Source organism: Nycticebus coucang, chromosome 1, assembly GCF_027406575.1.
Source record: "Nycticebus coucang isolate mNycCou1 chromosome 1, mNycCou1.pri, whole genome shotgun sequence".
In the NCBI taxonomy this organism is placed as follows: Eukaryota; Metazoa; Chordata; class Mammalia; order Primates; family Lorisidae; genus Nycticebus; species Nycticebus coucang.
Genome location: NC_069780.1, coordinates 134,230,738 through 134,374,916, shown reverse-complemented (window position 1 = coordinate 134,374,916; position 144,179 = coordinate 134,230,738). Strand labels below are relative to the sequence as shown.

At 39.8% G+C, this 144,179-nt stretch overlaps 4 protein-coding genes, 1 long non-coding RNA gene and 1 pseudogene across 12 annotated transcripts; 2 read left to right on the top strand and 4 right to left on the bottom strand.

Annotated features, from left to right (window-relative positions):
- Positions 1-32,592: 32,592 nt before the first annotated feature.
- Positions 32,593-46,843, bottom strand: LOC128584008 (uncharacterized). Of its 2 annotated transcripts, XR_008379611.1 has the most exons (6): positions 46,714-46,843; positions 44,094-44,156; positions 40,867-41,052; positions 37,033-37,148; positions 33,962-34,053; positions 32,593-33,872 (listed from the first exon to the last, which is right to left on the bottom strand). It is a non-coding gene; the product is annotated as an uncharacterized LOC128584008 (long non-coding RNA). The 2 variants fall into 2 exon arrangements; XR_008379610.1 differs by having other exon boundaries at positions 32,593-34,053.
- LOC128584001 (40S ribosomal protein S25-like) lies at positions 40,062-40,460 on the bottom strand (annotated as a pseudogene).
- Positions 46,844-46,918: 75 nt separating the features above from the next.
- On the top strand, positions 46,919-67,497 carry HEXB (hexosaminidase subunit beta). The gene is made up of 14 exons (XM_053588748.1): positions 46,919-47,213; positions 51,115-51,260; positions 52,671-52,736; positions 54,488-54,534; positions 54,786-54,896; positions 58,694-58,795; positions 60,183-60,312; positions 62,233-62,413; positions 62,949-63,035; positions 64,285-64,357; positions 65,024-65,198; positions 66,431-66,521; positions 66,689-66,793; positions 67,302-67,497. Exons 1-14 carry the CDS (start codon positions 46,975-46,977, stop codon positions 67,360-67,362), a joined length of 1,614 nt encoding a protein of 537 aa, XP_053444723.1. The 5' UTR covers positions 46,919-46,974; the 3' UTR covers positions 67,363-67,497.
- Positions 65,208-128,726, bottom strand: GFM2 (GTP dependent ribosome recycling factor mitochondrial 2). Of its 7 annotated transcripts, none has more exons than XM_053588686.1 (22): positions 128,556-128,726; positions 125,391-125,477; positions 122,066-122,147; positions 120,552-120,609; positions 120,090-120,187; positions 117,618-117,743; positions 116,598-116,686; positions 106,385-106,473; positions 105,625-105,685; positions 103,792-103,971; positions 98,964-99,044; positions 88,494-88,642; positions 86,891-87,031; positions 86,709-86,808; positions 84,028-84,217; positions 78,503-78,579; positions 74,170-74,308; positions 72,526-72,705; positions 72,225-72,340; positions 68,836-69,018; positions 67,743-67,909; positions 65,208-65,784 (listed from the first exon to the last, which is right to left on the bottom strand). In XM_053588686.1, exons 2-21 carry the CDS (start codon positions 125,457-125,459, stop codon positions 67,781-67,783), a joined length of 2,337 nt encoding a protein of 778 aa, XP_053444661.1. In that variant the 5' UTR covers positions 125,460-125,477; positions 128,556-128,726; the 3' UTR covers positions 65,208-65,784; positions 67,743-67,780. The 7 variants fall into 7 exon arrangements, with proteins under 7 accessions (XP_053444661.1, XP_053444685.1, XP_053444677.1 ...); XM_053588710.1 differs by having other exon boundaries at positions 65,208-65,619; XM_053588702.1 differs by having other exon boundaries at positions 67,765-67,909.
- An 89-nt stretch (positions 128,727-128,815) lies between these two features.
- NSA2 (NSA2 ribosome biogenesis factor) lies at positions 128,816-139,483 on the top strand. The gene is made up of 6 exons (XM_053588655.1): positions 128,816-128,988; positions 130,490-130,677; positions 130,774-130,924; positions 134,138-134,317; positions 138,161-138,353; positions 139,272-139,483. Exons 1-6 carry the CDS (start codon positions 128,986-128,988, stop codon positions 139,337-139,339), a joined length of 783 nt encoding a protein of 260 aa, XP_053444630.1. The 5' UTR covers positions 128,816-128,985; the 3' UTR covers positions 139,340-139,483.
- Positions 131,052-132,016, bottom strand: LOC128583955 (exosome complex component RRP43-like). Its single transcript, XM_053588664.1, has one exon. It carries the CDS (start codon positions 131,979-131,981, stop codon positions 131,223-131,225), a length of 759 nt encoding a protein of 252 aa, XP_053444639.1. The 5' UTR covers positions 131,982-132,016; the 3' UTR covers positions 131,052-131,222.
- Positions 139,484-144,179: the final 4,696 nt, after the last annotated feature.

The window sequence follows — 144,179 nt, the reverse complement described above, 5'->3', positions numbered from 1 at the left end:
TTAAAAGACAAGTAATCAGTTAAAATAATTACTGTCACTTGCGTTATTTTTCACATGAACAATATCATTTTATTCCCAAATTCTGTGTAAAAATTTGTAAAAAATTATTTCCATTTATGGACAAGAATACCAGCACTTGGAAAGATCTAGTGATGTGTCTGAGACAATAAGGCTGTCAGTGGTGACAGCCGTATTATCAAATGTCAAACTCCCACTGAAGTCACCTGTTGCATGATGACAACTGCAAAAATATTCTTAAGTAGAGGATTTTTTAAATTCTTCAAGGAAAAAGAAAATATATGGAAATTAACTAGGAAAGGCTATTAAGTAGCTAGTTCATCAATCACTTCCAGGATGCTATAAATAGAAATAATTCTGAATAAAACTGGGTCATCTGGGTTTGGTGACCAAAAGGAACATGATCAGCAGAGTGTTGCATCCAAAAAAAAAAAACATGGATCCGACTCCCAAAAAGCCTCACAACTTAACATAAGAAGCAGCAAAAGGGGGGTTACATTACACACCACACAGTAGGACATTCTGAAATCTTTGTTTCCCAAATCTCCCTCATCTCAGTAGCTGACCTCCTTCCTTGCTGGGGCTTCACTGGCCAACCCTACCCCACTGCCTTCCAGGTTTCATTTCCTTCTGAAGTCACTCCATAGCCTTTCTATTAATTGTGCCCATCACACCAGCCTCTCGGCTCCCTCGCAGACTCCCTCACTGTTACCCAGGGGCAACACAACAACAGGAACAGAAGGCAGTGCAGAGCCTCCCACACTGTGGATGGGGAAGGACAGGTGTGTGCATGTGACCTATTTTGATGGCTTCTGTCTCCTTTTCTGCACTTACTGGCCTCATCTCTGCTGTAGCCATACTGGCTGCCTTCTTCATGCCCAAATACAAGCAAGCACTCTTCAGCCTCAGGACATTTGCACAGACTGTCCTGTAGCCTGGAATGTTTTTCTATAAAATAACCGCATGACCAGATTTCTCCTTTTATCCAAATCTGTGCTTAGGTATCTCCCGAGTAGTGAGCCTATCCCTGAGCTCCTGGTCTGAGATAGCAACTTCCTTATTCCCCACCCTTTCACCCTGTTATACTTTTCTTCACAGCACTATCACCACTTCATACCGTATGTTTATTTGTATCTCCCATTAGGAAGCAAGCTCCACAAGGGAAGGGACTCTGTCTACTTTGCTCTGCTGAATGCTCAGCACTTGGAAGGTTGCATGACACATGCTCAGTCAATATTCATTAAATAAAAACTGAATTGTAACTATTCATCAGAATCTACTAGAAGGCCACTACATGCTCAATTAAGACTTTTTGTTCTGGCTCGGTGCCCGTAACTCAGTGGTTAGGATGCCAGCCACATACACAGGGACTAGGGGGTTCAAACCCGGCCCCAGCCTGCTAAACAATGACAACAACAACAAAAATATACATACAGCCGGGTGTTGTGGTGGGCACCTGTAGTCCTAGCTACTTGGGAGGCTGAGGTAAAAGAATTCCTTAAGCCCAAGAGTTTGAAGTTGCTGTGAGCTGTGACACCATGGCACTCTACCCCAGGGCAAGACGGTGAGACTCTGTCTCAAAAAAAAAAAAAAAAAAAAGATTTTCTTTTTTTCCTTTTTTTCTTCTTTGTGTCACTCTGTCACCCAGGCTTGAGTGCAATGGCAGCATCAAAGCTCAGTACAGCCTCAAACTCCTGGGCTAAAGGGACCCTGCAACCTCATCTTCCTGAGTAACTGGGACTACAGGCACTAATTTTTTTATTTTTCATAGGGACAAGTATCTCACCATGTTGCCAGGCTGGCCTTGAACTCCTAGCTTCAAGCAATCCTCCTTTCTCAGCCTCCCAAAGTGCCAGGATTACAAGTGTGGGTCATCGCGCCCAGTCTGTTTTCCTTTTTAAACTAGACACTAGTTTTCTGTGCAGCCATGTGTTTTCTGATGACCCCCTGTATCCCAGATGCCCCTTTTGCCGCTGCTGATCAGGACTCTGTACCTAACATGCTATGTGGCATCTTCTGCCCCCAGCCTATGTCACCATCCTGGTACATATAAAGTCCAGGTTTTCCTGTCCAGTTTCTAGCTCTAGCTATTTGGTCTCTTTGAATCCCCTATATGCTCCTGAACACCTCCAGTGCAGGGGTTCACAGTCTCTGACCTAGTTGATGTCAAGTTGGAAGCTTCCAGAAATGTCAGCTATCTGAGAGCCCTAGGCACTGACATCTTGCAATACGGAAGGGCCCAGAGCCCTTTCCTTGACAGTATCTCTGGTGTCTGTGAGAGGCAGGCAGCAGCAGCAACAGCGCTGGGGGATTTAGCAATATGCCTCCCGGCATTGTTAGGGCTTCTCTGGCAAGAAAGAAAATAGTCCTGAAGCTTTGAAGCTGGTACCCATTAACCAACTGCTGCCTCAAAGATGTCCTGCCAGGCTCTCTCCCTGAGCACTCTCCCGAAGGCACCATCATCAATTCAATGACAAGTGAAAAGCAAAGCATTCTGTGTGGTAAAGAACTTGGCTTTGTCTGAAGAGAGGTCTGGCCTTTGCACTCAGCTTTCATCTTTGTTTAGAGCAGGGACTTGACCCTCTAGATCAGGCATCCTCAAACTTTTTAAACAGGGGGGCCAAGTCACTGTCCCTCAGACCGTTGGAGGGCTGAACTATAGTTTAAAAAAAAAAACAGCTATGAGCAAACCCACACTGCACATCTTATTTTGAAGGAAAAAAAACAAAACGGGAACAAATACAATCACACTGCTTCATGTGGCCCGCAGGCCTCACTTTGAGGACCCCTGCTCTAGATCGTAGGGGAGAGCTGGCAATGCCAGAGAAACTAACCATGTGACCTTGGGGGGGACACTTTGAGTCACATATTATCAGTCAACCTAGAGGCTGAGATCAACCAGGCAGGTAATCAGTCAATCATGCCAACTTGATGGGGCCCTAATAAAATGTCTGAACACTGAGGTTCAGGTGAGCCTCCTTGGTTGATACTCCTGATATATTGCCATACATTGATGCTGGGGGGATAATGTGTCTTGAGGAGGACAGTAGCTTCGCTTTTGGAAACTTCCCAGGCTCTGCCCTGTGCATTTCTTCCTTTGACTGATTTTTTTTTTTTTTTTAGAGACAGAGTCTTACTATTTGCATTACTACATTACTATGTCACCCTCCATAGAGTGCTATGGCATCAAAGCTCACAGCAACCTCCAGCTCTTGTGCTTAGGCGATTCTCTTGCCTCAGCCTCCCGAGTAGCTGGGACTATAGGCGCCTGCCATAATACCCGGCTTTTTTTTGTTTTTTTGTAGTTTGGCCAGGGCCAGGTTTGAACCTGCCACCCACGGTATATGGGGCCGGTGCCCTACTCACTGAGCCACAGGCACTGCCCTCCTTTGACTGATTTTCACCTGTATACTTTTCCTATGATAAATCATAACTGAGTATAATAGTTCTCGGTGGGTTCTGTAAGTCCTTCTAGTGAAGTCTTGAACGTGATGGTGATTTTGAGAACACCCTTCAATTTGCAGTTGCTATCAGAAGTTAGGGCAATTTTGGGTATGGTGCCCTCAAACCTCACAGTTTGGCTAACTCTGGATATATCCGCTCACCACAAGAAGACTGGGGCTTCTGCCGTAAAGTGTTTCAATTCAATATGATTTGGAACTTTTTTCTTCCAAAAACAAAAAGTTAACTTTTAAAAATATTTTTTAAATTTTAATATTAAAAATATCTTTAATATTTAACGATATTTATATCACATTTAAAAGCTTTTATGGAGAAAAGGGACTCAAAACAGGAGGAAAATGTGTCTTTGGTACTTCTATAATATTTGTTATCAGTAAATCCCAATGTACTTTAAGAATACTGAATTTTGAAGGTGGGGTTGAGCGGTGCTAGCAGGTGGTGGTCTGCAGGGCTGGGTGGAGTTGGGAGCATTGGTGGCGGGCTGGCTCCTGCATCTCCACGCACTTAAGGCCTGAGGGACTGGTGCTCCCCTGGTGGCAGACTTCCACAAATCCCTGGCACCTCTGCAGGGAGCTGGCATTATGGATGGCCAGCCCAGTGACCAAGCCTACAAGGCACCTTGCTGGTGGGTACAGGCTTTCCAGTTTTTGGCCAGGGCTGGGTTGGAACCTTCCACCTCCAGCATATGGGGCCAGTGCCCTACTTCTTTGAGCCACAGGCGCCACCCAGGGCACACATTTTTTTGTGTGTGTGGTTTTTGGCCAGGGCTAGGTTTGAACCCGCCACCTCTGGCATATGGGACCGGCGCTCTACTCCTTGAGCCACAGGCGCCGTCCTGGCACACATTTTTTAAGAAGTGAGCTGCTGGGCGGAGACAAGATGGCTGACTAAAGCCAGCTTTCCACAGAGGCTCCCGTCCAGAAGGAGAGTTAAAGGACAGAAATTTAGCAAGTAACCTGGAGGATTAGAGCTGCACCAAGAGAGAAGGTTGAAGAATGCACATCAACCCCGCTGAGGTGAGCTGCGACCCCTAAGGATACAAAAAAAAGGTACAAAATCCATCACCAAGTGGATGGGAGTCCCCTCCCCCATGAGAATGGCTTGGAGTGCTCCACAAACAAACAAGCAGTGTTCAAAGGTCCTCCCACTACACTCCACGGGAGAGACCCTCTAAAAACTGGACCTACCTCCCCTACTAGGGTGCCATGGCTTCTCCTGCCAGGCATAAAACTGTATAAAACTGTGTATCTTCTCTACCTACAACTCTGAGCTCCCAGCACTCCGCTCCACTCTCACTCTGAGGTCTGGAAGCCTGTCCTCCAGGAGTCCAGATTCTTGGGTGATTTCTCAAGGTGTGTGGACAGGGCCTAAACTGCAGCTGGTCAGTGCTGACTCTGCAGCACAGGAGTGAGCAGAGGACGTTCGGCTGAGAGGGAACCACACCGGAGCGGCAATAGCCCAAGGCTCAGAGCACCAGCCATCTGTTGGCAACCATAGGGCTCACTCCCGGATATTCTGACGCCACACCCCTTGTCTCCCTGGGCAACCAGAGGAGGCCGGGAATCTACTCAGGTGGCAACCACCACAGAACAGATCTGGGATGGAAACGAAGGCCCCGTGAGTAAAGGGTTTGCCTGAGGCGGTACCGGCCTGGGTGGAGCATGGGGACTAGAAACACAAGTGCACAGCTGGGAAGTTCCCAGGGTGGGGCTGACCCAGAGGACCATTTTACTGAGCCTAAGATGCACCAGCCCTCAGGGGATTGTCAGCCTATCACAAAGGAAGACAGGAGGCTAGAACTGACAGGTAACTGAATACAAACCTGCAGGAGCAAAGACAGGGCCTGAGGTGCAGGCTCTGGGAACTCAAAACAGCTTCTCTTCTGCAGGGAATTCATCAGGGACAGAAACAAATTCACACAAAGTTGTTCTGTTCTGTCAGTAACATCACTCAGGGGCAGGGCTGTAACTGAGTGAACAACCCCAGCCTCAATCAAGTGCCCGAGGTTGTCAGGCCTCACCTCCCACTGCTAGATAGAGGCAGAGCGCAGAGGCTTGGCTGAGCAGAAATAGATTGCCTTGTGATTCAGGCAGGTGAAACCCCCTGGAGTATCTGTCCACTACAAGCAACAGGGTCACAGCCCTGCGGGCCTATCAGTGACTGGGTGTGACACAGGTGCAAGGTGTGGAAGGAGGCATCAACCTTCCCAGACTGATCTATTTGCCAAGTGGGTCCTCCTGACTCCACGGAGCACCAGAGCAAGCCATATCTGAGTAGTCACCAGACCCCTGTTATCCAGTTGCCAGAGACCTTTTAAACTCTCCCACCTGAGACAGGTACTGACTGAGACAATTGATTTGGACTTTTGAACTGAGCCAATCACCCGAGGACTATTCAGGTGGTGCCCTGGGTGTGTAGTTGTAGGAAGGTTTGATTTTCCTTTTACAATTGTTGCCTGTGGTGGGCGGGGTGACTTAATTGCTGGTATTTCTCCACAGCTGAGACTTCAACCCAGAGTACCTGTTTCACTAGTGTCGAACAGAGATCAGCTGAAAACAAGACAGAACCACTCAGCCCCACCACACCAAACAGGTCGCCAGTTTCTCAGGCCATAGCACTGTATGCATCCTCAACAAAGCTCCAGGGGAAAAATCAAATGGTGTAAAACAATCATGGGGCAGAATCAGTGGAAAAACTATGGTAACATGAATAACCAGAATAGATCAACCCCCCCAAGGAAAGATATGGCAGATGTAACTGAAGATCCCATTCATAAACAGCTAGCCGAGATGTCAGAAATCGAATTCAGAATTTGGATTGCAAACAAGATTAATAGAATGGAGGAAAATTTGGAATTAGAAATTCAAGGAGCAATTCAAAAGTTGGAATTAGAAATTCGAGGAGAAATTCAAAAGTTGTCTCAAGAATTTAACGAATTTAAAGACAAAACCACCAAAGATTTTGATGCACTGAAGCAAGAATTTGCAGCTCTCAAAGATATGAAAAATACAGTAGAATCCCTTAGTAACAGAATGGAGCGAGCAGAAGAAAGGATTTCTGACATTGAAGACAAAGCCTTTGAACGCTCCCAAACTCTCAAAGAGGAAGAGAAATGGAGAGAAAAAACAGATCATTCTCTCAGAGAGCTCTGGGATAATTCGAAGAAGGCTAATATCCACCTCATTGGAATCCGTGAAAGTGATGAAGTGGCCTCACAAGGCACAGAGGCCCTTCTCCATGAAGTTATGACAGAGAATTTTCCAGACATGCCAAGAGATTCTGAAATTCAGATAGAAGACAGTTTCAGAACCCCAGCATGACTCAATCCCAATAATACATCCCCCAGGCATATCATAATTAACTTCACTAAAGTTAATATAAAGGAGAAAATTCTGAAAGCAGCCAGACATAAGAAATCCATTACCTACAAAGGGAAGAATATTAGAATGACTGCAGATCTCTCTGCTGAAACTTTTTAAGCTAGAAGAGGGTGGTCATCGACTTTTTATCTCCTAAAGCAAAATAACTTTCAACCCCGGATCCTGTATCCAGCTAAACTGAGTTTCATTTATGATGGAGACATTAAATACTTTAATGACATTCATATGTTGAAGAAATTTGCCATAACCAAACCAGCTCTTCAGGATATTCTCAGACCTATCCTCCATAATGACCAGCCCAATCCTCTACCACAAAAGTAAACTCACTCAGAAACTTTTGATCAAACTCCAACTTCCACAGTGGTGAAAGGATTAAAAATGTCCACTGGACTTTTGAAAAACTCCATATCCAAAATTTTACCAGACTTATCAATATTCTCCATTAATGTGAACGGCTTAAACTGTCCTCTAAAGAGGCACAGGTTAGCTGACTAGATACAAAAACTCAGGCCAGATATTTGCTTCATAAAAGAGTCACATCTTACCTTAAAAGATAAATATACACTCAGGGTGAAAGGATGGTCGTCCATATTTCAGGCAAATGGTAATCAGAAAAAAGCAGGTGTTGCAATTCTATTTGCAGATACAATTGGCTTTAAACCAACAAAAGTAAGGAAGGATAAGAATGGCCACTTCATATTTCTTAAGGGTAATATTCAATATGATGAGATTTCAATTATTAATACCTATGCACCTAACCAGAATGCACCTGAATTTATAAGAGAAACTCTAACAGACATGAGCAACTTGATTTCCTCCAGCTCCATAATAGTTGGAGATTTCAACACTCCTTTGGCAGTGTTGGATTGATCCTCCAATAAGAAGCTGAGCAAAGAAATTTTAGATTTAAACCTAACCATCCAACATTTGGATTTAGCAGACATCTACAGAACATTTCATCCCAACAAAACTGAATACACATACTTGTCATCAGCCCACGGAACATACTCCAAAATCAATCACATCTTAGGTCACAAGTCTAACCTCAGTAAATTTAAAGGAATAGAAATTATTCCTTGCATCTCGGACCACCATGGAATAAAAGTTGAACTCAGTAACAACAGGAATCTGCATACTCATACAAAAACATGGAAGTTAAATAACCTTATGCTGAATGATAGCTGGGTCAGAGATGAGATTAAGAAGGAAATTGCCAAATTTTTGGAACAAATTGACAATGAAGACACAAATTATCAGAACCTCTGGGATAATGCAAAGGCTGTCCTAAGAGGGAAATTTATGGCACTGCAAGTCTTCCTCAAGAGAAGGGAAAGAGAGGAAGTTAACAACTTAATGGGACATCTCAAGCAAGTGGAAAAGGAAGAACATTCCAACCCCAAACCCAGTAGAAGAAAAGAAATAACCAAAATTAGAGCAGAATTAAATGAAATTAAAAACAAAAGAATTATACAACAGATCAATAAATCATTAAGTTGGGTTTTTGAAAAGGTCAATAAAATAGATAAACCTTTGGCTAACCTAACCAGGAAAAAAAGAGTAAAATCTCTAATCTCATCAATCAGAAACGACAACGATGAAATAACGACAGACTCCTCAGAAATTCAAAAAATTCTTAATGAATATTACAAGAAACTTTATTCTCAGAAATATGAAAATCTGAAGGAAGCACATCACCTTCCAAGACTTAGCCAGAATAATGTGGAAATGTTGAACAGGCCCCTATCAAGTTCTGAAATAGCATCAACCATACAAAATCTCCCTAAAAAGAAAACCCTGGGACCAGATGGCTTCACATCAGAATTCTACCAAACTTTTAAAGAGGAATTAGAACCAATATTACTCAACCTGTTCCAAAATGTAGAAAAAGAAGGAAGACTACCCAACACGTTCTATGAAGCAAACATCACCCTGATCCCCAAACCAGGAAAAGACCCAACAAGATAAGAAAATTATAGACCAATATCACTAATGAATATAGATGCAAAAATATTCAACAAGATCCTAACAAACAGAATCCTCAACACATCATACAAATTATACATCATGACCAAGTTGGTTTTATCCCAGTGTCTGAAGGCTGGTTCAATATACGTAAATCTATAAGTATAATTCAGCACATAAATAAATTAAAAACCAAAGACCAAATGATTCTCTCAATTGATGCAGAAAAAGCTTTTGATAATATGCAGCATCCCTTCATGATCAGAACACTTAAGAAAATTGGTATAGAAGAGACATTTCTTAAACTGATAGAGGCCATCTACAGCAAACCCACAGCCAATATCGTATTGAATGGAGTTAAACTGAAATAATTTCCACTCAGATCAGGAACCAGGCAAGGCTGCCCATTGTCTCCACTGTTCTTTAACATTTTAATGAAAATTTTAACCACCGCAATTAGGGAAGAAAAAGCGATCAAGGGTCAGAAGAGATCAAACGTTCGCTCTTCACAGATGTAATGATTGTATACTGGAAAACACCAGGGATTCTACTATAAAACTTTTAGAAGTGATCAAGGAATACAGCAGCGTTTTAGATTACAAAATCAACATTCATATATTGGTAGCCTTTATATATACCAACAATAGTCAAGCTGAAAAAAACAGTTAAGGACTCTATTCCATTCACAGTAGTGCCAAAGAAGATAAAATATTTGGGAGTTTATCTAACAAAGGACGTGAAAGATCTCTATAAAGAGACCTATGAAACTCTAAGAAAAGAAATAGCTGAAAATGTTAACAAATGGAAAAACATACCATGCTCATGGCTGGGAAGAATCAACATTGTTAAAATGTCCATACTACCCAAAGCAATATACAATTTTAATGCAATCCCTATTAAAGCTCCACTGTCATACTTTAAAGATCTTGAAAAAATACTTCGTTTTATATGGAATCAGAAAAAGCCTTGAATAGCCAAGACATTACTCAGAAATAAAAACAAAGCAGGAGGAATCACGCTATTCCGACCTCAGACTATACTATAAATCGATAGTGATCAAAACAGCATGGTACTGGCACAGAAACAGAGAAGTAGATGTCGGGAACAGAATAGAGAACCAAGAGATGAATCCAGCTACTTACCATTATTTGATCTTTGACAAGCCAATTAAAAACATTCAGTGGGGAAATGATTCCCTATTTAACAAATGGTGCTGGGTGAATTGGCTGGCAACCTGTAGAAGACTGAAACTGGACCCACGCCTTTCACCAGTAACTAAGATAGACTCTCACTGGATTAAAGATTTAAACTTAATACTTTAGTTTAAAACTTTAGTTTAAACTTAAGACTCTAGTATAAAAATACTAGAAGAGAGTGCAGGGAAAACCCTTGAAGAAATTGGTCTGGGTGAATATTTTATGAGGAGGACCCTCCGGGCAATTGAAGCAGCTTCAAAAATACACTACTGGGACCTGATCAAACTAAAAAGGCTTCTGCACAGCCAAGAACACAGTAAATAAAGCAAGCAAACAGCCCTCAGAATGGGAGAAGATATTTGCAGGTTATGTCTCCGACAAAGATTTAATAAACAGAATCCACAGAGAACTCAAATGTGTAAGCAAGAAAAGAACAAGTGATCCCATTGCAGGCTGGGCAAGGGACTTGAAGAGAAAATTCTCTGAAGAAGACAGGCGTACAGCCTATAGACATATGAAAAAATGCTCATCATCTTTAATCATCAGAGAAATGCAAATCAAAACTACTTTGAGATATCATCTAACTCCAGTCAAATTATCCCATATCACAAAATCCCAAGACCAGAGATGTTGGCGTGGATGTGGAGAAAAGGGAATACACTGCTGGTGGGAATGCAAATTAATACATTCCTTTTAGAAAGCTGTTTGGAGAACACGTAGAGATCTAAAAATAGATCTGCCGTTCAAACCTATAATTCCTCTACTAGGCATATACCCAGAAGACCAAAAATCACATCATAACAAAGATATTTGTACCAGAATGTTTATTGCAGCCCAATTCATAATTGCTAAGTCATGGAAAAAGCCCAAGTGCCCATCGATCCACGAATGGATTAATAAATTGTGGTACATGTACACCATGGAATATTACCTAGCCTTAAAGAAAGATGGAGACTTTACCTCTTTCATGTTTACATGGATGGAGCTGGAACATATTCTTCTTAGTAAAGTATCTCAAGAATGGAAGAAAAAGTATCCAATGTACTCAGCCCTACTATGAAGCTAAATTATGGTTTTCATATGAAAACTATAACCCAGTTATAACCTAATAATAGGGGGAATGGGGAAAGGGAGGGGAGGGAGGGGGGAGGTGGGCAGAGGGAGGGTGATTGGTGGGATTACACCTGCGGTGCATCTTACAAGGGTACATGTGAAACTTAGTAAATGTAGAATGTAAATATGTTAACACAACAACTAAGAAAATGCCAGGAAGGCTATGTTAACCAGTGTGATGAAAATGTGTCAAATGGTCTATAAAACCAGTGTATGATGCTCCGTGATCACATTAATGTATACAGCTATGATTTAATAATAAAAAAAAAGAATACTGAATTTCAGAATTATTTCCCAGTGCAGTTTTTATATTTCAGCATAATTAGGTCACTGCCTAGGACCTCATAATATTCATGGATAAACTGAGAACAGAACATTCAGTGCCTGATTTCTCAGTTTGCCCAAGAAACCATGCATGATCAAGGCAGGGAACACATTAATGTGAGATATTGGAACACGCTGGAAAGCACATGGTCACCAGTGCAAGGCAAGAGGAGGGGGAGGATCTTGGAGGAGACAAGGGAACTCGTTTGCTCAAGAAAATTATAGAAATGATGAAGTTGAAGCTGTAGGCCATTCTGAACTCAAAGGGATCACAAGGTGAATTATGAGGTCCGGGTCAGCAGGAGACATGAAAGTAGAAAGAAAAAACAGGAGGTGTGAAGGACAAGAAGATTCTTAGAAGATATGAACATGGAGAGAAGGTGGGGTGGGCATCCGAAAGAAGAGGGGTAAGCATGAAATCTGCGGAATAATCCTAGCTGGTTCCCACTCCAGGGGAAAAAAAACCAAGGGTTTTGCTAAATTCTTTCTCCTTTATCTTCTCCATCAATCAACACTTAACACCAGGGGCCTTTAGAAAAATCTAATATTGCTTTAGCGTTAGCTGAACATGAACTGTTCTTTCTCAACCCAGGAAATTTAATTTTGATGAGAATAAATGAGATTTAAACCTTAAAATTTGATATGTATCTGGAATTTAGTATTGTACCACTGAAGGTTTAAAAAAAAGGAGAGAGAAAAGCTCTTGGCTAAGAAGTAATGTCCTTTCCCCCCCTGATGGTGAAGGGCAGAGGGAGGGACAAGAGGCAATCCTCTATCTGGGACTGATGGATGGAGAGGAGGTGAGGAGCCCTAAGCCAAGAGGAAATTGCTTCATTAACTCAGCAAGAAGCAGAGGAAGAGAAGAGACCCTGGTCTTTGTAAATAGAAACTTAAGGGACATTTGGAAGAGGAAGCGGGCTGTTGCTGAGGCCCTCAAGTTATCTTGGCGGACACATCTCATGCCCAACAGCTGTTCTCCTGATAGCCAAACCCTAACTTCATTCCAGACCGTGTGTGTTCAGCCCTACTCATTATTCAGTAAGTAATGAAGTATGATTGGTCTAAGTCAGCCATAGGAATCCTGTTGCCTTCACTAGCCTCCCCTTTAGCTAGGAGCAGCTGTGTGACTCACTTTGTGTCAGTGAAATGTAAAAGGAGATTCTGTGCTTTTCCGCTAAAGAGGACCAATATGAGTAGCGCCACCCTTTCTTCCTGCATTGAAAGCAGAGCATGATACTTGCAGGGGTCACAACTAGCTTGTAATTAGAAATCACAAAACAGGAGAATCACAAAGACGCCAGCCATGATGTCATTAAGCCACTGACTTGAGCCAGCAGCTCCTACGTCCAGACTTCTTGGTAGGTAGGAAAAACTAGAACTGGTTTGCCTAAGCTCCCCTTGGTTATGTCTGTTCTTCCTAGTAGCAACTGAATGCAACTCTAATATAAAACTCTTATTCTAAGAAAATGTCTTTGCCTTTATCAGTGGGAAGATAGTATTTTAGATCACCACTGTAGAAACCCCATAAGATTAAAAAAAAAAAAAAGATAGAACTCAAGGATCCCATCAAAGAGGCCTGTGATCCCCTGGGGTCCACAAATTCCAGTTTGAAAATGAAGGAAGACAAGGCAGGAAGAAAAAGATGAACTCAGAAAGCAAGAATATGGGGAATGGAAAGGCAGCTGGGCACACCCAGCATCCTCCTGGTAGAGGGAAAATGGAAGCAAGAACTCCTTGGGGGGAGGGAGAGGGCCTTCACCCTCATCCCAGGTGGCAACAGAGGGAGCCACAGGGAGCTGCTGCTCTGTTGGTGTTGATTGAGGCCACTGGGAAGTCCCCTTTCTGGATCCCAGGACGACAAGCTCAGAGCTGTAGCAGAGGCCAGTTGCTTTTGTAACAAGCATTCATTAGATTCCTGTGGCGTCCCAGAAGCTGAACGTAAATTGAAATCCACAATGCGTGACCCCAAGAGTTCTCCTCTGGCTGAGAATGAGAACTCAACAGGGATGCCTGGTGTGCAAAACAAAATCAGGGAAAGGAGCAGGCACCAGATAAACCAGCTAAGGGTCGGGCCTCCCTCTGTCTTAAGAAGTCTTTTCTCTTTCAATTCTGAACAACGTGACATATTTCGAAGCTGAGCTTTATTTCAAGAAAAAAATAATGCCTAAAAATCCAAACCTACTGAACAAATTGAAGGAAAATCATTCACATTCTCGATGGGTAGTTTACTTTATACACCGTAGGGTTTCTAGTCTCTAAAATGAAATGACCCTTCCTAGTCTCTTTACTCCAAGATTTGAATTTTGCAGAATTCTTTAGTAGCACATCCATGTGCAGCTATAACACCTTAGACACCTCAGTGCCTCCTAGTTCACAGAACTACCTGTTTTTCCCGACAACCCCATTTGATCTTAATAACAATCCTATCTATAATTATAAGAGAAACAAGATATTCCTTCTGTAATCACGTCTTTGTTCAAAGAATAAATATTCATTTTAAAAATAGGTTTAACTTTAGCTGAGCATAAAATTTATATCTATTCACTGTACAAAAGTCAGATAGGATAGAAATAAAGAAAGAAAGCCTCTATACTCCAAAGCAAACTGCTGTGATTTTTAGCTTTTTTTTTTGTCTTTGTGTAGTGCATGTTAATTGTACACAGACATGGGAATACCATTGAGACAATCGTGCTTTCTCTCTTTTCACCTAACATGAATATTTTCTTAGCATATTAAGCCATTCTTCATAATCGTCATTTTTCATGATTGCATGGTATAATTTACATAATTATTTCTAATAATTGAAATACTTTTTTGCCATTGTGCTTTGTATTACTCTGTCAGTGCCATTTAAGCAAGAATGTAAATGAATCATGCCATTATAAAGTCTACCAAGCTGATTATCCCCCTATTGTTGAGGTTTTACTCCAACCAAGCACACTCTGATGAGTATCTTCTCTAAAAATTTAGAGGGGGATAATTTACTAGAGATGGAACGACTGGTCCAAAAGGAATGAATGGTTTAAGGCACTGATTGCAAAAGTGCTTCCCAGAAGGATTGTAGCAAGCTACACTCTCAATGTCCCTTGGACAAAGCCCTTATCAGCATGAAGAGAACATTTTCAAAAGCATTTGCTTAGTTATATGTTTAAAAATCATATTTCATTATTGTATGCATTCACATATCTTTATCACTGAGTTTGAACACTTTTCAGAAATTTAAAAACCAGTTATGTATCATTATTTGTGAAGGATTTGGTCCTACAACAGAAACAAAACTCATTTTACTGCTAAGGAAACAAAAGCTGGCGGAATTTAAACCATTTCCCCAAGGCTACACAATGATTGAATCCAACTTAGCGTTTTTGAAGCCTATCTAAGTACTTTACCCTCCCCACTACCACTGTATTTTTTAACTCCTCTAATCTATCTTCAATAGTTTATGAAATAAGTAGTTTTTAAAACATTTACTTCAAGATCAGCATTCCTCTGCCTGTTTACCATTCAGTAAACAGAAGCCCACAAACTCACATGTGCATCTATTACAGACCTAGATAAAGTCCATGGTCTTAACTAGAAAGGTGACTTTCTTTGTAATTATTTGCTGCCAGTCTTCTATAAGCTTAAGACTTTTAGATCAGTGGTTCCCAACCTTCCTAATGCTGCGGCCTATTAATACAGTTCCTATGGGTCGTGACCCACAGGTTGAGAACCACTGGTTTAGATGCTTACCCTATAGAGATTTGTGTTGTGTTGAAATATAATAGACAAGCTTGAAGCAAAACTGAAAAGAATTAGTTTCTAAACAAAACTATTGGGAATCAAGGATTTCAAAGTCAGGCTGAGTGGTTAATACCAGAATTTCTTCCTCAGTAGGTCCTTGGTCTGGGGATTTGAAGAATGAACCCACACCACAGGTCAGTGGTAAGACAGGATTCTATTAGACAGAAAGGAATACAGGAGGAGTCAAAAGCACCAGAGCTTCTGGCAAAGGGGAACCTAAGTTGGAAGTCTCTCTCTTGGGCTCTTTGTCTAGGGGTCTATATTACATTTTTTTTGCCCAGGACTTGGTAAGTGGAAAACATCTTTTCAAAGTTAATGAGTGCATTAACAAATGAATGAAATGCAGTCCTTCCTCCTCTAGGGAAGGTTGTCTCAGGGAAGAGATTAGGCTGTGTCCTCCCTACTCAAAGTGGAACTACCCAAAAATGACTCAGGCTGCTTTGTTCTTGACCTTGCTAGAGCCCAGAGGGTGTGGCCTGGAAAAGGCAACCTGTTTGTGCCTGGAAATAGGGATCTGGCTTCTGAGCTCACCTGGACCTAAAGAATGGGGGTGGGGGAATGGGGGTGGGGGAATGGGGGGGGGGCCCTGTCCATCCCTGAGTGGGGGAATCCTTTATCATTATGATTTGAAATCAGTGAAAATATATAAATTCTATTTTCAGGCAGGAGAGGTTGGTCAAAGGGGAAAAAAAATCAAGAATAAACACATTTAAGAAAGACCTAGATAGGGCGGAGACTGTGGTTCAAAGGAGTAGGGCGCCAGCCCCATATGCTGCAGGTGGTGGGTTCAAACCCAGCCCTGGCCAAAAACTACAAAAAAGAAAGAAAGACCTAGATAGAGAAATAACACAATCTCTGCTTTTCATTTTTAAAAGAGGTGGGTTTTAAAAATGAAATATTGAATACATGGTCCTGGGACAATGAATCTGTAAGCCATTTGGAAAATAATAAATCAGATTGTCTAATGTCATGTAGTATGCCAAAATCAGTTCTAGGTAGATCTGTGTTAAATATAAAAATGAACTAGAAAAAACTAACTTAAGAAAAGCTTAAATCAGTAAGCTGACTTCAAGCTGGGAAATCTTAAGGGCAAAAGAGGACTCCATAAAGGAAAGGGTTAAAAGAAAAGAGGTTTAAAACTTCTAAACAGGGTCAAAGGGAGAAAAGAAAAAAAAATGTGGCTAAATAAATAAAACTTTCTAGCTCATCTTCCAAGTTAAAGGCAAATATCAAACTAAGGAAACAGTTTAAAGGGCAATTTATAAGGCAGTCAAGGGGTGAGAATCTGATTATGGAACTGTTATTAATGACAGTTAATAACAGTTCCACTGGCACCATGTGGAACAATGGAAAGATACCACAGACATTTGTAGGGCTCACGGAGAAGTCTGCCCTTTTCCCTTTGGTTGGTTCAACTCACAGTTATGGTAGATTAATAAGAGAAAGGTTTATTTCCAAATACCATGTGCTTGGGGAGAATCACAAAGACAATTTCCCCAAATCTCAGTGATAGTCAGGGGTTTTTAAAGACGCCTTTTAGAAAGGAGGGGGAAAGAAACTGGAAAGTTGAGGTGTAGTTAAGTGGTTGCTGGGGGGAATGTGTAGATGGGTAGAAACAGATTGAATTGTAGATTAATCTGAGAGGCAGGTCTTGCGCATCAAATGACCTTAGGGCCAGGTCTATTTGTGTGTAATAAGGAAGTCAGCAGCCTTTTCTGATTCTAAATCTCTTTACTCAGGTTTTATAGAGAGGCCAGTTCTTTCTGATCAAAAATGGCCTTCTATGCCACCAGCCCCAGCCAACTAAACAATGACAACTGCAACAAAAAATAGCTGGGCGTTGTGGCAGGCAGGGACCTGTAGTTCCAGCTACTTGGGAGGCTGAGGCAAGAGAATCTCTTAAGTCCAAGAGTTTGAGGTTGCTGTGAGCTGTGATGCCACAGCACTCTACCACGGGTGACATAATGAGACTCTGTCTCAAAAAAAAAAAAAAAAGCCTTTTAACTTAAAATATTCTTGATACCAAGGAATCATATTTGAGGGTGAAATTTTCTTAGCTCCTTGACCTCATTAGCCCTATGTGAAGAACACTTGGGACAGTGTGTATTAAAATAAAATGTCAACAATAAGAGTTCATACTCTTTGGTCCAGTAATTCCACCTCCAGAAAAAAATTAATGATCTGCAAAACTGTTTTTACACAAAGATATTTGTCACAGACCACAGTACTGAAAAATTTCTGAAAATATAAACTGTCCCAGAATACAAAAGTGGCTCAATAAAAATTAATCCATCCAGACTCACACCTTGAAAGACTATTTCATGAAAGGAAAAATGTTCACGGTGATGAAAGTAAGTGATAGGGCAGTAGAGAAAACATGATTTCAATTGCATAAAATGAAAAGTACTTATGTAAACAGTGGCTATAACTGGATAGAATTTCAGATGATTTTTAAATGTTCCTTTTTGTACTTTTCTATGTTTTTCTAACTTTCTGTGATCGCACAGGAACTTTATGTCCACCCTATATGTGTATATACACACAACACAAGTGCATGTGCACACACATTTCCATGTGTGTAGGAGATATTTGTGAAATAGCCCAAAGGACGGTGTTCCAAGGCATCCCCCATCCCCCCCTCCACACACACACACACACACACACACATATTAAAAACATCTTGTTGAAACCCCACCAAGGACTATAAAAGTAGAGACTGCACAGGTGGGTCACCCAGCTAAGCTTTCTTAATGAGAAATTGGGAAGAAGTGAATGGTAAGTTTGATGAAATCATTTCTTCATAAAGCCATAAGTATTACAGAAGACAGATAAGAACATAAACGACTATAAGATCAAAGATGCTGTGGAACAAATTCACTAGGAGAGAAGGGAAAATTTATAGACTGAATTCTTTTTCTTAAGCCAGTTCCCTGTGAGTGTCCAGTTTAATGACTGTTTAAATTATATCTGCAATTTTGAGTGGTTGGCTTACTTTTCAAGTTTGTAAACCAACACATCAACATTTCTCAGTCAATGGGATACTATTTCTCTGGGGAGCTATGAAAATATACCTTGCATTTTAAATGCAATAAAAAGCATGACTAAACATGCCTCTGTTCTTCATAACAGAGAAGTGCCACATCTGGTCATTAGAAAGAAATGCATTCTACAGAGTTGTATGGATGCCAGATACTTATTACAGAGAACTGTTTTATCCATTTAGCCCAATTTTCCAGATGTTTTATTACTTGGAGACAGGAGAATTGTTGAAACTGGTGATTGAAGCCCATTTATTTCAAGGGGCTCCTCTGCAAGCCCTAGAAAGCATTTAGGGGACAAGTAATTTATGACAGGCCACAAGGCAATGCTTGAGAAAGGCTGTCATCTCAATGGGTCACAAATAATCCCAACAAAGGACAAACATCCTATTTTAGTAACTCTCAGCTTCATTTACAAAAATTGCTCCTCAGACAAGCACTTAGCTGTTATTTCACATGCAAATATGTGTGCACATAATTGGAGCAATTTTCATAATAGTAGGTCAAGTTGGCAGCAACATTGAAAACGGCCCAGGTTGGCTATGACCAGGAAGGCTAGTTCTCATTGTCTGCAAGCTGGTCAAATTCTCACTTGAATCAGTTGGAAGTCTTGTCCTCATAAAGAGGACAGGCTCAGGTCAGCAGGAGCAGGTGCCGCTTCCCCCAGCCCACCCCCACTCCCAGTTAGAGCCCTAACAGGCCCTGCCCATCCTGCAGAGCAGCAACCCAGGGGCATCAGCAGAGCAGGCTCAGTGGCCAGTCATTGCCACTAATTAGAAAGCACTTCACTGTGGTCAGTTCTCTCCATCTGTCAATCAACTTGCTCAGAGCAGAAGTAGAGATTTGAGAGGCCTTGAAGAGGGGAGCAGAATCTTTTCAGCTCCACTTCTCTGAAGTTAGCAATTCTGTCTTTGCTTTACACATATACACAGGAAAAAGCTCTCAAGACACAATGGAAATGTGTTCTTTAGGCTACAAGGGCCACCTTGCAAACTCATCTAAGCCAATGTATCTACCAGCAAGTACTGGGCAATTTCTCTTTTGTTGTTTTTGTTTTTCTTATAAAGGCTGGTAGCCTCTGTCATTAGAGACAGTGGAGTCTGTTCATCCTCTCCCCAAATACCTTGCTACCAGGTTGTATATATTATAATGAAAGGGAGTCTGGGATCAAATTCTACCTACTGTGCCAATGTTTATTAACAAGCAGGCATAAAAATTATCATGCAGTATATTCTCATGAGTTTGGGAAAGGTTCCACCTCTCTTTGAGCACTCCAACAGCTCATTCCTGAGAGGTTCACTTTAAGGAGAAACAATATTGTAATGGAAGGGCTAGCCAATTTTCTAGTTTGGTTAGGAGACAGGCCACAAAGAAGCAGAAGACAGGTTCAAGTGAACGTCTCGAGGCCAAGTGCTACTCTAAAGGCTTGGGCTGGGCTTACTGGGCTTGCTGTGGTGGGGCAGTAGGGCAGGTGGTCTTTCTTGTCAGCCACAGATTTCAACTTACACTTCACCAGCTGTTCCAGTCACTCCTTGTGCTGGTTAATCAACCCTCTTTTGTCAGATTGAAAAAACAGTATTCAAATCCATACCTGTGGAATGTATCTTCTTGATCAGAGTACTTCAGAGTATTGCTAAACATGCTTGAGTTGGATCGGATACCTGATTAGGGGCCCCCAAATGCTAACTTTCCCCACCCCATCACGCTGTTTACAATATTAACATGAATCACCATATAAATTATATAATATCCACTATCTATAAGCAGTGAGATTGGAAAGGGAGAAAAGGCTCTCAGGGGACAATTTGTCTATTACTCCACAAAGGATGGAACTTGGCTCTTTGACATCCAGCCATAAGATGCTTTGATTGTGATCCATCTGTAGCTTGGGTTACCCAACTGGAACAAGGAACATTCACAGGCTGAGGGTGCGGGCACTTATACACCTCTTCTAGTAGCTAGTTTTTTGCATTTATTTTTTTCTCTCTCTCAGCACTCTTTGTTCTTTGATTTTGAATTCTGCTTTTCTCGGTCTTCATTCTGTTTTCTTATCATTCTTGTTTAAGAAGGGGTGAAGGAGGATGGAGCAGTTCTTTCAGATTCAGGCTGTAACAGCAGAAACTGCCTTTTTCCTTGCTAAGTCACAGAATTTCAGAGGCAGCCTGGCCCCGGTGGGAAGAGGGCAGGGGGTAATTAGGCTAGGCACAGTTCAACTCTTGATTCTCAAACTTCCTAGCAGTGACTGTTTGGGCCTCCCTTTCCTTGTCTATTACTTAAGACCAGTCCTGCGTACCTTGAAGGGTTTAGCATCTGGAACACAGCAGGGCTTTAAAAATAATAGCTTGTATTAGCCCTAAGTGGTCTCCTACTATAAGCAGAGCACCCACTGAGTTACAAACACACTTAAGTCATGATTAAGTATAGGTAACTCTAGTATAATTCATTAACTGTTCTAATTATTTTTAAATCTTGAGTAATTTAACCTATAAAAGATTGTATCTCATTCTTTCTTAAATTGTATACATAGGAACACAGCCAATACAGCTATGAGCATTTGTCCATATGTTTATTAATCAATTGCATTTTCATATCTGCATGCAGGTCCTCTGCCAATTTTCCTGTGGAATGTTTATTGGTGTGTGTGTGTGTGTGTGTGTACTTTATATAGTAAATATATTATACCACTACTGACTGTATTTGCCACAGCATTTTTAAAGTTCAAGGATTATATTACGGGCCGGGTGTGGTGGCTCACTCTGGGAGGGCAAGATAGGTGGATCACTTGAGCTCACAAGTTTGAGACCAGCCTGAGCAAGAGCAAGACCCTGTCTCTAAAAAATAGCCAGGCTTTGTGGTATATGCCTGTTGTCCCAGCTATTTGGGAGGCTAAGGCAAGAGGATCACTTGAGCTCAAGAGTTTGAGGTTGATGTGATCTATGAAGCCATAGCACTCTACCAGGGGCAAGAAAGTGAGACTCCGTCTCAAACAATAAAAAAAAAAAAAAGAGTATATTTTAATTTAAGTTACATTTTGATGTGCAAATGTTTAATAATTTGGGGGGGGGTTGTTGAGCAAGATGGTAGACTAGAGACATCTCCTTGCCTGCTAATTGTGGTGAGATGGGGAAAGTGGCCTTCAGCCACCTCTGGCTTGGGGAATCTACACAGAAACATCACTCTGGAGGTACAGTGAAAAAGCAGGAGATTTCAGGAGCCAAGAAGGTCTGGAGCTGAGGAAAACTGCTGAAGAAGTTATTCCTAAAGGGGAAGAAGAATGCCCCAAAGGAATGGAAGCCCTACTGAAGGATATCAGAAATGAAAACTTCCCAAGTATCACTAAAGATCTCAAAACACTACTTGTCGGGGGATATTGAACTCCAGATCATTTCAACACAAATAGATCATCTCTAAGACACATTGTAATGAACCTATCCAAAGTCAAGACAAAAAAAAAAAAAAAAGAATTCTGCAAGCATCCAGGAGTAAGTACCAATTGACCTACAGGGGCAGATCCATCAGGGTGACAGCAAACTTCTCAGCTGAAACTTTCCAAGCCAGAAGAGAATGGTTAGCTATCTTTAACCATCTTATACAAAAGCATTTTCAGTCCAGAATTCTGTATCCTGCTGAACTAAGCTTCAAAATCAATGGAGAAATTAAATCATTAAATCTTTTATGAATATGAAAACATTGTGGATATTCGCCATAATAAGACCAGCTCTACAGAAAACATTTAGACCTATTTTCCACACTGACAATCACAACGGATCACTAGAAAAGTAAAAACCCACAAACCAAAACCTAGCGTCCACAATGGTGCAAAGGATAAAACTAAGCAATGGACCTTCACAAAACAAGAGGGATAGAACTCTACCACATTTATTAATTCTCTCAATAATTTTTTTTTTTTGAGACAGAGTCTCACGATGTTACCCCCAGTAAATTGTTGTGGCATCACAGCTCATAGCAACCTCAAAGTCTTGGGCTTAAGTGATTCTCTTGCCTCAGCTTCCCAAGTAGCTGGGACTACAGGTGCCCACCACAACACTTGGCTATTTTTTGGTGGCAGTTGTCATTGTTGTTTGGCAGGGCAGGGCTGGATTCAAACCTGCCAGCTCCGATGTATGTGGCCAGTGCCCTAAATACTGAGCTATGGGTGCTGAGCCTCTCTCAGTAAATGTTCATGGCTTGAATTTCCCACCAAAGAGACACAGGCTGGCTGACTGGATTTTAAAAAGCACAAGCTATCCCTATGCTATCTCCAGGAAACTCACCTAACCTTGAAGGACAAAAGAAGACTCAGGGTAAAGGGTTGAAAAACAGTATTTCAAGCAAATGGAAACCAGAAGAAAGGTGGCACCTGTGGCTCAAGGAGTAGGGTGCCAACCCCATATACCAGAGGTGGCGGATTCAAACTTAGCCCCAGCCAAAAACTGCAAAAAAAAGAAAAGAAAAAGAAAGGAGGTGTCACAAGCTTATTTTCAGATACAAGTGAATTTAAAGGAACTGAAGTTAAGAAAGACAAAGATGGTCACTTCATATTGACCAAGGGAACAATACAACAATAGAATATTTCAATTCTAAATATTTATGCACCCAATTTCAGTGTTCCCAGATTTATGAAACAGACACTGATTGGTCTGAGCAATATGCTATCCTATAATACCATAATAGCTGGAGACTTTAACACCCCTCTGGCTGAACTGTACAGATCATCTAAACAGAAATTAAATAGGGCCAGGCGCAGTGGCTCACACCTGTAATCCTAGCACTCTGGGAGGCCAAGGCAGGTGAATTGCTTGAGCTCATGAGTTTAAGATCAGCCTGAGCAAAAGTGAGACCCCATCTCTACTAAAAATAGAAAAACAGAGGCAAGAATATTGCTTGAGCCCAAGTTGGAGGTTGCTGTGAGACACTGCACTCTATCCAGGGCAACCACTTGAGACTCTGTCTCAAAAAAAAAAAAAAAAAAAGACAGAAAGAAAGAAACTAAACAAAAATACAAGGGATTTAAAAGCAACCAAGAACAAATGGACTTAATAGACATATTCTAAACACACCAACCCAAAACTAAGAAATATGCATTCTTTTCATCAAGTCATGGACCGTATTTAATTTTTTTTTAGAGACAGAGTCTCACTTTATCACCCTCGGTAGAGTACCATGACATCACAGCTCACAGCAACCTCCAACTCCTGGATTTAGGCAATTCTCTTGCCTCAGGCTCCTGAATAGCTGGGACTATAAGCACCCGCCACAACACCTGGCTATTTTTTTTGTTGCAGTTTGGCCAGGGCTGAGTTTGAACCCACCACCATCAGTATATGGGGGCGGTGCCCTGCTCACTGAGCCACAGGCGCTGCCCCATGGAACATATTTCAAAATAGATTATATCCTAAGTCATAAATCAAACCTCAATAAAATTTTAAAAATTGAAATCATAACTTATATCTTTTCAGACCACAATGCAGGAAAGGTGGAACTGAACTCCAACAAAAATTATCATCCCTACACAAATGCATGCAAATTAAACAACCTTAGGCTGAATGACACCTGGGATAAGGAAGCAATAAAGAAAATTATTAAATTCCTGAAACACAACAACAATGAAGCTGCAAGTTACCAAAACCTATAGGATACTGCAAAAGCAGTTCTAAGAGGAGAATTTATCACATTAGATGCCTACATCTGAAAAACAAAGAAAGCACATCAACAATCTATTGAATCATCTTAGGTGGAAAAGGAAGAGCAATCCAATCCCAAGTCCATCAGAAGAAACTATATAACCAAAATTAAGTCAGAAATAAATGAAACTTTAATGAATCATTCAGAAAATCACTGAAACGGGCAGTGCCTGTGGCTCAGTCGGTAGGGCGCCGGCCCCATATACCGAGGGTGACGGGTTCAAACCCGGCCCCGGCCAAACTGCAACCAAAAAATAGCCGGGCGTTGTGGCGGGCGCCTGTAGTCCCAGCTACTCGGGAGGCTGAGGCAAGAGAATCACTTAAGCCCAGGAGTTGGAGGTTGCTGTGAGCTGTGTGAGACCACGGCACTCTACCGAGGGCCATAAAGTGAGACTCTGTCTGTACAAAAAAAAAAAAAGAAAAAAAAAGAAAATCACTGAAACAAAAAGTTGGTTCATAGAAAAGATAACTAAAATTGATAAAATTTTGGCCAGATTAACTAGAAACAGAAAAGTAAAATCTTTAATAACCTCAATCAGAAGTGAAAAAGGGAACATAATAACAGATCCCAATGAGATACAAGGGATTATCTCTGCTACAAGAAACCTCATGCCCAGAAATTTGACAATGTGGAGGAAATGGACCAATACCTGGAATCATACCATCTCCCTACACTTAACTAGGAAGAAATAGATCTCTTGCATAGATCAATATCAAGCACTGAAATTGAAGAAAAAATAAAAAATCTTCCAACAACAACAAAAAGCTCTGGACCAGATGATTTTATACCAGAATTCTATCAAACTTTCAAAGACAAGCTTGTAAATGGCTGAGCATGGTGGCTCATGCATGTAATCCTAGCACTCTCGGAGGCCAAGGCAGGTGGATTGCCTGAGCTCAGGAGTTGAAGACCAGCCTGAGCAAGAGCAAGACCTCATCTCTAAAAACAAACAAGGGTTGTGGTGGGTGCCTGTAGTCCCAGTTACTTGGGAGGCTGAGGCAAGAGAATCACTGGAGCCCCAGAGTTTGAGGTTACTGTGAGCTATGACATGATGGCACCCTATGGAGGGCAACAAAGTGAGACTCTGTCTCAAAAAAAAATAGAACTTGTACCTATGTTTCAGAAGCTATTCCAAAACACTAAGAAGGAAGGAACCTTCCCTAACACATACAATGAAGCAAACATCACCCTGATAACAAAACCAGGAAAGGACCCAAATAAAAAGGAGAACTACAGACCAATTTCACTAAGGAATATTGATGCAAAAATACTCAATAAAATCTTAGTCAACAAATTGTAGCTACACATTTAAAAAATTATACATCATGGGCGGCGCCTGTGGCTCAGTGAGTGGGGTGCCGGCCCCATATGCCGAGGGTGGCGGGTTCAAACCCAGCCCCGGCCAAACTGCAACAACAACAAAAAAATAGCCGGGCGTTGTGGCGCATGCCTGTAGTCCCAGCTGCTCGGGAGGCTGAGGCAAAAGAATCACGTAAGCCCAAGAGTTAGAGGTTGCTGTGAGCTGTGTGACGCCACGGCACTCTACCCGAGGGCAGTATAGTGAAATTCTGTCTATATCAAAAAAAAAAAAAAAATTATACATCATGATGAAGTAGGCTTCATCCCAGGGATGCAAGGCTGGTTTAACATATACAAATCCATAAATGTAATTCACCATATTAATAGAAGCAAAAACAAAGACTATATGATCCTCTCAATAAATGCAAAAAAACTTTTGACAAAATTCAGTTTTTTTTTTTTTTTTTTTTTGAGACAGGGTCTATGTTGCCCTTAGTAGAGTGCTATGGTTTCACAGCTCATAACAATCTCAAACTCTTGGGCTTAAGTGATTCTCTTACCTCAGTCTCTTGACTATAGGCACCCACCACAATGCCTGGCTATTTTTTGGTTGCAGTTGTAATTGTTGTTTAGCAGGCCCGGCTGGGCTTGAACCCACCAGCCTCGGTGTATGTGGCCAGTGCACTACTCACTGAGCTATGGGCACCAAGCCCAGCTTTTCTTTTAGAAGTCATCTAAAACAAACCCGCAGCTAATATGATACTGAATGTAGTAAAACTGAAAGCTTTTCCACTTAGAACAGGAACCAGACAAGGATGTCCTCTATCACCACTACTATTTAACATAGTGCTAGAAATTCTAGCTAATGGGCTCAGGCAAGAAAAAGAAATAAAGGGCATCCAAATGGGGGCAAAGGAGTTCAACCTCTCACTCTTTGCCAAGGATATGATCTTATACTTAGAAAACCTCAGAAACTCAACCACAAGACTCCTAGAAATGATCAAGAAATACAGCAACATCTCAGGGTATAAAATCAATGTCTACAAATCGATAGCCTTTGTATACACCAACAGTCAAGTCAAGAAACTACTCAAAAATTCAATTCCCTTCACAGTAGCCTCAAAGAAAATGAATAGCTACGAATATATCTAACAAAAGAGGTAAAGAACCTCTACAAAGAGAATTATGAAACACTAAGAAAAGAAATAGCAGAAGACATTAACAAATAGAAGAACATACCATTAAAACTCTGGTGAGGGGGAACTGTCTCTTTTTTAGCTCAGATCTGGATGATGCTCATAAAGGAAAAAAAATCAATGGTTTAAAAAATTTATTAATTTTTTTTTTTAATTTCAGGTTATTGTGAGGATACAAACAGCCAGGTCACCATTTTTTAATTTGTTAGGTAGACTCCCTCTTGCAGTTGTGTCCTGCACACAAAAGGTGTGCCATATACACCTGGTGCCCTTTAAGTGAAAGCACACCAATCCCTCTCCTCTCCTCCCTCCCATGTAACCCCTCCTCCCAGCTTGAATAGAATTAAGTTTTTCTCCTATGTGGGAGTGTATTAGATCGCCTACTGGCTTCATAATAAAATTGAGTACTTTGGATACTTGCTTTTCCATTCTTGTGATACTTTACTAAGAAGACTCTGTTTCAACTCCATCCAAGATGTAAAGTCACCATCTTTTCTAATTTTCTTCTCCATGGTGTACATATACCATAGCTTGTTAATCCATTCCTGAGTTGATGGGCATTTAGGTTGTTTCCACATCCTGGCAATTGTAAATTGAGCTGTGATAAACATTCTAGTGCAAATGTCTTTATGATAAAATGATTTTTTTCTTAGGTGGATGCCCAGTAGTGGGATTGCAAGGTCAAGTGGGAGGTCTAATTTGAGTTCTTTGAGGACTCTCCATATTTCTTTCTGAAGAGGCTGTATTAGTTTGCAGTCCCACCAACAGCGTAAAAGTGTCCTCTCTCTCCATACCCACGCCAGCATCTGCTACTCTGGGGCTTTGTGAAGTGGGCTATCCCCAGTGGGGTTAAGTGATATCTCAGGGTGGTTTTGATTTGCATTTCTTTGATGATTAAGGATGATGAGCATTTTTTCATGTTTGTTAGCCAATTGTCTGTCTTCCTCAGAGAGGTTCTATTCATGTCTCTTGCTCAGTGATAGAATCGTTTGCTTTTTGTTGTTGTTGTTGATTAATTTGAGTTATAGGTCCTAGTTATCAAGCCTTTGTCAGATTCATAATATGCAAATATCTTTTCCCATTTTGAAGTTTGTCTTTTTGCTTTAATTGTTGATTTTTTTCCTTTATGAGCATCATCCAAATCTGAGCTAAAAAGGAGACAGTTCCCTCTCACCAAAGTTTTAATAAATATGAACTTCTAATTTCTTCCAGGTTTTTTAAAACTTACCTCATCAATAAATCTGAAATTATTAATAATTTGGGAAGGGCTGAGATAATTAACTAAATTGATTTTTTTCCCAAGGAACTCATCAATTCCTCTTATGCTATTAATATTTATTGACAGTGCTTCAGTTCCTCCCTAATCTGTGATGCTTCCTCCAGCATAAATTAAATTCCTACATCTAATAGGTTCTATATCAGGGCTATCAATGTTATGTCATTGATCTGTAGGCCTCTTCTTCAATCAGCACCACACTGACTATAGAATGTTGATGAAGAGAGTTGAGATTGGAGGGTGCCCAGGAGGCTGGCACAGGAGCGAAGGAGGATTTCCAGGGTAGGCAGTGTTGGCAGGTGGTCTGTTTATGTGGTCTGAGCATAAACAGGGAAGAGGAAAGTTCAAGGCCTCAGAAGATGATGAAAAATGTATAGCTCAGCCTCACACAGTGGTTCATGCCTGTAATCCCAGCACTTTGGGAGGCAGGAATTTGAGACCAGCCTGAGCAACATAATAAGACTATGTCTCTATAAAAAGGTAGAAAAATTAGCCAAGTGTGGTGGTGCATGCCTGTAGTCCCAGCTACTTGGGAGTCAGGAGGATCACTTAAGCCTGAGAGTTTGAGATCACTGTAAGCTATGATGATGCTATGATGACGCCGCTGCACTCTAGCCTGTGCAACAGAGTGAGACCCTGTCTCAAAAGAAGAGGGGAAGGGTGAGAAGAATATGGGAGGGGTGGGGAAGGGAGAGGAGAGATCTCAATCTGGTTGAATACCGGGAGAAATAAGTGAAGGACTGGGAGAAAAAAATAAAGGGAAGGCATTACGGGATGCAGAGTCTGACATGACAGGAGCCCCAAATCAACAAGAACTTCCGGTGAGCAATGCTATAAGCGATTTGAAGCTGTGTAAGACAGTAGTGCTGTCCTGGGGCTAGGGTGGTCCATAGAAACTCTGCCTATAACCTAACTATTGATATAATAAGGGATAACCATGCCACAAGATCATCACCAACAGTATTTTCAGTAGGAATAATAAAGGTTTCCTCACTTATTTTACCCGTTCATCAGAACTCAGCTCTACTGAACCCCTGGAGTACTGGAAATAACCCAAATGTCAATTGGTAAAAGGATAAATAAATTTGTACAATAAAATAGTACTCAGCAATAATGGGAAGAAACTATTGTTACATACTACAACATGGATGAATCTCAAAATAATTATGATGAAAAAAAGAAACCAGGTCCAGGCTCGGCACCTGTGGCTCAAGCAGCTAAGGCGCCAGCCACATACACCTGAGCTGGTGGTTCGAATCCAGCCTGGGCCCGCCAAACAACAATGATGGCTGCAACCAAAAAATAGCCAGCATTGTGGCGGGTGCCTGTAGTCCCAGCTACTTGGGAGGTGGAGGCAGGAGAATGGCTTGAGCCCAGGAGTTGGAGGTTGCTGTGAGTTGTGACACCATGGCACTCCACCAAGGGCGATAGTTTGAGGTTCTGTCTCAAAAAAAAAAAAAAGAAACCAGGTCCAAAAAACCCATATTGTATGAATCCATTTCTATAAAATTCTATACAATGCAAACTGACCTATAGTGAAAGCAGATCAGTAGTTGTCTGGATGGGAGGTTAGGTGGGAGTAATGTAAGGGGAAGCAAGGGGAAAGAAGGGTGCCAGGGAGGGATTGCAAAAGAGCTGGAAGAAATATTTGGGAATGATGAATATGTCCATTATCTGATTGTGATGGCGGTCCTCTGGTATATATATAAAACTCAACACTGGTGGTATATATATATAAAAACTTTAAATATATGCAGTTTATTACCTATCGATTATATGCAAAAAAATTTTAAACTTGTCTTACCCCTGCTGATTCATATTTAATACATTTGAGCTGGAACTCAAGGACTGGATTTTTCCAAAGCTCCTAAGGTAAGTCAGATGTGCAAAGAGGTTGAACATCCCAGTGATACCTGAGATGCTTCTTGGTTCTCAGATTCTCTTTGCAAAGGGAAGATTCCTTAGGGAATACTAAAAAAGTATTTTCTTGCTCATGTAAAATCTAGCATCTTGGTGAAAATGGGAGGTGGCCAGTCCTTTGCTGGTGGTCATTCCTGCTTCTCTGCCTCACACTGGGATTTGGGCTGATGAGGTTTGTTCTCATGGAAGTCGTTGTCTGATTCAGGCAGAGTATGTGATGCTTGTTCTCAGGCAATATCCTCCACCTACAACCCCTCTTTGGCAGCATGATGCTGTAGACCAGCAGAGTGGTCACCATATGCAACTTCAATAAAAAAGGAGTTCCTCTTCCATGCTCTTCTGGAGGCTTCCAGCTACACTTCCTGGCCCTTTGCACACTACCTAGTTCTTCCTGCCAACGCTGCCCAGAACAGTTCTACCTGTGTGGCTGGCTGAAAGTCCCGGTGACAAGTGAACCGTGGCCAGAGTCAACCTCACAACCTCTGAAGCAGCAGACACACTGAATGCCTCTGGCAGGGAACATACCGATCCCCACCCCCAAGAATGTCACTCTCCCCAAGAAGACAAACTCCCCACCTATGTGTAGACCCCTTCATGTGGAAAGGCAGGGCAGGATGACATGTGGGTCTAACAGCAGTGGCCCCTTAGCAAAGCCTGCCCTGGGGAGCTAGTACCATTTCTGCTCATCTGACAGATGTCCTCTCACACCCCCTTGTTCATTTGCACACATCCAATTACACTCCTTTTCTATTATGTCCCTTTCCCCAGCCCTCTCCCAGTACAGCTTTCTCCCCCATCTCATATTCAAGACAAATCATGGAAGGTGGGAGAAAGATAAAGACAGTACATTTTGGGGAACGGTAGGGGACATACAATTGCCAGCATGACTTGCCCCAGTCTGGAGATTTGACCTTGAGAAGCCTTAGAAGTTTTTCTTCTTCTGGATTTTTGTATCTATGACACAGAGCAGACTTTGGCCAACAAAATGTTTCCAGATTGATTCAGATTTTTATTTTTATTATTATTATTTTTTAATTATTATTATTATTTATTTTTTTTTTTTGGTTTTTGGCCGGGGCTGTGTTTGAACCCGCCACCTCTGGCATATGGGACCGGCACCCTACTCCTTGAGCCACAGGTGCTGCCCATTTTTTTTTTTTTTTTTTTGTAGAGACAGAGTCTCACTTTATGGCCCTCGGTAGAGTGCCATGGCCTCACACAGCTCACAACAACCTCCAACTCCTGGGCTTAAGCCATTCTCCTGCCTCAGCCTCCCGAGTAGCTGGGACTACAGGCGCCCGCCACAACGCCCAGCTATTTTTTTGTTGCAGTTCAGCCGGGGCCGGGTTTGAACCCACCACCCTCGGTATATGGGGCCGGCGCCTTACCGACTGAGCCACAGGCGCTGCCTGATTCAAATTTTTATTATTATTATTATTATTTTGCATCTTGGTATTTAGTCTGCATTAACAGATCAATGACTATTCAAATTATATAAATAGCATTCATCAACAAAGAAGTTGGAGTGTTGGAAAACAAAAGAGAGTGTAAATTCCCAAGGGGTGGCACTAATTTTTTTTTTTTTCAGACAGAGTTTCACTATGTCACCCTTGGTAGAGTGCAGTAATGTCACAGTTCACAGCAACCTCCAACTCTTGGGCTTAAGTGATTCTCTAGCCTCAGCCTCCCAAGTAGCTGGGATTACAGGCACCTGCCACAACACCAGACTATTTTTTGTTGCAATTGTCATTGTTGTTTAGCTGGCCCAAGCTGGGTTCGAACCTGCCAGCCTGAGTCTATGTGGCCAGCACCCTACCCACTGAGCTACAGGTGCCACCCCAACAGGTGGCACTATTTAATAAGAAAGTGAGAGAATTGTTTTTTATGGCTAATTTATGCAAAGCAAGGAGAAATGCTTGCCAGTTGCCACAGCAGGTTTACTCTGAACCCTCTTCTTGCCTGTATAAAGAGCTCAGGTTTACACCTGTATGCCAGCTGCAGTGACAAAATTCACAAATATTTCAGGATTGCTTGTGGATTATACCGTGAGATCAGAGAAATGTAATCAGAGGAACTCCCTCCCACAGACTGTTCATACTTTTTTTTTTTTAGACAGAGTCTCGTTATGTCACCCTCTGTAGAGTGCAGTAGCATCACAGCTCACAGCAACCTCAAACTCCTGGGCTTAAGCAATTCTCCTGCCTCAGCCTCCCAAGTAGCTGGGACTATAGGCGCCTGCCACAAAGTCTGCTATTTTATTTTGTTGTTGTTGTCATTGTTGTTTGGCAGGCCCGGGCCGGGTTTGACCCACCAGCCACGGTGTATGTGGCTGGTGCCCTAACCACTGAGCTCTGGGCCCCAAACCTCTTCATACTTCTTTAGGAGGCTGCTTTGCCTGTTTGTCTGCCTAGGTCCTAGGTTATCTTCCCATCTCAATTAATTGTGTTACCCTCCAGGAAGACACTGAAGTGGCTCACCTAGCATCCATCCCTCTCCCCTCCTCCTAGAGTGTCCTCCTGCATAACAGAGGCTAGAAGCTACATTGCCCAGGCTCCATTGTTGCTGGGGTCCCAAGTTCTTTAGTTTCTGTTCCTTAGATGTGACTCATGAGACTTGAATTCAGGAGTGCAGTAAGTGGAGACAGACAGGGCATGAGGAGTCCTCTTGCTGATGCAGACTGGAGATAAAGTGGTGTTAATCTAGAGTCAGCAGCTGTCGCAGGGTCTTCTCCATCCAGTTTACATCGTCTTGGTCATGATAAGAGCAATTGCTCTAGGAATCTCAGCCAAAAGCCAAATTCTTCAGCTCTCATAAGGATTCTGAGAGTCACCTAATACCCCGCACTTAAATCATTCCTGCTAAATTAGCTGGAGTGAATTCTATTCTGTTAGCCTAAAATAATCAAAAGGGTCAGAATCTAATTTGAAGAGAGTTTATTGAAGCACAAAGTATGTGGATGAACCACCTGGAAACACCAACTCCAAAGGAATAGAAACAGCATTCCAAAGTAGGGAAGTTAAGATTTCGGGTAGGGTGGCGCCTGTGGCTCAAGGAGTAGGGCACCAGTCCCATATGCCGGAGGTGGCAGGTTCACACCCAGCCCCGGCCAAAAAGCACAAAAAAAAAAAAAAAAGATTTCGTGTAGACAGAGACAGAAGTTTTTGACAGGATTACAGCATTTTTCATATAAAGTTGGTACATGGGTGCATAGTAAGCACCCTGTATTTTATTCTGCAGACACAGAAGTGTAAGCAGTGTTTCTTTTGGGGAAGAGTATATTTAACCTTTTTTATTTATTTATTTTTTGAGACAGAGTCTCACTATGTTGCCCTCGGTAGAGTGCCATGGTGTCACAACTCGTAACAACCTCAAACTCCTGGGCTTGAGCGATTCTTTTGCCTCAGTCTCCCAAGTAGCTGGGACTGCAGGACCCCGCCCACTACAATGCCCGGCTACTTTTGTTGTTGTAGTTGTCATTGTTGTTTTAGCTGGCTCCTGCTGGGTTCGAACCCTCCAGCCTTGGTGTATGTGGCTGGTGCCCTACCCCCTGAGCAATGGGCGCTGCCCTTAACATTTTTTTTTTTTTACAAAGGGCATAGTAATCATGGGTTTTCTGTCATCTAGTCTAAGCAAAGCAGAGCAACAGAGGGGCAGTTAATTATTAATCCGTAACAAGGGTTATTAATTAAAAGACAGGAGGTTTTTGGCCCTGATGTCATTTAATTCTCTAGTCATCGTACATAACCAGAAAAAATAAGAAAGTACGACAACTATAATCTGAGAACAAAAGTTGATAACTACATGTGACTCAGGTCATAGTCTTCTTAAGGCTTAAGAAGTACCGAGGGGGTTACGACAGCTTTTAAATTTTATTTATTTTCACAGTTTTCTGTAACTAAGCCTTGAATGACTGATAAATTATGTGAAATTTGATACAGTCCTTAAATTCCTCCCTTTCCCTCACTCTCCATAGCTTACTGATCCATGCATATTGTCTAAGAAGTCGTGTCAAAGAAAATACTATTCTGACACTTGCTAAAATGATAAGGAAGACTTTATTTTGGACTACAGACGTTGAGACTATTGCTATAGGAGAGACAGATCTGGCTCAACTTTGAATTCCACAAAGTCAGCTGGAAATATACAGCCAACCAGCAGAGTGAGGAAGTCAGTGGGGGCATCAGTATCAGGGAATTCTTGCTGAAGGCAGGCCAGGTGATCTGACATCAAGGCAAGGGAATGAGGAATTTGACCAGATATTGAGAGTGGTCAGATGTCAAGATGGGGGATTCTTGCTAAACTGACTTACCAGGATCCTTGCTAGGATCGGGCGATGCAGGCCCAGCAAGGACGGGGGCTAAAGTTGAGGCCTCGATCAGAGGAGGGCTCAGAGGAATCTGACTAAAGTTTGGTCAAGGAAAGAGTCTTTGTCAGTTGATACATGTAAAAGTGCTCAGCACAGAGCACTCGTTCTAGCTGTCTTTCCCTTGCCAGGCTGTGAGAAAGGGAAAGCCAGTGTGCTGGCGCAGCAGCCGAGGGTGGGAGCCATGCAGAGAGAGGTGGGCAGGTGCCGGGCTCGGCCACCCTGCCAGCATCATAGTAAGCACCCTGTATTTATTTCTGCAGACAATGGGAAACAATCCATGGGAATGTTTTAAGCAAGGAAGTGACATACACTGTATTTTACAAGGATGACTCTGGCAGCTGTGGAAACACAGCTGGTGGAGATGGAGGATTGAAGATGAAAGTACGCGTATAAGCAGCAAGTGGACAGATCTTTTCAGGCCAACCCCTAAAGCTCTATTAACTTGATTCCTTCATAATCCCCGAGGGGCAATCAAGGTTGAGGAGGAGGTAATCTGATTAACGGCTGCAACAAATTGAATAAAACGTCTTGTAACCTGCCTAACAAGAAATGGGAAAAATAGGTAAAATGGGTAAAATAGGCTCTGAGATTTTGGTGACAAGTCTAAAATTACCTTATAAATTAAGAGAAAGTATTTCTAAGTGGAAAGCCCCAATACCTCAAAGACATCAGTTTTCTTTGAATTGATCTATAAATGTTAATGCCATTGTAAGCAATAGCAAACAGTTCTTTTCAGAACCTGGAAATCATGTCTTTAAGTTCATGTGGAAGGAAAAATTATTTAACATACCAGAAATTTTGCAAAGAAGAACAATGTGTGTATGCCCTTCAAGATATCAAAGACTAACTGAAAATTACAGTGATCTGAACAACACTGATAATACAGCAATGGCCCAGGAAGAGAGGGAACCACAGAACAGAATAAAGAGCACGAACAGAAATAAACAGCTTTGTAAAGTTTTACAATAAACTATTAATATAAAACGTGTTTTAAATACCTGAAGAAAGAACGGTCTATTCAATTTATGGCATTTTTGATCATTGCCTATCATTCCAGGTTAAAAAAAGTTGAGAGTTTTAACTATGTACAAAAAGAAATATCAGTGGAAGTGAAGTATCTGATTCAAAAACAAAACTATAAAAGCACTAGGAAAAAATACGGGGATTTTTATCATCTTTGAATCCTAACCAGGGTATATCCAAAGACATAAAAGGAAGATTGACAAGTCAGATCACAAAAAAACGAGAAAACATTGTAAGACAAAATACCGCATAAATAAAGGTAAAAGAAATTTGATAGACTGAGAGAAAATATTTGTATTACACAGGACAGACTACTATTCATTATTTTAAAATCACTCATAAAAATTACTAGAAAAAAGAAAATGGCCCAAAGGCTATTAAAAAGGTTCTTATTAGAAGTTATAAAATGCTTATGTTACTCAGTCTCACAAGTAATCAAGGAAGGGCAATTTAAAACAGCTTGCAAAATTGAAAAAGAGTAATAATATCTTGTGAGATGAGGCTGTGGGGAAATGGATACTGTTACCCTTTGTGGGGGAGGGGAATTTGGCAGTATTATTGACATTTTAATTATATACATCCTTTAAGTTTTGGTAATTTTGTTACACAACAGATAAATAATACTTAGAATAGATAAATCAATACTTGGAAGTAGGGTGCTGCAATTAAAAAAAAAAAACAGGCTTAGCTCCTGTAGCTCAAGCGGCTAAGGCGCCAGCCACATACATGGGAACTGGTGGGTTTGAATCCAGCCCGGGCCCACCAAACAACAATGTCAACCATAACCAAAAAATAGCTGGGCATTGTGGCAGGTGCCTGTAGTCCCAGAGGCTGAGGCCAGAGGATCACTTAAGCCCAAGAATTTCAGGTTGCTGTGAGCTGTGATGCCACGGCACTCTACCCAGAGTGACAACTGTCTCAAAAAAAAAAAAAAACCACGTAAAATGTGGTAGTTACTTTGGAATCAGGCATTGGACTGAAACTGGAATGACTTTGAAGATAGGGTTAGTGAAAGTGAAATATCTTTTCTTTTTTTTTTTCAGACAGAGTCTCAAGCTGTCGCCCTCAGTAGAGTGCTGTGGTGTCACACAGCTCACAGCAACCTCCAGCTCTTGGGCTTAGGTGATTCTCTTGCCTCAGCCTCCCGAGCAGCTGGGACTACAGGCGCCCACCACAACGCCTGGCTATTTTTTGTTGCAGTTTGGCCAGGGCTGGGTTTGAACCCACCGAGGGTGATGGAGGAAATAGATCCTTGTTGGCCATGGCAGAAAGATTAACAAACACAGTGGTCTGCAGTAACACAGAAAGCAGATGTGTTTATCTACTGAATTTGGAGTCCAACTAAGCAGATTTCCAGCTAGAGTGGCCAAGGTGCTTTCTAGCTTCATCTTTCTGTTATACTAAAAGGTGAGAGGGGCAAGGTAAGCTAAGGGAGGAGCCAGAGCTGATAGTTTTAAAAAATTTCCAGACTCTCTAGGTAGCCAACAACACTACTCTGACTTTTAGGCAGAGAGCAAGTCCAGGCACTCTCAATAAAACATGGTCTAAACACGAAAGCCTCGTTGTAAATATAAGATTCCTTAAGACCTCAGAAAGATCCATTGTGGCATCACAGAGTATCTTTGCATTAGATAAAAGGGCGTCTAAATATTTTTAAATTATAACTGACAAATTCTCTTAAATATCTTGAAGAGATTTGTGTATGTGGCCATTGTCTAATGGCACCAACCTCCGTTAGAATCACAGAAAACTGTGACAGCCTTACCAGGCTCATTGCCAGCTGCTCAAGAGGACCCCAACACACTGAGACAACAGGGGTTACAGCAGAAAGAGGTTAACATCACAGGTGTCATGACAGGACCTGAAGGAAGTGCTCAAGTCTGTTTCCCTGAGAATTTGGGAGAAAGGGTTTATAAAGGTAGTTTGGTGGGCAAAAGGTGGGCAATTGGGTCTGCTAATTGGCCGGGTTTGGGGTGGAACCATAAGGATACAGACGCTGTCTTCTTTGCTGAGTCGGTTCTTGGAGGGGGTTGCAAGACCATCTGAGTCACTTTCCTGGTGTGGCTCACTACACTGCTGGGTCAGCTGTTCCACTAGAATGTGGGTCCTGGAAAATATTTCACAACGTGACATTATCTATGAGAGCAAAGAAGAAAGCTAAGAATCTTTAAGACCACCAGTTATGTCGCTCCTAAGTAGCAATTGCAGGGAAGCAAACTTAGGGACCATGGCTGGTTATTATGATTATTTTTAACTATGTCTGTGCCTTTGCAGAGCTTAGGCCCCTACCATAGTTCTCACCTTGCACCCTTTTGTTAATTTATAAAAGGCAGTTTCATTTCCTTCCCTGCTCCCCCCATCCCACCTCATTCCTGGGGTGTGGGTTTATGAGATGGAAAAGGGCTGACAACCAATCTGCCTTCTTCCTGCTAACAAGACGTGAAGCTGGAGTTGAGCCGGGGATAAGAGGAATGAAACTGTTTTGCAGTTGTCTTCAAGTGTTCCTAGTTGCTGATGCAAGGTTTTTGTGACAAAAACATCAATACTTTCATTTTCAGTCTTAGCATGGTACGTCAGTGAACAGTGGCCTATAAGATAGATAATGGTCTGTAGGATAAGGAGAGTTCTAGCTTCAGAGTTCCTGGATCTGAAGTCCTGGCGAATCCAAGTGAATACTGCTGAAAACCAATCAGCCACATAGCTGGCTGGGAAATTTTTCTATTTGGGTTTCCATTTTCCCTGAGGTATTTATATAGATACAGCAGGTAGTATTTAACACCACACCAACTCCCCCTTTTTAGCCAATAGGAAATCTAGCATTACCCCATTATCTAGGACTACCTGGGGTAGAGGGTTGAAGGCTCTTTGCAGTTTTTTCTGTGATCAGTCCTAGAGCTGTGGACAGAATTTTTTTTTTTTTTGTAGAGACAGAGTCTCACTGTACCGCCCTCGGGTAGAGTGCTGTGGCATCACACGGCTCACAGCACCTCTAACTCTTGGGCTTACGCGATTCTCTTGCCTCAGCCTCCCAAGCAGCTGGGACTACAGGCACCCGCCACAATGCCCGGCTATTTTTTTTTGGTTGCAGTTTGGCCGGGGCTGGGTTTGAACCCGCCACCCTCGGTATATGGGGCCGGCGCCCTACTCACTGAGCCACAGGCGCCGCCCGTGTGGACAGAATTTTAATCATGTCTTTGTTGGCACATACGCTGTATACAGAGACTACTATTTCCAGCAAGATGTGCCACCCGGTGCCCTGGTATCTTCCTTCAATCTTCCCTTAAGCCTATGGGGAAAAGAGCAGAGACTCTTATCTTTTTAGTTCAAGTATACAAAAACCTGACTGCATTAAGGTGATTCTCTGCATGCGTGTATGTGCTTCCCCCCAAGGACAGCTTTACTTCTGTAGCAGCCATCCTAAAACATGTCAAAGAAATATATTTGGGGGTAAAATATTTCTAATATCTTAGACATTAAAAGGTTTCACATAATGAAACCCAAGCTGTTACCTTTGTTTTTTCATGAATATCTTTTATTTATTAGATTCCTAATAGTCTTTTTTTAAAAATTAAATCATAAACACATAGATCATGTATGCATTAATGCATTTATGGGGTACAACGTGCTGATTTCATACACAATTTGGAATGCTTACATCCCACTAGTTAATATATCCCTCACTTCATTTACTTCATTATTGTGTTTAGACATTTATACTCTATACTTAATAGATCTGACACGGACCCTTGCCTTATGCACCACAAGCTGTTATCTTTGGATGAAGGATTGGAGGGAAAACAGATTGGAGAATTTAAATATTGACATAATCATCCTGTGTGGTCAGACTCTTAGTCCTGTGAACAGATCAGCTTAGTTAAACTTTGTCTCATTTCAGGAGCTGACACTACAGATGAGGGTTCTAACAGATGAAAAATAAGAGTTAATATTTGGAACAATTCATAAAGTAATTTCCATAGAGCAGTGATTTTCAACCAGTGTGCTATGAGAGGATCTTAGGTGTGCCGTGAAAAATTTTAAAGATAGGTCTCTCTCACCTTTTCTCCTTTTTTCCCAACTCTCTTTGGAAGTACTCTAAACTTTCTCTTTGTTCTTCTTAAATAAAATCTGTGTTAAACTGAAAAAATATTTTTTAAGATCATTAATTAAATTACTTTTAAAAGAGGTTCAAAGCACAGTTTTTTTTACCCTTTTTTTGACCAACATAATATAAGTATGCTGCAGAAGTTTAACTACAGGTCCAAGTGCCATGAGATAAAAAAAGGTTGAGACACACTGTCTTGGAGTCTAAAGGGTGTCTGGCTGTAGTGTCTCAATGTTAAACTAAAGCGTCTTCAGTTAAAGTGAAAGCAGACAGTGGCAACCTGACAGATTTATTTTTTCACCTGGAGTTTGTATGTACTAATTTGCAGGGTTTCAGGAAAAAACAGCGGTGATTTCATTGAGTCCAAGTCAGAAAAGTGGAAAATATTGGAAATGTTATCTAGAGAGTTATAGCCAGGGAAGAATTCGGGATTCAAATTGTAGACAAATAGCAAAAGCTCAAAAATAGTGGACAAGATTAGAATATAATAATGGGTGGGTGGCACCTGTGGCTCAAAGGGGTAGAATGCGGGCCCCATATACTGGAGGTGGTGGGCTCAAACCCAGCCCCGGCCAGAAACTGCAAAAAAAAAAAAAAAAAAAAAAAAATGGGTGGACCATAATTTCTTTTTTCTGAACCATATATTTTTTCTCTCTCCAGTTTGCTATTTTTAATTAAAAACAAATCATAGTAGGGCCAATTTATTTGCAAAAATAAACTTTAGTCTCATGATACTTAGCCAGATTGTTTTCATATGGGTTTTTCTTTTTTTAAAAAAAAAATTTGCTTTTCTGGAACTTTTTCATAAGGAATCTCAGCTTAGATTTGAAAGCCTCTCAAGTCAAGCCAAGGATTTATTTGTACCATTAGATACCAGTATAAATTTATCTTTTCTTCCTTTAATTTGATAAAGTTTTATTTTTCCAAATATGCAGTTGGTTGGACCTGTTCATGCATCTTCACCAGCTGGGGCATCTCCACCCTTCATATTCCTGGTATGAATCACTTGAGCGGTGGGCTTTGAAACCATTTTGATAAGTCCTTTACTTGGGAGCTCCTGCAGGGCTGCCCTGGCCAGAGACCTCGAATCTTTAGTCCCTCAGAGACCACAGCTGGGGTTACACTTATGGTTGGGAACTTCCTTACAGAGTTTGTCATATGCAGCTTTGTCAAACAAGACGAGGTTGTTGAAATTGTCCCGAACTTTGCCATCAGACCACTTTTTCTTTTTGGCCTTGCCCCCAGATCTGTTCACTGGGCCTTTGTCTTTCTTGGCCAAGTTCTAGCATCTTTCTTCTTGTCTTCTTTGAGAGGCATCTGAAGCTCGGAGAGAAGCCGCTACTACTGCAGCCTTGCTAAGATGTTGGAAATTTATCTTTTCTTGAGGTCCCAAAGTAGCTTGGGATTCGTGGACCTGACAGAAAGTGACATTTTTAACCTAACACAGACCAGGAAATGTTACTGATGACGTACCTGGCCAGTTTTTCTAAAATGCTCATCAGCCTTATAAACTCAACTTTAAGTCTTTAACACAGTCTGGGCACCTGTGAAAATACACCAGGCCAAAGTCTTGGTAAAATGGCCAGTGTCTTTCACTGTGTTGTATTATAGAAAAAACAGATTTTTGTTGAACTTATGCAAATAACTACATTGTCATAGACTAAGAATCCTTACAAATCATTTTAAATTCTAGAGAAATCAAGTAGAGAAGAAAACTACATACCGAGGGTGGTGGGTTCAAACCCAGCCCCGGCTGAACTGCTACCAAAAAATAGCCGGGCATTGTGGTGGGCGCTGGCTGCTCGGGAGGCTGAGGCAGGAGAATCGCGGAAGCCCAAGAGCTAGAGGTTGCTGTGAGTCCTGTGACATCATGGCACTCTACCGAAAGCAGTAAAGTGAGACTCTGTCTCTACACAAAAAGAAAAAATAAGAAAAAAATGCTTCAAATTTTGCTTACAAATATATACTTAGTTATATATATATACTTAGTAAGCTATAAATAGCTCAAAAGAAGAAAAAGGTTTTCTTGACTTCTGAAAAACAAGATACAAAAAGGATCACCAATGTTTCAAACAAAAGGTCAAAAATAAATTAGTTCAAGCTCAGCGCCCGCCCCGTAGCGGTTAGGGTTCCAGCCACATACACCGGGGCTGGAGGGTTCAAACCCAGCTGGGCCAGCTAAACAACGACAACAAAAAAAATAAACAGGCGTTGTGGCAGGCACCTGTAGTCCCAGCTACTTGGGAGGATGAGCCAAGAGAATCACTTAAGCCCAAGAGTTTGAAGTTGCTGTGAGCTGTGACGCCACAGCACTCTACTACCAAGGTTGACATAATGACACTCTGTCTCAAAAAAAAAAAATGAAATTAAATAAAATAAGTTAGTTCAGTCCCATGTAATTAATTTCTGTTCTGTTTGAGACTGAGTTAGCAATACACATGAATGCACCAGCATTTTTCTTTTTGAGACGAGAGTCTCACTACATCACCCTGGGTAGAGTGCTGTGGGGTCACAGCTCCCAGCAGCCTCAAACTCTTGGGCTCAAGCAATTCTCTTGCCTCAGCCTCTCAAGTAGCTGGGACTACAGGTGCCCCCACAACACCCAGCTATTTTTTGTTGTTGTTGCAATTGTCATTGTTGTTTAGCAAGCCCGGTGAAACCGCCAGCCTCGGTGTATGTGGTCAGCACCCTAACCGCTGAGCTACAGGTGCCAAGCCAGAATGCAGCAGCTTTTTAATTAAAGCATTGGAAGTTTGCCTTCTTTTAGTCTAATGTATATAATCTCCAAAAGTTGTCAGAAACCTATATTCATAGATCTTGTCAGGCCTTTCCATGATTTTCTTTGAAAAAGCAAACTTTGGACTGTTAGTCAGTTTTTAAAAAACTACTTTTTGAGAAGAATTAAAGTAAAATAACATAATAGTCTTAAATAGCCCTAGCTAAAGAAACAACTGACAAAGAAAGTTGGTTATATTTGTGGCATACCACAATTTAACATAATAACCACAATTATTACTTATAAACCAAGAAATATCAGAATTTTAGAAATTTCATACAGTATCAGGACAATATTAATGACGTGTTTATACAAATATAACCCAAAGATAGTTAAACACCACTTCATATTTGACAATGCTTCCTGCAATTTTTTTTTTTTTTGAGACAGAGTCTCATTGTGTTGCCCTCAGTAGAGTACTGTTGCATCACAGCTCACAGCAACCTCAAAGTCTTGGGCTTAAGCAATTCTCTTGCCTCAGCCTACCAAGTAGCTGGGATTACATGTGTTCACCACAATGCCCTATTTTTTGGTTGTAGTTGTCATTGTTGTTTGTCAGGCTCAAGTTGGGTTCCAACCTGCCAGCTCCGGTGTATGTGGCTGGCACCCTAGCCGCTGAGCTACAGGCACCGAGACTTCCTGCAGGTTTTTAACATAATGAGTAAGTCTATTATGTTTCTTGTAGACTTTCAGTGGCCCTAATATTTAAAAAGGTAGTTTGAGGGCCGGGCTCAATGGCTCACACCTGTAATCCTAGCACGCTGAAAGGCCGAGGCAGGTGGATTGCTTGAGCTGACCAGTTCAAAAGCAAGACCATCTCTACTAAAATAGAAAAACTGAGGGAAGAAGATTGCTTGAGTCCAAGAGTTGGAGGTTGCTGTGAGCTATGACGCTGCAGCACTCTACCCAGGGTGACAGCTTGAGACTCTATCTCAAAAAAAAAAAGGTGGGGGGGGAGCTTGAGCTCAAAAAGACTGAATTGAGAATCTTGATTTTGCAAAGTTTGTCAAATGTCAAAGTTGAGTTTAAATACTTTTGTTATAAAACACTTATTACAAAACAGCATCATAGGTTACTCTAAAATTACAGTCATTCATTTAGCCAAACTGATAATTCAAAAATTTCAAAAAGCAAAAGTCTTACTCTTTGGTAGAGAGAAGACCATTTCCCAAACAACCACGGATTGAATATAAACAACAGAAAGACTAGTTGCTGAGGAGGCAGGCTGAATCTTTCTCTCTCCCTCTTCCCCTTCTTTTGGCAGTTTATTCAAAAGGTGAACAAAAATATTTCATTATTTCTTTTAGTAGCACATGAAAATCTTCATCAAAATTAAAAACCAAATTTTACCTTTACATTACTGTATTATTAATGGTAAATCTAATTAATCTTAATAAAATCTTATAAACAAATCCATCTAGTTTTCATCATTTTTCCAATGTTTATATCCATTTAATTTTAATTATTATTTATTTAACTTAAAACAATTTTTAAAAGCTGTAAACTAGCCAAGGGTAGTGGCTCATGCCTGTAATCCTAACACTCTGAAAGGCTGAGGTGGCTGGATTGCTTGAGCTCAGGAGTTTGAGACCAGCCTGAGAAACAGTGAGACTCTATCAGTACTGAAAATAGAAAAAACAGCTGGGCGTTGTGGCAGGTGCCTATAGTCCTAGCTACTTGGGAGGCTGAGGCAAGATCTCTTGAGACCAAGAGTTTGAAGTTGCTGTGAGCTATAGTGACGCCAGGGCAGTCTACTCACGGTGACAGAGAAACTCTGTCTCAAACAACAACAAAAATCCCCTGGAAATGAGATAAAATTATCTTTTTTAACCAAAACTATATTTCTATGCCTCCTTATAACCTTTTTTTTTTTTTTTATCAAAAAATGTATCTTACTGCTTGGCGCCCGTAGCACAGTAGTTATGGTGCCAGCCACATACACTGAGGGTGGTGGGTTCGAACCCGGCCCAGGCCAGTTAAACAACAATGACAACTGCAACAAAAAATAGCCAGGCGTTGTGGCGGGCGCCTATAGTCCCAGCTACTTGGGAGGCTGAGGCAAGAGAATTGTTTAAGCCCAAGAGTTGGAGGTTGCTGTGAGCTGTGACGCCAATGTAAGAAGAGAAGAGAGTGGCAAGGAGGTTTACTTTTAGGAAAGAAGTTTAAGCATGCACCTTGCGGAGGTGGAAAGATCTGATACCTTTCCTCACCCGCTGAAAGGGTCACAGTTGACAATCCTGGAATAAAAGATAGATTAACAAAAAGAAAGCATTACATTTTTTTTTTTTATCAAAAGTTTACATGATGGTTCAGTGCCCGTAGTCTGTGGTTAGGGCACCAGACACATACACAGGGGCAGGTGGGTTCAAGCAATAACAACTACAACAAAAAAACAGCCGGGCCTTGTGGTGGGCGCTGTAGTCCCAGCTACTTGGGAGGCTGAGGCAAGAGAATCGCTTAAGCCCAAGAGTTTGAGGTTACTGTGAGCTGTGATGCCATGGCAATCTACCAAGGGTGACATAGTGAGACTCTGTCTCCAAAAAAAAATAAAAGTTCACATGGTGTGGGAGCCTTCAGAAGTGAACACCCAAAGACCCAGGGGAAACTGTCTATTTTTAGGTTTGATGCAGAGCAGACAGCCGGGTAGAAATGTGATTAGACAAAAAGAATATAACTTAATGGTAACAAAAGGAAACCTAGTATGGCCTGTTTGTTCAGATTCTTCTTGGCCCATCCTGCCGTATTCCTTCCTCCTGGGTTCAGGGTAGGGCCCTTTTAGTAGAACAAGGTCTTATGACCTACTATCAGACAAGGTAGGTCAGGGTTGGTTAGAGTAATCGTTTCAGGAATATTTATGACTGGCTTTCTATTTTTTTAATTTCTGGTTTCTATGACCCATTTGGGGAAGAGATATTTTAGTTTCTCTAACCTGCTTGGGAAGAGAAACGAGCTGGAAAAAGCAGAAAGATCTTGCTTCTGAGCCCTTTCCTTCTGCTCAAAGTATTCAACATGCCAAAGGGCAGCCCACGGGGGGATCATTTTCTCCATAATCACAATGTTTCCTTGAAGTCTTTCCCTGCAGCTCTTCAACATTTTCAGTATACCTATGGCAGTAGATCTGTGGTTTTAGTCTGCCTAGAATTCCTTCCTCTTCCTTCTAGTAAGAGAACACCTCTTCTCCTTTTGAGAACGCAGTTATCTCCATTCCATGTTGGTTATGTGACAGTAGCTCTTCCCCAGGGTATGAAATTAAACTTGTCACTTGGGATCCTTTATCAGGCCCTGCGAGGAGTGAGTAACATATGCTTCCTTGAGGGGTTGTCCTTGCTGCGCTGGGGCCGCTAGGGTATCTTAATAAGGAGAGCACCTGCCTGAGAATGAGGTTAATACAGAGAAAAACTGAGTTGAAAAATAGAGCTACATAAGGAGAGGGGAGAAGAGAGAAAGGTGACATTGGAATCCCCACCACACTGGGTCCAGTAACACTGTTCTACTTACATCTAGATGTATTTTATTTCCAAATATTTTATACAGGGTGGCCATAAAGATAGTGTGCAATTGCACCCGAACTTTATGGCCACCCTGTATATATTTGCCTGTCACAAATATTTGAGTTGCCCCCAGGAATTCATTATAAACAAAAGTTTATAAAGTATTCATTAGAAACAAAAGTTTCTTTTTTTTAAATTTGATGAGGAAATTTGGTTCCCTAACTCAGGCTCATAGAGCTGAGTTTCTGCAGGGCTTTGAAACTATTTAGGAATCTTCTCTTAAAGTTGCTTTATTAAATTGCCTTTGACCCAGACTTACCATTATAATAATTCTTTTTTTTTTTTTAGTCTGAGACAGAGTCTTAAACTGTTGCCCCTGGGTAGAGCACTGAGGTGTCATAGGTTAACAGCAACCTTCAACTCTTGGGCTCAATGATCCTCCTACCTCAGTTTTTTTCTGTTTTTAGTAGAGATGGGGGTCTGGCTTTTGCTCAGGCTGGTCTCAAACTAGTGAGCTCAAGCAATCCACCTGCCTCAGCCTCTCAGAGAGCTAGGATTACAGGCATCAGCTACCTCGCCCAACGCTACTAATCCTTAATGAATAAATTGTTAACACATTTTCATTCTATTTTGTAACGGTTACGTTTTTTAACTTTTTTGAAAATTATACTTTGACAATATTCATCCTTTATTACAAATATTTTATCTCTTTGTATCCACTATGAACTTGGTCCACGGGCTCCTTTTAAAGTTTTATGAAGTCCTCTAAGAGACTTCTCACAGGATTTCCCCTGCATAATTTTTTAACGCCCCTCCTGTTCAAAACCCCACCCCAGGAGTTTCTGATGGGAAGGCTTTATAAACTAAAGCTGAAACACCGTTAGAGAAAAGTCTAGACCAGTGACCAGTGATTTTCGACCAGTGTGCGTGAGAAGATCTTTGGTGTGCCATGACAATTTTAAAGAGATCATTGATTAAATTATTTTCGCAAGACATTCAAAGCACAGTAAGTATATTCTTATTTTTTTTAACTCTTTTTATGGATCAACATAATTTAAGTGTGCCCTGGAAGTTTAAGTATAGGTTCAAGTGTGCCATGAGATTAAAAAAAAAAAAAAAAAAAGGTTGAAAAACACTGGTCTAGACTTAGGAGCAAAGACACTCAATTCCCATCTGGGTTATCCACTGTTGGGAGTGGGGAGAGGACGAAGCTGTTCCAAGGTGCGTGCGAGTTCTCCAGTCGTGGCCCAGAGATGACCCGGCGCTGGGTTGCGTCCCCAGGCCCGCCGGGCCCTTTTCTTACCGTGGCCACCCTACTGACCTATCCGAGGTCGCTGCCGACCCGACCACAACCCAGCAGCCGGTGCTCGGCGAGGCGCGGCAGGGCTGGCAGCGCGGAGCGAGGACGCGTCCCGGGCCTGGAGGCGGAGTCCGGGCGGGGCGCGCTGTCACCTGACTCGGTGGCTCCGCCAGCCGCGCTTCCTCCGCCCCGCCCCGGGCTGCGCTGGAAGTCAAGTAGCGCGGCTGCGGCGGGGCGGGTCGGGCCGAGCGCAGCCGATCGGCCATGGAGCGACGCGGGCTGGGGCTGTCCCCGTGGCGGGCGCTGCTGGCTCTGCTGCTGGCGCTGGTGGCCCAGGCCCCGCTCGCCTGGGCCGGCCGCGGGCTGGCGCTCTGGCCCCTGCCGCTGTCGGTGAAGGTGACAGGCACTCAGCTGCGCCTAGCCGCCGAGAACTTCTACATCGACCACGGCCCCAATTCCACGGCCGGTCCCACCTGCTCCGCACTGGAGGAAGCATTTCGGCGGTGAGCGCTCCCGGCGGGGATGGGACCCGGGGCCGGACGGGCGGGTCCCCTCTGAGGCGCAGACCCTCACGCCACCGCGTTTCACAGGGCGAGGAAGTCAACCCCGAGCGGGCTAGTGACAGGACCAAAGTCACAGGTCTAGAAGATGGCAGGGCCGGTTCAAAACCTAAGCTTGTTCCCTTTGCGCCCTGCCTCTTAAGGGGCACGGTGGGCGCTCAGGAACCCTGGTTTGGTGCAGGCTACTGAGAGCAAGGAGGGGGTTGCTCAGAATCAATCGCTTTGCCTTGTTCGCCTCAGAAAGGCAAGTAAGATGGACGGAGGGACACCGGTTCCACCTCTGCAGCTGGGGGTGGGGGAAGTGACAGCTTTTATTTGAAGGGAGTTCTAAGGGGGAGGTTGAATGATCTGGAAGAACTTAGCCAAATTCGTCTTGAGGGACCAGGGATCCTCCAAAGTTGGCTAACATTTACGGGCCTTTCTCACACCCTGCTCTCCCCAAATCTCCTGGTAACAACTCAGATAGCAAAAGTCCTTAAATTAGAGCACCACCCGAAATCCCCTTCCCTTCCAAAATCTGGTAGATGTTGTAATCCACTTCCTGCGACCGGCGCTTGCAGTATCTGCTTTTATCTGAGCTCCCCAACACCAGTCTCCTGATCGCCCTCCCTGCTTCCTCTTACAGAGCCTTAGAAACCTTTGATAGCATAAGGAGCGGTAGCCCCCATATAGCCGGCTTCCTAACCACACCCCAGACCAGGCCGGTCGCCTCTGGGGAGATGTTTGCCCCAGTGGTATGCTGTCCCTTCTGATACAAGACCTATGTAGACGTGACTGTCCTCAACGTGTGTAGTGCCCCAAAGGACCGTAATTTGGTGCTAAGTATCCCACCTCCTTAAACCCCCAGAGTGTCTCTGTGCCAAGTGGATATAATTATAGCTTCATTGTGCCTGCCAGACACTTCACAGCTGGTGGGAAAATGCAAAACTAGCTTAGTTATCAATTTCTGACTCCAGGTGGGCCTGGTGCTCAAGCTGATGGTCCTAGCCTTGATGTGGATGGCAGAGATGGTTCCTTCTCTGCTAGGGAAAGGGTCATGTTTTCCTTTTGTTTTGTACTACAGGGATAGTGCAACTCCTGTTTTAGAGTCTGTGCTATTGAAACTGGCTGGAATGCCAAGGCCCTACTGGGGTGAAGGTGTGAAACCAAAGGGGTGGTTACCTTGGGATATTTAGAAGGATTGTATGGGAAGAGTGTGAAGGTTATCTGAAAGATCATGACTAGGATGAGGAATCTTTTTTTTTTTTTTTTTAAAGACAGAGTCTTACTATGTCACCCTCCGTACAGAGCCGTGGCGTCACAGCTCACAGCAACCTCCAGCTCTTGGGCTTAGGCGATTCTCTTGCCTCAGTCTCCCGAGTAGCTAGGACTACAGGCACCCACCACAATGCCTGGCTATTTTTTTTGTTGTTGTTGCAGTTTGGCTGGCGCCAGGTTCAAACCCACCACCATCAGTATATGGGGCCGGTGCCCTACTTGCTGAGCCACAGGCGCCTCCCTAGGAATCTTTTTGTGAAAGAACCTCAAGCTGTCGCCATGGGTAGAGTGCTGTACCATCACAGCTCACAGCAACCTCCAACTCCTGGGCTTAACTGATTCTCCTGCCTTCGCCTCCCAAGTAGCTGGGATTACAGGCACCCACCACAACACCCAGCTATTTTTTGGTTGCAGCCGTCATTATTGTTTGCTGGCCTTGGCTGGATTCAAACCTGCTGGCTCAGGTGTATGTGGCTGGCACCTTAGCTGCTTGAGCCACAGAACAGTCTTACCATGTATGCCTCGGTGCTCAGCTTATCAAATTGGATTTTCCTTCTGCTGTTTTCCTTCATGCTGCCAGTGAGACAAGGTCTTGGTGATGTGCTGAAGTGACATGAGTATGGCACAAAAGCGTGGGTGACATTAGTTAATGACAGTAGATCACTAGGACTTGAATCAGCGAGTGAGATGGTTTGTAAACATGGCTTGGCATTTCAAGACAGGTGAAGGGTTTGCCTAACTAATGCATGGCGTGTGTCAATTAATACCTGCCATTGTTAGGAAGCAGGTCATAAAACTTTAGTCCTTGTGGCTAAGACTCAAAGCAGACGAGGCATTCTAGGAATTTAAGGTCAAAGTAAAAGCACAGTGGGGCTGGAAGGATTTGGATTGGGGTGTTTAGAAACCTCTGGTGGTCAAGAACACACCCAGCCTAGGCCCAGATTGTTCAGAATCACAGGGCTGTCTCTGAAGAGCCCAAGTTCTCTCACAGGCCCTGCTTTGAAACATTCTTTTTGCAAGCAGAGAGTTTGGCTGGCAGGTGCCTGGCTGCTTCCTCAGCTTCTAGAATATGGTTTATCATATTCTAGTCACTCATTAATACACAAATAGCTTCACTCCTGGGAGGCTAAGCTAATGCAGATAACTTTGACATCGCTGACTCAGAATCCTTTGAGTCATCTGTTAGACTTTTACAGTTCAGGCTCAAAGTTTTCCTTATTGGGGACAAGCCAGCACCTATCTCAGATCTTAAAGTTGCCAGCAACTTTGATTTCCCATTTTTAATTTTGGTAAAATAACATAAAACTTCCAATTTTAACCATTTTTAAACATGCCCTGCAGTGGTGTTAATTTCCTTTTTAATCTGTCGAGGTTTTCCTATGAGAAGGACCCCCAATACCGTCGCCCATTTCATTTGCTCACTGGTTATCTTCCATACAATTCTAAACTCATCCAAATTTTCTTACCTCTCATTTTCTGAACAAACACAAGGTATTCTTGCACATAAGTAGCATATACAACCTTCTGGCTTATCAAAATCTAAAAATGTTATTTAAACAATTGCTCACAAGCCTATCTGATCTTTTTATCCTTTAGCAACCTTAAATTTTTATTTAATATTCTTTTTGATATTTGGGTACCAACAGAAGGTAAAATTTTTTTTTAACTTTTATGGCAGTCTATCCTTATAATTATTCTATTTTATTTGCTATTGTTTTTTTCCCTCAAATTCTTTTTTTTTTTTTTTTTTCAATTTCAGATTAATATGAGGGTACAAATGATTAGGTTACATTGTTTGCGTTTCTAAGGTAAAGTTCAAGTCGTAGTTGGGTGCTTCGTCTAGGGGGTGTGCTGTATACCCTTACATTATGTCCATTAGGTGAGAATTTACTAACCCCCTTTCCTCATGTCTATTCCATTTTCCCTCCTCCTTCCCCCCTACAGAAGATACATTTTAAAGGTTCTAGTGAGAATCCTATAGGCTGGTGACATTTTGGGAGGGGGGTTATATATCAACTGAGGATACTTTTCTTGGAAACTAAGGGGAATGCTGAGTCAATCTGGCTTAGTAAGAAAACTTACTATCTCATACCTTAGGATGCCCCCAAATAGGGATGAATTTAGGGCTCCTAGGCTCAATAGCACATCCTGGGTCCACGTTCCTTCATCTCTGCTGTCATTTTTAGTGTAGCCGACTGTCACATACAGAGAAACAAAGTTTTCTTGTGCTTTGCTGAAGAGAGGAACTTCTCACCACACACACAGACATACCCAAATCACTGGTCAGAACTAGATGCCATACCCAAAAGTGATAGATGAGTTTGATTACTTGTTCTTAACAGGGGCTTGCCTGGGAGTGGGGTGGGGGGAGCTTTTATAATTCCTGTGCCTGCAAACCAGTCTCATAGATTCTGAATGTCTGGACATCGGGATTTTTGAAAAGCCCCCAAGTGTCTTGGGTGAGAATCTCTGGTCAGACTAATAAAGGGTGGCATGGCTTTGACGAGACTATGGCCATTAGCACATATGAATTTAAAATTTGGCTTAAAATGTTTACAAAAGATATTTAAACTTATTTCTCATGCAGATATTATGAATATATTTTTGGTGTTTACAAGCGGCCTCAGGGGCTTCCGAAACTTGAGGGTGGAACACAATTAAAGCAACTTCTGGTCTCAGTTGTCCTTGAGTCCGAGTGTGATGCTTTCCCCAGCATGTCTTCGGATGAATCCTGTGAGTACCTGCGAAATGTGAGCATCCTGTGTCCCAAGCTGCCAGAATCGGGCTCCATGTTGTGAACTATTATGAGTTCTTGGCCAGTAATTCTTATTTTAAAAGTAATCTGTACAGTCTGATTATAATCTATAATTCTTATTTTACAAGTAACCTGTAAAGTCTGATTATAAAAGTAATTCATAGTCATTGTAGAAAACTTCTAAGTACAGTAAGTGCAGAAGAGGAAGAAATTGATCACTCATAATTGCAGTACACAGAACTAACCATTGTCATTTTCAGGTGTGTATCTGTTTTTTCTAGGGGAGAACATTTAAATGTTTTACATAGATATAAGCATATGGTAAACATGGGCATGAAAATGGGATTAATTTTATACCTGTGGATTCTGCTTTTTTGTAATTTTGCTGTTTTGTGTTTTTATATCTTGCTTTTCTGCATAATAATGTGTTAGGAACAGTTGTGAATTTCACTAACTATCCTTCTGTCATTTTTAATGGCAGAATGATCTCCCACTATATGGATAAACTTACTTGGCCAGTCATTTAAGGGTCAAAAAGATGTCCAAAGGCTGCTACAGTACTAAGTCAATAACCTCCAGCCTTGGGGTCAAGCCAAAGAGTGGCTAAGTCCCACTGTAATACCCATTAGCTTCCAATCTCCATAACCTCTGCTGCTTTACTCTTGTCTGGGGTTAACTCCACCCCAGACCTCTCAAAAAGACCTTGGGCAGAGTGTGATTTTAAAAGTGGAAAGATTAGCACCTCATAAGAAGTGGCCAACTGCAGCCTCATCCTAGATGCATGTGAATTTTTCATTGAGTGAGACAAAACTAAAGTGTCTTTATAGAGTGGGATAAAGATGAATTAATGGAAAAAGTTAAGAGTAAGTCTGAAGGCAGATTTGGATGAGATTGGGGTGGGTGCAGGGCAAGTAGAAAAAAGGGAAAAGAGTAGAGGTAACTCTCTGGCCTTAGGGGAGAAGGTTTGCGTGACACTTGAGGCATCGCCAAGGAATAGTGAGCACTGAGGAATGTTTGCATTTTGACCTAAAGCCTTGGCTTAACTGGGACCCTACTCTGTTGTGGGAAAATGAGGAAATCATGGTGATGACAGCCACATTCCTGACATGAGCTGTTCAGCTGACTGGTTGGTATGTGACTGACTCACTGACGTGAGGAGCATGGGAAACCAGCAGATTGAGTCGTGTGGGGAAGGAGGAGGAACAAGTTCTGTTTGGGGCATGTGGAGTTGGGAGAATTGACAGGATATTGTGATGATGTATAACAGGAGGTGGTGGAAGGAACAGGAGAAAAGAATGATCCAGAAATACCAGTCAAACGTGTTTAGGAAACTTACTGTGTCATTGAAAGATCAACAAACAAAAGTGCTTTTTTTATCCCCGGTACAGATTCTTTACTTGTGAAGGAACCTGTGGCTCTCCTCAAGGCCAACAGAGTCTGGGGAGCATTACGAGGTAAGTCCTGTGCAGTTTTGTCATTATTTTCTAGTGAAGGAATATATTTAGCTGGTGCTTTGTTGAAATCAAGCACAGCAAACCTTAGCTGCCTTGGACCCTTTACATAGAGCTTTGTTGAGTAATTCCAAGATGATTTCCATTAAACACATATTCCTTAAGGCATGGGAGAAACCTCATTTGACCTTTTAAACAGTTTGAGGGTGATTCCCTTCCCGCAGTCCTGTAATTCACTGATGCTGTTGGATCTGTAAGGTTTATAGAACTGTTAGGGCCCCAACCAGTTCTGATTAGATTTTATTCAGCTATCACTTCTAGCTGCCTTGAGCAGCAAGCATATCTCTTCCCCAATTTTAATTCCTATGGAGTTAGAAACATAAGCAAGCTAAAGTGTTAAAAGGTAAATATGCTCTGAGTTGGCTAGAGGCAGTGGGCAGAGAGGAATCTTAAAAGCTTTGCCTGTGAATTTCTGGGTTTGAACTTCAAAAGTTTGGAATCAGGACATTGACTTTTGCTGTTCAAAGTTTCTTTTACCTCTTAGAAAAAGATTGTTTACTAACTTCCAAATTAAGCTTCTAAAAAGGGAATTTTAAATTTATTTTTACTTTATTTATTTATTTTTTGAGACAGAGTCTCACTATGTCACCCTCGGTACAGTGCCGTGGCTTCACAGCTCACCACAACCTGAAACTCCTGGGCACAAGTGATTCTCTTACCTCAGCCTCCCAAGTAGCTGGGACTACGGGTGCCCACCACAATGCCCGGCTATTTTTTTGTTGCAGATGTCATTGTGTGTTTAGCTGGCTCAGCCCAGGTTTGAACCTGCCACCCTGCCACATGTGGGTGTTGCTGCAACCAGTGTGCTACGGGTGCTGAGCCCAACAGGGAATTTTTTAATATGAGCTAACCAACCAAATTATAATAATTAAAAATAAAAAAAGGCTTGAAATTTGACTCAGACTATTATCTAAAATAATCAGTTATGCTATGTTTTCATAGCCATAAGAATAGAATGATTATAATCTTATTTCAAAATAGAATATGAAAATATCTATAGATTTGATCCTTACACATTATATGATCTTTATAATTCACTTAATGCATCTTACGAATATATTTCAGTATTATATGAATTGTAAAGATATAGTGTGTTAAGATCAAATCTGTATGTATTTATACAAATGTAACTGCAACAATTATCATTTATATATGGTATAATGTGGTTTTAAGCTTTTACTAGTCTGATCTGCCTGTCTTGTCTGGGATCTGATAGGAAGAATAGATCCTTATTGTCCTGATCCACCCAATAAAGAACTTTAGTGAGGATGCCATGACTAGATTTTAGTCTAAGAAGCCCTTCTCTTCTTTTCTTTCTTTCTTTTTTGAGACAGTCTCAAGCTGTCGCCCTCAGTAGAGTGCTGTGGCATCACAGCTTACAGCAACCTCAAACTCTTGGGCTTAAGCAATTCTCTTGCCTCAGCCTCCCAAGTAGCTCAGACTACAGGCATCCGCCACAACGCCCAGCTGTTTTTGTTGCAGTTGTCATTGTTGTTTAGCTTGCCTGGGCCAGTTCGAACCTGCCACCCTCAGTATATGTGGCTGCCGCCGTAACCATTGTGCTATGGGCACTGAGCCAACACTATGTTTAATTTTATTTACCTTACCTGGTTAAGAGTCTGTTTGGATAATACAACTTTTATTGTCTCAGTTATTGTTTTATAAATTAATGCAGTAAATTTTACTTTCCTTAGGTTTAGAGACCTTTAGCCAGTTGATTTATCAAGATTCGTATGGTACTGTAAGTATGATTATTATGTTACTAGAAAGTGTTGGATAGGCAATTATTAGTAGAAAAATGTAACCTGTTTACCTATTGTTTCCTGAAGGTTTCTTTTCCCAAATACATGTATTTGTCATGGCTGATAAGTAGAAATTTCACAGTTACTTTGTTTAATCTTTTATCCAATACTTATATAGATACAGTGTTTCTTGAGCTCAAGTCAAGAGAAAATGCTAAAACTGAATCGAAATTTTATTTTTGTCTTACAGTTTACCATCAATGAATCCAACATTGTTGACTCTCCAAGGTTTCCTCACAGAGGAATTCTAATTGATACATCCAGGCACTTTCTGCCACTTAAGGTTATTCTTAAAACCCTGGTAGGTAATGACTTTGTTCTGTCCATAGTCTGTTCTGAAGATGTGTCCCCTCTGTGTTGTTACTTTGTGTTGGTTCCTTAAACTGTGGGGCGGGTTTGAACAGGGGCATGTGTTTTTCTGGTATATTGAGTATTATAAGTACTGAGTATGCTTCCCTCCCTCCCTAAGGAAGTGTATTTTCTTGAGGATCAATCCTTAAGACATGAATTTCTGGGCTGAAAGAGGTATAAATTTTATCTTTTGGTATACACTGTCAGACCTGTTTCTAGACAGGTGACAGGCACTGTATTTGACCAACAATGTAGCACATTTTTGCAATATACCTCATTTTAATTTGTACTTCTTTGCTTTTTAGTAAACATAAGGCTCTTTTACTTATTAGCTATTTATTTTTTTTATATTATTTTCTAGAATGTTAATGCCTTGGTTGGTTTAATGTTTTATATTTACAGATTGTTTCACTGATATTTTTGCTTATGCTTACATACTTATCTATCATATATTGTCATGAAGTTTGTCTAAATTTGCTTTTGCAACTGTTTGTGGCGTCTTTCACCTGTAAAAGTTTAATTTTTTTTTTTTTTTGAAACAGAGTCTCAACCCTAGGGTTGAGTGCCATAGCATCATAGCTCACAGCAACCTCAAACTCTTGGGCTCAAGTGATCCTCTTGTCTCAGCCTCCAGGGGACTACAGGTGCCTGCCACAACGCCTGGCTAGCTTTTCTATTTGTAGAGACCAGGTGTTGCTTTACTCAGGCTGGTCATGAACTCCTAAGCTCAAGGCCTTGGCCTCCCTGAGTACTAGGACTACAGGCATGAGCCATAGCACCCAGCTGAGTTTAAATTTTTTAAAGAAGTAATACCTTTCAATCTTACTTCTGTCCTTTTTGGTCTTGGGAGATATGCTAAGAAAGTCCTTTTCCATAAGAAAGGCAAAATATAAAAATAACGTCTATACTTTTTACTATTAAATTCTTGATTCAGTTAAAATTTACCTTAGTGTATTATGGATAGTTCAATTTTATTTTCCAAATGCTTAGCCAGTAATCCCAATCTCATTTTTGTGCAATGTATAATTTCCCCATTGTTTTCAATTATAAGGAGTATTAAATACTAAATTCCCATAAATACATGAGTCAGTTTTTCAGCTCTCAATCTTTACCAGTTTATCTTCCTTGGCCAGTACAGATAGTTTTAATTTCTATAGCTTTGTAAGTTGTTTTTTATTTTTATTCTTAAGAAATATTAAACTCATAGGAAAGTTGTAAGAAGGGCATAAAGAATGCTCATATACCCAGACATCCCAATGGTAAAGTTTTATATTTGTTTAAATATTAAATACTTATTAAACACTAAAAATGTATTGTTATTTGCTTTATTTTCCCTAAAGGTATTTTTCCTACACCATATGGGCACATATGTTGACTTAATGCCCTCAATATTTCAAAGGTACTGAATTTCTTTAAAAAGGTTACATATTACTAACTTGAGTACAACCAAAATCAGGAAATTGACACAGTGCTACCATTTAATTGCCAGAACCCATTCCAATTTCAGTCGTTCCATTAACTGAAACTTTAACTTTTGTAGGTTTAGCATCCAATCCAGGATTAGATGTTGTACCTACTTGTTACATCTCTGTGGCCACTTTCTTTTTCTTTCTTTTTTTTTTTTAAGAGACAGAGTCTCACTTTATTGCCTTTGGTAGAGTGCTGTGGCATCACAGCTCACAGCAACCTCCAACTCCTGGGCTTAGACGATTCTCTTGCCTCAGCCTCCCCAGTAGCTAGGACTACAGGCGCCCGCTACAACGCCTGGCTAGTCTGTGGCCACTTTTAATCTGGAACTGTTTGTCTTTACTTGTCTTTCAAGGTCATATTTTTGAAGTCAGTGTCAGTTACTTTGTAGAATATGCCCTAGCTTATCTGTCTTCCACATGATCAGATTCAGTCATGCCCTTTGTTTTTTTAGAGACAGAGTTTCACTTTATTGCCCTCAGTAGAGTACTGTGGTGTCACAGCTCACAGCAACCTCCAACTCCTGGGCTTAGGCGATTCTCTTGCCTCAGCCTCCCAAGTAGCTGGGACTACAGGCCCCCGCCACAATGACCGGCTATTTCCGGGGCTGGGTTTGAACCCACCACCCTTGGTATATGGGACTGGCGCCCTACTCACTGAGCCACAGGCGCCACCCTCAGTCATGCCTTTTGAGCAGAAGTGATGCTGTGTTCTTCCCGGTACATGTCAGGGGCACAGTGCCTTATTTATTTCATTTCTGATATTTTCACTTATAACTTGGGTAAGATGTCATCTGCCAGGGTTCTCTACTGCACTGTTAATTAAAAGTATTTTGTGTTTGGTAAGTGATTAAGTATCTCTTGGGGAGAAATTTTGAGACTACGTAAAATTCCCACTCTTCATCCGGCGTTCACCTACTGGTTTTAGCACCCACAGGTGATTCCTGCCCGAATCAGTTACTGAGGTGACGGTCATGTGGTGAGCTTTCTGTTTTCATCATTCCTCCCGTCATTTATTAGTTGGCATTTTGCTGGAAGGTACAGCACTCCCTTCTCTTTCATTTATTTATTTTTATCAGTATAGACCTGTGGATGACTGTTTTCTTCAATGGATTGTAATCTGGTACTTTCCCTATTTAATAGTCAAATTGTCCCAGCTTTGGCCCGTGGGAATGCTTCATGTTGGTTAACATCCTTTGGCACGTCCTCTTTAATCTTTGAATATTTTCTTTATTTTTAGTACGTGATGTTCCAGGTTTATCTTTCACTATCCCAGTCTGAATTCAAACATTTCTCTAAGAAATCCTTTTAGTGGTGAACAATATCTTGAAACCAAATTCTGGGCCCGAGGTAGTTCATTGTTTCTAGGCCCTCTGAGCAGACAGAGCTATAAAAGTCTGTGTATATGTGTATCACATCTTTCCCTATTTCTCTATCTGCCTATGTCAGGGGTTGGCAAACTATAGCCTAATGGTTCTCAACCTTCCTATTTTATGTATTATATTGTCTAATATTCCAGAGTACATATAAAATCAATTTGCCCAAAAATGTATCTAGGAATAGTACTTAGTTTGTAATGAATTTCTTTCATTTCTAAGGGTTGGGACTCAAATTTCAAAACAATGGGAATTATAAGCCATGCTTACATGAATGCCCCATTTTTCTTCTGCTCTATTCCCAACTGCAGCAGCAGCAGCAGCAGCCGAGAACTATTTTCCATTCTTGGCAGACCTCTAAATGCTGGGAGTTTATAAGCTTGTTCTCCTCCCATAGAGCAAAGTGAAGGCTCACTGTCTAGAATCTCTGTATAGGCGTCTAAGTAGTGATGTGCCACGTAAAGTCATCTAGGCAAAAATTTCTACTTCTTCCACACTCTTCTTTTGCTGAAAAAGAAAGGTTTTTTTTGAGACAGAGTCTCAAGCTGTCACCCTGGGTAGAGAGCCGTGGCGTCACAGCTCACAGCAACCTCAAACTCTTGGGCTTAAGCAATTCTTTTGCCTCAGCCTCCCAAGTAGCTGGGACTACAGGCGCCCACCACAATGCCCAGCTATTTTTTGGTTGCAGTTGTCATTGTTGTTTGGCAGGCCCGGGCTGGATTTGAACCCACCAGCTCCAGTGTATGTGGCTGGCACCCTAACCGCTGAGCTATAGGCACCAAGCCAAAAAAAAGAGAAAGTTTTAAAAGGAAGCAGACTTACTGGATGCAATCCCAAATGTAAACAGGTAAAAAATACTTATGTATTACATTTGCAGTATGTAATTTTTTAATGTTTGCTTGCAGGATGCCATGGCTTTTAATAAGTTTAATGTTCTCCACTGGCACATAGTGGATGATGAGTCTTTCCCTTATCAGAGCATCACTTTTCCAGAGTTAAGTGATAAAGTGAGTAAATCATGTTCCTGCCGTGTGTGTACAAAAGTCTTTGATACAGCTTCATTAGAAGTTGTAGGTTAAATGTTTTTTCTTATGAAGAGAATCAAAGTTAGACGTGTTGTGGTTTTCTTTCTTTTGTTTAGGCTGTGGTATAGCATTTTAGATCCGGAAAACTGTTATATTTGTGTTGTTACAAATGTTACTGGAATGTAAATGTAAGAATCTCTAGATCGGTATTCACATTTCTTCAAGTGCCTTTGCCTCTTTTATGAAAAATCTTATTTGCAGTGAAATGCGAATAAGGTCCAGACATTATGGTCAGTTAATGTCTTTTGATCCCTCTCCCATCTTTTCCTTCTTGTTATTAATGAAGAAACTGAGTTGTGTGTCCAATTGGCAAAAGCATCGCCACAGTGTCCCCGTATTTTCTATAAACTGGTAGTTAGAGCTAGTCTTCATACAAAGTTGACTTAAGGGCTCAGGAGGCAAGACTACTTTTCAGAAGTTGAGTATTTATACTTGGAGAAATGTGCTCAGTGACCTTCAGTGGACCTGTATGTGTAGTTGCAACCAACAGTGAGCTCTAATTTTTCAATATATAGGACAGGTAGTCTTTAAACACACAATCAGGTCACTTGCCATAAAGCTGATAATGATTAAAGTGACTTTGGCGATAAAAGCTGTGCTTTAGAATAATGTGTGAATTTTGATTCTAAAATTGACAAAAGCAATATTTTCAGAAGTTTCACTTTGGAAACATTTTATATTTTATTATATGATTACACGAAGTTGAAATAGCATGACAAAAGCAATTCTTGAAACAGGAGGCACTGGTGGAGATATTTCTTTTCTTTTTTTTTTTTTTATTAAATCATAGCTGTGTACATCAATATGATCATGGGGCACCATACACTTGGTTCATAGAATATTTGACACATTTTCATCTCATTAGTTGACATAGCCCTCCTGGCATTTTCTTAGTTACTTTGCCAAGACATTTACATTCCACATTTGCCAAGGCTCACATGTACCCTTGTAAGATGCACCGAGATAGATATTTCTATCAGTTAATCTAGGATCAACACAATATATACTGACAATTTATTGATAAAATATAGTTTAGAGATGACTTGACAGAAGCCCCCAAATAGCTATCATCTTTTGCGTGTGTGTGACTTAGCAGAAATTGGCTTTCTATTCACTGTAGATTTTCTACTCATGACACTATGGTACTATATTATTTTTAAATGAGTCATTCAACATCATGTGGAACTATTTAATACACCATGATAATGGAGAAAATCTGCTATCAGATATCAAAGTGCAAACAGAATTGTTAATGATTTCTTGGACCAAATCCACCTTGTATATCTTACCGTGACTATGGGTTTTACAGGGAAGCTATTCTCCATCTCATGTTTATACATCAAATGATGTCCATATGGTGATTGAATATGCCAGATTACGAGGGATTCGAGTCTTACCAGAATTTGATACCCCTGGACATATGGCGTCTTGGGGAAAAAGTAAGGCGTTTATGTTTTATAAGTTGCAAAAAGTGAACATTTGAGGTCCTGCATCTGTTTTATGACTTGGTGTTTATTCATTTTGTTCTTGAGTGTGATTTGCACAATGCCAGATATGATTCAAGAACTATTACCTATCTACTGTGAGCAAGTATCTGTGTCTAGGCCCTGCTTCAAGGATAAAGAAGGGGATAAAAGCAAACAAAAAATTATGATAGCAAGTAGAACATAAGTGAATTCAAGAAATAGTTTCATGGATAAGGTAATACTTACAATGCCTTTGAGCAAAAGATATATTCATGTTTCTGGTAGAGGGAATAGCACGAGAAAAGGTGTGCAAAAAGTGTAAGATAAGCTTGCCAAGTATATGGTAGAGCAGAATGTAACAAAGAATAGGTGGTGTAATAGTGGGGTTATAAAGAACTTAGGCTCTCAGGCTTGGCACCCGTAGCACAGTGGTTACAGTTTCAGCCACATACACTGAAGCTGGTGGGTTCGACCATGGCCCAGGCCAGCTAAAACAACGACAAATGCAACAAAAAATAGCCCAGCATTGTGGCAGGCACCTATAGTCCCAGCTACTTGGGAGGCTGAGGCAAGATAATTGCTTAAGCCCAAGAGTCTGAGGTTGCTGTGAGCTGAGACATCACAGCACTCTACCCAGGGTGACAGCTTGAGACTCTGTCTCAAAGAAGAAGAACTTAGGCTCTCAAGCCAAACTGCCTAGGTTTGAATCCTGCTTCTACCATTTAGAAACTGGGGGCCTTTGGGCAAGTTATATATCATTCCATCTTCAGTTTCCCTGTTTCTAAAATGGACTATGAATATTAGCTAGCATGTAAGTTTTTTGAGAATTAGATAATGAATGTAAAGCACATAGTGTGGTACTAAGGCTTTAAAATTGCTCAGTAAATATTATGAGGGTAGATGTGGGGAGTAGAGGGAAGTAAATCTGGGTTTCATTCAGATACAACAAAACTAGTGAAAATTTCTCAGCAGGAGTGACATGAGTGTCATACTTTGGGAAAAACCTTTGTGAAAGTGACAGATTAGAAAAGGAAAGAGACTAAAGTCCTGGACCAGGAGGGGAATAGCAGGAATGGAAAATAATGGACATAATTAAGGGGCATTCTGGAAATATCCGGAGAACTCAGCAGCTTACTGACTCCAGGAGAGGGAAGAGGTGTAGACTGTAGAATGGTGGTATCTTTACTGGAATATGAACATCAGGATAAGCTAGAGAAGGGATTTTAAGGAGTGGAGATGTTGGGGTTTTTTTTGTTGTTCTTGTTTTGAGACAAAGTCTCACTATGACAAGTATATAGTCACCTCGGTAGAGTCCCGTGGTGTCACAGCTCACAGCAACCTCCAACTCTTGGGCTTACGTGATTCTCTTGCCTCAGCCTCCCGAGTAGCTGGGACTACAGGCGCCCATCACAACACCTGGCTATTTTTTGTTGCAGTTGTCATTATTGTTTAGCTGGCCCGGGTCGGGTTTGAACTCCGTGTATGTGGCTGGTGCAATAAACACTGTGCTACGGGCGCCGATCCAAGATGTTGGTTTTTGTTAAGAGTATGTTGGAAGCACAGCCAGGATTTCCAGTTGTATTTAGCAGGGGATTTAAAATATGCATTAAAGCTCAAGCAAAAAGAGTCAGGTGGGGCAAGGTGATGATCTAGGAGTCATTAATATTTAAAGTATATAAAATCTCAGAGGCTGGAGACAAAGGGTAACAAAGATAGAGAGATGGGACTCAGGAATCAATTCTCCCTCATCTTATTTGGAACTCTTAGTAAAAAGGTTTTTGTACAGAGAAACTCTTATAAGCTTCAACAAGATGAAATAATATAATCATATGCAAAGCCAGGTGTTTGTGATTAAACATACTTATTTTAAAAGAGAATCATGTTTTCTCCTAGGTCAGAAAGACCTCCTGACTCCATGTTACCCTAAACAGAGACAGTTGAACACTTTTGGACCTATAAACCCTATTCCCAATACAACTTACAGCTTCCTCACTTCATTTTTCAAAGAAATTAGTAAGGTGTTTCCAGATGAATTCATTCATTTGGGAGGAGACGAAGTAGATTTTAACTGTTGGTAAGATGATTCTTTATAATCCTGATTAAAAAAAAAAAAAAGGCTGCATTTGAAATAGGTGTCTCTGGTTCTAAGGATTTAAACTGGGAAATAGAGCTGCTGAGATAGTGGGCTTTTGTACAGTGTACATTTGGGTGGTATGAAAAAGTAAAAGCTTTGTGAGGAGAATCAAAGTGCAGAAGAAAATGGACAGTCAAAAAAAAAAAAGACGACAATGAAATGAGAACATCTTTAGTGAAAGGGAATGATTAATTGGGGAAGACTTTTTGAATAAAAATCCTCTTTGTAAATAGCTTTAGGCGGAGGACAAGAAGATAGGGTTAAGAATACCATTTTTACAAGAAATCAGCTTCCGGAAAAAAGTTATTTGTGATGGAAAATTAATAAAACTCAATTAAATTTTTATGTTTTTACTCCCTAAAAACTAATAGTTTTTAGGCATGTACAACTGATATTAAGGATATCTCCTCCTTTAAATAATAAATTGGGCATATCAAACTTTTAATGAAATTTCAACCACTGTTTTTTGTTTAAGGGAGTCAAATCCAAACATACGAGATTTTATGAAGCAAAAAGGCTTTGGTGAAGATTTCAGAAAACTAGAATCTTTCTATATTCAAAAGTAAGTTTTAGAAAACCTACTTCTCTGTATTTCATCCATGCTTTCTGTAAAAGTCTAAGCTATATTTTTAGTACTGTGCTTTACTTTTTCAAAGTTTAAGCTATTTAGTACTCTGCTTATTTTCTCTCCACCTTGCTAAAGTATAGATGTGAAAAATCACTAAAGAAGGAAGTAATATCCATGGCTTTCTTTAAATCGGTAACATAATCACTAAGTATTTTGCAATAAGTGAAATATAGGCATGCAGTCATCTGTTCTAAGCCCTGGCGACCCTATGAAGTCTTCACCACCACCCCGCCCCTGGAATTCATTTCCTTCTGTCAATTCCAGGTGCTTATCTTATGCTCTGTATCTGTGCTGTCCAGTAAGGTAGCCATAGCCACATGGGGCTGTATTTAAATTAATTAAAACTAAAGAAAGTTATAAATTCAATTCCTCAGTTGCATCAGCCATATGTCAAGTGTTCAAAAGCCAAATGGGGCTAGTGGCTACCATACTGGAAAGTACATAATATACAGCATTTGCATTAATGCAGAGAGCTATACAGGATAGTGTTGCTGTATACTAGGGTTGGCAAACTCAGGTCACACAGTAAATACTTTAGGCTTCAGGGGCCACATATAGTTGCACATCCCTGTGTTTTACTAAACAATGCTATACAAACGTAACAGATCTCTGCTCATGCGCCGTGCAAAAACAGGCTGTAGTCTACCAACTGTTGCTCTTTGCCGTTCATTTGGCAAGCCCAGATTTCAGCCTTTTCCTATTCAACTTTTTGTGTGATGGATTCTAATTTTATTTATCTGCAGAGCACCCAGCATTGTCTAAATACCTGTTAAGTATTTGTGGACTGATTATCAGCAACTGTTGAGTGTTATTTAGGTGATATGACAGCACAGATTATGGTTTCATTACTCTAAAATGGCCACAAAATCATCAGAGGTTGCTGTTAGTACAACTGCCTATGTGTTGCCTGCCGACTCAACTTGGGGCCCCTTCTTCCTGCCTCAGGGGCATGCTTAAGCTCACTTATTTCAGCAAATGACCATTAGACCACTAAACTAAGTCAGGTTATGTGTTGTGAGCTAGAAAGAACACTTTGGCCAATACCCAATAGATAGTAGGTTCTGCTATAAAGCTGTGTTGCACTGAAGGGTACCTCTCAACATTGCAAGTAATCACTAGCAGGAAGCATGCATGTTTTAGAGCTTTTGATCTGAAATAACGTTGTAATTTTTTGCGATGCTAGGCTTTTGGATATTATTGCAACCCTAAACAAGAGATCCGTTGTCTGGCAAGAGGTTTTTGATGATAAAGTGAAGGTGAGACTTGTGAAGATTGCATCTGACTCTGATAACATAAGACTTAATGCTGCCTTCTCACCTTTCCCTTCTTTCCCCCTCCCCCACTATCTTATTGTTAATCACCAACAGAAGTACTTCAAAATAATTTTTTTCAGACGGTAAGAACAAATGAGTCTTTATAGCTATTAAGATAGTTTTGTAGTAAGTAAAACTGTCTGTATATGTAAAATTTAAATCACAAGTCTCCTAGTGTATGTCTACTATATTTACATAGTATTTTTTCCTCTGATATAGTCAGAATTCTTCATTTTCCTTGGAGCAATTGGGAATTTATAAGCCAATAGTATTACCTTTCCAGAGGTATTAGTGACATTCTCAGAGTTCCCAAGTAAGTAAAACTTAGTGTGGTAGAAATGACTGAATGTAAATCCTAGCCCTAGTTCATTCTGCACCTACGAGGTGTCACATACAAGCCAAAGTTAAATATCAAACCGTAAGGTGGATGAAACTTCTAATTTGAAGTTCCTACAATGAATAAAGTATGTCATTAAATCAGGAGGAAAGAGGAAAATGTACATATGTTTTTTCATGAATCTTTTCCTAACTATAATGCCTTAAACTTTTGGTTCGTCTACTGTATTTGCCAGACTTATTATCAGGTATTACAATTTGTAACTTTTACAGCTTCAGCAAGGCACAATAGTTGAAGTGTGGAAAAACTCCGTGTATTTTGAGGAAATGAGTAGAATCACAGCATCTGGCTTTCCTGTAATCCTTTCTGCCCCCTGGTACTTAGATTTGATAAGTTATGGACAAGACTGGAAACAGTACTATACTGTGGAACCTCTTAATTTTGTGGGTAAGTGAGCAACCATCATTACCCTAGTTTTCTTCCCTAACTTCTGATCCAGGAACTCCTTACCTAGATATTACCTACTAACTACTCTCCCTTTAATGTTTGACCCTCGGTTTTGTGTATTTAAACAAAGAAAAACTCAGTATCATTTTAAACTCTGTGAAAGAAACCATATACTTGCCTAAACACAAGAACTTCTTCAAAAGTAGATGCCCTTAGATTTTATCTCCATTTTCACGGATGAGTCTTGTCACTGTCTGTTTAAAAGCTATTTGACTGCTTAACCTTGAATGTCCTCTTCTGAACTCTCTGCAGTATAAGACACCTAAGCAAAGCTACAGTCTAAAATTTAAATCACAAGTCTCCTAGGCAGTTTAGTGGATTCCAGGCTGTGTAGTCATAGGGTTCTGAGGAGTAGGCATCCCTGGAGAAGGGGGTGACAGGAGGAAATGTCTCAGTCAGAGAGCTTCAGGCTTTCAGACCCCTTTCATAGAAAACTGTTCTAGGTCAGATCCGAGCACTCTGAGAGGCTCAGGTGTGAGGATCGCTTGAGGCCAGGAGTTTGAGACCAGTCTGGGCAACATGGAGACTGTACAAGAAAAAAAAAGAGCTCTACTTTGTTCAGTTTTTGTCTATCAACCCTTAGTACAAAGTTTTCTTTGAAAAAGGTTTTTTTATTTCAGAATATTTTTTATTTCAGAATATTATGGGGATTGCTCTTTAGCCATTTTAATTTACATAATTTCAAAACTTTTAAACTGTAGGTCTAATAAAAACTGATATAATTTTCCCTAGCACAAGTTTTATGAAAAAGTCATAATTATTGTAAAAATAAAAAAAGTAGTAGGTCCTCAGGGCTTTTTGTTTTGTTTGTAAATATGAAGCGGTAGAAACTAGAGGCTGACATGTGATGGTCATGGTCCATTAAAAAAAAAAAAAAAAAAACCTAGCACTCCTTGTATTCTCTGGCATCCTAGGGAAAAAGTGGTTTCTGGTATCCAAAATAAAACAATATTTTTAATCTATGATGCTAACCATAGGTTGGGGTGAAAATAAAGTTTACCACTTTTTTTTTGCCACAACCATGAACACCTCCCAAGTCCCTGTGGACCACAGGAGAGAAATGTCACCTCCGGGCCCAGGATAAAGACAGGAGGAGGAATTAGCATTGCCTCTTTGTATAAGCCTGGAACTGCAACTGCTTAACTTGTATCAATTCAATGATTTCACTGTAGGTACACAGACACAGAAAAAACTTGTCCTTGGTGGAGAAGCTTGTCTATGGGGAGAATATGTGGATGCAACTAACCTTACTCCAAGATTATGGTATGAAATTTAAATGGTAATATTTAAATTAAAAACTAAGGTGTCTTAGCTTTCCTTCTCCATCTAAGTAGGAAAGCATTAGGGATTTCCAAGCATATGCTTCAGACACTTATTTAAGAAAACATGAATCTTAACTGCTTTGAGGGCTTTGTGGTTTTAAATTTTAGGCCTCGAGCAAGTGCCGTTGGTGAGAGACTTTGGAGTCCCCAAAATGTTAAAGATGTCAATGACGCCTACAACAGACTAACGAGGCACCGCTGCAGAATGCTCAGGTGAGACACGTCTCAGGACAGGACACTGCGGCAAGTCCTGTGGGAGTTTTAACCACCTTATTCAGTGTTAGCTAGTTTCCTTTTTTTTTTTTTTTTAAAATTAAGAAATGTTTGTTGCATAATTAGTAATTAGGAGAAACTCATAATTATTTTTTATAGGTAAGAGAATAATACCTATAAAAAGATGTATTTGGACTTAAGACTTTTATAGACAAAAGAACCTAGGAAGCTGACCGCTCGAGGGACATAACAAACATGCAGAGATGGTTAACATAAGGAATGAGGTCTACGGTACTAATATGTACATAAGGTGCACGTCTGGTCTGTGAAAATTAGGTCAACTTAAGAAGGTGGTCAGCTGTAGAGATTCTACTGTATATAGAATTGTGTAATTTAGAACTTGTTGCCTTAAATCCCTTTAGCAATCCTGAGTGATTTTGCCTTTTCAGCAATTTAAGTCAGATGAGTCCTAGCAATCTAATACATCTTTATTCACATCCGTCTACAGACGTGGAATAGCTGCACAACCTCTTTACACTGGATATTGCAACTATGAGGAAAACATGTGAAATGAGCTGAAACCAACATAGGAAGGGGAAAGGCCCCAGTGCTGTGTTACAATCAACTTGATTTTGAAATCATGTAAATTAAAATGTTACTTTTTGAATACAATCTATTGATTAAACCTCTTATTTTATATTACATACAGAAATCTAGCATCTTTCTTGTGAGAGCAGCTTATAATCGATACATTCCAAATGGCTGAGTCTTAGTAATAACTTCACCCAGATGAACAACATGATTCAGGTACTTTATATGTTAGAGAACGTTTCTCATTATAAATGGGCAGCTCCAATGCCAGTTCTCAAGCTGTATCTTTTATTTAGTTCTTCGAATGTATAGAAACAGTAACTTGTGCAATAGTTAAAGCAATGAAAATTATTCTTACTAAAAAACAAAGTAGTCCTCACCAAGGACCTAAAACATCTAGGTCAAGCCACTCCTCCGGTTAAGCAGTGTGCTCTGGTCTTGGGGATTCATTGCTTGATAAGAAGATAGTTCTAAGGCAAAAGTAGCTGAGCCTGATGTTAGCGTTCGAAGCACTGTTGAATAACCCTAGTCAAAATAATGTAAGTCATTTATCCCATCAAGTTTAAGCCTCACATCTCTCTTCCTCCTGGTATCTTTTTTTTTTTTTTTTTTTGAGACAGAGTCTCACTATGTCGCCCTTGGTAGAGTGCCATGGTGTCACAACTCAGCAACCTCAAATTCTTGGGCTTAAGTGATTTTCCTGCCTCAGCCTCCCAGGTAGCTGGGACTACAGGTGCCCACCACAATGCCCAGCTATTTTTTTTGTTGTAGTTGTCACTGTCATTTAGCTGGCTTGGGCTGAGTTCAAACCTGGTTCCCTCAGAGTATGTGGCTGGCGCCGTAACCACTGTGCCGAGCCCACTTAATCATTTTTTTCAGGAGAAAATGGTTTAAAAAAAAAATATTGTGGAATACAGAAAACAGTAATGCAGGTATGCCACAGATGTATTCTGTGGTCCTGGCATTTGGTAAGATGACTGCCCTTCATACTAATCTGGTATCCAGGGGCCTGCCCATCCTAGAGCAGAAGAGGATGCTAGGGGAGACTAAAATGGCAAAAGACAAATGCTTGGAAGGAAAAAATGGTCATTTACTTTGTTGCCACATTTTGATAAGACACACCTCAGCCTTTTGTGGTCCTAGGATTAGAAGTAACCTCCTGGGCGGCACCTGTGGCTCAAGGAGTAGGGCGCCGGTCCCATATGCCGGAGGTGGTGGGTTCAAACCCAGCCCCGGCCAAAAAAAAAAAAAAGAAGTAAACTCCTGAAATGCTGTAATTCCTGGATTTCGTCAATAATTTAAATCCAAAGTCCTCACTGTTCCTGATGATTGAAACTTAACATGTATTTCCTAAATAAAAACTGGATGCTTCTTTCAGGTTATCGTCTATCTTCACTTAGAATATATATACCCTGAATTTGAAAAGTACGTTTCAGTCACAAAATACTTACCATCATTTCTGCTAAGGGAACAAATCCAATAACAACTCTGTTGTCCTGGCGAGTCTGGATTTCCTTAATACTTCCTCTTCTTTGTGCAAGGTCTGCCAGGACAGGGCTGAGATAATCTCTAGTTACTGTAACCTCGATTTTCATCAGAGGCTCTAAAACTTGCTTATCAGCTTTCTTCAGAGCCTAAAGAAATTAAAGAATGTCAACCCTTCTTTCATAAATAAGAACATAAAAACTGTGGGTACTCTTAAGCCTAGGACTCTAGCTTGCTTTAACTGTATGAAGATAATGTTTTCTAGAAGTCAAGAGTTTTCATTATTTGCTTATAGACGCATGACAAGTGTGTCCAGATCTCTTGTATGCTTCAAGGGAGCCCAGGCTTTATTATGCACAGCACCTGGGAATGTGTGGCCAGAGTCAAAGAAAACTGTCCCCCCCTTCAAAGATTCACTTCTTCATACTTAAACCTCATGTTTCTGTTCCTGATGTCTATAGTTACAGTCCATGCCACGTGCCAAAGAGAACAATAAAACAGGGAAATAAAGGAAAGACCTTTAATAAAAACTTAATGTAATAAGGTAGTTGAAACTCATTACTTAAAGTAAACCCTTTCTTGCATAACTTTTAATCTTAAGATTTCAAAGGCCAAGAACATAAAATGAAAACTGAAAATGTCTTTTGGAATAAAATAATAGAGTGGGGAAAGGTAAAATTAAGAGGAAAGCTCCTACAACTAAGAAAAAAATTACATTCTGTGAAACTAAATAGGACAAATTGTGCTCACGGAACTATTATTAGTCCTCTTTTCACAATCTTATCCTTGGTAATAATACCTAGTCGCAGAATTCACACCTCTGTGGCTTCCTCAAAAACTTCCAATTCTGTGCAGCCCAGAGTCCGAGTGCTCCAGACTTGCACTCCCTTGGTCTGCTGTGGGCAGCTGTTGGAGTACCCGACAGCTCTCCAGTATGCCCCAAACCGAGCTTCTCTCTTTTCCCAACACTCTGCTCTTCCTGCCCTGCTGGTGGCCTCGCCAGACTTGGTGCATGTAGACATGCATCTTGGACTTCCTTTCCCCAGGCGAGCTGGGGAGTTTGTCCATTTCCTGTCCTAGACTATCTGTTCCTCACACTAATCCCATCTGTACTCCCTCTTTAAAAACTTTTATTCTCCACTGTTCTCAGAACAAGTTCAAACTCTTTCATGTAGTTTTTAAAGGTTTCTCTATAGTCTGACCCCGTTTATTATTCCAACACTATTTTCCACTAGTCTGCCTCTACCTGAAACTACAGCTTAAGGGACTCTATCTGTCTGCAAGGTCCCCCACCATGCCCAAATCCTCCAAAATCATCAAGTTCAAATATTAATTTCTAAGAATCCTCCCCAATTTCCCACTTAACAGCTTTTATGGTACACACAGCCTGTTTTATCTAACATCTTGACTATTTGGCTATAGTTTAGTCCCTCAGTAAATCACATGTTCCTTCATGTAGGAAAAAATATGACCATCCTTTTTATGCCCTCAGTGCCCAGTGAAATGTAAGCACAACATGGATGACTCAGTATATGAAGCACCATTAACTTCTCATAAGCAGAGAGAAGAAGCTTCACCAGTAGATGAAGCTTAACAAGGACAGGAGTAAGTACTTCCATCAGGAGTATTTTAAAGTAATGAATTATAACTAAAGACTAAATGTAAACTCCCATAAAGCTAATTCTAGTTCTCTAGTATAGTCTTACTTTAAAAAAGGTTAATCAACTCAGAAATACTTGATCTTATTTTTAGAAGGCATATTACATTTTGAAAGACAGGCCAATATGTTGGGGCTTGGAGTTAATTTGGAAACGTTAGGTTATTTTTTGGATTACCATTACTTGAATGTTAAAATCAATTTCAGGAGAAACTTTAAATATTACCTGAATTTACATGGATAGAGGTAGAGCATATTCTTCTTAGTAAAGTATCTCAGTACTTTTATGAAACCAATTTATAATCACTCAAGCTTTCATATGAAAGATAAATCACTACTATAGGATGTAGGAGGGAAGAGGAGGAGGGTAAGCGGTGGGACCACACCTGTGGAGCATATTGCAAGGGTACATGTCAGATCTACTAAGTATAGAATATAAATGTCTTAATAATTAAATGAGGTGAAACCCTATATTAACTAATTTGATCTAAGCATTCCAAATTATATATAAAATCAGCACATATGGGCGGCGCCTGTGGCTCAGTGAGTAGGGCACCGGCCCCATATGCCGAGGGTGGTGGGTTCAAACCCACCCCGGCCAAACTGCAACAACAACAACAACAAAAAAAAAATCAGCACATTGTACCCCATAAATGCATTAATGTATACATGATCTATGTGTATATGACTTAATTTAAAAAAAAGCGAAAAATAAAAATTACTTGAAGGTGAATGTCTCAACAACATAATCATAACTACTTTGCAGGTGAAATTTCTAACTACACTCTTAAGTGAACAATATTTAAATAATTTTACTTTCAAAACAGGTTTATTTTAAAATCAAAAAGCTTTTTAAGAAATATGAATTTAAACTCAAGAGTTATAAAATTGGGCCTTAAGTCAGGGGCTTACAGTATTTAAATTAACTTATAATTATGAATTCAAATAAAACTACAGAAAATTAAGTCTCAAACATAGTGCAAGTATTAGAAAATGTTTATAAAGGCAAGTGTTATAATGTAAAATCACTCACCTACAACACTAGGGTAATTCGATACTGAGAAGAAGGCATGGAATCAGCATTCAGCACACCACACTCCTGGAGTCAATCCAGCTCTGCTAGGTTACTGAGTCAGGAAGAGGGCCCAGGACACTCAAGGACATCCCCCAGATAACCACACCACACCCACAGTGCTTCATGCTTTGAGAAGGCAAAATCCTTACCCCGAATTTGTTACTCATTGGGACTTACCTGGTTTCAATAGTCCTTGACTAAGGCAATCTTATTTGAATAAACATGAAATCCAAAATTGGAACCAATATTAGATTTTCAATGATTACCATCCATCTTGAGCCAGGTTAAGCTCAGATATGTCCTCTACTCAAACCTACCCAGCTTGCCTCTAATGGCTATGTGTCTGGGATGGGGAAACAAATGACAATAAACTTGCCGCCTTGCTTAAATATGAGGATATTTCAATAGTAATCAATAATACACAGTAATTTCTAAGATCCTTTTTCAAATGAAAACCTGGTGATTAAGAAACCAAAGACTGTCTATGGTAAGAACTTTTATTGACCACTAGGCTCAGGAGGCAAAGACAAAAGGCAAACCTCTGTAGGCACAGCTCTCTGCAGATCTGTGGCGGTATACTCAATAGTTACTATAAAGCAATAAGGATTAGGATAATTCTGTACCTTTTGTATACATCTTGAGACACAGGCAGAAATCATAGTTTTGGAGGTACCAGGATGAATTATCAGGGAATGTAAAGAAATTGCCACATCTTGTACTGGGGATCCAAGCAATGGTCCTACACGGGGAAAAAATTTTATCATACTATGACTTAGTATGTAGTGAACAGTAACTGACAAGTACAAAGAAATGGAGAGAAAACACTTGCATATCTTTTTATGAAGAAGATTGAAACAAAATGTAATATAAGGAGTGATTAAATAATTAAGTACATGGCTAATGTTTACTCTTAGAGTATCTTACCCTGGAGGCACACACTGTGAATTCCGTTTTCAATGGCCTCTTGGGAGACCCTACAAAGGTCTTCACTAACACTCTGAGCATACTCAATCACTGGCGTAGCAGATGATGTTTCAGCTGGCCTTGCTTCTACTTCAACGGTCACAAGATGCCGTTTGTCTCCTAAAGTTCTATCTAAGGTATCTGTAAACAAACAAATTGAATATGATACCTCAGAGATTTGTTCTGGAAAGGTAATCGGTAAAATTATAATAAACAAACTCAAGGTCTGACAGAAGATAAAGACAATATTAATAATGTCACTAAATACAGCACAAAAAATCAGAGTGAACAGCCCTACCAACAAGTCAGCTGCTTCCACATTTACCAAGGTAAAAACCTGCTCTGTATCACTTATTTCCTAATGTTAGCATGTGTCGAGGCACATGACATGAAGATAAGAGTCTGGCAATTAAGTTGGAGAACTTGCCACCATGCACTCACATTGGCACAGTAAGCATACAGTGGTGTATCAGTGTCTCACAGTCGTGTTTGTGTAGATGTGTGGCAACATCTTGCTGAATGGCATTCATTTTTTTTGTGTTTTTCTTTTTGTGAGACAGTCTCACTCTGTCACCCTGGGTAGAGTGCCGTGGCATCAACATAGCTCACAGCAACTTCAAACTCTTGGGCTCAAGCAATCCTCTTGCCTCGGCCTCCCAAGTAACTGAGACTACAGGTGTCTAGGACCATGCTAACTTTATATTTTTACTAGCGACAGTAGGCTCTGGCTGGTCTAGAAATCCTGAGCTCAGGCAATCCTCGGCCTCCTAGAGTGCTAGGATTACAGACGTGGGGTGTCACACCCCACTCTACTGCTTCCTTTTTGACCTCTGGCAATTCCTATAACATCCCAATCAGCTCAAAGTTTATAAAACTTAATTTATATTTTTCTAGCATTTTCAGTTTTTCTAGATATACAGTCCAGAAATGGAACTCCGCATGTCATTTGCTCCTATATTCTGCTTACTTTCTTCAAGGTTTTTCAAGTTTTAGTGAAACATAACCATTTCAACTTTTTGACAAACTATTAAAAGGCTTAAAAGTTTTGGTTATTCTAAACATCAATTTTATAATATTTTATAAATTTGTCTAGATTTTCTCCTTGGGAGTAAGTACCAGTAACTGTTGGGTTCTTTTGCTTAAGGGAACCAATTACTATATCATATGCAGAAAAACTGAGTTGTTTCATCTGGGAATGGAAATATAAAAACTACTTTCATTTATATCAGCATAGGATCATCATAATTCTCAACTAGTGTAACTGATTTTTCTACTTTTACTTTACAGAGTAAAAACAACACATCAACTTTAGATTCTTACACTTGTTCTGATAATAAGGATTGGGAGGACCCATCTACTTCAATGGCTTATTCTATTCCATAACCACAGCAAATCACATTTGCTTGATGAGTGGCTCATCAAGGACACAGTATGGGTGGTCCTGAAACAGGGCCTTCTGTACTCAAAACAAAAATACTTTCAAAACAAACACTAGAAGACACTAGTAACTACTGAACGCTGCTCTAAGCAATTAGAGAGAAAGAGAATGAGATAGAGACAAAGAGAAATACAAAAACAGCAAGTCCTAAACGTTTTACTTTTTACCTGTGGCACGAACTGAGTTTAGGATGGTCTCTCGGTATGCTATCTGCAGAGGACCTAGGTAGGTCTCCAGTCCATATTCCCTCTTGATTCGATCATGAATAATTTCAATATGTAACTCCCCCATACCACATAGGATAGTCTGGTTACAAGAGGAAGAAAAGAAAACAAAAATTAAGGAAAAATTACATTTATTCCAAAACACTATATACTGATATTAATATATACTTAAGATACTTTTCATTATTTATAAACAGTTTCTTTTGCAATTTTTGGAGGAAGGCCTCCAACATCAAAACACTATTTTTTACTTTTCTGACTGGAATAATAAATTAATTGAAAGAAATTATGTGGCTATTCTCTCCTTCCATAATAACTGAATTATCTGCTGGGCAAGTGGCGTCTAGCTAGGACTATACTTCCCAATCATATAGCTGATTTCCCGCAATGCAAGATGAGTGTAATTGACACTGACAGCTTCTGGGGTGTGCTTGTAACAAAAATGTGGCCAACTGCCTGACACATTGTGGCTAAGTGCTACAGCTTATAAGAGAGGGAAAACCTTTTCTCAACCAAATGGACATTTTCCAATTATCTTGAGTACCTTATAGCTTTGGAAGCAGTCAAAACCCTCTAGACTAGCCTGAAAGTTCATAGGAGAAAAACTGACTTTCATGTTTTTTGAACCAATATTATTTTGGGTCCTTGTTAAACAGCCAAATCTGCTAAAAACCAATAGAGTCATGTGTATTTCTTAGTATTAACAATAGGTATCCCTAAAGAAGATCTCTGTATGAGAAAGAACATAACCCAAGGTGCCTATATTTGATCCACCTATTCATATGCCACCTGTGAAACCAAGAGTTAACTTTACCCAAAGAGATTTGGCCTTTGCTGTTGGCAACTGGGAGGTGATTTCTAGGCCCCTGGAATGTCCTGCTTGATATTATAAAAGTATCTTTGTTTGCCTGGTAGCTTTGTCTAATAATGTGATTTATGATGTGAGCTTGAAACATGACATTATTAGCTCTGAGAAACAGGAGACTAAAGGTCTAAGCCTGAACCTATGGGAGGGGCTGAAGACTAAAGTTCAACCACACAGACAGTATATAATAACCCCAACGAAAACTCTGGACACCAAAGGCTTGGGTAAACTTCCATAGTTAGCAATACTCTTTGCCAGGAGACTGATATGTCCCTAAGGATAAAGGAAGCTTTGCAAATGTTTACAACCCTCCCAGACTTTGTCCTATGCATCTCTTCTGTTGGCCTTTTGCTGTAATAAAACTGTAATTATAATTTTAAAAACAAATAATCACTTGGATAGCTAAGGATAGTTATACTTTAAAGTTGAGAAGCAATCTGAGAAAAAAGAAGGTTGTAGAATAATATAAACAAAATGACTTGTTAACATGTATCTGTACATATGTATTTGGAAAAAACGTGTTGTGCTGTGTAACACAGTACAGCAGAACAAATGTTTAGGGGGAAAACCATGAAAGGCTATTCAAGTTTTTACAGTGATTCCTGTGCAGAATGGGATGGACGGAAAAGGGGTCTTTAATTCTTTACTTTGTATGCTTGTGCATCGTTTGCTATTAAAAAGAAAATGTAGTGCCATTCTTAAAATAAAAATTACTTAAACTAAAATTTTCTGTTTTAATTACTATTATTGTATCCTTCAGGATCAACTAAACTAAATTACTACTTCAAGTGGCTGGCATTTTAGAAAAATAAAATACTCCCTATTTCCAGATTAACTAAGTCATTTTATCCTTTTTAAACTCAAATTTATAATCTTTTTAAGAAACTATTTCTAGGTGGCACCCATAGCTCAGTGGGCAGGGCGCCGACCACATACTCTGAGGCCGGCAGGTTCAAACCCAGCCCCAGCCAGCTTAAACAATAATGACAACTACAACCAAAAAATATAACCGGGCATTGTGGGAGGCACCTGTAGTCCCATCTGCTTGGGAGGCTGAGACAAAAGAATTACTTAAGCCCAGGAGTTTGAGGTTGCGGTGAGCTATGATGCCACGGCATTTGGCCCCAGGGCAACAGCTTGAGACTCACAAAAAAAAAAAAAAAAACTATTTCTGAAATCTCATATAAGCTTTACCCCCCTCTCCTAAAAAAGAGGATGCAGAATGTAATTTAATCTTTTCTTGAATCAAGAACGTTTGCTCTTTTTTTTTAACATTATACAGCACAATTCTGCACCTAGCCTCAAATGATTCCCCTGCTCCAGTTTCTAGAAATGCTGGGATTCCAGACATGAGCCAGGGCTGGCCAGCACCTATTTAAGAACTCTGTAATCTATCACTTCTCTCCTGTTAAGTTGGTGCAAAAGGGACTGCAGTTTTGAACCATAAATTTTAAGTCATTATAAGTAGGCTCAAATACATCTTCATTAATGAAAATAGGAACCATTATTATCAACACATTGTTGCCATTGAGCAATAAGTTTGTTTCTTCTTGTAGCATAAAAATCAGTGCTTCTAGATTCAAGGAACTCTTGGGAAGCATTTTCTGCATCCTGCTAATCATACACGTGTTTTCCCTGCATAAAATTGTTGAGATGCTTGAAGAAGTGGTTGTCAGCTGGCAAGAAGTCAGGTAAATATGGTGGATGAGGCAAAACTTCATAGCCCAATTCATTCAAGTTTTGAAGTGTTGATTGTACAACATGCGGTCAGGCACTGTCATGGAGAACTGGGCCCTTTCTTTTTTTTTTTTTTTTGTGGTTTTTTTTTTGGCCGGGGCTGGGTTTGAACCTGCCATCTCCGGCATATGGGACCGGCACCCTACTCACTGAGCCACAGACGCCGCCCATGAACTGGGCCCTTTCTGTTGACCAGTGCCAGCTGCAGGCATTGCGGTCTTCAGTGCATCTCATAGATTTGCTGAGCAGACTTCTCAGATGTGATGGTTTTGCTGGGATTCAGAAAGGTGTCACAGATCAGACCACGGGCAGACCACCAAACAATGATCATGAACTTTTTTTGGTGGCAGTTTGGCTTTGGGAAGTTGTTCAGAGGCTCCTCTTGGTCCAGCCACTGAGCAAGTCCCTGCAGGTTGCTATATAAAATCCACCTTTCATTGTACATCTCAATCCGTTTGAGAAATGGCTCACTGTTGCATAGAGTAAGAGAAGACGAAACTTAAAAATGACATCTGCTGGCCACATACACTGGAGCTGGCGGGTTGGAATCCAGCCCCGGCCTGCCAAACAACAATGACAACTACAACCAAAAAGTAGCAGAGCGTTGTGGCGGGCACCTGTAGTCCCAGCTACTTGGAAGGCTGAGGCAAGAGAATCGCTTAAGCCCAAGAGTTTGAGGTTGCTGTGGGCTGTGACGCCACGTACTCTACTGGGGGTGACATGGCGAGACTCATCTCAAAAAAAAAAAAAAAAAGACACCTGCTCCAATTTCTGGTCAGCTCACGAGAGACCCACTTATGAAGCTGCTTCTACCTTTGCAATTTGCTTCAAATGCTGAACAGTAGAATGGTCAATGCTGAGTTTTTCAGCAACTTCTCATGTAGTTGTCAGAGGATCAGCTCTGATGACTACTCTCACTTGGTCATTGTCAACTTCCAATGGCCACCCCTATATTCCTCACCTTCACCAACTGGTCTCCTTTGCACAACTTCCTAAACCACCACTGCACAGTCTGTTCATCAGCAGTTCCTGGGCCAAATATGTTGTTGATGTTGCGAGTTGTCCCTGCTGCTTTACGACCCATTTTGAACTTGAATAAGAAAAATCTCTTGAATTTGTTTTTTGTCTTATATCATTTTATAGTCCAAAATAAATATAAGAAAAACAGCAATAAGTCATTAGCAAAAAGAAAAAAGTAAGAAATGTACACTAAACTTAATTAAGAATGCATTCTAGTATCAAATGGCAAATTTCAACAATGCAAAAACTACAATTACTTTTGTACCAATCTATTATTTTCGGTGGGCTACTGTCATTAAAAGCTCTTTCCTCTAGTAATTCTTCTATAAGTGTTAGCCTAGGAGGCTCAGGGCTTTGTCTTGGGGTTGAAACTTAATTTCAGAATTTCATGAAAAGCTATCTTCAGGAAGATGAAAATGTTAGGAAGTAATATATACACAAAGTGTAATTATATTAGGGAAGTAAGAAGAATTTGTTTATTGAGCTTGACAGTCAACATAAAAGCCAGAAGTTTATGTTATGAGAAAATAAAAAAAAAAAAAAAACCTTCTTCTTTCAGGGCAAAGACAAATCAATGTTTTAGATGCAGGCACATGTGTAGACACAAACACACAAATGCCATTATAGAATTCTGGGATTAAATAATATACTTACTTGTCCAGAGTCAGGATCTACCTTCACTTTCAAACTGGGATCTTCACGCTGAAGGCATTTCAATGCATAATCCAAATCTATGGGATAAATAACTGTTACCTTTATTTCCATTTTTAAAATAACTTACTATATGCTGTAGTGGGGAAAACAGATGAACAAGCAAACAAATTCTGAGAAAGGAAATTTCAAGCAGCTACCAGTGCTGTAGAGAATAAAACAAGGTGATGTAACAGCGACGGGAATCTGCCTGAGACTGGGTGATTTGGAAAGGCCTCTCCAGGATGATTTTCCTGCAGCCTTGGGCCACTTGTAGCCTTCTGGATCCTTTAGTGCAGCCTTCTGACTGAATCCAAATTTTACAGAACAAATCCTTTTTTTTTTTTTTTTTTTATTGTTGGGGATTCATTGAGGGTACAATAAGCCAGGTTACACTGATTGCAATTGTTAGGTAAAGTCCCTCTTGCAATCATGTCTTGCCCCCATAAAACAAATCCTTTTAATAACAGTATTTGTTCTGACTCAGAGCCTGTAGCTCAGTGACTAGGGCGCCGGCCACATACACCAAAGCTGGTGGATTCGAGCCCAGCCCGGGCCTGCTAAAATAACAACGGCAACGGCAACCAAAAAATAACCAGGCATTGTGGAGGGCACCTGTAGTCCCAGCTACTAGGGAGGCTGAGGCAAGAGAATATCTTAAGCCCAAGAGTTTGAGGTTGCTGTGAGCTGTGATACCATAGCACTCTACCAAGGGTGACATAGTGAAACTCGGTCTCAAAAAAAAAAAAGTATTTGTTCTGTGAAGTTTGGACTTAGTCACGGGCCTGCACTTGAGGATCCAGAGGGCCACATGTGGCCTGGAGGCTGCAGGCTCTCCACCCCTGATTTAGGTAAAAACAAATGAAAAAAAGAACCTATGAGCAAAATCCTGAATGAAAAGAATTACAGATAGAGACAATGGCTGTATAAGGAACATTTTTCATTAACATTGGGAAAAACAGCAAGAATGCCAGTAGCAAGAGATTGGTAGGCAAAAGGAAGATTAGCAATGGATGAGCAGGAATCCCGTCATGCAAGGTCTTACAGGCCATGGAGAGAAGTCTGGGTTTGTACTGGGAAGGTAATGAAGTGTTTTAAGAGGGGCAGTAACGTCATCAGATTATGTTTTGCAAAGATCAGTCTAGGAGCTAACAAAAAATGTCTTCAGAAACACTGGCAAAATGACATCGTGAATAAAGAAATACTACTACAGGGTGTCCCAAAAGCCACCCCTAAAGTCTGTGGTATGATCATGGTAAGATGAATTATCACAACCCATTTGTGACTTACAAGGTGCTCATGAATCCACTGCTTGCTCTTTTCTTCAGCTATACTTTTATATTTATGAAACTTCTATCACCTTTCTTTTATAAAGGGGGGAGAGCATCCTTATCAGTTAACTGATGGTATTAAAGTATCACTTTACTTTTAGGTGGCATATTTAATATATAAATATGTGAGTCATGAAAGTTTTGAAATACACAAAAATCAAGAAATGTAAAATCCACACAAAGAGAAACAAATGAAGCCCTCCCAGCAACACCGATAAGCTAAGCAAGGTGAAACTCGCACAGATGAATTAGAAAGCACACTATTGACTATGTTTCTTGAAAGTGAAATAATGGACCTTAACCCTACTTCTTTTGTAATAATCCATGTACATTCTTATTTCCTCTATGGCAGTAATAAGTCACAAATTCATGTTCTCAGGATTTCTAGACCTGCACTGTCCAAATGGTAACCAACAGCCATCTGTAGCTATCATTGATATGAAGTGACAGATGCTATGAATGTAAAACACGTGCCAGGTTTCAAAGAAGTATTATTTAAAAAAAGAATGTAAATACCTGAATACATTTTTATAATGATTACATGTTAAATTACATATGTGGATCACATTCTAATTCTATTGGACAAATACTATTCTAAATCCTTGAATCCTACTTTGAGATCCAAGAATCAGCACTGGAGCCTGGTAGAAATGAAGAATCTTGGGTGCCAGACTGACTGTGTCCCAGTTTACACGTCATTAAGAATCTCAAGAGATGTGTATATCTGCACATTCAAGGTTAAGAGGCAATTATTTTAGATAATACTTTTAAGCATGTAGAGATACTCAGAGTAATAATGCATATGCCACTATGTTGCTTTTGTAATAAAAAGATATTTTTACTACAAAATAAACAAATTCATCAAAAAATATTTATACTCTACACTTCAAGGAGTTTACTGTGGTGAAAACCCCCTAAGGGTGTCAACTTCTATTAAGAGGCCTTTGGGATAAATACAACAGAAGCACAGAAAAAGCAACATGTGATTTGCACCGAGAAGTCTAAGAGGGAGCTCTGGGCAGTCTCTCCTCTCAGGAGCTCTAAGCTAATGTCTCTTTTTTTTTTTTTTTGTAGAGACAGAGTTTCACTTTATTGCCCTCGGTAGAGTGCCGTGGCGTCACACAGCTCACAGCAACCTCCAACTCCTGGGCTTAGGCGATTCTCCTGCCTCAGCCTCCCTAGTAGCTGGGACTACAGGCACCTGCCACAACGCCCGGCTATAAGCTAATGTCTCTTAATGACATTAAGTTTGGACACTAAACATTTTCTCCTTAAAAGAGTTACAAGTCTGAGTATTGAGATATAAAACTGGCTGGTGCAATGTAACTGCAATCCTGAAATTCGAATTTAGGTGTTCACACTACATCTGAAATAGGAAATGACTTTCAAATTTATTTATTTTTTGAGACACAGTCTCTCTCTGTCACCCTGGGGAAAGCTCAGGTGATGCATCTGCCTTGGCTTCCCAGAGTGCTGGGATTACAGGCCTGAGCCACCACTCTAGCTTTTTTTTTTTTTTCTCTTTTTTGGAGACACAGTCTTGTTCTGTCACCCTGGTTAGAGTGTAGTAGTGTCATCATAGCTCACAGCAACCTCAAATTCCAAGGCTCAAACGATCCTCTTGCCTCAGACTCCCAAGTAGCTGGGATTACAGGTGTGCACCACTACACCCAACTACTTTTTCTATTTTTAGTAGAGAAGGGGTCTTGCTCTTGCTCAGGCTGGTCTCAAACTCCTGAGGCTCAAACAATCCACCTGCCTCAACTTCCAGAGTACTAGGATTACAGGCATGAACCACAATGCCTGGCATCAAATATATTTCAAAAATTCATGGGCTACTTTGTTTGGGCAGCCCTTAAGTGCCTGGTCACTCATGAAATTACTATCTTGGTGAACTTTGATGTAAATGGGCAGCTAGATGCATCATTACCTGATCTTTCTCCATTAGAGTCAAGACTATACCTAACTCACACATATAATGCTTACACTTTGGGAGGCCAAGGCAGCAGATTCACTTGAGGTCAGGAGTTTGACACTATCCTAAGCAAGGGTTGAGACTCCCATTTCTACTAAAAATAGAAAAACTAGCTGGGTGTGATGGCACTACACCTATATTCCCAGCTACTCAGGAGGCTAAGGCAGGAGGATCACTCGAGCCCAGGCATTTAAGGTTGCATTAAACTATAATGACACCACTGTACTCTAACCAGGGTGACAGAACAAAACTTTGTGTCCAAAAAAAAAAAGGCTGGAGTAGTGGCTCAGGTCTGTAATCCCAGCACTCTGGGAAGCCAATGTGAGTGTATCACCTGAGCTTAGGAGTTCAAGACCAGCCTGAGCAAGAATAAGACTCCTTTTCTACTAAAATTAGAAGAAAATGGGCCAGGCCTTGTGGCCGGCACCTGTAGTCCCCGCTACTTGGGAGGCTGAGGCAAGAGGATTGTTCAAGCCCAGGACTTTGAGATTGCTGTGAGCTATGACTTCAAGGAACCCTACTCAGGGTGACAGAGTGAGACTTTGTCTCAAAAAAAAACAAAACGAAAACAAACAAACAAAAAAACACTATACCTAGGGGGCCTCATGGTATTTTCAAGCAACAGAAAAACTAAGCCAACACCTATTTTAATTTAAAAGCTGTTCCTTCACCAACTGTATAAGAAAAGACCCAGTTTCCTATAGTAGTAACCTGTCTCACATCTGAACTCAGATTTCTTTCATGTGAACTCTATCAGGGGAAGTAAGGACCTGGAACCCTTCCTGGGCTAGGAATATTTCTTCCTTTATTCCCACTGGATCCTCAGAAAAACACAGAGAAGCAATAAAGGTTACTTTTGTTTTTCCATAATCTTGAGTCCAACTTGTTTGCAAGGGGGGAAAAAAGGCTTCTAATGCTACCTCTAGAACTACAAGGTTTGTCCTTAAATAGACTAATACAAGAATTCAGTGAGGGCCTCACACAGTGGTAATGTTTGAGCTGAGACCTAACAGAAGAATAAACATTTTCCAGGCAAGTAAGTTCAGGAGATACCATTATAATGCAAGAGAGAACAACTGAAAAGAAATAACAATGCAAAAAGAACACAGCATCTGCAGGAAATCAGAACTACTTTACTGTGGGAGTGTACTCTAGTGTGGGTTGTTACTCTAATTTTATTTTTGTTTGCATGAAAGAAGGTTCAAAAGGAAGGAGGAAGTTTCAAGAAATGAGGCCAGGCTGTGGCAAAGACTGGGGAAGCTTCTTCGCCTTTCTGCTATTGCCTAGCACTTAAAAGGCTGCATTTACCAGACTTCCTTGCAACTGGGTAGAGCTATACAGGTTTGTGCTGGCAATGACACATGAGAAATCTTACGAGAGAGGGTGGTACATCTTCTTCCTCCCCTTACTCCTTTCTGCTGTCAAGAACTCCAAAGTGATGCCCAAAGTTCCAGGAGTCTTTACAGGAGCCATGCTGCTTGGAGCAGCAGGGCACAAAGACTGGAGCCTGGGTTCCTGGTGACTTTGTGGAGCCGCTCTTTTTGGCTACCAATTCTCTTTTACAAAAGAGAGAAAAAAATTCCCATCTTATTAAAACAATTGTTATGGGGGCAGGGTTCTATGTAAGCAAATCTAATTAGAAATGATACAACTAGAATCATGGACTTTATATACCACATTACAGAGTTCAGGCTTGTGCTATATAGGTAACGGGAACCCACTGAAGAATTTTAAGCTAATATGCTAAAGAACAAAGCATATAATTCTCAAAAGGTCAAATGATATTGGCCATAGTATATACATATCTTCATTGAGTTCTAAAGGTTGAGCAAACAAAGAAAAACAAAGTAAAATAGCACTTTTATACATGATGATGAGAAAACTGAATGGGTCATATTGTCTAATCTAATATACCAGAAGGGCAGTTCTAAGGCCACGTACTTAGAATCTCATAGATAGCACTGTAAAAAGGAGAGTAAGGAAGAATATATGAGAAAATTGCTAAGATAGGAAAAGAATAAAGTATTGGCAAAAGCAAAAACTTCTTACATAAAAAACTAGACAAACCACAATAAAGTCAGATAAAATTTAACTCAATCACATAAATCTTTTGAGGTATATTGTAACTATTTTACATAAACTATCAGAACACTAATTAGTTGACACACCAAGACCGTTTATACCTGGCTGCTTAGCCACTGATGGGGGTTCTATGGTACAGAAGAAAACTGGGTCTGGAATCTCCACCCCAGCCAGTAAAATTCTCTCTGCTTCACTATTTTTCCTGTGCTGCTTTTCTCCGTCTCTTTTGGCTCTACGAGCTGCAGCTAATGCACTGGACTTGGACGAGACAATAGTGTCTCCAGTGGCAGTCTGAAAGAAAACAAAGACAAGTTGGCCCCAAACAGGCCTTTGGCAAGCACTCACCTTCCACCAACAGCTACAACATGAGAAAAATTTTAATGTAGCATTTTCTTTTCCATCAGAACTTAAAAGAGAAATAAAGTTACAAAGCTTATGGCAACTTTGAATAAGTAAAATTAATTTAACTTACATAAGAATTCTATCCAAAACACAGTTACAAATTTTAACAAATAATAAACACACATACACATCCAAAACCTTCCTAAATTTTCACAATCATTATAGTGTTTTACTACCCATTAGAATTTATTATTATTTTACAGAACATTCTCTATCAACTAAAATACATAATTAAGCAGAATACCATGTGTCATCCCTGGCTTCCATGTACAACCCAGTTACTTTTTGTAAAGCCATAAATTTGCTTTTAAACTTTTATATAATGAAGTTTTGTGCTGGTCTCCTCCTCTGTAAAAAGAGTACTACTGAAACAACAGTTCCAACATATTGGTACTGCTCCTTCAAATATGTACAAAGAGTTCCTCCTTCCTTCAGGAAGACAGAAGCCTTCAATGACAGAAGTCCGGTAACCAGACTGTGGGAATTTTCTACTTAAGGATCTTGAAATTTGCAAATAAATGGTAGAAGTAACAATGTTTATCATAAATGCCAAATATATCAAAACTTAATGAGAAAACTGTATTTGACTTATCCATATACTGGATAATGAAATATTCTTAGTTTTAACCCATCAAAAATAGACAACAGACACAGCATCAAGTATTTTCAAGTGTTTTCATCCATTCATCCTACAAATACTTATGGAGTGCCTACTACGTGCAAGCACTGATCTAAAGCAATGGACAAGAGATAAAAATCCTTGCCTTCATGAAGCCTTCATTAACAAAATACCTTTAGTTATTAAATGATCAGTTATTAAGTTTTGGCTTATGATTATCTTTCAAAAGCTTTTTTTAGAACAATTTTTGTGAAACAATACATAAGCTAAAATTCTGTGTTATTTTCAAATATGAGTTCTGTCATAAAACCAACATAGTGCAAAAAGCACAAAATATCAACAAAAAGTTTTGGGGAAGGATGTGGCTAATGCACACACAGTATGTCGATGATGTGAGAAGTTCCATTCTGGCAATTTTAATCTTGAAAATGAGCCATGAGAGCATCCCAAGACCAACGTGGGTAAATGATGAGCTAAAAGCTGTAGTGGAAGTGAATCCATTTCAAGCTACGTGTGAATTACCAACAAGGTCTGACATTATTACTCCAACAATATTAGGCCATTTAAAACACATTGGCAAGGTAAAGAAATTGATGGTTTCTGCATGAATTAAACAAGCATCAGAAGAGAAATCATCTCAAAGCTTGCCTTTCTTTGCTGTCACGACATAAAAGTAAACGATTTCTACAGTGCATTGTTATGTGTGATAAAAACGGATTCTTTTTGACAATCAGAAGTGTTCAGCACAATACTCGGATAAAGATGAAGTGTTAAAACACAGTCCAAAAAAATATTCATCAAATAAAGCTAATAGAGCCAGGCACAGTGGCTCAGGCCTGTAATCCTAGCACTCTGGGAGGTCAAGGCCAGTGGAATGATTAAGCTCAGGAGTTCAAGACCAGCCTAAGCAAGAGGGAGACCCTGTCTCTAAAAATAGCCTGGCACTGTGGGGGGTGCCTATAGTCCCAGCTACTCAGGAGGCTGAGGGAAGATCACTTGAGCCCAAGAGTTTGAGGTTGTTGTGAGCTATGACACCACAGCACTCTACCAAGGGTGACAAAGTGTCTATTTGGTGGTTCAGGACTGGTGTTATCCACTACAGCTTCATGAAACCTGGATACATCCATTATAGCAGATGTTTCTTGCAAACAGCTGACCAAATGATGAGGATGCTTGTAATTAAGCAGCCAAGATAGTAAAAAAAAGATAGTCCAATTCTCTTGCACAAATAATACTGCTCAAACTAAAGAGGAACTTGGAAACTCTTGTCACCTACTGTATTCACCAGACCTTGCACCAACTAACTACCACTTCTTCCAGGGTTTGGACCACTTCTTACAAGGAAAGAAATTAAATTCCTAACAAGCTATGGAAAATACCTTTCATCCCCACTCTCTCAGGCTTCTTCACTGCTGACATGAACAAGCTACCGTTAAGATGGCAAAACTACATTGATAGTTAGGCACATACTCTGATTAGTGGTACTGCTTCTTCTTTGAGATATAATAAACACACCTCTGTTTGGACATTTCATATTTAATGACCTAATATTTTACTTGCATTTAAACTTTATCTTCCATAATTTAGTTTTCTTTCTATTAAAAATATAAGATTCAATTAGGTTGGTGAATTTGCCACAATATTATTCCACTAATGATGGATATTTGGATTGTTTCTGGGTTTTTGATACGACAAAATATCAACTTGTAGTTAAACATTTAAGCTGTCGTTAAGCCCTGGAGAAATCACTTGGTCACTTACGTGTTTAAGACCAACAGTCAAAGCAATATTACCAGCAGCCAGTGAAGGGATTTCTATGTGTTGGTCGGCAAATGGCAAAAGCAGACGACTTATTCTCTCCCTGTAAAACCATGATTTATATCAGCAGACATATTTTAAAAGAAATTAGTACAGTTTCAGAAAGTAATTAAGCTTCTACTTACGTGCAGTTTCCATTAATATTATGGATGGCTAACTGGGGTTTTATTGTGCCTGAGTAAATGCGCATAAAAACCAGTGGTCCTCGCTGCTTATCATGGAGAACTTTAAATGCCAGTGCACATAAGTCATCCTTATACCACTGTCTATGAAATAAAGAGGACATTCCAGAAAGTTCTGTAAAATATACTTCCCATATTTCTATACACATTAGATCAGAATTACTGTAGAAACTTAACCATAATGTTCTCCAAATATCCCTCATATCATCTAGTAGAGCTACTTAGAGCCACTAAATAACATCATTACTATGCAACGTTGTTCCTCCATTGACTATTCAATGGGAGATCTTACCAGTAATTCCTCAAAATTAAAAGAAACGGATTGTCTTATATTACCTCTATTTGCAAATCATTTCATTGTCAAAAGCTCTCTCCCCAAAAATTATACCTGAGATCATATAACTTCTTAGGAAACCTGCACAGAGTAAACAAACAGGTACTTGCTAATTATAACTTTCACTCTCTCCCCCTTGCTGTCCAAGTGCACAACCATAAAAATCTACACTAAAAATTTGATCTTGTTTACCTAGCCAAGATTCTTAACAGAATGTTGTTCTCAAATTGATGTTCATTGATGGATTAGAAAGTTTGAATTTCTCTGAAATTGTTCAACTTTGTGCATAGATGCATCTTTCTGGGGAGAGGCTCCATATTTCCATGTGTTTCAAATAAGGCCATAACTCAAAGTTAAATTGAGAAATTCCATTTCTGTTATAGAACTTCTCCAATCTTGTTCTTATTCTCTGATTTTTACTTTACCAAATACTAGTATACAGAGTACTATACACCAGACATTGTTCTTTGTGCTTTATAAACATTTTTTATAAACCTTTCTTAAAAGGTTTAAAAATCTTTTTTTACTATCTGCTCCTTGAATCAGAATAAACTCATTACAACAACCCCATGAAAATGGGTTGTTGTAAGAATAGATTCTAATTGGATGAGATGTTAAGCAATTTGGAAGAGCTAGAATATAAGTCCCCTAGTACAAATAGTGTGCTCATGATCAATTTTCCATGATGCTTCTCCAATTTAGAGATATGAAAAATTATTAGTCACAGTTAACAAAATTAAAGTCTACCTCTCTGTCATTCTGCACAGTGCTCACTCAGTTTTAGAGCATTTATTAACTTAAGAACAAAGTTTTACATGAGTAAAACAATCACCTTTATAGGTACAAAATATTTTGAGTTTATGAAGAATTGTGAAATTTAGATGAATGTATCTATAAAACATTTAACAAACATCCCAGGATACTACTTTTTTTTGAGCTAAGATGGCAGAGTCAACACTTATAAAGTGTGTTTTCACTTTTACATAGTGAAAAGCCATACCTTTTCAGTCTACCTATGAACATAGCTGGTTACAAGACACAATGAAAAATTTTCTTTCAAGTCAAAATTACTACAGATATCATTTGAAATAACATTCTTTACCATTATTACTCAAAAACAGTAATTTAACTACTTTTCATGAAACAAGGCCTCCTATTTGCCTACTTTTTCTTCAATGTGTAGGATTCTAATCTATGTGACTGCATACTTACAGAAATTCATAGTTGCGCTCTTCAGGTGAAGGTAAGTACATGGTAATAGCATCTAACAAGGGCTGTATACCTTTGTTTTTCAGGGCACTTCCACATAGCACAGGCACTGCTGTCCGAGCCAGTGTTACTCTGTTTATTGCAATCTGTAGCTACAAGGCAGAAATATAAATGAGCACTTATATTGTGTGCAATATATTGGTCTCCACCAGAATCTCAGAATTAGAGGCCTCTTCCAACAACCCACGTACTCTTCATTATATTTCCATCATTCTCTATGGCTTTATCCTTTTTCTTTTTAACACTAATCGCTACCTGGCATGTTAGATATTTATAGAGGAACTGGTCAAAAATAAAAAATACCAGAGGTGCCAGAAAAATATATACACATTTTAAGCAATGTTATGTATGTATTACTTTTGAAAACAGAATTGAATTATAGTAACAATGTGTAGTATGACATTTACTTAAAAGACAGTGTTAATAAGTCAATACTAGCATCACCACGTGACAGGACTGTCAAAGAAAATGGCAGAAAGAAGTTTGTTGTTCAAGGAGCACAACACCATTTTAAAGTGGTATTTGAAATTCGAAAACGTTGTTGATGACAAAGGAGGCGTGAGTATGCAACAGAACCTTCCCCACACCTAACAACTACATGCGTTTGTGATAAGTCCATGACGCATGGTGCTCTGTGTGATGCACACAAGGCAAGATCCGGAGGCCACACACAGCAACAAGTCCTGGGCAGACGTCTGCTATGGAGTTGGAACAGTTTACGTACTGGCCACAGAAATCTACCAAACAGTGTGCATGTGACAGGAGTTAGCAGAACAAGCATACAATGCATTACAATGCATTCTTCCTTTTTTTTTTTTCAGAGACAGAGGCTCACTTTATCACCCTCGGTAGAGTGCCATGGCGTCATAGCTCACAGCAACCGTCAACTCCTGGGCTTAGGCGATTCTCTTGCCTCAGCCTCCCGAGTAGCTGGGACTACAGGCGCCCGCCACAACACCCGGCTATGTTTTGTTGTTGTTGCAGTTTGGCCAGGACCGGGTTCAAACCTGCCACCCTTGGTATATGGAGCTGGTGCCCTGCCCACTGAGCCCAGGCGCCACCCACAATGCATTCTTTTTTTTTTTTTGTAGAGACAGAGTCTCACTTTATGGCCCTGGGTTGAGTGCCGTGGCATCACACAGCTCACAGCAACCTCCAACTCCTGGGCTTAAGTGATTCTCTCGCCTCAGTCTCCCAAGTAGCTGGGACTACAGGCGCCCACCACAACTCCCGGCTATTTTTTTGGTTGCAATTCAGCCGGGGCCGGGTTTGAACCCGCCACCCTCGGTATATGGGGCCAGCCGGACTGAGCCACAGGCACCGCCCCCACGATGCATTTTTAAAACAGCAAAATGGAAAAGTTTTCATACCAAGGATTAGTACATGTACCAAGAGGTGAGAGCTGACCTCCATCAGAATTTGCCAGGACAACAAATAAGACAAAGAGACTCAGTTTCCCCCATGTTCTCTTGACTTCTGCCTGCAGGGACCTTAAAGGATGTGGTGTACCACAGAAAACTGATTATGCCGAGGGTACTCTGGGAAGAAACTGAAATGGCACACACAGTTGAGAAATGTGGGCACTTTGGTCAACATGTCTCAAGCAGTAATTTGTGGTAATCAGAAGTGTCTAGACACTGATGGTAACCACCTTGAGCACCTCTTACAATTGTATAATTGCAAATATGACTTGTATTCATCTTTTGTATTTGGTATATATTATTACAATTTCAATACAGTTTTTCCCTTTCTTAAAAGTGTAAACATTTTTAGGTATCTCTGTATATACATCTGACTTAACAATTTCTTCAAATGAATTAGATCCACATTTAACAAAATCTAAAGGAAAATGAGAAATCAAAATAGAAAAAAATTTTTATTTTATTTTTTTTTTAGAGACAGAGTCTCACTTTATCACCCTCAGTAGAGTGCCGTGTTGTCACAGCTCACAGCAACCTCCAACTCCTGGGCTTAGGTGATTCTCTTGCCTCAGCCTCCGAGTAGCTGGGACTACAGGTGCCCACCACAACGCCCAGCTATTTTTTGTTACACTTTGGCCGGGGCCAGGTTCGAACCTGCCACCCTTGGTATATATGGCCGGCGCCTATCCACTGAGCCACAGGCGCCACCCAGAAAAAAACTTTTAAAAGAACTCGAAAAACAAGAAAAGTTTAGGTATGTTTTCAAACAAATTGGTGGGTCAATTCCACTTCACAGTATGAGCTCTTTGAAAGCAGAAATCATGTTATGTGATAACATAATGTTTAACAAACATCATACTCAAACATTCAAATGCTAAACAAAAAAAATTCAAAAATGATAGCATTTTATTCAAAAGCGAAAAAAAATCAGACCTTTTCCTACCTCTAAGTTCAAGTGGCTCAAAAATGTGCTTCATTTAGCTTTTGGGTTTTTAATTCTTTTCATGAATAATAACTAAGTGAACTTTCTGGCTCATCTGTGGCCCATTTTATACCTTACCACTTAGAAACAGGTTACTTGGCAACTTTTTTTTTTTTTTAAGAGACAGAGTCTCACTTTATCGCCCTCAGTAGAGTGCCGTAACATCACAGCTCACAGCAACCTCCAGCTTTTGGGCTTAGACAATTCCTTTGCCTCCGCCTCCCAAGTAGCTGGGACTATAGGCGCCCGCCACAACGCCCGGCTATTTTTTGTTGCAGTTTGGCCAGGTTCGAACTTGCCACCCACCATATATGGGGCCAGAGCCCTACTCACTGAGCCACAGGCACAGCCCTACTCACTGAGCCACAGGCACTGCCCTGAGCCACAGGCACTGCCCTACTTGGCAACTCTTAACAAAATAAACAGTATCTCTGCCAAATTCATGGGAACTAGTCCCTGTCAGAACAGAGTTTCTTGAAGAACTCTGCCATAATTCAATTACAATTGTATTTTACTTGCTGCTTCTCTGGCTTAATGTATGCCAAAAGAAAAAAAAGCAAAGAATTGTAACAAATTCCTATTAAAAATTAAAACAGATTCAGAAAAAATGTTCTGAGAAAATAATCATTGTAGTAATCTGAAAAGTAAGTTTAAAAATGAAAAAACAATCAAATGAATACAAACTTTCTACCTATGATTTCCCTGAAATGATCAGGATGAAGAGAAAAAAGCTGCAGAGAATAAGCAATTTACTGAACCACAATGAGTACAAAGGATCCAAGTTCTAATTCTATAAAGTATATCCAATTAGGCTCAGCACCTATAGCTCAGTAGCTAGGGCACCAGCCACATACACTGGAGCTGTTGGGTTCGAATCCAGCCTGGGCCTGTCAAACAACAATGACAACTGCAACTAAAAAGTAGCCGGGCATTGTGGCAAGCACCTGTAGTCCCAGCTACTTGGGAGGCTGAGGCAAGAGAATAACTTAAGCCCAAGAGTTTGAGGTTGCTGTGAACTATGATGCCATAGCACAGCACTCTACCCATGGCGACAAAGTGAGTCTCAAAAAAAAGGCATATACAATTAGATTTCCTGACGGGGAGTCAAAAGTAAATATATATATACATAGTATATCCGAAAATAGTAAATCATTGTCATTGTTAAAGTTCCATATTCCAAATTAGTAGTGATTTTACCTTAATATTCTAATTTTTAGGTTTGCGCTTTCTAAAAGTATGCAAAGTTAAAAAAAAACAACAAGGGACATAAAGGTGGAGGCGGAGCAAGATGGCAGCCGAGTAACAGCTTCCTTGCATCTGGGCACCGTGAGTCTGGGGAGATAGGACTCCAGGCATCTCTGGCTGGTGGGAACTGCCTATCATCACTCCTATGAAGATACAGGGAGTCAGCGAGAGACTTCTGGACCCCAAGAGGAGGACTAAAACAGTGGAAAACCGGCAAGTGGTCGCGTGTGTTCAATCCGTCTAAACCCGCCCACAACTGTAAGTTCAATAGCAGCGAGACTGCAAACCAGAAAGGCCTTACCTGTGAACTATTTTGATGTCCTTGGACTTGGCACTGAGTTGAACTGCCTTGGGGAAGACCTGAGCGGGAGTGCGGAGAACTTTGGCCTTTGTCTAGGGCCCCAGTCTGAGCCGCTGAGCCAGACGGAGCTAACAGTGTTTGGCGGTGGGTCACACGGATCCATTGTCAGTAATCTGCCCCGGCAAGCTCCGCCCTCAGGGTCGCAGAGCTACAAACGGGTGGGAGCTGGTAACCCAGCAACCAAGTAGCCTAAGGGTGGGGTTTGAGCCGCCTTGCAGCCCTAACCCTCAGGGGCAGAGTGAGACCGGTTTTGGCACACTGAGTAAGTGGATAGCCACTTCAGCAGCGATTCCAGCGAGAAAGCTGGGAAAGCTTCTGCTCAGCAAGTTTACAAGTTCAAAGTGCCTTTTAAGTAGGCTGAAGAGAGATTTAGGGTGTCTACCTGCTGGGGTTTGAGAAATCAGCAGCCTCCAGTCGTATCAGAACTGTGACTAACATCTCATACCCCAGAAGACCACGTGTTGCCCAGACAATATTCAATAACATATACAAACTGCTTTCTTTTTGGTTCTGTATTTTTTTCTTTTTTTTTTTTATTTCGTTGTTTTTTTTTGTTTCTTTATTTTGACGTTGCTGATGTTCTTTTGTTTTTTTAATTTCAATCTTTTCCACACAGATCCCTTTTTCTTTCTCAATTTTCCTAGTTTAATTATAATTTCCCATTGCTGCCTTTTTTAATAACTTCAACTTCATTTTTGCTAGTGTTTCTACCGATATAATTTGGTTTTTCACCCAATTTTATCCCCGTAAAGTTTTCTGTTTGCTTCTTTTGGTTTGATTTATAGCATTTTTGTCTTTCCTCTCTACTTGGTAGAGGTGGGGTACTGTGTCTGATCAGGTTAGCAAAGAGCTGCTGACCTCAAGGGAACCACGCAACTGGGCACCCCCAGAAGGTGGGGTTTTTTAAGGTTGTGTCAAAGTACCCTACTGTACACCTATATTGCCCTGTCTCCCTCTTTCTGTGCCTCTCTTCTTTTTGTCAATATTCCTTATACCCACCCCCTCTCCTTTCTCTATCTTTCTTTTTTTCTTATCACTCGGTCCTCCTTTCTTTCATCCCCTTTTTTTTGCTCTTCAACCTTCTCACCCTTCTGGTCCTGTAACCCTTAGTCCACAGGCATGAGAACTTAAAGAGCAAGAGGAAGTGAAAGGAAAATTAGGGCAAGGAAACAGATAAAAGAAACCACTCATGAGGAAGAATCAGCAGAAAACTCCAGGCAACATGAAGAACCAGTCTAGAACAACCCCACCAAGGGACCATGTGGTAGCTACTGCAGAGGATTCCACCAGTATAGCAATGTTAGGAATGACAGAAAGGGAATTTAGAATACACATGTTGAAAACAATGAAAGAAATGATGGAAACAATGAAGGAAATTGCTAATAAAGTGGAAAATAACCAAAAGGAAATCCAAAAACAGAATCAAATAAGAGATGAACGATATGAAGAATATAAAAAGGATATAGCAGACCCGAAGTAACTGAAACAGTCAATTAGGGAACTTAAAGATGCAATGGAAAGTATCAGCAACAGGTTAGACCATGCAGAAGGAAGAATTTCAGAGGTAGAAGACAAAGTTCTTGAGATAACTCAGACAGTAAAAGAGGCAGAAAAGAAGAGAGAGAAAGCAGAACGTTCACTGTCAGAATTATGGGACTTTATGAAGCGTTCCAACATACGAGTTATAGGAATTCCAGAAGGGGAAGAAGAATGCCCCAGAGGAATGGAAGCCATACTAGAGAATATTATAAAAGAAAATTTCCCAAATATCACCAAAGATTCTGACACACTGCTTTCAGAGGGATATCGGACCCTGGGTCGCCTCAACTCTAACCGAGCTTCTCCAAGACACACTGTGATGAACCTGTCCAAAGTCAAGACAAAAGAAAAGATTCTGCAAGCTGCCAGGAGTAAGCGCCAGTTGACTTACAGGGGCAAATCCATCAGAGTTACCGCAGACTTCTCTAATGAAACTTTCCAAGCAAGAAGACAATGGTCACCTACCTTTAATCTACTTAAACAGAACAATTTTCAGCCCAGAATTCTGTACCCTGCTAAGCTAAGCTTCAAAATTGATGGAGAAATCAAATCATTTACAGATATACAAACACTGAGGAAATTCGCCACAACAAGACCAGCTCTACAGGAAATACTTCAACCTGTTCTGCACACTGACCACCACAATGGATCAGCAGCAAAGTAAGAACTCAGAAATCAAAGGACAGAACCTAACCTCCACACTGATGCAAAAGACAAAACTAAGCAATGGACTCTCACAAAATAAGACGAATAGAATATTACCACACTTATCAATTATCTCAATAAATGTTAATGGCTTGAATTCCCCACTGAAGAGACATAGATTGGCTGACTGGATTAAAAAACACAAGCCATCCATTTGCTGTCTGCAAGAAACACACCTGGCTTCAAAAGACAAATTAAAGCTCCGAGTCAAGGGTTGGAAGACAATTTTTCAGGCAAATGGAATTCAGAAGAAAAGAGGAGTTGCAATCTTATTTTCAGATACATGTGGATTTAAAGCAACTAAAGTCAAAAAAGACAAAGATGGTCACTTTATATTGGTCAAGGGAAAACTACAACAAGAAGACATTTCAATTCTAAATATTTATGCACACAATTTAAATGCTCCCAGATTCTTGAAGCAGACCTTACTCAGTCTGAGCAATATGATATCTGATAATACCATCATAACAGGGGACTTTAACACACCTCTTACAGAGCTGGACAGATCCTCTAAACAGAAATTGAACAAAGATGTAAGAAATTTAAATGAGACCCTAGAACAACTATGCTTGATAGACGCATATAGAACACTCCATCCCAAAGATAAAGAATATACATTCTTCTCATCACCCCATGGAACATTCTCCAAAATTGATCATATCCTGGGACACAAAACAAATATCAACAGAATCAAAAGAATTGAAATTTTACCTTGTATCTTCTCAGACCATAAGGCACTAAAGGTGGAACTCAACTCTAACAAAAATGCTCAAGCCCACCCAAAGGCATGGAAATTAAACAATCTTCTGTTGAATAACAGATGGGTGAAGGAAGAAATAAAACAGGAAATCATTAACTTCCTTGAGCATAACAACAATGAAGACACAAGCTACCAAAACCTGTGGGATACTGCATAAGCAGTTCTGAGAGGAAAATTCATCGCTTTAGATGCCTACATTCAAAAAACAGAAAGAGAGCACATCAACAATCTCACAAGAGATCTTATGGAATTGGAAAAAGAAGAACAATCTAAGCCTAAACTCAGTAGAAGAAAAGAAATATCCAAAATCAAATCATAGATCAATGAAATTGAAAATAAAAGAATCATTCAGAAAATTAATGAAACAAGGAGTTGGTTTTTTGAAAAAATAAATAAAATAAGATAAACCATTGGCCAGACTAACGAGAAATAGAAAAGTAAAATCTCTAATAACCTCAATCAGAAACGATAAAGGGGAAATAACAACTGATCCCACAGAGATACAAGAGATCATCTCTGAATACTACCAGAAACTCTATGCCCAGAAATTTGACAATGTGAAGGAAATGGATCAATATTTGGAATCACACCCTCTCCCTAGACTTAGCCAGGATGAAATAGACCTTCTGAACAGACCAATTTCAAGCACTGAGATCAAAGAAACAATAAAAAAGCTTCCAACCAAAAAAATGCCCTGGTCCAGATGGCTTCACTCCAGAATTCTATCAAACCTTCAAGGAAGAGCTTATTCCTGTACTGCAGAAATTATTCCAAAAAACTGAGGAAGAAGGAATCTTCCCCAACACATTCTATGAAGCAAACATCACCCTGATACCAAAACCAGGAAAAGACCCAAACAAAAAGGAGAATTTCAGACCAATCTCACTCATGAACATAGACGCAAAAATTCTCAACAAAATCCTAGCCAATAGATTACAGCTTATCATCAAAAAAGTCATTCGTCATGATCAAGTAGGCTTCATCCCAGGGATGCAAGGCTGGTTTAACATACGCAAGTCTATAAACGTTATCCACCATATTAACAGAGGCAAAAATAAAGATCACATGATCCTCTCAATAGATGCAGAAAAAGCATTTGCTAAAATCCAGCATCCTTTTCTAATTAGAACTCTGAAGAGTATAGGCATAGGTGGCACATTTCTAAAACTGATTGAAGCTATCTATGACAAACCCACAGCCAATATTTTACTGAATGGAGTAAAACTGAAAGCTTTTCCTCTTAGAACTGGAACCAGACAAGGTTGTCCGCTGTCACCTTTACTACTCAACGTAGTGCTGGAAGTTCTAGCCAATATAATTAGGCAAGACAAGGAAATAAAGGGAATCCAAATGGGAGCAGAGGAGGTCAAACTCTCCCTCTTTGCTGACGACATGATCTTATACTTACAGAACCCCAAAGACTCAACCACAAGACTCCTAGAAGTCATCAAAAAATACAGTAATGTTTCAGGATATAAAATCAATGTCCACAAGTCAGTAGCCTTTGTATACACCAATAACAGTCAAGATGAGAAGCTAATTAAGGACACAACTCCCTTCACCATAGTCTCAAAGAAAATGAAATACCTAGGAATATACCTAACGAAGGAGGTGAAGGACCTCTATAAAGAAAACTATGAAATCCTCAGAAAGGAAATAGCAGAGGATATTAACAAATGGAAGAACATACCATGCTCATGGCTTGGAAGAATCAACATTGTTAAAATGTCTATACTTCCCAAAGCTATCTACCTATTCAATGCCATTCCTATCAAGGTACCTACATCGTACTTTCAAGATTTGGAAAAAATGATTCTGTGTTTTGTATGGAACCGGAAAAAACCCCGTATAGCTAAGGCAGTTCTTAGTAACAAAAATAAAGCTGGGGGCATCGGCATACCAGATTTTAGTATGTACTACAAAGCCATAGTGGTCAATACAGCATGGTACTGGCACAAAAACAGAGACATAGACACTTGGAATCGAATTGAACACCAAGAAATGAAACTAACATCTTACAACCACCTAATCTTTGATAAACCAAACAAGAACTTACCTTGGGGGAAAGACTCCCTATTCAATAAATGGTGTTGGGAGAACTGGATGTCTACATGTAAAAGACTGAAACTGGACCCACACCTTTCCCCACTCACAAAAATTGATTCAAGATGGATAAAGGACTTAAATTTAAGGCATGAAACTATAAAAATCCTCAAAGAAAGCATAGGAAAAACACTGGAAGATATTGGCCTGGGGGAAGACTTCATGAAGAAGACTGCCATGGCAATTGCAACAACAACAAAAATAAACAAATGGGACTTCATTAAGCTGAAAAGCTTCTGTACAGCTAAGGACACAATAACCAAAGCAAAGAGACAACCTACACAATGGGAAAGGATATTTGCATATTTTCAATCAGACAAAAGCTTGATAACCAGGATCTATAGAGAACTCAAATTAATCCACATGAAAAAAGCCAACAATCCCTTATATCAATGGGCAAGAGACATGAATAGAACTTTCTCTAAAGATGACAGACGAATGGCTAACAAACACATGAAAAAATGTTCATCATCTCTATATATTAGAGAAATGCAAATCAAAACAACCCTGAGATATCATCTAACCCCAGTGAGAATGGCCCACATCACAAAATCTCAAAACTGCAGATGCTGGCGTGGATGTGGAGAGAAGGGAACACTTTTACACTGCTGTTGGGACTGCAAACTAGTACAACCTTTCTGGAAGGAAGTATGGAGAAACCTCAAAGCACTCAACCTAGACCTCCCATTCGATCCTGCAATCCCATTACTGGGCATCTACCCAGAAGGAAAAAAATCCTTTTATCATAAGGACACCTGTACTAGACTGTTTATTGCAGCTCAATTTACAATCGCCAAAATGTGGAAACAGCCTAAATGCCCACCAACCCAGGAATGGATTAACAAGCTGTGGTATATGTATACCATGGAATGCTATTCAGCTATTAAAAAAAATGGAGACTTTACATCCTTCGTATTGACCTGGATGGAAGTGGAAGACATTATTCTTAGTAAAGCATCACAAAAATGGAGAAGCATGAATCCTATGTACTCAATCTTGATATGAGGACAATTAATGACAATTAAGTTTATGGGGGGGGGGAAGCAGAAAGAGGGATCGAGGGAGGAGGGTGGGGCCTTAGTGTGTGTCACACTTTATGGGGGCAAGACATGATTGCAAGAGGGACTTTACCTAACAATTGCAATCAGTGTAACTGGCTTATTGTACCCTCAATGAATCCCCAACAATAAAAAAAAAAAAAAAAAAAACAACAACAACAACACACATTCAAGCCAGAAAAATCAAATTACATACAATTAGTATAATTTTGTCAAAGCAATTGAGTAATAAAATTTACCTTTTCAGCTGGTAGCAAATCAAAATTTTCACTAAATTCTCCTAAAACCAATTCTGCAAATTCATCATCCAAATCTGCAACCTATAAAGAAAGATTTTAGAATTCTATAATTGCATTTATTTTCACAACTATTAATTTGTCTAAATACCATAAATACTTAATATTTAAATATTGAGAGATGGCTACATGATCTACTTTATCCAGGCCAAGCAACACTTTGCATCTCTTTAGAAAGATAAAAAAGTTTTTCTTTCAAAAGAACAGGAAGTTGAAAATTAAAGATGTGCTTTTATGAGTTTCCTAAATTAACAGAAAGCCAGAGCCTGATAAAGCATCTCAATGAGGTGCTGTCTACTTAGAGTGCTCAAAAGAACTGAAAGAAAACACACAATTCACAAACACGGACAGTCCATATAATGGTTGTCATTTTTTAGGTAAATTTGAGGCTTTTAGTTCATAATAAGTTTCCCCTGGTATCCCTCTAATATTCTGAATGCTTATCCAATCTCCCAAGACAGTCAATTAAAGGAACTAATGTTACCATAATCCTACACTGAAGAAATACATTTAAGTTGGTGGGTATAGGCATCATTTCAATAATAAAAATGTAACTGTTTAAGTCATGTTCTTTTTTATAACCATCTGCCTTTATGAAATAGGATAATCCAGCTGGTAACAAGTAAAAGTTTCAAAAGTCTGTAACAATATAAGACAAAAAAACGTTAAAACCTAGTGGGAAGGTGGCACCTGTGGCTCAAAGGAGTGGGGCGCTGAACCTATATACTGGAGGTGGTGGGTTCAAACCCGGCCCCAACCAAAAACTGCAAAAATAAATAAATAAATAAATAAAACCCAGTGGGAAAAAACACTCTTAACAGAATTAACTCTTGCTAAAATATATCTACCTACCCTGGGAAACAGTATATGCAATGGTTAAGCCTCCTGAAATCAGACTGCCCAGAAATGGTTTAATCACTTAACTTGCTCAAATTTTGATCAAGTTACTTCTTTTCTCTTTGCCTTAGTTATTTATGGCGATATTAGCACCTACCTCTTAAGGCTATTGTGAGGATTAACTAAACAATTCAAATTATGCTTTCCAAACATATAGTAAGACCAGACATGGTGGCTCACACCTATACACCTGTAATATATGAGCACTTTGGGAGGCCAAAGCAGGTGATTCATCTGAGGCCAGAAGTTCAAGACCAGCCTGAGCAACATAACAAGACCCTGTGTCTACAATAAACAGAAAAATTAGCTGGTCATGGTGGTGTGCCTGCAGTCCCAGGTAATCAGGAGGCTGAGCCAGGAGGATAGCTTGAGCCCAGAAGTTTGAAATTGCAATAACCTATGATGATGCCACTGCAATTTTAGCCCAGGCAACAGAAAAAAAAATGTAGTAAGTACCATTCATACTTAAAATGTAATGTATATTAGCTATTATTATTACTGTTTGCCTTTAGGACATAGGAAGTTGACTCTTAATCTCTAGAAGTTTTTAATTAAAGTAAAATAAACATAAAATTTACCATTTTAACTATTTTTTAAATGTACAGTTCAGTATTAAGTAAATTTACCCTGTTGTGCAATCTCTAGAACTCTTTTCAATGTGCAAAACTAAAACTCCACATACATTAAACAACACTGCATTCTTCCTTCCCTCATCACGTGTCAATTTCCATTCTACTTTTGTTTTGTGAGACAGGGTCCCACTCTGTTGTCTAGGACAGTGGCACAAACATAGCTTACTGCAGACTTAAACTCCTAGGCTGAAGTGATTCTCCTACCTCAGCCTCCTGAGTTGAGGTGATTATAGTTGTGGGCCACCACCACACCCAGCTCTAACATTCTACTTTGTCTCTGAATTTGACTAGATACCTCATGTAAGTAAAATCACATAGTATTTGTCTTTTTGTGATTGACTATTTCACTTAGCATAAACTCCTCAATGTTTACATTGTAGCATGTGTCAGAATTTTCTTCAATTGTCAATAATGCTTCTATAAACACAGATATGCTGTTATCTCTCTGAGACCCTGGTTTCAATTCTTTTGGGGTCTATACCCAGAAGTGGAATTGCTGGGTCATATGGTAATTATATTTTCCATTTTTTGAGGTACTGCTATACTGTTTCCATAGTGGCTGTACTGTGTGCAGTCTCACCAACAGTTCAACAAAGGCTGTAATTTCTCCACATCCTCACCAATGCCTATTTTATGTTTTTGATAGGAGAAATCCTAATAGGTGTGAAATGGTCTTGTTAGGTAAATTTTACACATACTTATATATTCCTTATAGTTAGCATCTTATTACTAGTTACTGATAATCTCATTTTATTTCCATCACATTAAGAATATGAGCTACATCACAAGTATGTGTTGGTTCCTCAACTAGATTAGAAGACCTTTCTTAAAGTTTTCTGTAGCTCTTTTGTATTAAGACAAAGCAACACAAGAAAAACCTCAAAGAGGAACCAATTATGTACCTAATTATTGACTAACAAAAGTCAATTCCACCTTTATTCTTTTTTTTTTTTAAGACAGAGTCTCACTATGTCGCCCTCGGTGGGGTGCCATGACGTCACAGCTTACAGCAACCTCAAACTCTTGGGCTTAGCAACTGTCTTGCCTCAGCCTCCCAAGTAGCTGGGACTCTACAGGGGCCCAGCTATTTTCTTATTGCAGTTCTCATTACTGTTTAGCAGGCCTGGCTGGGTACGAACCCACCAGCCTCAGTGTATGCGGCTGGAGCCCTAACCACCGAGCTATGGGTGCCAAGACTGAAATGTTTTTATGTATCATAATACATACATGTGTTTTACTTATTACCCTACTATATAATAATAATATATATTAGACATATTGTACCAATTATATAATTCATATTATATATTAGTAATATATATTACTTATATTAACACAATCTTGCTATTTGCTATTAAAGCTTTGAGGGTGGATGAGATCCAGAGCTATAAAATTGATGGGTTTAAAATTCTCTAAATAAGACTTGGCACCTGTAGCTCTGTGAGTAGGGCGCTAGCCACATACGCCAAGGTTGGTGGGTTCGAGCCCAGCTGGGTGTTGTGGTGGGGGCCTGCAGTCTTACTTAGTTGGGAGGCTGAGGCAAGAAATCTCTTAAGCCCAAGAATTTGAGGTTGCTGTGAGCTGTGACGCCACAGTTCTACTGAGGGCAACATAATAAGACTATGTTTCAAAAAAAAAAAAAAAATCTTAAAAAAATTCTCTGAGTGGTGCCTGTGGCTCAGTGGGTAGGGTGCCGGCCCCAAATACCAGGTCACTGGCCAGCTAAAACAGCAATGAGAATTGCAACAAAAAAACAGGCGGGCGTTGTGGTGGGCGTCTATAGTCCCAGCTACTCGAGAGGCTGAGGCAAGAGAATAGCTTGAGCCCAAGAGTTGGAGGTTGCTATGAGCTCTGGCGTTATGGCACTCTACCAAGGGCGACAAAGTAAAACTGTCGCAAAAAAAAAAAAAATAAAGGTTTCTCTAAATAGGCGTGGCGCCTGTAGTTCAGTGTTAGGGCTCCAGCCACATACACAAGGGCTGGCAGGTTCGAATCCAGCCTGGGCCAAGCTAAAACAATGACAACTGCAACAACAAAAAATAACCGTTGGCTCTGCGCCTATAGCTGAGTGGCCAGGGCACTAGCCACATATACCAGAGCTGGCGGGTTCGAATCCAACCTGAGCCTGCCAAACAACAACAACAAAAAAACAGCCAGGTGTTGTAGGTGCCTATAGTCCCAGCTAGTTGGGAGGCTGAGGCAAGAGAAGCTCTTAAGCCCAAGAGTTTGAGGTTGCTGTGAGCTGTGATGCCACAGCACCCTACCAACGGTGACATAGTGAGACTCTGTCTCAAAAAAAAAAAAAAAAAATCTCTAAATCATCTGACCTGTGATAAAGTAAAATACGTGTATGTTCTTTGACCCAGGAATTCTACTCTAAAGTTTAACCCTAAGAAAACTCTCACACATGTGTACAAGGAGATAGATATGAAGATGTTCATAGCAATATTGTCTGTAACAGCAAAAAAGAGAAACAACCTTAAAGTCCATCCACAGGAGAACACACAATAAGCTGTGATATAACCACATATTAGAACACTATACAAGGTTGAAAATGAATAAACTATCTATACATAGCAACACGGATAATTGCCCAACATAATGCTGAAAAATGTAATAAAATACAAGTACTATCATTCTATTTATGTGAAGTTCAAAGCAGGCAAAACAAACTTCTTCAGGAATATATACATTTATAGTAAACTATAAAGAAAGACAAATACTAACAAGGGCAGATAGATGATTAGTAGAGGAGAGAGAAATGAACAGCAAGTAACACATGGCGATCAGGGTTCCACATCAACCAACCAATATTTGGAAAAAAAAATGTGTCTGTACTAAACAGTCTTTCCCACCCCCCTTGTTATTATTCCCTAAATAATACAGTATAACAACTATTTACACAGCACTATGTTGTATGTGGTATGGTGAGTAATCTAGAGATGTCTGAAAGTATATGGGAGGACGGGCATAGGTTATATGCAAATAATATGCCACATTACAGCAGCGTATAGAGCATTTAAAGATTGTGGCATCTGAAGGTGGTCTTGGAACCAATCGCTCAGAGGTACCAAAGGACAACTATAGTCTGTTTCTTATGTTGAATGGTGCACAAATCAGTGCTTATTTTAGTGTTCATTATACTAACATATTCCACATGTAATTTTCCATAAAATTTCAAAGTAATTTTTTTTAAGTTTCTAAATACTTAAGCAATTTTAAACTAAAATTATATATTTTACTTGTTCAATTAAGGCATTCCTTGCTTCCGTTGTCGCCTTCAGCAATTCAGGATCACTTATTGCCAAGAGGGGTTTTCTCTCAAAGTCTTTTCCATCACCTGAATTAGGATGCCAAAGAAGTTTTTCCTTATTTATTACATCCACGACTCCTTTGAAAGTTTTGGCTTCACCAATTGGTAACTATAAATCAGAGTGAGACTGGCATTATGAAATGATCATTCACTTAAAACTGCTTTAGTGATATAAGTACAGTATTGCCCCCAGAATCCAAACACCCCAGAAGTCGAGTAAGTTGGAATCCAAATGAAGAATTAAGAGCAAATTCTGCCTGAAATCGAAATGCTGCTTTGGGATCCAAATGCCCAGTATGTTGCTTGTGTGTTTTTGTGCACGTTTCTCCAGCGCTCAGACCACCCAGATGCTGTCAGAAGCTGTAGTTCAATTCATTGTGGGAAGCTGTAGTGAAAGCATCTAATGTAGTTTTTGCTAATTGTATGCTTTTGTGCCCATTTTCTTACTTTTTTACATAACAACTAAGTGTATTTGCCATGAATCCTAAAAAGTGTAGTGAAGAAAGTAAGAGTAAGAGGAAAGCTGTTAGAGCTATAACTAAAGTTAAGAAAGATCTTATCGCTAAGCATGAAAGTGGTGCACGTGGGGCCTTTTTTTTTTTTTTTTTTGAGACAGAGCCTCAAGCTATCGCTGGGTAGAGTGCTGTGGCGTCACAGCCTACAGCAACCTCAAACTCCTGAGCTTAAGTGATTCTCTTGCCTCAGCCTCCCAAGTAGCTGGGACTACAGGCGCCACCACAACGCCCGGCTCTTTTTTGGTGGTAGTTGTCATTGTTTGGCAGGCCTGGGCTGGATTCAAATCTGCCAACCCTAGTGTAGTGGCTGGCACCTTAGCCACTTGAGCTACAGGCGCCACATGTGGCTGATCTTGCTACTAAGTTCGGGATGCCTAAATCAACTGTTCGTAAGATTTTGAAAAATAAAGAAGCTATCAAAGCAGCTGATGTGCTAAAATGGGTTACGACACTGACTTCTAGGAGATCAAAAAGTATGGAAGAGATGGAAAATCTCCTGTTATTTTGGATTAATGAAAAACAGCTGGCTGGTGATGTGATTTCTGAGACAATAATTCGTGAGAAAGCCAAGGTCCTCCAGGATGTTGTAGTGAAAGGCATGCCTGATACCAGGGCTCAAAAGGAGGAGCTGAAAGCCAGTAGGGGGTGGGTGGAGAACTTTAAGGACTAGGATGTATAGTGCTGTTATGCTCAAAGAGGCTGCCAGTTCTAATTCAAAAGCAGCAGAAAAGTTTGCAAAGGTGTTTAAGGAGTTTGTGAACAGTGAGGAGTATGTTTCAAACCAAGTGTTCAATTGTGACAAAACAATTTTTAATTTTATTAAGTTTATTTTTAATTTTATTAATTTACAAAATATTTATTCGAATATTATTTAATGTTTTACCTTAAAATCCAGTGTATTTACTGTTAAAATCATTTTGAAAATTTGAGTTTGTGGGACGCAGGAACAGATTAATTCAGTTTCTATTATTTTAAAGGGGAAGAACTGTCTTGGAATTCGAACAATTTAGAACTTGAACAGGGTTCTGGAATGAATTAAGTTAGGGTTCCAAGGTATCACTGGTAATTGGTAATACTGGTAATACTTTCCCCCAAATATCTACTATTATTACCATCATGTATAGCTATTTTTATTTTTATCTCAACTTCCTCAAAAAAAGGATTTCAGACAACTTCAGAAATGTATATACTGTCACAATAAAATAAATTGACAATGAAACTGAGGAGCTTCTAATTAACCAATTTACCTGTAAAAGCAAAGGCTTTGCTTTTAACTTCTCTCTGATGCTTTCAACTGCATAGCTAAAACTGTAGAAAGTAAAATAATTATAGTTAAAAATTCTTTTTTTTGAGACAGAGCCCCAAGATGTTGCCCTGGGTAGAGTGCCATGGCATCACAGCTTATAGCAACCTCCAACTCCTGGGCTTAAGCAATTCTCTTGCCTCAGCCTCCCAAGTAGTTGGGACTACAGGCGCCCGCCACAATGCCCAGCTATTTTTTGGTTGTAGTTGTCATTGTTTGGCAGGCCCAAGGTGGATTCAAACTGCTCTAGCTGCTTGAGCTATAAGCGCCAAGCCTATAGTTAAAAATTCTTAAAACAGGTATGAATGTTAACACCTTCCTCTTAGGAAACTGCAGGAAATAATACTCTACCTTTGCCAACAATGAGGAGCAACATAACCTACAGGAATACAGGGATTATACCATACACTTCTAAAGAGAATCCCTAGCATCAGCAAGATACCACTCCGTTAGGATCCTAGAAATGATTCAGCCCCTCTTCACTAGAAACAGGATGATTCATCTTCTATCAGCTCTCTATTAATCCCAAATTGTTACTTAATCTATCAATTACCTACTTTGAAATTATCTTTTTTAATGGCAATGAATTGGGATTCCGTAGATTTACCCTTTAAGAATAGCTATTTCTAAATTTTAGTTGTAGTCCATTAAAAGTTCAAAGTGTGTTCTCATTTTGATAAGCCAAAGAAACACATTTAAAATACCTTGCTCCAGTTTTGTCCATCTTGTTTAAAAAACAGATTCGGGGAATCTTGTGTTTATCAGCTTGCCTCCATACTGTGAGCGTCTGGGCCTAAAGCAAAAATGAGAAAAAAATATACACATCAGACCAAAGTAACACGGAATGAAGACCAAGAATCTACCATAGCATGGCACTGGGACCTACTCCCGCACAGAATTATCACCCATTGCACTCGTACTTCTAGGGCCACTCTTTTGCTATCAGGTTAACACAGCTGGGAATACGAAGTGTGATGAAGAATGTGCTTTAAACCATTTCACACTACTACTCTAGGTAAACCAGGTTGACACATAAAGAGAATTAACACCTGAGAGGCACTGAGCATCATGGAAAGAGGCCTTAACTGTGAATCAGAAGACTGACTTCTTCTTTGGCTTTACCTTTCATATACATATCACACGCCATCTAACTAGTTTACTGCCAGCTTTCTGACCTGTAAAATACGAACTTTTGCCTTAATTCAGTCACTTATGAAACAAAAGGAACAAACAGGAATATACCTTAAAAATGCTATTATAATAAAAAGTTGCATCATTTATTGTTGATGTAAACTGAAGAGGATTTAGAAGGGAAAAAAGAAACCAATATCTACATTTATAAATTGCAATTTTCTATGCTTTTCTTTTACTTGACTTCTTTTCATTTTTTGTACATATTAAATAATAATGTAAATCTATTATAATATCTGTGCTAGCAGAATCTAAGAGCCCTGAAGCAAAGTGTAATTAATAAGCCTCACAGGCGGGCGGCGCCTGTGGCTCAGTGAGTAGGGCGCCGGCCCCATATGTCGAGGGTGGTGGGTTCAAACCCAGCCCCGGCTGAACTGCAACCAAAAAAACTAGCCGGGCGTTGTGGCAGGTGCCTGTAGTCCCAGCTGCTCCGGAGGCTGAGGCATGAGAATCGCGTAAGCCCAACAGTTAGAGGTTGCTGTGAGCCGTGTGATCCCACGGCACTCTACCTGAGGGCAGTACAGTGAGACTCTGTCTCTACAAAAAAAAAATTAAAAAAAAAAATAATAAGCCTCACAGGCTAATGCAGAAGTTACAGTAAAAGCCAGCTGGTTGTATTTTTAGGTCAAGTTTGTATACAATAAAAGACATAAATCTAAAGGGTACAGGTCAGTATGTTTTGTTAAACATATGCAGTTGTACAAATAATACCCCAAACAAGATATAGAATACTATCACTCTAAAAATCTTTATCTCTGTTCTCCACAAGCAATCTGTCCTGATTTCCATCACCACAGATTCACTCTGCCTATTCTTAAACCTCACATAAATAGCATGGCTTCTTCAGCTCAACATAATGTTTGTGACATTCATCCATGTTGCTGGTTATACTAATTCACTCTTTTTCATTGCCACAACTCCTTTGCATAAATGCAGCAGCTGTTTTCCTATCCACCTGTGGATGTGTACCTGGGTTGTTTCTAGTTTGGAGATATTATGAATTTAGCTGCTATAAACATTCTGAATAAGTCTTTGATGGACAAATGCTTTCACTTGCTTGGATAAAGATATAGGAGAATTGCTAGGCTTTAGTGATATTTAACTCAAAGAAACTGCCAAATAGTCAAGTGGTTATATTATTTTACCGTCTTATTAAAAATATATAAGAGTTTCAGTTGCTCCACGCCCTTACCAACATTTGCTATCACGCTTTTTAATTTTAATTATTTTTGTGTGTGTGAAATGTAATGTCTCTGTGATTTTAATTTGCATTTCTCTAATGAGATTGTCCCTATTTTCACATGTTTATTGGCCAATTGTATCTTCTTTTGTGAAATGTCCACTCCAGCCTTTCATCCATTTTACACTGGGTTGTTTCTATTACTGATTCATCATACATTCCAGATATAAGCCTTTGGTTGTACATATATACTGTAAATATTTCAGTACATATTTCCCAAGAACAGTGACATCTTCCTATAACAATTTCCTATAACAATACTAATATTACATTCGGGAAATTTAATATTTGTAAATACTTTTTTCTAACATTAAAATATTTTCTCATAATCCTATGATTTGCCTTTTTACTTTTTAAGTTTTAAGAAATTGCGATAAGGAAGAGGCGGAGCAAGATGGCAGCAGAGTAACAGCTTTCTTGCATCTGGGCACCGTAAGTCTGGGGAGATAGAACTCCGGGCATCTCTGGCTGGTGAGATCTGCCTATCATCACCCCTGCGCAGACACAGGGAGTCAGCGAGAGACTTCTGGACCCCAAGAGGAGGACTAAAACAGTGGAAAACCGGCAAGTGGTCGCGTGTGTTCAATCCATCTAAACCGGCCCGCAACTGTAAGTTCAGGAGCAGCGAGACTGCAAACCAGAAAGGCCTTACCTGTGAACTGTTTTGGTGTCTTTGGACTTGGCACTCAGTTGAACTGCCTTGGGGAGAGCCTGAGCGGGAGTGCGGAGAACTTTGGCCTTTATCTAGGGCCCCAGTCTGAGCCGCTGAGCCAGACGGAGCTAATAGTGTTTGGCGGTGGGTCACAGGGAGCCATTGTGAGTGATCTGCCCCGGCAAGCTCCGCCCTCAGGGTCGCAGAGCTAGATTTGGGTGGGAGCTGGTAACCCAGCGACCAAGTAGCCTAAGGGCGGTGTCTGAGCCGCCTTGCAGCCCTAACCCTCAGGGGCAGAGTGAGACCAGTTTTGGCACACTGGGTAAGTGGATAGCCACTTCAGCAGTGATTCCAGCGACAAGAACTTTCCTGGGAAAGCTTCTGCTCAGCAAGTGAACAAGTTCAAACTGCCTTTTAAGTGGGCTGAAGAGAGAGTTAGGGTGTCTACCTCCTGGGGTTTGAGAAATCAGCACCCTCCAGTCGTATCAGAACTGTGATTAACATCTCATACCCCAGAAGACCACGTGTTGCCCAGACAATATTCAATAACATATACATACTGCTTTGTTTTTGGTTGTGGTTTTTTTTTTGGTTTGGTTGGTTTTTTTTTTTGTTTATTTTGATGTTGTTGATGTTGTTTTGTTTTATAAGTTCATCCTTTTCCATACAGATCCTTTTTCTTTCTCAATTTTTCTAGTTTAATTATAATTTCCCATTGCTGTCTTTTTCAATAATTAGAACTTCATTTTTGCTAGTGTTCCTACGGCTATTATTCGGTTTTTCACCCAATTCTCTCCCGTAAAGTTATCTGTTTGCTTGTTTTGGTTTGATTTATAGCATTTTTGTCTTTCCTCTCTACTGGGTGAAGGTGGGGTACTATGTCTGATCAGGTTAGCAAAGAGCTGCTGACCTCAAGGGAACCACACAACTGGACACCTCCAGAAGGTGGTTTTTTTTAAGGCTGTGTCAAAGTACCCTACTGTACACCTATATTGTTCTGTCTCCCTCTTTCTGTGCCTCTCTTCTTTGTGTCAATATTCCTTTTACCCACCCCCTCTCCTTTCTCTATTTTTATTTTTTTTCTTATCACTCGGTCCTCCTTTCTTTCATCCCTTTTTTGCTCTTCAACCTTCTCACCCCTCTGGTCCACTAACCCTTAGTCCACAGGCATGAGAACTTAAAGAGCAAGAGGAAGTGAAAGGAAAATTAGGGCAAGGAAACAGATAAAGGAAACCACTCATGAGGAAGAATCAGCAGAAAACTCCAGGCAACATGAAAAACCAGTCCAGAACAACCCCGCCAAGGGACCATGAGGTAGCTACTGCAGAGGATTCCACCTATAAAGAAATGTTAGGAAGGACAGAAAGGGAATTTAGAATACACATGTTGAAAACAATGAAAGAAATGATGGAAACAATGAAGGAAACTGCTAATAAAGTGGAAAATAACCAAAAGGAAATCCAAAAACAGAATCAAATCAGAGATGAATGATATGAAGAATATAAAAAGGATATAGCAGAGCTGAAGGAACTGAAACAGTCAATCAGGGAACTTAAAGATGCAATGGAAAGTATCAGCAACAGGTTAGACCATGCAGAAGGAAGAATTTCAGAGGTAGAAGACAAAGTTCTTGAGATAACTCAGACAGTAAAAGAGGCAGAAAAGAAGAGAGAGAAAGCAGAACGTTCACTGTCAGAATTATGGGACTTTATGAAGCGTTCCAACATACGAGTTATAGGAATTCCAGAAGGGGAAGAAGAATGCCCCAGAGGAATGGAAGCCATACTAGAGAATATTATAAAAGAAAATTTCCCAAATATCACCAAAGATTCTGACACACTGCTTTCAGAGGGATATCGGACCCTGGGTCGCCTCAACTCTAACCGAGCTTCTCCAAGACACACTGTGATGAACCTGTCCAAAGTCAAGACAAAAGAAAAGATTCTGCAAGCTGCCAGGAGTAAGCGCCAGTTGACTTACAGGGGCAAATCCATCAGAGTGACCGCAGACTTCTCTAATGAAACTTTCCAAGCAAGAAGACAATGGTCACCTACCTTTAATCTACTTAAACAGAACAATTTCCAGCCCAGAATTCTGTACCCTGCTAAGCTAAGCTTCAAAATTGATGGAGAAATCAAATTATTTAAGGATATACAAACATTGAGAAAATTCGTCACAACAAGACCAGTTCTACAGGAAATACTTCAATCTGTTCTGCACAATGACCACCACAATGGATCAGCATCAAAGTAAGAACTCAGAAATTAAAGGACAGAACCTAACCTCCACACTGATGCAAAAGATAAAACTAAGCAATGGACTCTCACCAAATAAGATGAATAGAATACTACCACACTTATCAATTATCTCAATAAATGTTAATGGCTTGAATTCCCCACTGAAGAGACATAGATTGGCTGACTGGATTGAAAAACACAAGCCATCCATTTGCTGTCAGCAAGAAACACACCTGGCTTCAAAAGACAAATTAAAGCTCCGAGTCAAGGGTTGGAATACAATTTTTCCGGCAAATGGAATTCAAAAGAAAAGAGGAGTTGCAATCTTATTTTCAGATACATGTGGATTTAAAGCGACTAAAGTCAAAAAAGACAAAGATGGTCACTTTATATTGGTCAAGGGAAAAATACAACAAGAAGACATTTCAATCCTAAATATCTATGCACCCAATTTAAATGCTCCCAGATTCTTGAAACAGACCTTACTCAGTCTGAGCAATATGATATCTGATAATACCATAATAACAGGGGACCTTAACACGCCTCTTACAGAGCTGGACAGATCCTCTAAACAGAAATTAAACAAAGATATGAGATTTAAAAGAGACCCTAGAACAACTGTGCTTGACAGACGCATATAGAATACTCCACCCCAAAGATAAAGAATATACATTCTTCTCATCACCCCATGGAACATTCTCCAAAATTGATCATATCCTGGGACACAAAACAAATATCAACAGAATCAAAAGAATTGAAATTTTACCTTGTATCTTCTCAGACCATAAGGCACTAAAGGTGGAACTCAACTCTAACAAAAACGCTCGACCCCACCCAAAGTCATGGAAATTAAACAATCTTCTGTTGAATAACAGATGGGTGAAGGAAGAAATAAAACAGGAAATTATTAACTTCCTTGAGCATAACAACAATGAAGACACAAGCTATCAAAACCTGTGGGATACTGCAAAAGCAGTTTTGAGAGGAAAATTCATCGCTTTAGATGCCTACATTCGAAAAACAGAAAGAGAGCACATCAACAATCTCACAAGAGATCTTACGGAATTGGAAAAAGAAGAACAATCTAAGCCTAAACTCAGTAGAAGAAAAGAAATATCCAAAATCAAATCAAAGATCAATGAAATTGAAAACAAAAGAATCATTCAGAAAATTAATGAAACAAGGAGTTGGTTTTTTGAAAAAATAAATAAAATAGATAAACCATTGGCCAGACTAACTACAAATAGAAAAGTAAAATCTCTAGTAACCTCAATCAGAAATGATAAAGGGGAAATAACAACTGATCCCACAGAGATACAAGAGATCATCTCTGAGTACTACCAGAAACTCTATGCCCAGAAATTTGACAATGTGAAGGAAATGGATAAATATTTGGAATCACACCCTCTCCCTAGACTTAGCCAGGAAGAAATAGACCTCCTGAACAGACCAATTTCAAGCACTGATATCAAAGAAACAATAAAAAATCTTCCAACCAAAAAATGCCCTGGTCCAGATGGCTTCACACCAGAATTCTATCAAACCTTCAAGGAAGAGCTTATTCCTGTACTGCAGAAATTATTCCAAAAAATTGAGGAAGAAGGAATCTTCCCCAACACATTCTATGAAGCAAACATCACCCTGATACCAAAACCAGGAAAAGACCCAAACAAAAAGGAGAATTTCAGACCAATCTCACTCATGAATATAGAGTCTCACTCTGTTCCCCTGGGTAGAGTGCTGTGGCATCAAAGCTCACAGCAACCTCAAATTCTTGGGCTCAACAGATCCTTTGGCCTCAGCTGGGACTATCGGCTCCCGCCACAAGGCCTGGCTAGTTTTTCAACTTTCAGTAGAGATGGGGTCTTGCTCTTGCTCAGGCTGGTCTCAGACTCCTGAGTTCAAGCTCCACCTACCTCAGTGTGAGCCACTGTGTCCAGCCTTTAAAAAATTTTTAATAAGTTGTTGATCTTGGGCGGTTCCTGTGGCTCAGAGGGTAGGGCGCCGGCCCTATCTACTGAGGGTGGTGGGTTCAAACCTGGCCCTGGCCAAACTGCAACAAAACAATGGCTGGGTGTTGTGGCGGGTGCCTGTAGTCCCAGCTACTTGGGAGGCTGAGGCAAAAGAATCGCCTAAGCCCAGGAATTGGAGGTTGCTGTCAGCTGTGACATCACGGCACTCTGTCAAGGGCGATAAAGAGAGATTCTGCCTCTTAAAAAAAAAAATGGTGATCTTGGAAAATTGTATTCTCTCCTCCAACCCTCCCCCTTCAACATACACAGTATTAATTTGGAGTAGATTATAGTTAAATCTATATAGCATCTAGAAGAAAGGTAAACTATCTTCACAACCTTGGGGTAGGTAACAATTTCTTAAAACATAAGAAACATAAAACGTAAGAAAAGTTAATTCATTAAACCTTATCACAATTTCTTTTTTTTTTATTGTTAGGGATTCATTGAGGGTACAATAAGCCAGGTTACACTGATTGCAATTGTTAGGTAAAGTCCCTCTTGCAATCATGTCTTGCCCCCATAAAGTGTGACACACACTAAGGCCCCACCCTCCTCCCTAGGTTGAGTGCTTTGAGGTTTCTCCATACTTCCTTCGAAAAAGGTTGTACTAGTTTGCAGTCCCAACAGCAGTGTAAAAGTGTTCCCTTCTCTCCACATCCACGCCAGCATCTGCAGTTTTGAGATTTTGAGATGTGGGCCATTCTCACTGGGGTTAGATGATATCTCAGGGTTGTTTTGATTTGCATTTCTCTAATATATAGAGATGATGATGCCACAGCACTCTACCCAGGGGAACAGAGTGAGACTCTATCTCAAAAAAAAAAAGGGGAAAAAATTTTTTTAAAAAAGCAAAAATCTCCTATCATACTACCTGCTAACTAAAACCCCATCTACCATTTTAGAATGAGAGCCTCCTGCTTCACAAATTCAGAAATTTCCTATTTCAGCATATTTCAATCTTATAAGCAAGGCAATCTGTCTGAGGGATTAGGCAATCTGTCTGAGGGATTAAGTCAGTCAAACTTATGTAAAGAAGTTAACATGACAGAAAGGATGCAACATTAGGATATAAAGTGACTGAGAAAGATTCAGAAATGACAACATATAATCAACCTCAGACCTCAGTGGCAGGCTTTATCACTATCAGGGGTTCTCAGGCAGGTTTCAGTAATTATCTCCCCTCCCAACTTTTCCTTTTGAAAAAGTTCTAATTAAGAGAAATGTTAAGAGAATGGAAAGAATACTGGAAAGGAAAAAAAACAACAGAACTAGTAAATATCCAAGTACTCTTTGCTTAGATTCCCCAAATGTTAACATTCGCCACATTTGCTTTCTCTCTTTCTCTACCAACATGCGTACATGTGTGCATTATGTGTGTGGTGGCTGGGTAAATGGACCACTCATCTCCCATGAGAAGCATCATTAACTGATGGCCCAACTTCTGCCCTTCTGACTGTACCACCTATCTTCTTGCCAAGGCCCAGCTTTCTATCGGCTGTTTCCAACTAATGACTGAGCATGGCAGAGGTATTAAAATAGGCCTATTACTACAAGACATGGGACTCCTCTAACAAGTAACTTGACTCAAGGACTCCCGTTGACCTGACCAAACATTTTTTGGAACTGTGCTGTAGCCTGGAGATTCTTCCTACCCAATCCTTCCTTCCAACTCCTTCATAGGTATCAGGCCTCCACTGTGGTCTGAAAGCTCTTGCCAATTTCTCTGCTTCTTTTCTTTTTCTCCAAGGCATTTCCCCCAATAAATCTCTCCTATATCTAATCCCACATTTGCATTTCCTTCTCAAAGGGCTCAAACTGACACCACATAAGCAGGTGGACAGAGGCTGTATTCTCAGAACAAGCTGTAGATACTGTGACACCCTCCTTTCTTCAGCATGTTACTGCCTAAGAAAAAGGACTTTCCCCTAAATAACCAGCTGTAATTATCACATTCAGAAAATTTTAAGTTGACAATACTTTTATGTAATACATATAATCTGTACTCAAACTTCCCTCATTTTCCCAGTACTATCCTTTCTTAACATTTTTTTGATCAAGGATCCAATCAAGAATCATGTATTACATTTAGTTTTCTTGTCTCTTTAGAATCCTTCAATCTAGAACAGTTCTACAGTTTTCTGTACCCATCAGCCATCATGCTTACTGTAATAAAAAAAAAATTTCAATTTCTGAAAAGTGCTAGCCAGTTTTTTTAAGCAGAATGCTTTTTCATTTAGATTTGATTGTTTTCTCGTGGTGAGATGTGGGTCAAACATTTTTGTCAAGAGTTTAGCATTTGTAATGTTGTGTGTCCTTGGTGCAGCATAACAGGTGTCCCACCGTGTCAATTCATCCCATTTTAAAGCACAGTAATTTTCATCACCTAACTAAGATAGTATTACTTCTAGTAATTTTAAGGTTAGAAGTACTAATATGGATTCTATTTTCAACATAAAGCCAATTTTGAGAATGTAAGATGAAGAGGGTACCAGCTATAAAGAGGGCAAAACTAACCCTATTAGAAAAAAATTTTTTTTTCTTTGTTGAGACAGACTTTCACTATGTCGCCCTCGGTAGAGTGCTGTAGCATCACAGCTCACAGCCAACCACATACTCTTGGGCTCAAGAGATTCTCTTGCCTCAGCCTCCCAAATAGCCGGAACTACAGGTGCCCGCCACAACGCCCACAACTGACGTTGCAGTTGTCATTGTTGGTTAGCTGGCCTGGACCAGGTTTGAACTCACCAACTTCGATGTATATGGCTGGCACTGTAACCACTGTGCTATGGGTGCCGAGCCAGTAAAATATTATTTATTATAAATCCACCTTCAGAATTTTTCAAGAGCCTTTATATTAATTTTTGGGAGATAATTCTTCATGGGTCTCTCATGTTTCTGCATGTTTTATTAGAAAAGGTATAGACTGGCCTTTGATCTCAACTATCTTTTCAATGATGATTGTATAACAGTCTTGAAAGAAAGATAATGTGTTTATCTGGAACAAAAGATAGGTTTGCTTACAGCGCTGGAAGATAATGTCTTCCTCTAGAGCAATGGGTAGGCATGCTTACTGCCTATTATAAAATACTTTCATTTGCTAAGTATAGACTTCTTCTCAACTGGCTGTATATGCAGTTGTCTCCTGACTCCCTTCATGTCACCCTATGGAAACTGGAATTTGAAGGACCAACACAAGAAAATGCAAATACTCTGGCTACTGACATTTCAATGATTAATAAAGTCTCTTGTCTCTGAACCAGGAGTCTTATATCTTTTACTAGAATCCACGAAACTATGGCAGGCTAACTTGTTAGCTTAAAAGTAAGGTGATGTTTCAGGCCATTCACAGTTCTTGACGCTAATTTTTGTATTTTCTACAGAAAAATGAACGTGTCTTTTCTTTTACCATGAAATAGCTGAGATATATACATATATGTCATATCTCAATATTAAATTCCAATTTCCTTTAACCACAGTTGATTTATATAAGCTTACCAAATAAAGGGATACAGGTAACTAAATATGATATATTCTTCTTGTAAATCATGCCATTTTATTTTCACTCTGCCAATTATTTTTTACCTCTACACCAGCAGAAGCATCAAATACAGCCACTGCACCATCCAACACTCTTAAGCAGCGTTCAACCTCCAAGGTAAAATCAACATGTCCTAAGAAAAAGATAAGACATAATGCTTAAAATCTTTTCAAAAAACAAAAACCTTGCTTGAGCTAACAATCCCACTTCTGGGTGTACACCCAAAAGTACTGAAAAGTAAGGTCTTAAAGAGATACTTGGCAACCCATGTTCACAGCATCTGAACATGGGTTGGTAAGTATGACATCGTGACAGACAAAAAGGTGGACACAGCCCAAACATCTATTGACACATGAATGGATCAACAAAATGTGGTGTATGTGTACAATGGAAGACTTCGAGCATTAACCAGGAAGGAAATCCTGCCGTGCTACAATATGGATGACTCCTGAGGACATTATGGTAAGTGAAATAAGTGAACCACAAAAGCACAAATACAGTGTGGTTACACTTATGAGTCATCTAGTCACATTCATAGTTGTAGAACCTAGAATGGTGGTTACCATGGGTGGAGAGAAGAGATTAAAGAAAGTTGTTCAATGGATACAGTTTCATTTCTATAAGATGAAAACATTCTGGAGCTCTGTTTCACAGCAATGCAATTATATTTCCTTAATTGCATTGTGTACACTTAAAAATTGTGGCTCAGTGAGTAGGGCACCGGCCCCATATGCCGAGGTGGCAGGTTCAAGCCCAGCCCCGGCCAAACTGCAACAAAAAAATAGCCGGGCGTTGTGGCGGGCACCTGTAGTCCCAGCTGCTCGGGAGGCTGAGGCAGGAGAATCGTGTAAGCCCAAGAGTTAGAGGTTGCTGTGAGCCGTGTGACGCCACGGCACTCTACCGGAGGGCGGTACAGTGAGACTCTGTCTCTACAAAAAAAAAAAAAAATAGCTAGGATGATAAAATTTATGTTATGTGGCTTTTATCACAACAAAACCCCACTCCACACAAACAAAACACTTCCAATGATACAGCATCTATGTATTGTTAAAATAGTACCATACCTGGTGTATCAATCAGATTGACTCTATACCCCTTCCAATCAAGTGTAACAGCAGCTGATTGAATAGTAATGCCTCTTTCTCGCTCTTGAGCCATGAAATCTGTCACTGTGTCTCCATCATCAACATCTAACCAGGAAAAAGTTGACATAGTTTAGTCTTAATAGCAAATGTATTTTACTGGTACTTGATTATCTACCAGACATAGTTAAATTTGTTTTAAGAAAAATCTTTCCTAGGTCAGGAGTGGAGGCTCATGCCTGTAATCCTAACACTTTGAGAGGCCAGGTGGATTGCCTAAGCTCAGGAGTTTGAGACCAGCCTGAGTAAGAGTGAAATCCCTTCTCTACTAAACATAGGAAAAAAACAAACTAACTGAGCATTGTGACAGGCACCTATAGTCCCAGCTACTTGGCAAGCTAAGGCCAGGGGATTGCTTAAGGTCAAAAGTTTGAGGTTGCAGTGAGCTATGATGCCACCGCACTCTACCCAGAGCATAGACTTACACTATATCTTAAAAAAAAAAAGGGGGGGGAGAAGAAAATCCTGATACATGCATGGAGGAACCTTGAGGACATTAAAGTAAATGAAATAAACCAGTCATAAAAAGACAAATACTGTTAAGATTCCACTTACATGAGGTATCTAGAGAAGAGTGGTGGTTGCCAGGGGCTGGAGGGAGGGAGAACTAGGAAACTGTTTAATGGGTATAACACAGAGGTTCATTTTTACATGATGAAAAAGTTCTGGAGATTGGCTGTACAAGATGAATATACTTTAACACTATTCACTTGAACTAAACACCTGGAAATGGTTAAGATGGTAAGATTTATGATATGTTCTTTACCACAATTTAAAAGAAAAAAAGATAACATGAAAATTGCATGGCTTCACAACATCTGGACCCTCACTTCAGGGATATAAACCACAGATGTGAAAGATTATCACACATTTGTGACCTAACAGAGGAAGACTAAAAGTTCCACACTTTGCCATCTGTCATATTTCTATTTATATAACAATAATTCTATGAAAAGTTTAGGTGATTACACATTTAGGAACCTATGATCATGAAGATTCCAATCCTAGTGTTCTTTTCCTCTACAAAGTATTATGCTAACTCTCAGTGTAGTCTAAGGGTCTAGAGAAACGGTTCTCAGTATAGTGCTTATCATGTACTAGACCATCTCAATCTTAATTTCCAGAGTAGAGATAGGCCAGGGCATCATTATTTAAAAACAAAATAAAAATACAGAAAAAAGAAAGGCGACATGGGGATCCAAATGTATGTGCCTAGTTAAATACCAGTTTGCACATTACAATTAAAAAATAAATTCAAGGGTAGCACCTGTGGCTCAAAGGTGTAAGGCGCCAGCCCCATATACCAGAGGTGGTGGGTTCAAAACCAGCCCTGGCCAAAAACTGCAAAAAATAAAAAAATAGAAAAATAAATTCAAGGCTCGGCGAATGTGGGTCAAGTGGCTAAGGCACCAGCCACATACACCTAAGCTGGCAGGTTTGAATCCAGCCCAGCCTGCCAGACAACAATGACGCCTGCAACCAAAAAAATAGCCATGTGTTGTGGCGGGTGCCTGTTAGTCCCAGTTACTTGGGAGGTGGAGGCAAAAGAATCGCTTGAGCCCAGGAGGTGGAGGTTGCTGTGAGCTGTGATGCCACAGCACTCTACCCAGGGCGACAGCTTGAGGCTCTGTCTCAAAAATAATAATAATAATATAAAATAAATAAATTCGAGACTTATGCAAATACTACTATCATAGTTGAAGGATTAACAAAAATCCTTTCCTCTTCTACTTAAGAATTTGATTCTGGTTAATTTTTCTAGTTCTTCTAGAAACCAGATAACAAAAGTATGTCAACTATGTTGCCTGGCAATTTACCTTGTGAAAAAATAACTTCCAATAGGTAAACTTAATCTGAATTGGGAAGAATTATAAACCAATTATAAACTCCTGATGAAGAAACATAACTTTGCACTTCCCTGAGTATGGCATGACCCTTATGTGGAACCTGAAAGCTATGCCTACGGAGTTATAACAAGAATATTCACTCCCACAAGGCATGAGTCTTCTAAGCTAGCAAGGCTCCTAGATCTTGTCACCTTATACCTAAGCTATCACTTTTTTGGTAGCTAAAGAAGATAGTTCCCCAGATAGCTAGGTGGACTGCTATAACAACTCCCATAGAAAGAAACACCCAATGTTGGTCTGTTGATAAGCAATGACAAGCCTTCCGAGTAGACCACAGCCAAATGGGGTCCATGACTGTCTTATGAGTCTGATGTTTAGTTGAAACTAAGACTCTTTGTTGGGTGTTGCAACTACCTTATTTTTATGTTGTAGCTTAGACATCTGTGCCTCCTGCCATACTCAAGGTATCTAGGTTGACTTCTTAATCAAAACATTTTTCAGTGATGCCTTGCTAATGAGGGTGAGGAGAGGAGGAATCCATTCTAACCTCCCAGTGATCTTGTGTATCCAGAATAATACAATATTCTTTCTGTGGTGGTGGTTTTGCCTGCATCAATATGAGCCATAATTCCAATATTACGAATTCTATTTAAAAGGGAAAAAAAGAAAGAAAAAAGTGTTATTAGGTAGACATTACATTCTCTGGTTATGCAAAATTATAAAACCAAAACATCTATGTTGTGCAAATTTCAAAGCTTAGTATTTCTCTAAGTTACATAATAATTGTGTAAAAAAACAGAAAAATGAAAAGCACATTTAGAATATATCCTACCATATTACTGACAGAATAGCTAAGTAATAAATAGGCTAACTACAATCTTGAGAATATTTCACATTTATTTTATGAAAAGTGTGCTGCTGTTACATCCCACTAACAATGCCCATCAGAGAAAATATGTAAATATTCTTGGCAGCCTATGAAAAAAATGGTATCAATGATGGTACTTACTTTGCTATGGGAGGACTGATGATAGAATGAAGGGACTTGATATCATTTCCTATTAAGCCTAATGAAAAGAAGGTTAAAATCACACCATAAAATTTATAAAATTTTCCTTTAATTTATAAATGAAGGAAATTAAAATAATTTTAAGCACACACCATAATTTCAAATAAAATAAAATTCAAGCTCAATAAAACTCGCATTTATATAAAATTTATTTTTCTGCAGTCTATAAGGAAAAAGCTACGGCTGACAATAAAACAAGATGAAAGTTTTAAACATCAACTTCTAGATTACATACTTAGAAAAACGCAGATTTACTCCAATCTCTCCCACCTACTGAACATCTATTTACAAAATTGTAGAATAAAAATTAATGGTCATAAAGATAATCTTAAGGCCCTAGTACATTCTGAATCAAAGAAAAATTTAAAAATGTACACTCCTATTAGTAACCTACATTTTCCAAGGTTTGAAGAACTAAGAGTGATCGATGCTCTTATCAGCTGATAGAAGTTTTGTACTATTTGGAATCTATTTTCCTGAGCAATCCCAGGATATAATACTTTTAAAGATAGCCTGGGAAATACCACTAAAACAGAAGTCACAACAATCTAATACTTCTAAAAAGCTAAGTAGTATTTCTTTGATTTAAAAAGTCCATAATGTTAAAGCAACAACACAGTTAATTTGTAAATTTAATCTATATCTTCCCGCTATTTAAACTACTTCTCTCAAGTTTCTGTAATAAAATAAGAAGATTTTTATATTATTTTAAAAATCTCACAGCATTTGAAGATCAAAAGATAACCTACACTGCTATGTTAAATTCACATGGGCAAAATATAGCAAACTACGTACAATACACACCAATAATGCAGCCCATTAAATTCACATGCCCTTGTAAATCAATAGCCAATTGGTATTTTTATTCTATTATTCTCCACATGACAAAAAAAGTAATGAGAACAGTGGCAGAATTACACTCCTGTAGTTTCACAAGGCTTGCTTAATGCAAATACAGGAAGGACATTCAGTAACCAGCTTATCAACTTCAAGCCTTTGATAGCCAAATATCTAACCCAAATTATTCATATAAATAATCAACCAAACTACTTTTAAGAATTTTTTTCAATGATTTTTTATTAGTAGTTAAGTCATGATTCAACATAAGAATCTTTTAAATAAGTTCTATTAAGCCTCTACTGACAGAAAACACTTGCATAAGAAACAGAAACTAGAAAATAAATACAGGTAGCCTTACACACTGAACTTCTAAACCTGCTATGAAAACCACCAACCTTCCCTTCACTCAGCTCATCAGCATGTTCAGTAAATGAGGAGCACAACTCCTTCCTGCCATCTGTGAGAGTACGCCCACCCCTAATAATCTCAAGGAAACAGATGGTCAGAGACCCCTAATAAGGGACATTCTTGCAAACAAAAACAGAGACAGAAAGAGAAAACAAAAAGATACGGCCAACAGTTTAGATAAAATGAGAAGAATCTAACATTTGTACCTGGTAGGGAACTATAATTTCTTCCAAAAGGTACATGTAGCTTTAATCTTTTAAAACTTGTCATTTTACAGCAGCACATAATCTAATAAAGAGAAAAATTAATTTCACATTAGTTTTATTTTAGCATGACACAGCAGTTTTAGCACTGTAATTATGCTTTGTGAGAAACAAATATTTTGCATATCCTCAAAATAGTCCCAATTCATTAACTATAATCCTTTTAAAGTGACAACCCAAATTCATCTTACAGAAAGAATAAAGATAAAATTAATACTGATTTGCTACTTTGAGCTGACCTGAAAACAATGGTTCTCCCTGACCTGCAACATTAGCATAGGTGAGAACTTCTTTACAAATTCTCAGGCCCTACTCCAGACAAAAAAATCTGGAATTCCTGAGGATGGGGCCCCAGAATCTGTTTTAACTAGCCCTTCCAGCGATTCTCATAGCTACAGTTTAAATATCACAACACCCAAGTTTAGGAAGTAGGAAACCTAAGAGTGCCAGAAAGGTTAAATATGGTATCTTACCACAGATGTACCTTAGTGACCCTCTATAGCTGCTAAGAGCTTGTGGGGGAACTCTGAAACCATTAGTTGTTTTCAGGATTTGTAACAGTAATTACACATCAGAATTTGCTGGAAAGCTTCTTAAAACGATGCAAGTAAGGGGCGGCGCCTGTGGCTCAGTGAGTAGGGCGCCGGCCCCATATGCCGAGGGTGGCGGGTTCAAACCCAGCTCCGGCCAAACTGCAACAACAACAAAAAAAAAATAGCCGGGCGTTGTGGCGGGTGCCTGTAGTCCCAGCTGCTCGGGAGGCTGAGGCAAGAGAATCACGTAAGCCCAAGAGTTAGAGGTTGCTGTGAGCCGTGTGACGCCACGGCACTCTACCCAAGGGCAGTACAGTGAGACTCTGTCTCTACAAAAAAAAAAAAAAAAAAAAAAACGATGCAAGTAAGGAAAGGAAGAGAAAGATGGGGGGATCTGGGCAGTGGCATTTTAACAACTGAGAATCAATGAGGTACAGCAAGTCCAGGTAAGGCCAAGTCTACCCTCCACTCTAGCTTCCCTTACCTTCTCCTACTCTTCCCAAGCAGATTGAACACTCTCCATCCCAATTTATCCCTAGATCACATTTAATGGCTGCCAATATATTTTGAACTGTCAATGCATATAAATGATCTGAGGATCCCCAAATCTGTTGTGATATATATATATATATATATATATACACACACATATACATATATATCACGGAATGCATGCCTGTGCCTTCTACTAATATCTGGACGTTATTGGGTTCCTGGCAATAACACACTATCATCCTAACAAAATATTTCAAGAGAAGAGACTCATTTTTCTACTGCATAATGACAAGAATAAGAAGACCCATTGTCTACCTCTCACAAGCAGCTAGTCTCAATTGTCAGAAATAAAAACACCGCAGAAAATCTGTACAACTCCTTGGGCCCCTTAATAACATAAAAATAGAAGAGGGCAATATATACTCCTCAAAATGTCACAGGTGATTAAAGTGGCAAAAGTGAATTTACAGACTAATGATAAGGCATGGTTCTTCTGGGATACAGGTTCTCCAGGTTCCCCCTTATCCTCAAGGGATCTGTTCCCAGGCCTGTCAGTAGATGCCCAAAACCACAAACAGTATAGAACCCAACTGCTGTCAATTGGAATACATTTCTGTAGTGTCTTCAACCCACAAATTTTACGCCTTTTCCATCTTAACTAAGCACTTGCCACACAACGTGACCATAAATTTTTACAGTTCAAAGTGAAACAGCAAAACTAGCACAAATTTCTTTTTCCTTCATCACAATTTCATGGATAAATTTATTCTTACCATAGATTTGACGAGCTTCAGCACGATTTTTTTTCTTGTAAATTGAAGCTCATTTTTTCACTTAAAGGAAGCACCTTACAGCTGGCTTTTCTTTGGCATATCTGAAACTGCCAGCATCACTACACCTGCAGGCTAGAGCTATTCCTAAGTAAAATAAGAATTCCTCAAACACATGCACTGCATCAGCATGACAGTGAACGCGAGAGCCAAGATGGTTCCTGAGGGCAGCTAGTGCCTACAGTGTGGACACCTTCAACGAAGGAATGGTTCACCTCCTGGGTAGGATGAGGCAGGACAGCATCAATTTCATCATGCTACTCAGGATGACATGCAATTTAGAATTTATAAATTGTTGATTTCTATAATTTTCCATTTTCAGACCTCTGTTTACAGCAGGCAACTAAAACAGCAAAAAACAAAACTACAAATAAGAGGGGACTACTGACTTCCTGTTAAGTCACTGCCTAAGATAAAAAGAAGAGACAGCTGGGCACGGTCTAATCCCAACCCTCTGGAAGGCTGAAATGGGTGGACTGCCTGAGCTCATGCGTTCAATACCAGCCTGAGCAAGAGGAAGACTCTGTCGCTAAAAATAGTCGGGTGTTGTGGCAGGCACCTGTAGTCGTAGCTATTTAGGAGGCTGAGGCAAGAGAATCGCTTGAGTCCAAGAGTTCAAGGTTGCTGTGAGCTGTGACGCTACAGCACTCTACTGAGGGCAACAAAATAAGACTCTGTCTCAAAAAAAAAAAAGACATGACATAGGCAAGCTTTAGTCTTTCTCTTAGCTGTAGATTTAAGAAAAGGGGGAGGGGCATGATTTCACTTGAGGATTAATATTTCTAAAGTATACTGAAGATGTGACAGTTCACAAAATAATTTATAGTATTTTCAAGAGAATTAAGGCATCAGTCCAGGGCTTACAGACTAAGACAACATTTCCGAAATAGGAGACAAATACTGTATTTCCCAAGAAACTGACTTCCAACAACTCTGAAGAAGAAAATCAAAAGTAGTTTTCTTATATCAACCATTGTACAATTATGTTATACCTTGACATTAATTTAAAAGAAGCTTTGTTTCACAGGAGTCTCAACCTGTGGATACTTATAAAGCATATTTTTACTTAGCAGTTTAAGGAAGTTCATTAAGTGCTGCTATTCTTAGAAAAGATACAGAGGACTATACTCCTCCAAAAACATTTGGCATTTTAGTATTCCATGAGACCAGTGTTTAGCTATATCTATTATTGTTTGTCTTATTTAATTTCTTATTATACTTCTTATTAAATTAATTTCTTTTAAGGAAGTTTGCCTTGAGGATACCCAAAGGTTTGCCTTGAGGATACCCAAAGTTTGGTATGACCAAACTAACTTTGGAATAAAAAAGCTGATGAGATACACTGTCCATCTTAGGCAGTAAAACAACTGAAGTTATTGAAGTACATTTAATTTTACAAGAAAAGCTTACATTAATGTGCAAACTGGACATTTTCTGATGATTCACTGTAAATATCCTCAAGTTGTTCAACATCTTCATCCTCTAAATTGTTACTCTCTGAAAAAAGAAAGATACAAAATTATAAAACTAAATTTAAGTATTACATGTCAGTGAGGCATGTATCAGTTAGACATATGTAACATGTAAGGTAAAAATATATTACTTTTGGCTGGGCACCTGTAGCTCAGCAGCTAGGGTGCCAGCCACATACAGCGGAGCCACATATCTAGCCCAGGCCTGCCAAACAATGACAACTAGAACCAAAAAATAGCTGCGTGTTGTGGCAGGCACCTGTAGTCCCAGCCACTTGGAAGGCTGGGGCAAGAGAATCACATTAGCCCAAGAGTTTGAGGTTGCTGCGAGTTGTGTTGCCATGGCACTCTACCTAGGGCAACAGTGTGGGACTGTGTCTCAAAAAAAAATAATAATACATTTTTTAAAAATGTATTACTTTTGGCCAGGTGCAATGGCTCACACCTGTAATCCTAACACTTTGGACGCTGAGGCAGGACTGCTTGAGCCCAAGAGTTCAAGACCAGCCTGGACACTGTCTCAAAAAGAATTTAAAAAACTAGCCAAGGTTCGGCCGGTAACACAGTGGTTACAGTGCCAGCCACTTACATCGAGGCTGGCGAGTTAGAATCCGGCCCAGGCCAGCTAAAACAACAATGACAACTGCAACAAAAAATAGCCGGGCATTGTGTGGCCACCTGTAATCCCAGCTACTAGGAGGCTGAGGCAAGAGAATTGCTTAAGCCCAAGAGTTTGAGGTTGCTGTGAGCTGTGATGCTGTGGCACTCTACCGAGGGCTACATCATGAGACTGTCTTAACAAACAAACAAACAAAAAACTAGCCAATCATGGTGGTGTGTGCCTATAATCCTAGCTACGTAGGAGGATGAGCCAAGGGAGCACTTAAGCCCAGTAGTCTGAGGTTGTAGTGAGCTATGATGACACCATTGTAGTATAGCATGGGTGACAGGTGAGACACTGTCTCAAAAAAAAAAAAACACCTTTAAAAAGTAGGAACAATTATTTTTAGCTATCAAAAATTCAATGTAAAATGAAAATTCTGAATAAATACAACACACAGAGTAGCAGGCGCAGTAGGGCACTCTCTGGCATTAGGTGGAGTGCCAGACCATTGTTGTTTTAGCTGGGTTGGGCCAGATTCTAACTCAGAGGAGTATAGTCCTCTGAGCATAAAATGTCCCTTATTTATTTAACACATTTTAATAAAGGAAACATGAAGATAGAGATTTATAGAAATGATAAAAATATCATACAACCAAAATGCTTTTTATGTACATGTACAGAATTACGACTTCAAAGGTAAGCATCCCCATGTTAACTTGGTAATTTCCCATGGGCAGTAAAATTTATTGGCTTATCTGTATATTCTAATTTTTCTTCCACAAATTTGTAAATATAGAATCATGTAAAAAACACACAAAGGCAAGTACTCATCCTCTGTTATTACAGAAACTACACATGTTCAGTTTAAAAACATTTACTAAATATTCACCGTTTTAACTACAATATCAAAACTACGAGAAACTATGAACACATCTGTAGGGAGGGGGGTAGAGAGAGAAACAGATAGGGTTAAACCACTGTGTTCCATGTAATAAGTAGTCATGTCAAAACTCATTATCAATCCTAAATTTGTTCCTTTCTGTATTTTATCTTAGGTAATAAAGAAAGATTTGCAAGTCTTCTTTAGGAAATCATCAGATCCCTTCTTTTTATTTCCTAAGTATATCTTGAATCCTTTCTCTCTTCATTCTTGTCAAAGATCAGGGCTTCATATCTTTCTCCAGTTACTACTATAATAGGCCCCTGTCTCTTGTTACTCTAAGCCAGTGTTTTTCAGCCAGGAGTTATTTTGCACACCTTCTCCAAGGACTACCCACTTGCATTCACTCAGCAAGAATTTGTCGGGCCAGGCACAGTGGCTCACGCCTGTAATCCTAACTTGGGAGGCAGAGGCAGGTGGATTGCCTGAGCTCACAGATTGGAGACCAGCCGGAGCCAGAGCCAGCCCTTGTCCTTAAAAATAGCCAGGTACCTGTAGTCCCAGCTACTTGGGAGGCTGACGCAAGAGAATCACTTGAGCCCCAGAGTTTAAGGTTGCTGTGAGCTAAGACGCCACAGCACGCTACAGATGGCAACATAGTGAAACTGTCTCAAAAAAAAAACAACAAGAATTTGTCTGGTGAACAAAAGATAACAATCCTGCCCTCATACTGCCTTTATTCCAGTCAAGGAATATAGACAATTGAAGAAATGAATACAGCATATAGCATCTCTTATGATGGTAAGAAGAATTAAGCAGGAAACGGGAATAGGGAAAGTTGTAACTGTAAATAAAGAGGTCAAGGAAGGCCTCCCTAAAGCAGTGTCATTTAGTGAGTCACGGCAAGGAAAACCCTGAAGTAAGAAAGAGAGGCAACTGGGGGTGGAGGAGCCCATTTCAGGCCAAAGAGATTATACAGCCTGGAATTATATAAACACTAGTTAGTACTACTTCTGGTTCTAAAGAAAATGACGCGATCATCTTAATTTGAGGCAGCTTTTTTTTTAAGATGCAGCCTTAAAAAAACTGCCTCAATTAAAGCACTGAAACTTACTGAGATGAATACTTTTTGGGGGGGTACAGTTGTTTTTGCTCCTATCACAACTGAACTGCTCTGCAAACGGTGAGGTAATTAAGGGAACATCTACAACTGGGCAGTAAAAAGGTAAAACTGGCAGTGTTCTTCACGAGATGTACTTTCTCATAGTCAATTACTTCATTTATGGCACTAGGGGGCTGCCAAACCTAAGCCCACTCAGGAGTGGAAACAGTGCAGAAGACAAGAATGTTGTTTTTCTGGCAGTGTAACTTCCTATGCGTTTTCATTCCTTACGCATCCTTCTCCACCGTGCGCAGAGCACACACAGCAACACACACAAAGATGCGTCGCCCTCGCTGAAGGTTAGAGACACTTCCACATAGGGCGAACACTGACGGGTGTTCTGGAGGCCCTGTTGTCCTCCTCCGTGTCCGGCTGTGTCTGTCGCACCCTGGAAGGTCAGCGGTGCCCGGGGCAGGGTCACCAGCACGCGGAGTAGCAGGCTCGGCGGGGTACTCACCGGCATTAGGCCGCGCGCCGAAGGCCAGCTTTTCACTGCGGGGCTGTAGGAGCCGGAGGCAGGGGTTGCCCCAAAGTCTGCAACTGCCTCACGCCTCGACCCACTGCCCAGTATCTACAGGACAGGAAAAAAATTGTTTAAAGACAATTTTTCTACGGGTTCCGCCTCCTGTAGAAGCTCCACCCCACCACTTCCGGTGGTGCATCGGCCAAATGCCGTCTGCCGCCAACTTCCGTCCTTTAAAGAAAAGCAGAGGATAAAGATGCGGAACGGGTGCGTCGCGCTCGCTCTTCACTCGGCCCTTTTAAAGAGTGACCTTTTCCTGTCGCGGCGGTCCTGTGTGGAGTCGGCTCGTGGGTCTGTGAGACCCTAAAGTTGACAGCGTCTTCCTACCCCAGAGGCTGCGCCGGGCCTCTCTGCGACCGTCGTCATGGTAATGAGGCTGCCTCGGACGCTCGCGACTGGGAGCGTCCGAGTTAGCAGAGCCTGAGGACCTCTGGGTACTGGGGCAGGGGGTAAGGGGAGCAGGCGGAAGTGCGATACCGCTGTAAGGTAGACTCCGTGGAGTGAACGCGAGGGACTGAAGAAACCTTCACCTTGGGAACAGAGTCAGTATTTTCCAGAGACAGGCTTTGGAGTAAGCCAGATTTCATTTATCAGTACTAAAATATGGTTGACAAGCCTCGTGATAATCCTGTAAGATAGAAGCCTGTCTCGCCACTTCCTTTTACTTCTCAGGAAACCGATGGCGTCCTTGCCAAAGACTAAACAGCTAATGAATTCTGGAGCCGGGCTTAACGGTCCAGATGTGACTGCCCAGATCTTTTCTCTTTCTACATTTCTAATCTGTTTCTTTGCAAAAATGGCATTCCATTTACGTTTCTTGGAGTTGCTGCAAAGTTCATGTGATAACAGCTGAAAATACCACACCTTTTTTTTTACTCAGTATTGTCTTCTATTCTGGAGTTGGCTTTGCCTCATTTTATTCTTGTCTTAAAATACAAATAGATTAAGGACGTGTGTTTAAAATAAAGCTTTTGAATTGCAAAGGGGGTATCTTACATTGCTGATGAAATGCAAAATAATACAGCCACTTTGGAAAAGTCCAGCACTAAACATATGTCCACATGAAAACCTGCATGTAACTGTTTATTGCAGCTTTATTCCTAATCACCCCAAACTGGAAACAACCCAAATATCCATCAACTGGTCAATGGATTAAAAAATGGTGGTTCATCCATACAGTGGCATAATAGCCAGCAATAAGAAGGATTGAGGTACAGACTGGCAACAACTTGGGTAGATTCCAGGAGCCTTAGGCTAAATCAAAGAAGCAAGATACAAGAGGTTATATGCTTAGATTCCTATTAGGTTTTGTTCTGTGAATAGCAAAACTATAGAGATAGATGTCATATTGGGGGTGAAGAAAAAGAATTGACTTTAGAGTGACACAAGGGTATTTCTGGGGGTGATGGAAATATTCTGTGTCTTGATTGTGGTGCTTACAGAACCATAGTTAGTCAAAACTTACCTAAAAGGGGCAAGTTGTATATATGTAAATCATACATCATAAAACTAAATTTCTTTAATAACAAGTATGAAATTGCCTTACATCAGGGAAAAAACAGAGATCCTGTAATGAGCTCATCTCTTCTGTTGGTCCAGTGGATTTTGGACATTTCCCTTCAATGAACAGTAACCTTTACTGAGATTATTATAGACTTGAACCCTGGTGCCTCCTCCTATCCGAGATCAAAATTTATGTAACTTCCATCATATTAATAAACTACATTATATGAATAGACTTAATGTATGAGAATCATTTAAACAAGCGAACGTTTGGATGATACAGGGTCTTTCTGTGCTGTGTAAAAGAAAACGTTTTAGAATCATTGTCAATAACTTTTAAAATAACATTTCTTGCATCATTATAGCCACAAAATGAATATATTGAATTACACCGTAAACGCTATGGATATCGCTTGGATTACCATGAGAAAAAGAGAAAAAAAGAAAGTCGAGAGGCTCATGAACGGTCAAAGAAGGCAAAGAAGATGATTGGTCTAAAGGCTAAGCTCTACCATAAACAGCGCCATGCTGAGAAAATACAAATGAAAAAGACGTAAGTAGTCCCATTTATTGGTTATAAATGGTAATTTATAATTATTGGTAATAATTATTAAAACAGATGATCTTGTGTCTTTTTCTTTCTTGATAGTATCAAGATGCATGAAAAGAGAAACACCAAACAAAAGAATGATGAAAAGACTCCACAGGGAGCAGTACCTGCCTATCTGTTGGACAGAGAGGGACAGTCCCGAGCCAAAGTACTCTCCAATATGATTAAACAAAAACGAAAAGAGAAAGCGGTAAGCAGTAACAAGTGAAGTGTTTATTTCCTTTTTGTTGAGGAATTACTTAAATTCAAATTTGAACATCTTCATGCCTTCAGTTTAACCTAAAATGTGATGTCCAGCTATTCTTTTTTTTTTCCCCAGAAGAATGTAGTTTGGTATTTATTTAGTATAAAAGATTTGTGCACAGTGTAACAAATATAATTTTTACAAATCTGTTTTGAAAACATGGTGGCTGTTTATTTGGGTTTCGTACTATTAATTACTTCATCCATCAGCTTTTTTACTTCTTTGTGTCTTGTAACTGCTTGGCTCATACAGTCCTGAAGTTTAGCTCCAGTGTTCCACCTGGTTTGTGCAGACAGCAGAGCTTGGCTTCTTCATCCATTACTATTGTTAAGGTTCCAGTTGCCAGGTGTTCCTCCTCTACAGTAGGGTCAACTATGAGCAGAGTGTCATCAAACACAGCAAAGGAAGTTGCAACTGGATGAGTTCTAATATTCAAATAACTTTTCTTCTTTAAATTAACTTCTGCTAAAGCAGTTTCTTCATTTATAGTAACTTTAGGCAACTGTACATTTTTTAAAGCTGCTAATAAAGCAAATGGGCAGGCATCCAAAATGTTTCCATCATAGTCAAGGCAAATGAGATCACAGTATAGGACCCAAGCAAGCTTTCCTGGAGATATGCATAAATCTTTCTGAATTATCTGTGAATTTTCAGTGACCTCTGCAATGATTTGGCTAGACACTTGGGCCTCTTCTTCAGGAGGTCCAGACCGAAATCTCAATGAACACAGGGGTGGTAAATCCACATTAGGAACAACATAACCTTTATCAGGGGCATCTGTTGGTGGTGCTGCAAATTCCACTTTAACTCCCCAAAGTACTGTAGTATTTCCCAGCTTCACTAGGGCAGAATCATCTGCAGTACTAATTGAACTTATGTTGACAGTTATGGTTCTGAATTCACCAAGTTCCCTTCCATCATGATGGCAGTTCTCTTTCATAAATCTCTTGTAATAATCTAGAAGTTCCACGGTTTTAAATCCAGTTGCCACCTTTCTGCCCATGCACGGTTTTTTTTTTTCTTTTTGAGACAGAGTCTCACTTTGTGTGGCATCATGGCTCACAGCAACCTCTAGACTCTTGGGCTCAAGCAATTCTCTTATCTCAGCCTCCTAAGTAGCTGGGACTACGAGTGCCCATCACAACGCCCGGCTATTTTTTTAGAGGAGGGGTCTCACTCTTGCTCAGGCTCTTCTCAAACTCGTGAGCTGAGGCGATCTACCCGTCTCAGTATTGTTCTTATTAATTAGGCATTGAAGTCTTTTTAAGTTTTATAAATTTAATTTAATTATAAAATCTTGCTTTCTCATCAGGTTTTAGAATTTAAGTTTTTAAAAAATGTATTAGAATACCATGCATGTTTAGTTTTTAAAAAATTAATTAAAAACAAAACTTAATAGCCTGTTTTCAAATTTAATATTTTTTGGCTTCTTATACTTGGAAACACTGTGCCATTGTAAAGAAAAATACAACTATTATTTGTTTTTCCTGTCCTACAGAGCCAAAATTGGCCAGAGAGTACAATGGTAGAAAACTACCTGAGTTGACATAAATACAAACTCATTTGTTATTGTTTTAAATACTTCTTCGTTGTACTTGGTGTCAGATTAGGTTAAACTTTGTTAAAAATAGAAAAGGTGGGGTCAGTGCCTGTGGCTCAGTGAGTAGGGCACCAGCCCCATGTACTTACTGCAACAACAACAACAAAAAAATAGCTGGGTGTTGTGGTGGGCACCTGTAGTCCCAGCTACTTGGGAGGCTGAGGCAAGAGAAATGCCTAAGCCCAAGAGCTGGAGGTTGCTGTGAGCTGTGGCTCCACGGCACTGTTCCGAGGGCAACAGAGTGAAACTGTCACAAAAAAAAGAAAAGGTGTTTTGTTTTGTTTTTTCCAGAAAAGGTATTGTTAAATACCTGGGAATAGACTAATAAAAATCCACATAGGAGAATACATATCTATATTTAAAGAGATTATAGTCTCCAAATTTGGTTTTTAAAATCTTACCGTATGTATAAATACCAAAAATTAGAATGTCACAACTTTAGCATTGAAAGAAACTTTAGAGATTACCTATTTAACTCATTCCCCTCATTTTATAGATGAGGAGATTGGGGTCCAAAAGGTTGTAATTCACTCTTTATAGTCATATAACTATGATATAGTAGAGTTGCTCCTAAAACCCATGTAGTATCCAGGTTTCTTTCTTCTGCTTTATAGTGTTATAATTTTGTCATAGCATTTGCATTCTAGTGAGATACATCTGGTGAAGACTTTGTCTTACTAGTCATGTAATCTAAAATCCATTTGAGGTAAAATACAAAGAGTAAGAGGTGAAGACAGTCTTCTTCCAATTTTATCCTGTTAACTAGTATTAAGCACATACATTGCTTATATAAGTCACCACCTTATTATAGGTGGTATATTTGCCCCTAACAAGGCATTAAAATTTTTAGCTTAAGCAAATCATTTAATGTACACTTGATACATAAACTTAACTAGTTCTGCTTAATTTGTAGCTTTTTTTTTTTTTTTTTTGAGACAAAGCCTCACGCTGTTGCCTTGGGTAGAGGGTGTGGCATCACAGCTCACAGCAACCTCTGACTCCTGGGCTTAAGCGATTCTCTTGTCTCAGCCTCCCAAGTAGCTGGGACTACAGGCGCCCGCCACAACACCTGGCTATTTTTGGTTGTAGTTGTCATTGTTTGGCAGGTGTATGTAGCTGGCGCCTTAGCCGCTTGAGCTACAGGCGCTGAGCCTAATTTGCAGCTTCTAAGGAGACAACGCAGACTTTAGAAAACAGTTGAACCAAAAATATGTTGAATGGTTAAAAGAAAAAAGTGATCGGGTGGCACTTGTGGCTCAGTGAGTGGGGTGCTGGCCCCATATACCGAGGGTAGAGGGTTCAAACCCAGCCCCAGCCAAACTGCAACAAAGAAATAGCCGGGTGTTGTGGCAGGCACCTGAATTGCCTGGACCCAGGAGTTAGAGGTTGCTGTGAGCTGTTTGACGCCACGGCACTCTACCAAGAGCTATAAAGTGAGACTTTCTCTACAAAAAAGAAAAGAAAAAAGTGATCTACTACTTTGTACAACAAAAACATATTTGACTTACTATTTTCATTATCCTTTACTAACAGTAGACATTTTAATTGTATATTTTTAGGGAAAATGGGAAGTCCCTCTGCCCAAAGTTCGTGCCCAGGGAGAAACAGAAGTATTAAAAGTTATTCGAACAGGAAAGAGAAAGAAGAAGGCATGGAAGAGGATGGTTACTAAAGTCTGCTTTGTTGGAGATGGCTTTACGAGAAAACCACCTAAATATGAAAGATTCATTAGGCCAATGGTAAGTCCTTGAAAGATGCAGTGACTTATTAGTTCTCCTTGTTAAACTGGGTAACGTACATAACAATTTCCTGAAATGTTTATTTTTTTTAGAGATGGGGTCTTTGCTCTATTCCCCAGGCATGAGTGCAGTGGTGTAATAATAGCTCACTATAACCTCAAACTGGTGGGCTCAAGTAATCTTCCCACCTCAACCTCTTGAGTAGTTTGGACTACGGACACACTTCACCAGGCCCAGCTAATTTTTTTATTTTTTATATAGATGAGGTCTCCTGCAGTGATGCCCAAGCTGGTGTCAAACTTAAGCAGGCTTCCTGCCTTGGCTTCCCAAAGCGCTGAGATTACAGGTGTGAGCCATTGTGCCTAGCCAACTTTCTTTTTTTTTTTTTTTTGGCCAGGGCTAGGTTTGAACCTGCCACCTCCGGCATATGGGACCGGCGCCCTACTCCTTGAGCCACAGGCGCCACCCTGGCCAACTTTCTAAAATTCTTAAAATAGACATGAAAAAAGGTAGAAAAGATATTTTTATGCTGTTTTTGTTGTTTTAAGTTATTATTAAGAATTACTTCGTATTTTTTTTTTTTTTTTTTTTGTGGTTTTTTGGCCGGGGCTGGGTTTGAACCCGCCACCTCCGGCATATGGGACCAGCGCCCTACTCCTTGAGCCACAGGCGCCACCCGAATTACTTCGTATTTTTGCCACTACAGTCAGGAATTTTGTCTTCAATTTCGTAAGAGGTTTGAAGTGGAAAAGAATATCCATAAGAGTGTTTTCAGTAAATTCTGACTTACACATATTAGAATCTTAATTTTCTGCACAAATTCATATTTTACTCATTTAGCAAGTGATATGTACTTAACACTGCTAGGTCTCAAACATTTCTCTTTGACAAGTCAGAACAAGTCAATTCCAGTTTAGTAAGGAAAATGTCTTCATGCTTTTGAAATATTCAGTATGCTATCAATGGAAAAAGAAAGGGAATTTGAAAGTGGCTTGATTTCTGTTGACACCATTAATAGTAATAAGCCCCCAAATTAAATCTCATTCTTACCCATATATAAAAATATAATTGAAGATATGTTATATTTTGCTGTATATAATACACTTATTTTTTGCCCAAATTTTTGAGGGCAAAATACGCACATTATACAGTGAGTGCCAAAAAAAAGAATACACAGGGCGGTGCCTGTGACTTAATGAGTTGGCCCCATATACCAAGGTGGGTTCGAACCCGGCCCCCACCAAACTGCAACAAAAAATAGCCGCACGTTGTGGTGGGCGCCTGTAGTCCCAGTTACTCAGGAAGCTAAGGCAAGAGAATTGCCTAAGCCCAAGAGCTGGAGGTTGCTGTGAGCTGTGACGCCATGGTACTCTACCAAGGGCGACAAAGTGAGACTTTCTCTCAAAAAAAAAAAAAAAAAATGCATACACATTTTAAGAGAAAAGGCTGTCCCATTTATGCCTGTCACATGGTGATGCTAGTATTCATTTGATAAACACCATCTTTTGAGCAAGGGTCATACTACACATTGCTGTTATAATTCAATTCAACATGAAAAAGTAATACATACATAGATAATATCTCTTAAAACGTGTATCCATTTTTTGGCATATCCAGTACATGGGTAGTATGGCTTGGGAGTAGGAGAGCCTACCAGGGCTCCAAGGGCTGTGGTGCCCTCCTGCCTAGGCCCACTGGGTCACAGGATTCTAGTCCTGGAGGAGCCAGGATCCTGTAGGAGGGCAGTGGCAAGGTTGACAAGGTGGACCATGGCCATGTAGGACAAATGCCTGAGGCCAGTCACACAGAAGGGGTCAGGAGCCCTGCACAGGCCCCAGGAGCCTGCCTACCTATGTGAGCAGCTTCAAATGCTCCGGCCCCACTGGCCACAGTCCTGGCCATCTTGGCCACAGCATCGGATGCATCAGGGAGTAAAGGGCTTCTGGGAGAGAAAGAAGGGACAGCCTTCACAGAGCGGGCAGCTCCAGGAGGGTGGTACAATCAGCACATTTACTAGGGGAGCATTAACCCTCCCCAGATGTGTCTCTGCCAGCTAAGAACCAGCCATTTTCTCAAGGAACTTTTTCCTAAAAGTTTGTGCTAAAACGTGGGTATACATTATACATGGCAAATATGGAATATTTGTAAAATCCCTTTAAGGGACTGAATTATTCTCGCAGCTAGGTATCCAGCCTACTTAGAAAAACAGAATCAGAGAAAGCAAAGGATGTTAATCCTAATGCCCACCCTGAGTAATTATTGAGGATTAAAATATTGGCAAGCAACCTATTTCTGTAATAAAGTTTTATTGGAGCACAGCCATGCCTATTCAATTTACATTTTGCATATGTCTGGGTCTCCCCTCCGATGGAGTTGAGTAGTTACAAGACTATATAGCCTTTGGAAATCCTAAAATATTTACTGTCTGGTTCTCTATAGAAAATCATTTATCTGCCCCTGGATTATATCATGGACTCCCCTTGATTTCATATTCATAATCTTACAAATACATTTAGATAACATTACCAATTCTACAGGGAGAGAATAGTCGGGCTGTTGTAGGTTTTCTGTAGCTTGGCAGATTTGCCATTGTATTCAGATGGCATTCTGTATGGTGTAGTTTCTTACAAGGTTGATTAGTCTGTTACTCAGAACCTGATTTTGTGTTAACTCTTACCACATATACAGGCAAAAATTAAGTCTACTAAGTGTTGTGACATTTATTTTATTTTTTGAGACAAAATCTCGTGTGTCGCCCTCAGTAGAGAACTGTGACATCACAGCTCACAGCAACCTCAAACTCTTGGGCTTAAGCTATTCTCTTGCCTCAGCGGCCCGAGTAAGCTGAGACCACAGGCTCCTGCCACAAGGCCCGCCTATTTTTTTTACCCCCTGAGACAAAGTCTTACTATGTCGCCCTCTGTGGACAGCTCATAGCAACCTCAAACAGTTGGGCTTACGCAATTCTCTTGCCTCAGCCTCCCAAGTAGCTGGGACTACAGGTGCCCGCCACAACATCCGGCTATTTTTTTGTTGTGGTTGTCATAGTTTTAGCTGGGCGGAGCTGGGTTCGAACCCACCAGCCTCAGTGTATGTGGCTAGCGCCTTAACTACTGAGCTACAGGCACCACCGACCAGCTATTTTTTTGTTGTTGCAGTTGTCATTGTTTAATTGGCCCAGCCTGGGTTCAAACCCACCAGCCTTAGTGTATGTGGCTGGGGCCATAACCACTGCCCTATGGTGGCTGAGCCTGTTGTGACATTTGGAGTGCTATACTCTGGGTGGCTTTATATATAACTGGTCTCTGTAACTAACCTCTCTGCACCTTCTCCCTTTGGCCATCAACACAAAGTTGACAGTCCACTCGTTTTTTTCATCATGGAAGGTAGCTGAGGTATATGTTGACTTGGAATCAAGAGTATTTAGATTTGATTCCATTTACCACACACCATTTAATCTGGAAACAAGTCACTTAGCCTGCTGACTCCCATCATCTGAAAAAGGGGGGTGAAGGGATAAGCCCGATTGAGTTCTAATAGTGCATGGTGTGTATTCAAGTCCTTAGTAGACAACCAGGGAATAGAAACTCCTGAGTATGTTGCTAGGCAGGTATTACATGGTACAAACTTTGAGGAGTACAAGTGTGAGTGTTTTCCCCACATTTATCCTATTAATCATCAGGTTTTTAGTCGTAGAAGTGCTAGTAATTTATTTGATGCTTTAAGACTGGACCTTATTCAACTCACGTTTTTTTGGAGATGGCTGGAAAAAATACACAGAAAGGACCAGTATTCTTTATTAACATTTTAGACTCAATATTCTTGTGTTGTTTGAATTACTAGGGCTTGCGTTTCAAGAAGGCCCATGTAACACATCCTGAACTGAAAGCTACCTTTTGCCTGCCAATACTTGGTGTAAAGAAGAATCCTTCATCCCCATTATATACAACTTTGGGTGTTATTACCAAAGGGACTGTCATTGAGGTCAATGTGAGTGAGCTGGGCCTTGTGACACAAGGGGGCAAGGTTATTTGGGGTAAGTAACTTTTTAATATGAGGCTGTTGCTGTTCTATAAACCTAATAGAAATAGTTTGTAGAAAGTATGCAAGTTTAATGTAGACAAGCTAAATAAGTTAAAACTTGATGTAAATCAAGACGTAGACTTTTAGGAAGGATACTTTAATAGAAAAATTGTGAATGTAGTTTTTTAAATGTAGCTTATTAGTTTGTTACATAAATTTTATATTATACATTGTTAGATTTTGATGCTTTTTAATAAAAATCATGTTACATTAGCCGTATGAAAGGAGGCATACATCTAATACATAATCATACTAGTTCAAGTAGTAATTAAAATGGAAATGTGTCATGCACCAAATTTTAAATTTTTCTTCCTCATTTATTTAGTTTTCTGCTTTTAGTGTCCAAATCTCTAAACTGATGATCTTTGAAAGAATACACTACAACTTCTTAAACTCATTGACTGATACTTCATGGTGGCTGGCCTCCATTGTAAAATAGGTTAAATTGATTTGAAACTCATTTCAAACCTTTTGCATTTTCCAGGAAGAATTGTGTGGAAATGTAGCAATGTTCTAGACAATCCACAAAGGCTACAGTGTGATAGCATGGAGCTGACTGCTATTTCTAAAAACACTATCAAAATTGTTGTTAGAACTCAAAGTTGTCTTGCATATTTTTTTTTTTTTTTTTTTGCAGTTTTGGCCAGGGCCAGGCTTGAACCTGCCACCCTTGGTATAAGGGGGCGGGTGCCCTACTCCTTGAGCCCCAGGCGCTGCCCAAATAATTTAATTTTTAAAACATCTCATTTATCCTGTATGATTCATTTTAGAAATAGTAATTAGAAATATTTTAGGCAAAGGTTATATTCTTTGAAAAGTAATTTGTATTAGCTAACATCCTTCTGTTTTTTTTTTTGTTTGTTTTCCTCAGGGAAATATGCCCAGGTTACCAACAATCCAGAAAATGATGGATGCATAAATGCAGTCTTACTGGTTTGATAACCATTTCACACAAGTAACTTCTTGAAGATTACATGACAATTGAGAAAACCAGCATTACTGTGATGTTACTGAGTGCTACCAAACAGCCTTACAGTTTGCATTCATTAAAAGAACTATTAAATTGTACAAAACATTAAAGTGGTCCAGTTTTACAAGTTGGCCTTTGTTTTGGGATCCAGGTAAATTCTGTGTTCGTGAAACTGAATGACTGAAAAAGCAAACATACACACTGTCATACCTCACCAGTATCTGCATCGATGAATGGATATTCATCGATGGATGATCTGTTATTTCTGGAAAACACACCAGTATAATTGAAAATACCTTTTTAAAAGTTTAATGCACTAGCTAAGAAACTCCCACGTCCCAGACCAGATATGAAATCTCTTCTACTGCATTATTCATCGTTAATCCTAAAAAACCGTGGCATTAACACAGGGTAATGTTTAAGTTTATAAAGTATTTAAAAGTGCAGGTGGCGCCTGTGCCTCAGTGAGTAGGGAACCAGCCCATATATCAAGGATGGCGGGTTCAAACCCAGTCCTGGCCAAACTGCAACAAAAAAATAGCCAGGCATTCTGGTGGGCGCCTGTAGTCCCAGCTACTTGGGAGGCTGAGGCAAGAGAATTGCCTAAGCAAAAGAGCTGGAGGTTGCTGTGAGCTGTAATGCCATAGTACTCTACCAAGGGTGACAAAATGAGACTATCTCTAGGAAGAAAAAAAAAAGTGAAGGCACAGTTTATTAAGTGGAAACAGTTCAGAATTCTTAAGACAAATCTCACCTGTTAATCCTTGAGTACAATAAGTCAATGAATTAGGCTTCTAAACATGTTTTCCCCTTCATTCACCATATAATAATGATAATATTTGGGATAATATTTTCTATTTGTAACATGAAAAAGTTAGGAAAAATGTATTAAAATGTCTATTTGCTTAGCATTTTCTACATTCTGAACTTCAGAATGGTATTAAAAACTGGTTTAAGCAGTTCCAGCTTAGTTTTAAATAGGAAAAAAGACTACAGTGACACCTTAAAGACAATTACTTGCAATTACTTAGCTGATAAAAATAGGTCATGTTTTAGGGTTGTGATTTGGTCAAAGCATTTTTGTGACCTGTATTATACCTTTATGGCTTCGACCTTCATGGTATCTATGTATTACATTAATCTATAATCACCACATTGTTTTAAATTCTGTTTATTTTTTGAAGTCTGTCTGCAAAGTACAACCAATGTGATTAATTGTGCCTTTAACAAAATCATTCAATATCTAAACAAATTCATTATCTGAACACATCTTCATAAACAAAATTGGGGAAAAAATTTAACACAGATGAGGAAACAATCACAAAATATAGGTTTGATTACTACTTTTTAAAACTTCAAAAAACTACAAGAAAACAAACGTTAAGTATTTCAGTTGAGACTTGCATTTGTGAATAATATTTTTTCTAAGTTCTATAAACAGAAGTTTTGGAACACATACAGACACTTAGGAAAAGAAAGGCTGGTTCTTGGGAATGACATCGAGTATTATATAATCACTTGACAGAAGCTGAACCTTTCTTACAAGTGGATTTTAAATGATTCTGTCACTAATAAAAATAGGTAACATTAATGGTAAGTTCTGGAAAGTAAAAAAAATTGACTTCAAGTAAATTGGACAGTACAGCAGTGAAGTTTGCTTGTTCTTTGGGACAAAAATGAAGCAAATTTACTATCTTGTAAGACAAAGAAAGCTTGATCCTAAGTATGAAAACATAAGCATAACATTTGTAACTAGTCACACCCATGAAAGACTAGATCACACCTGAAACACCATATTGCTACTAGTGGACATACAAAGCAGAAATTTGTTTCTAAAATACTGTTACACAGATGAGTAATGTTAGTATAAATTATTTACAGTAAGATCTGTTTCAGTTTGCTGGTGTGACCAAACCTTAGAAGGTAATCCCAAAGGATAAAGCAGAATGTTAAAAGCAGACTTAAGTACTAGGTAAAAGTTCAATCATCATGAGTGCAATCATAAACCTTTGAAATATTTTTTTTAAAGTCACTGGAACCCTATTTGGTAGTGTTCTGGTAAAAGCAAACCACTAGTAACTAGATGTTATCCTTACCATCTCCACACCTGACTGGAAACTCCATGAACAGAGACACTTTTAAGTAGAAGACTGACATTCTAAGTTATGCTATTTGATTTTATAAAAAAATCATAATAGAACCTCTCATCTTTAAAAGTTGTAGAAGAGCTTTATAATAAATTTGTAAATATACTGATTTTTGTGTTGTCTAGCAAATAATTTAGAACTAAAATTTTGCTAATAACCATCTTTTTTATATTACACAAGGAAATATATATGTATATACACAAAAAAGAACTTCATCAACAAAAAACAGCTCACAAAGGATTAAGCAGAATGTGACTGGACATTCAACAACTAGGCTAGCTGGTTGAAATTACACTTCAGCATTCTGTAATGCTGAAAGTTTTTCTAATGCCTTGCAAATACTACAAATATCTGATAAAGCTTAGTTTCCTTATGAAGATAAATTTTGTTATAAATTCTGTATTCACTTAAGTTACTGCACATGGAAGTTGAGTTTTCCCATGTGACCTTTTTCCTCTATAATCTATAAATCCCAAAATAACACTGCTAGAGATGATGTATAACATTTTCTTCTGTGAACAAAAAATTTTGAAATTGCTTAAAATTCACTCACTATTAAGTTTAGCAAGAATAAATTTGAACTGCTGTTACTCCCCAGCAATCATAATGTCTAACATTTTTTGTAAATTCACATATAATTGTCAGCTCAATCTTTTAAAAACTACACCTGTTAAAGTATTTTAAACAGAACAATGAGTAATCCAAGTGAAAAAATATCTAAAATTTGTGTTTTTAACTCTTGAGAAATGAAAAAGGGTAAGAATTCACTGAAACTTTAGTTATTTCCTTACTATTAACAAGTTTCTCACAAAATATATAAAACAGCATGAATGTTAGATAGATTCACTAGTATTAGTCATACTTTTTCACTCAATGAGTAACTTAAAAAGAAAGTCAAAATGCATTAATTTTCTATTAGCATGAAATAATCTGGCTTAGCTCTGACCAGTAATTTAATAATGTAAAGGATACAAGTGTTCAAAATCTTACATGAACTATAGTTTATTTTGCCTGCTTAAAGTTGTTAACTGATCGGATCTTTCTAAAATAGCAACATCCCCAAATAAAGCTAACTGACATGGTATCACCTGACTGTACGTAGGCTGAATAAACCCTTCATGTCAGAGCTTAACACAAAGTCATAACATGTTTCTTTCCACATAAGGATCAAGATCAAGCTATTTTAAAAACAACCTAAATGGTCTCAAAACATTCTCCAAGTTAGGTACAAATTTAAGTACAAGAGTAAGATTGTTATGAGATTCTCTTTAGATTCTAAGAATAACATTTTGTTCATTTTAAAATAAATTACAATACAAAAATTAACAATTCGGAGATTTTTTTCACGTTTTCCTGGACAAAGGCCTTTGCTATGGCAACACATGTACACATAATAAACTAAGCTTGCAGCCAGCACTCAGAAATCAAGAGTGAGCAACACCAAAAGGAGAACTAAAGCCTCAATTTGATTTAAGGTCTTGTAACTACAGCTCCTAGGACAGCTTTCCTCCTGCCATGTAGGTCTAAGATTGTGGGGTGCAGCTCCAAGCCTACCCAAAAATGGGTATCAAAGGTATAAACTAGCCAGCAGGTTGGAAGATCTTCTGACTGGGGAACCACTCTGAGTTAGAGAGGTGCATGAAAGCTGAGGGGAATATAAATAAGACTCAAGAATCAGTCAAGTGTCAGGATTAAGGAGAAACATCATGAAAGGGCCTCATACTTTTAAAGTATAGATGTTAACGGGATGGGGATAAATGTATTATCTCCAGTTTAATTTATCTATCTGATTGGGACCAGATAGCTAAGTTAAATCAGATCCCTATATTATATTAGTGGATGTTTACCTGATTAAATGTTGAAAGGGTACTCTTTTAAGCTTGTAAGCACCTGCAAATATGCAGTTAGAAATACCAAATACTTCAAATAGAATTTCAAATATTGTATTTTGTTGTGTGTAATGTAGACTTCCCCCCCCAAATTTCTGAAGGAAAAATAAGAATGCACAATATACATGGGTAGTACTAATTCCATGTATATATATAAACATTTTTAAATCCTTTTATTTATGCTCATGTATTACAAGCATAACTATGTTAAAAAACAAATAGTAAAATTCCTTTACAATACAAAAAAGAAGTACCTAAACGTAAACAAATAAAAATTTGAATTACAAACTAAAATGAAAGATTTTTTCCTGAAAGTTTGGGCCAAAAACGTGGCTACATATTATAGATGGGAATGTTTTATACACAGCAAAATACAGTCATTCCATTAGTGTCCACATACCACATTAAATCTCTAACAGTACTGTTGGTATCAGATGACAGAGTGAGTCACTCACAGATTTTGTGTGCACCTTTCCACAGACATGGAAGTCGATGGAAGAAACTGCAACTACAACTAGGAGTAAGAGACCAAAACCAAGATATCTTTATAAACCTTTGACCATGAGTTTCTGTTGCTGTGCTCTCATTTATTTGAAGTTTAATTTATTCTAATTTACTGACATTTATTTTTGTTTAGGCAAGCCTGCATTTTAAAAAATGGTGATTAGTTTTGATATTTAAGATAAAACGTCTAGAACCCTCACCAAGTTTTACTATTAAAACCCTTAGTATAAAAGATTTCTATGATCCTTACAGGTAATGGAAAGCTTACT

Bases quoted from the DNA above. Each gene is read 5' to 3' on its own strand.
- HEXB (XM_053588748.1), top strand. From the start codon at position 46,975: ATGGAGCGACGCGGGCTGGGGCTGTCCCCGTGGCGGGCGCTGCTGGCT. The intron at 60,313-62,232 runs GTAAGGCGTTTA...GTTTTCTCCTAG, and splicing joins TATGGCGTCTTGGGGAAAAA to GTCAGAAAGACCTCCTGACT. The intron at 66,794-67,301 runs GTGAGACACGTC...ATCCGTCTACAG, and splicing joins CACCGCTGCAGAATGCTCAG to ACGTGGAATAGCTGCACAAC.
- GFM2 (XM_053588686.1), bottom strand. From the start codon at position 125,459: ATGAAGATGTTGAACAACTTGAGGATATTTACAGTGAATCATCAGAAA. The intron at 99,045-103,791 runs GTAAAATATATA...CTTTCTTTATAG, and splicing joins GGAATGCCTTAATTGAACAA to GTTGCAGATTTGGATGATGA. The intron at 84,218-86,708 runs GTAAGTGACCAA...GTTTTCTTTCAG, and splicing joins TGACTGTTGGTCTTAAACAC to ACTGCCACTGGAGACACTAT.
- NSA2 (XM_053588655.1), top strand. The intron at 134,318-138,160 runs GTAAGTCCTTGA...TTGAATTACTAG, and splicing joins AAAGATTCATTAGGCCAATG to GGCTTGCGTTTCAAGAAGGC. The intron at 138,354-139,271 runs GTAAGTAACTTT...TGTTTTCCTCAG, and splicing joins AGGGGGCAAGGTTATTTGGG to GGAAATATGCCCAGGTTACC.
- LOC128583955 (XM_053588664.1), bottom strand. From the start codon at position 131,981: ATGGGCAGAAAGGTGGCAACTGGATTTAAAACCGTGGAACTTCTAGAT.